Source organism: Notamacropus eugenii, chromosome 4 (assembly GCF_028372415.1).
Source record: "Notamacropus eugenii isolate mMacEug1 chromosome 4, mMacEug1.pri_v2, whole genome shotgun sequence".
Lineage (NCBI taxonomy): Eukaryota > Metazoa > Chordata > Mammalia > Diprotodontia > Macropodidae > Notamacropus > Notamacropus eugenii.
The window spans coordinates 23,644,710-23,788,888 of record NC_092875.1 but is presented as its reverse complement, the minus strand read 5'-3'; the positions used below and the strand labels follow the sequence as shown (position 1 = coordinate 23,788,888).

General features: G+C 44.3%; 1 protein-coding gene across 20 annotated transcripts; it reads right to left on the bottom strand.

Annotated features, from left to right (window-relative positions):
• Window positions 1–24,826: 24,826 nt before the first annotated feature.
• Window positions 24,827–85,401, bottom strand: CMKLR1 (chemerin chemokine-like receptor 1). 20 transcript variants are annotated; one of them, XM_072600223.1, is made up of 5 exons: window positions 82,394–83,020; window positions 33,256–33,398; window positions 29,822–29,971; window positions 29,637–29,727; window positions 24,827–29,551 (listed from the first exon to the last, which is right to left on the bottom strand). In XM_072600223.1, exon 5 carries the CDS (start codon window positions 29,546–29,548, stop codon window positions 28,436–28,438), a length of 1,113 nt encoding a protein of 370 aa, XP_072456324.1. In that variant the 5' UTR covers window positions 29,549–29,551; window positions 29,637–29,727; window positions 29,822–29,971; window positions 33,256–33,398; window positions 82,394–83,020; the 3' UTR covers window positions 24,827–28,435. The 20 variants fall into 20 exon arrangements, with proteins under 20 accessions (XP_072456324.1, XP_072456317.1, XP_072456323.1 ...); XM_072600216.1 differs by lacking the exons at window positions 29,637–29,727; window positions 29,822–29,971; window positions 33,256–33,398 and adding exons at window positions 38,424–38,596; window positions 85,293–85,401 and having other exon boundaries at window positions 82,394–82,593; XM_072600222.1 differs by lacking the exons at window positions 29,637–29,727; window positions 29,822–29,971 and adding an exon at window positions 80,556–80,863 and having other exon boundaries at window positions 82,394–83,018.
• Between the last annotated feature and the right edge of the window lie 58,778 nt (window positions 85,402–144,179).

Genomic DNA, 144,179 nt, shown 5'->3' with positions numbered 1-144,179 from the left:
TCATCTCCTGAAGCCATGATCAGCCTTGAGTCTAATGAAATAAAGTGCTGAGAACCTTGCAGAGGCTCAAACAATATTTTATTGGGTCTAGACATATATTTCCTACACTCTGATTCTGAACTATGAGTGACTCACCACCAGCACCCCCTTCTCTCTTAACATTAAGAAAACTTGTGTTGCAGCGGCTGGCATACTTGACCACCTAGCCTTGGCTGGGGGACATAATAACTAATTAAGTAATGAAAGGGACAGTCCTGAAATCCTATTAGCTTAACATGAATGGAGGTCACAGTGATGCTCTCTGTGGTGCATAGAGAAAGGAATTTTTTTTTCTTATGACTTGTGGAATGAACGGCATATATAGTCATCAGAGAAAATGTCAGATCACTTTGTATCCAAAGGACTGGTGAGGCAGGGGTGGCAGGGAATGGATGGCATGACATTCCTGGTACAGAGTGAAGTAAGGGAACGTTCACAGCCCTTCATGACAAATACATAAAGCAGCTTTAAAGATGAGGCTAAGAATGCATTTAGAGCAATTAACACCTTTACAGTACCAGTCTTAACATGTGGTTTTGAAACTATAAAATGGATGACAACGGAATTAAATAGAATCCTAATAAAAATCCATACAATATTCATGGAACAAAGGATCCAGTATCCCCAAGCAACTCATAGAGTGATCAACAGTTCCTGATTAAAAAAGAGCAGTAGGAGGATTGATGGCTGTTTCCAGATCTCATGATGAATAGTTAAGACTCACCCTTTCATAATGCTCCTGGATTTCTGAAATAAAATCAGTATTGATTCAATTATGTATGGAGCCCATGAAATGGAAAAGATCCAACAGTGGAATTGAAAGATCCTTCATGGACAACATCAAAGTCAACTAACCCAACGATACATTGACAAAGTTGTTGTTTAGTCATTTTTTCCAGTCATGTCTGAGTCTTCATGACCTCATTTGGGGTTGTCTTGGAAAAGATACCGGAGTAGTTTGCTATTTCTTTTGTGGGCCCATCTTACAGATGAGGAAACTGAGGCAAACTTAGTTAAGTGACTTGCTCAGAGTCACACAGCTAGCAAGTGTTTGAGGCCAGATTTGAACTCAGGAAGATGAGTCTCTCTGACTCCAGGCCCAACACTCTATCCACTGAGCCACCTAGCTTCCCATAGCATCAAACAAATAGTTGAGTCATTTCTACTTGTTTCTAAATGGCTGTAGATGGGTTTATGATGGCACTTTGGTAATAGGTCACTGCCACCAGAAAGTAAAGAAGGTTTGTCTTTCTTTAAGGATTCCAGGTTTAGTCATCCATACAGATAACTCAAGGGAAAGGTTAAGACTGGACGCTTGATCTCAAAGACTCAGCAACAGACAGCTTGGATACTGGGCCACAAATGTTAAGTCATTCAGAGCCTGGGAGAAGCCATAGAAATATTTTGAACATAGTCCAGGAACAGTTAAATGGGCCTTAGAACTCAGAACATAGAATGTCAGAGGTGAGAGGAGCCTTAGAACAGAGAATGTTAGAGCAGGGAGAAACTTAGAACGTGGCATTTCAGAAGGGCATAGCTTAGAACATAGATTATCAGAGATTAGAACACAGGATAGCCCAGTCCTACTCTCTCCAAGATCATCTAGTAGGCCAACCTTTTCATTTCACAGATGAGGAAACGGAGTCCCAGAGGAAAGGATGTGAAACCTTTGGGCCTTGAAGATTTTCTTTCTCTAGGATTTCTAGATAAATGTAACTTCTCCTGGGAAGGGTAGTATTTCCCTAATCATGATAACATTTAATAGAGCTCTTATTCCCAAGTGAGAGGTGTCAAAGTAGTTTCTTATCTTTATCACATCTAATACTCCAAGCAGGAATGGAGTCTCCTTCAGCAGAGTTGACGTAAAGAGAAGGGACCTATAGGATTGAAATCAAAGACAAAACAGAGAAGGTTGGAAGGTACTTAAAGAAGACCTAATGGACTTCTGCATTTTACCCCAAGGCCTCCTGGGCTGCACTCAAGGACATTTCTCAGTCTTTCCTCAACTGATTCAAATGAGAATCCAGAGCTGGTTTTGTCCTCATTCTTCATCCCTAACAACAGTTTTCAAAATCCTTCCTTGGCCCATTAAGGCAAGTACATGGGCTCGGGGGACTGACAGCTCTGGAAATCCAGCATATGATGCTGTCTGGGAAAGCTTAGGGAAAGACCAGAGCAGTCACCTGCCATAAGATCCTTTCTCAAATTTCATCAATCATAGATTATAGTATAGCACACCTAGACTGTGTCTTATCACCTCTCTGGGTTCTAGGGGTATCCCGAATAGGCTGTAGGGTTCTTCAAATATCATTGTTCTGGGCCCTCATTGTGGTTTGTTATATCCATATCCATCACCAAAGCCAAGAAGAGTTTCCCCAACAACAATCTGATCATTTGTTTTCTCCTCAATATCAATTGTCTAATTAACATAAATTAGCTTTAACAAAAGGATACTTACTGAAAAGATACAGAAAGATATACCAAAGTATAAAAATGGCTCCTCAAATGGAGGCACGTTCTCCATCTACACCTCAATCCCTGTGGAGAGTGGATTCAAATTTTAAGTGACTCCTACATAGCATTTGCATAAGCATTTATTAAGCACCTACTAGATCAGCTATGTATCACAGTGCATAGAGTGCTGGGCCTCGAGTTAAGATCTTCCTGAGTTCAAATTTGGCCTCAGACACTTCCTAGCTGCTTGACCCTGGGCAAGTCATTCATCCCTGTTTGCTTCAGTTTCCTCATCTGTCAAACGAGCTGGAGAAGGAAATGGCAAACCACTCTAGTATCTCTGCCAAGGAAACTCCAAATGGGACTACCAAGAGTTGGACAGGACTGAAATGACTGAACAGTAACAAAACACCTACTAAGTAAGGGGCAGGCAGGGTGACAAGTACTGGGATCATATTTTTCCAAAGAGAGAGATCATTCATGGCTTGATGTGTGACCTGGAGTCCACTTCAGTCCCCTAGCCCCAGTCTCCTCAACTATAAAATGGGGAAATCGAGCAAGATGGTTTCTCAAGTCTCTTCTAGCTCAAAATCTATGACCTTAATGAAAAGACAGCTCAGGGAGGTGGTCTCCTGAATACTTATCAGCATTTTATGCTATTTTTTTCTTGGGCTGTCATGGCCCCTGACTCATTAATATAGAGGAGAAAGGAGACAGGAGGGACTTGCCATGGTTTTTTTTTTTCTCCCATCATCATTCAAGCAGAATACATGTTCCTCATCAGAGGATTATTTTCTGAGGAAGTCATGTTTATGGGATGACCTTGGCCCTGAGCTCTTCCATGGACTGGGAGTTTATAGAACATTAGCTCACCTGCAACCACAGCAGCAACATTTTTGACCCCCTCGCCACCACCAGGGCACAGAAACATCACCCATGGAGCCCCGGATTCCTGCAAGGCACAGCAGGACGATGACTGAGCTCGGTCCAGGCCCAACTTGTACCTATCTGCTCAGGACTGAACCCCAGCCCCAACCTCAATCTTCACTTTTACAGAAGGGTATCCAACAGGTGCTGCTTTCTCATTGCCCTTTTCCCCCAGCTGGTCCCTAGCACCCCTGTAGCCTAAATGTCTACCCCAAACCACCTCTTCAGACAGGAGGAAGCACTTTCCCTGGGTCTCCCTGGATCAAGAAGGCATTGAGCAGAGGCCAGAGCCTCAGCCAGGAAGTCAGCCCATGTCATCCCCCACATTTGTCACTAACTCTCTCTGTGATTTGGGGGTTTACTGTCTGGGCCTCAGTTTCCTCAGGGAATGGAATAAAACAGAAAATCATTTATTAAGGACTTACTATGTGCCATGCCTTGGGAGCGGCAACAGATAAGTGAAGTTCTCAAGGAACTTATATTCTTATTAGGGGAGTCAGCACATGGAAGAGGCTTCAATTAAAGGAGGATCAAAAGGTCTAGGGTTCATTTGGAAGTCAAAATTAAAAGAAAATTAAAAATACTCAAAAAAAGGTTTGTGGGTCTATGGTCAAGGCAAGGCAAGGCAAGGCAAAGCAAGGCAAGGCAACTGGACTAGCTGACTTCTAAGGCCTCTTCAAGTATCATCTCTAGAATCCTGTGGAGAACTTCATGCCAGCTTCTCTGCTATGGGGGATACTCCAGGCTTAGGGCTTCGATGTCTGCTCTGCTTTTGGCAGATGAGGCTTGGCAGCCATGGGTGGCAGTGATTTCTGGGCCTATCTGTGGCTCTTGATTTGCTGAGCTCCCGGTGGGGAGCCCCTCACATTAGCCCAAGGTGCAGACATCAGATAGGGCGCTTTATCTCTAGCTGCAGCTTGCTTTATGATAAATCTCTCCCATGATCCCATTAAAGAGCTAAGGGGTCTGACATAGGCTGTCATCTCTCTGCCATTCTTTCTCCCTCTCCCCACTCCTGCCCATAGGAAGCCTGGGTTCCTTTAACAGTCCCACTGAGTACATTTACAAGGTGGATATTGGCCTCTCCCCTAACGTTGTTGTCTCAGCTGCTTCTCTCAGCCCCTAGGTCTCACTCAGTGCACCCTCCTCATTCCCTCTATTCAAGGACACCAGTGCTTAGCACAGTGCCTGGAATGTAATATCTGCTTGTTGATTGATTGACCAACTGCCCTAAAACATGCAGGACTTGAACCCAGATCCCTTGACTCCAAATTCTTTATCCTGCTGCCTCTTGGATAGAGCCTTCCTAGTATCTCTCAAAGCACTCCCTCTTTCCCAGCTGCACATCATTGGCCCAGACTGAGCCCTTGGGTTGAAGAGAGGAACATGAGACCGTCCCAGCCCCCAAAGGGCTTAAGTACTTCTGGGGAAACAATATGTGCACTTGTCAATCAAACAATCAACAAGAGTTTATTATTATTAACATGTCATCTCCATGTCAAATTGACATTTGAGAACTCAATAACAAAAGTAAGATAGTCTCTGCTCCCAGCAACTTTACATCCCATAGGGAAAGATGTACCTTTACATATCAATCAATCTGCATTTATTAAGTGCCTATTATGGGTCACTGTAGGGTGGGGAGAGGGCTTAGATACATGACCTAGGAGCTCCTTGGGAGCAGGGACCGTCTTCTGCCTCTCTTTGTATCCTCAGCACTTAGGGCGATGCATGGCACACAGAAGGTGCTTGACAAATGCTTGTTGACTGACTGACTTCAGGTCTAAGCTCACTCCCCTCCAGCTCTAAATCTGTAATCTTGGAACACCTGAATATCTCCCCCACTCATGTTTCAGATTATGACATATGTGGTCTCTGGTTCTAAGGTTCCCCTCCACCTCCAAGTGTTCTAAAGTCTTGTCTATCTCTGAGATCCTCTCTTCTGAGATTTCTCCCAACCTTGATATCCCCTATTCTAAGGCCCCTCCCAGTTCTTACATCCCCTGTTCTAAGGCCACTTCAAGATGGCACCACCTTTGATATTCACTCCTTCTCAGTACTCTCCATACCCTCTGTTTGGAGGACTGTGGGGAGAAGCAATTCCTCCCAAAGCCTCCTTCTAAAAAGGGCTCCCAGGCCCACCATCTCTTTATTTTCCACTATCTTGTACTCCTTGGACTAAATCCCATCATACCCTGGAACTGGACACCTCCCCTTCCTCGCCATCTTTTCTGGTTCCTCTTGTGTTCTATTTTCCCCCACTAGATTGTGATCTCCTTGAAAGCAGGGACTGTCCTTTTTCATATTTGTGTCCCCAGCACTTAGCACAATGCTTGACACATAGTAAGCATTTAATGAGTGTTTATTGAATGACTAGCTGTGTAACCCCAGACGAGTCATTTCATCCCTGTCTGTCTTAGTTTACTCATCTGTAAAATGGGAATAGTAATTGTACCTACCTCCTAGGGACTTTGTGAGGATAAAACTAGATAATCTGTAAAGCATGTCGCAAACCTTGAAGTGCTATATGGTTATCCCTTTTGCATCACCATTTTCCTCGTGGATTTTGATATACCACAGGTTGGCATAAGAAATTAAATGGAATTCTGGGAGTTTTACAGAAGCTGCCAATGATGCACTAAAGATAACAGATGACATGGAAAAAGTTTAGAAACTTAAAAATGCATAAAATGTATTGTGATATTGCATAATATCAGCATGTTTTATCTTCTGATACCATAATAATTCAGACTTCTCTATGACAGGAGGGTCAAAAACCTTTACATGGATTTTCCAGATCATGGGGGTGACTTGCCCCTAACCCCTGTGATTTGAAAGGGATAACCATACTACTACTACTGCTCTACTATTACTACTACTCCTACTACTCCTACTATTCCTACTACTACTACTACTACTACTACTACCACCACCACCACCACCACCACTACCACCACCACCACCACTACTACTACTTCTCCTACCACTACTGGCTACTACTACTACTACTACTGCTACTACTACTACTACTACCACCACCACCACCACTACTACTACTACTACTACTACTACTGCTACTACTACTACTACTACTACTACCACCACTACTAGCTACTACTACTAGAAAAATAGCATGTTAACAACTATTTGCAAGCAAGATACATTCAGGATGAATTAGAGATAATTTCAAAAGTATCATTAATAGTTTTCCATTTTATTTCTTGCATTTAAAAGCCTCCTTCTGAGAAGTGGTAGTCAGATTTCAGCAGATGGTCAGAGGGCTTCACAGCCAATCAGAGGCTAAGAACTGCTGCCTCTTTTTTTCAGGGATGGGCTGATGCTCCTTGAGAGCAGGAACTATTTCATCTTTAGGCTATTTATTCCCCAGTGCCTGGTATATAGTAGGTGCTTCATAAATGCCTGTTGATTGACTGACTGACTGATTGTCACCACCTCAGCTTGAGCCTGGGAGTGAATAATGAACTGCAAGACACCAGAATCACAAAACCTCAGCTTTAGAAGCTACTCTATCATGCTCTCAGTCTGTGCCTCCCCCACCACCCCCACCACTATGGCCCTTTCATTTTGAGACTCAGAGGCAAAGATTTTGCTTAATTGGATTCAAACAGGCATGTTTACACTTTTCACTTATTTATTTTGTCTGTTAAAAATGTGCAAATTACCCAGCGGCCTCTGGGTCCGCAGCACCAAGAAATATCAATAAAGCTATTAAGTTAAATTCAATTAAGCACAGCTTCTGAGAGTTGAGTGTCATCGGGCAGTACATGAACAAGGAAGCCCAGGGATTTGTGGGAATGGTGTAATCTAGCTGGAGAGGGAGGTCTCTCAGTTCGCCTCCTCCAAAGAGTTCTGAGATCCTAGAATATAGGAGCTGCGAGGGCTCTGAGAGGTCATCCAGTCACAACAGAGAGGGGAAGGCAATCACCCATGGTCACACAGCAAGTTAGTCAGAGCCGGGAACCTAGATCTGCTGGGACTCACCCAGGACTCTTTCCTCTGAAACACAGAAGAAGGCTTGTCTGTTCCCTACAAATCAGTGCTGAATGGGGCAAAAGCTGGGGTTTGAATGACTGACTAAGACAAAATACATTATATTGTCATTGTCTGGGAAGTAACTGCAAAGCCCCTTAGAGCACAAAAGGTAAAAGGTGAGAGGGACCTGGTGACTTAGAATGCTATAGGTGGGAAGACCTTAGAACAGGGGATGTCAGAGCTTTAGAGCAGAGAATGTCAGAGGTGGGAGGGTTGTTAGAACAGGGAATGTCCCAACAGAGAAGGACTAGAATCCTAAACATTTAGCTTGCCCTCCCTCTCAATCTTACCCTACAGAATCTTGAGGAATGCTGTGGAAAAACGGAGTCCCAGTTTTAAGCATCAATTCTATAAGGTTCCCTGAGGGATACAGGTTAGAGTGGGAGGAGCAAAAGTTCTAGACTGTCTATCACAAGCCATGTAATGGGTGTCAGAGCCCTGGGTTCCACTCCTGATTTTCCCCCATCTAGTTTCTTCTCTCTTAGCCTTGTTCCCTCCTTGAAAAATAAGGGATTGGGCAGGGAGCTCTCCACGACACATTTGAGCCATAAAAAGGTTACCCCACTGCTTGTACATACCCCAGCCAGGTCAAAAGGGCCCCATAATTAGCCAAATATCGAAATATCGAAAGCTGCTCACTCCGTAACAAAGCGAATAAAGTAATTTATTTATTCTTGTTCCTCCTTGGTTCTCCAAGGGTCCAAGAAAACCAATGACATCATGAGTGACACCTTGACTTGCGCATGAATAGGATTTAGGTGAGTAAGGTCTGTGCAAAGTCACCAACCTCACTCTCTCTCCCAGAGTCATTGAAGTCCAGTGGCAATGGCCCAGGGTGCAGTAAATGACCTTGCCGTCTTCCATGTCTGACCAAGCTCTAAGTGCTCCACAGAGCCTGCTTCCACAACTTATTTATAAGAACAGCTCACTGGTGCAATGGATAGAGGGCTGAGCCTACAGTCAAGAAGAGCTTTGAGTTCAAATCTAGCCTCAGACACTTACTACCTGGGTACGTCACTTAACTTCTGTTTGCCTCAATTTTCTCATCTGCTCAACGGGGATAGTAATAAAACCCACCTCCCTGAGTAGTTGTGAGAACGAAATGAAATAATATGTGTAAAGTGCCTCAACTCAACCAATTTCTTTTTCTTCAAATAAGTTTGTTGGTTAAATTAGTCTGTGGTGGGGATATGTTCCTGAGCCTCAGTGCTTGGTCCAGGATCTGCCCTCTCCCAACCCACCTTCTCCTTTTCCCAGTATTTGGGATCTACCAAGGAGTCAGCTGCTGCTAGCTCATGAGAACCAATTGTTAAATTTTCATTGTAAGTAACTGTACCTCAGAAATCAGGAAATGCTACAAATCAGGGATTGGTTTATTGTTTTGTGGGTTTTCTAGACTTAAAGTGATAGAGGAAAATATTAATAATAATTCATATATACTAATATATGATATATAATATAAAATTAGCATGTTGTATATTATATATAATATATAGGAATAATGTGAATTAAATTTTAAAGTGTGTCCCAAGTATTTTTTTCAGAAAGTAGATTGTTTAACATTTACTAGTATACCCCTGGATCTATCCCTAATCTTCATTCCCCATTCCTTGGATTGTGTCAGAACCAGCGTTAGAAGGAAAATAACTCACCAAGGATAGCCTGAGGTTAGTGTGGGGTAGATGTGGGGAGGGTCGGTTGAGGTTTCCCCCCTCAGTTACTGGTTATTGCTATGGAGTCATTTTCAGTCATGTCTGACTTTCTGTGACCCACTTTGGGATTTTCTTGGCAGAGATACCAAAGTGCCTTGTCATTGTCTTCTCTGGCTCATTTTACAGATGAGGAAACTGAGGCAAGCAGGGTTAAATGACTTGCCCAGGGTCATATAGCTAGTAAGTATATGAGGTCAGATTTGAACACAGATCTCCTGTCTCCAAGTCCATTGCTTTATCTACTGTGTCACCTAGCTGCTGGTTAATGATAGGAGTGGATTCCCACATAAACTTCAGGATATTTCAGCACCACCATATTCTCCTCCATCTGATGCCTCCTGGTTAATACATCAGAGTGGGACACCCAAGTGGAGGTGATGAGACTGACTGATTTATTCATTTCTCCAAATTCAGTAAGTACCTACTATGTGTCACACTGCATTAGAGACTGAGGGTACAAACACCAAAAAAGAAAGAAAGAAAGAAAGAAAGAAAGAAAGAAAGAAAGAAAGAAAGAAAGAAAGAAAGAAAGAAGGAAGGAAGGAAGGAAGGAAGGAAGGAAGGAAGGAAGGAAGGAAGGAAGGAAGGAAGGAAGGAAGGAAGGAAAGAAAGAAAGAAAGAAAGAAAGAAAGAAAGAAAGAAAGAAAGAAAGAAAGAAAGAAAGAAAGAAAGAAAGAAAGAAAGAAAGAAAGAAAGAAAGAAAGGAAGGAAGGAAGGAAGGAAGAAAGCCTTTCCTCAAGAAGCTAACATTTTATCAGTCCTCTGTTTCCTCATCTGTAGAGAGAGGATTATGTTTGTACCCTTTCTCTATTGTGAAGATAGTGTTTTTATAAATCTTAAAACTCCATAGGAATTTGAGTTATTGACTATAATTCTTAAAATTCTCCAAGACATAATGTTCCAACCCAAGGACATTGGACCTTACTTCTATCCAGCAATTTTGGCCCTAGAGGAAACAACACCCTAACTCTGAGGCAAGACCCCTCCCAACCACCTGCCCAGCCCTACCCGCCTCCATGTTTATATTGCCAAACATTTATGAGGAAACTGGGGGGAAAAAGACAGACATCCAGATGTTTTGGCCAATAGGATGCCAAACATCTGGGTGGAAAATGAGGAAGGAGCAAATTGCAGGAAGGGAACGACTCCATGGTGCCAGATTACATGGAACCTTACCATATTGAGACATCACCTTAGTCTTTGACCAAGGACACACCCTAGGCACAACTCTATTCATAAAAATAACCCAAATGTTAAGCAGACAGATGTGTGGGGACACATCTGTTTCCTTTTTTTTCTAGAATGAGTGGAAGGGGAAGGATAAGGGGAATGATGAGGGTCATGAAAAGTTCCATCCTTTCTGGTCTGGAAGAGTTCACTCAACCTTTGGACTGGGGTTTGGATCTGCTCCTATCCACCAAGGTTGGATGGAATGAGTTTGACCCTGGTGCTGGAAGGCAATTTGGGAGGATTTCTTCTCTATGTTTTATTTGGGTCTTTTCATGGCTGCTGTCTATCAAGACTTGGCAGCCTCCAGTCCAGTAGATAAACAGCCCAGAGGCCAGCCATTGTCCAGTCCTTGTCCCAGAGAGAAGTGGCTTCCAGGCATATCTGCTAAAAATAGCAATAATCTGATCAGTTTACTGTACATGAACTTGAACCAAGAAGGAGAAGCCCTTCCCCCATCCTTCCTGAGATTTCCCATTGGGCCATTTGAATGGTGGTACAGGGGAAGATAGCCAGTATGGGATACAGGGAAGACAGAAGGCAGGAAGATTATAACGCTCATTGGTTGTCACGGGGTTAGAGCCTGAGTCACCATCATCCAGAGACAGTGGAAAGAAATTTGTCTTGTTGAGACAAGACCTTGGTCCTTGGCCAAGGCCACACCCTAGGTGTGACTCTCTTCATAAAAATATCCCAGATGTTAAGCAGGCAGATGTGTGGGGACATGTCTGGTTCTTTTTTCCCTAGAATGAGTGGAAGGAGAAGCATGAGGGTCATGAAAAGTTCCATCCTTTCTGGTTTGGAAGAGTTCACTCAACCATTGGACTGGGGTTTGGATCTGCTCTTATCCACCAAGGCTGGATGGAATGAGCTTGAAACTGGGGCTGGAGGTAGAAGACCTTACTTTAAATCCTACCTTGAATACTTGCTTCCTGTGTCAAAAATCTCCTGGACCTCAGTTTCCTCACCTGTAAAATGAAGAGGTGAGACTTCATGGTTTCTGAGGTCCCTTTCAACTAGGTCTACGATCCCATGGCCTCCACCCACTCTGCATCCCAGCCAAACTGGATCACTATCTCTCTGCCCCATATGTCCACCTACCCACACTCTTTTCCTGCCTCCTTGATGCCAGGTGAGGCCACAGTGCCAAGAAAGAAAACATACCATCTGGTAGGTTCCTATCTTAATGGATTATTCCAGCTAACTAGGTGTCAGGCTTAGTTGTTTCTACCTGCTGGACAAAACAATCACAGTAACTTTCCAAATACAAGATGGCTTGCAGAGGCAGGAGAAGTGGCCTTGTTGGGGGAGGGGAGGGTCAAAATTTTGCTATCAGAGCCAGGGGACCTATAAGTGGAAGTCTGAGCTCTCCTGAGAGAAGGAGATGGCCAGGATTCAGGCAGTGCTGTTTGGGGCTCCTTGAGAGTGGAGATCATGAAATTCTTCATATCTGTATCCCCAGGGCCCAGCACAGGGCTTGGCAGATGGTAGGCATTTAATAAATTGATTGATGGTCTGCCATGGAAAACTCTTCTCCTGGCTCTCTGCCTCCATGTCTGACTCCTCCTCCTTAGTCTCCTTTGCTGGTCCTCCATCAAGGTCATGTCCACTAACTGTGGGTCTCCCCTCAGGCTCTGCCCTGGGTCCTCTTCTATTCTTCTAGACTACCTCTCTTAGGGATCTCATTGGCTCCTACAGATTAAATTATGCTGTCTGTGTGGAGGATCCCTAGATCTACTGAGCCCTAACCAGCCTCCCCTAACAATAAGAGCTTTAGGTACATCCCAAACAGGATATCCTATAGGTACTTCAACCTCACCATGTCCAAAACAGAGCTCAGTGTCTATGCCCAATACCCCTAAATCCTCCTGTTCCAATTTCCCATTACTACTGAGGGTACAATCACCTCCTGATCATTCAGTTGCACAACCTTGGGGTCATCCCTGGTGCCTTGCTGGCATTCACCCCACATGTCTGTTCTTAACAAATTGTATGTTTTCTACCTCCACAACTCCTCTTGAATATGTCCCCTCCTCTTCCCAACACTGCCCCCACCCCAGTGCAGACCCTCATTATCTCATGCCTGACCCATTACAACAACTGCTGATGTATCTTCCTGCCTCGGGTCTCTCCCCATTCCAGTCTGTCCTTCACTCAGCTGTCAGACTGATTTGATCACTACATCTCGCTACCTCCAATAAGCTCCATGGTTCCCTGGTACCTTCAGGATCAAATATAAACTCCTCTGCTTAGTATTTATAGAGAGGGAGGAAGAAAGGAAGCAAGGAGGGAAGGAAGGAGGGAGGAAAAGATGAAGAGAGGGAAAGAAGGAGGGAGGAAGGAAAGAAGGAAAGGAGGAATGAAGGAAAGGAGAGAGGGGGGAAGGAGGGAAGGAAAGGAAAACATTTATTATGTGCTTCTATGGTGCCAAACATTGTGCTAAGCTCTGGGGATATAAGTACACCACACACGTCAATCCCTGCCTTCAAGGAACATACATGCCAATAGAGAGAGATGGCTCAGACACATAAAGGAGCAGTGGCTGAGGGTACTTTGGTCTGGTATGTTCCATGAATGATGGCTTAGGAGGAAAAGAGGTGACCTGATTCTGTGAGGAGATCCTGCTGACAATCAGCATTCTCCACAAGTGCCGGGGGCTGCCTCTGGAGCCAGGGCTTGGTTTCCATCTTTAAGCAGAGACTTGGCAGCCATTCTAGGGGATATCATACAAGGAAAGTTTTCTTTGGGTGTGCATTGTACTCAGTGGCCATGAAGGACCTTGAGATTCAGAACTTGGTGATTCTGTGAGTTGAGGTCCTACCCAAGGCCTTGGTATATCAAGGGCCCAGGGTCATGGTTCAGCCTGGCAGTAAGGCAGATAAGGTTCCCCTTGATCTACCACCTAAAGTTTTACAAAACAAACTCCCCACAAAAATCCTGTGATTCATGGACTACAAGAGCCATCATTCCCATTTTATAGATCAGGAAGTGGAAGCCTAGAAAATGAAACGACTTACAGCTACCAGGTCAGTGCTAATAAGGGGAAGAACGAAGGTTAGGACCCAAGTGTCCTGACTCCAGACCAGCTTCACACACCCCAGCAGACATCCCCATCCTAGCAGCTCTGAGACCTCAAGAGCCTTTCTGCCTGTCAGAGTTCTCCCTCACACATTAAGGGCAAGTTCTGGTGCCTTCTCCTTCTGGAGGTCTTCTCTTATTCCTCCAGCCAGGTGGGGGCTGGCCCTCCTCTGAACCTCATGGCTCTTGTCATAGGAGACCTTTCAATATCCTATTTATGAATGAAGCTATCACCCCCTACACCAAGAGCCTTGAGGAGAGGGTCTAACCTCAGAATCAGATGGGAAGAGAGAAGGGGCTCTAAAATGTTCATCTTTATGTGTTAAGGCTCCTCTAAACTCTGAATTCTGTCCTAAGGTCCTTCCCAGCCCTTTCATTCCCTGTTCTAAGGTCCCTCTTAACTCTGACATCGCTTGTTCTCAGGTCCCTCCCAGCTCTGACATCCCCTGTTCTAAGGCTTCTGTCGGTAGAAGGCAAGTTCCATGAAGGTCTGGGCTGTTTAGTTTCTGCCTTTGAATCCCGCATATCTCTTACACAGAATCTGGCACATAGTAGGTGCTTAAGAGATGCCCACCGAATTATATGGAGTTGTCATTCCTATTTTACAGGCAAGGAATGTGGAACTACAGTAAGATTTAGAGCTGGGCAATATCCCTTTCATTTTTCTTTTTCTAATTCATTTATTCCCTTTTAGTTTTTAACATTCATTTTTATAAGATTTTGAGCTCCAAATTTTCCCCCTCCCCAACACAACATGCAATCTGATATAGACTATACATGTATAATCATATTAGATAAATTTCCACATTGGTTATGTTGTGAAAGAAAAATCAGAACAAAAGGGAAAAACCATGAGAAAGGAAGAGAGAGAGAGAGAGAGAGAGAGAGAGAGAGAGAGAGAGAGAGAGAGAGAGAGAGAGAGAGAATAGTTTGCTTCTATCTGCATTCAGATTCTGTAGTTCTCTCTCTGGATGTGGATAGCATTTTCCATCCTGAGTCTTTTGGAACCTTTTATTTTCTCAGATGAGGAAACTAAGGCATCTGTAAAATGAGGGTCCAGGGTTCAAATCCCATCTCTGATACTTCCTCACCTTTGCTAAATCACTTAAATTCCCTGGGCCTCAGTTTCCTCATCTGTGAAATGAAGGGGCTGGACTCTCTGAAGTCCTGTTTCCTTTCAGCTTTCAATCTCTGTCCAAGGTGCCTATGAGGAGGACAATACCGCAGAGAAACCTCCTCCCCATCCCCTATCAGTCAGCCCTGGTTCCCTCTCCTCCAACTCCTTGAAACCCCACTATTCCCCCTCCCTGGTTGGTGGTGAAAGCCTAGCCCAGGCTCTCTTTGCTTCTCATTTTGTATTTAGGATAATGACTAGCCAGCATCAAGATTGACAGTTCCCCCTGTGCCCCCTTCACCTGCTAGGAGATTATCCCTTGGCAGCTCAGTAAACCCACTGTGACAGGTATTGACCAGAATGGATGTGGAGAAGATGTATGTCCTCAGCTCACCTCTGAGGACCTGTCTTCCAGCCCCACTCCCAGTCAATGTTTAGTATTCTCATCCTGGGCCTTCAATTTGCTTGAGTTCACATCATAAAGAGCCCAGGAACCAAACCATTTACTTGCTCTTCACCTCACTGCCCAGGTAGCCCTGGAAGATTTCTGGGCCCTGTGCAATGGGCTAAAGACTCTTGGAGAAATGTCAGCTAAAGAGTTTTCTCAATCTATCCATGTCTGAAGGTGCAAGGCTTCCTCCCTGTTGATACCACCTGACTTGTTTATCCATTCCTTTTCCTCTTATTTCTCATTGTCCTGGACAGAGGGCACTTAGCCTATCAGGGGACCAGAATCATAAATCTAGAGCTACAAGGGATCTCATGGGCTGTCTAGTCCAAACTTGGCATTTGACAGATGAGGAAACTGAGTCTTCACTTTTTCTTTCAAAGCTCTTTAAAACCTGCCCCATTCTTACATGTTCAGTCTCTTTCCCCCCAACACTGCTAGCATCTTCCTGTGGGAGTCTTCCACTAGTCGCTGAGCTAAGCCCTAAGGCTACAAATACCAGCCCCCCTCTCAGCAAATAAAGATCATCCTGGCCTTCAAGGACCCTATATCTTATTAGGAGAAGACAACACATAAAAGGAGAGGGGTTTTTTTGGAGGGATTGGAGGGGACCCAGTGGTTAAGTTTGGAGAATAAAGGACAGCTGCTCCAGGACCCTTCCTCAAAACGGTGGCTCAAGAAAGAACTCACCAATGGGAGAAAGGGTGTCCAGAGGTAGCTCTGGGGGATTGTCTTCTCCATTAGAACTCAAGTTCCACAAAGTGAGGAACTGTCTTCCTGGTTAGTATTGGTACTGCCAGCTCTTAGCCCAATGCCTGGCACAAACAAGAAAGATGCTCCCTGCCCTCAAGGTACCCCTTCTACCATTGATAAGTTCTTTCTCTCCATTTTGGGGAAGGGGCTCTGGACTTTGACTTGTAAGAGCCCTGGGTTCAAATCGCACTTCTGATATCTACTGGGATCATGGGAAATGAAGTCAATAAGTCAAAAGTCAGTAAGCATTTAAGTGCATATTAGGAAGACTTCAGGTGCCATGCTCTAACCACTAGGTCACCTAGGTTAAGGAACCTGGAATGCCATTGATGTGGGGAATTCCCAGGAAGGAAACACAATTCATCAGCACAGATAATCAACTTGGGTTTTAGCTTCTGGTCTAAGAAAGTTTCCCAGGAGATACTTAAAGGTACAGTGTCTGGGTCACTGAGTTGATGTGTGTCAGAGCAGGAATTTCTGGACCTGAAGTCCAAAACCCTGAGTTCAAATCCAACCTTAGACATTTAGTGTCTCTGTGATCCTGGACAAGTCACTTAACCTCTGTCTGCCTCAGTTTCCTCATCTGAAGAATGGAGGTAATAATAGCACCTTCCTACCAGGGCAGTTATCAAATGAGATAATGTTTGAAAAGAGTTAGCCCAGCACATGGCATATAGTAGGTGCTTAATAAATACTTGTTTCCTTTCTTTCTTTTTTCCTTCTTTCTTTTCTTCCTCCCCCTCTCCTTCCCCCTTTCCTTCTTTCCCTCTTTTCTTTCTTTCCTTCCTTCCTCCCCTCCTTCCTTCCTTCCTTCCTTCCCTCCCTTCTTTCGCTCCTTTCTTCCTTCCTTCCTTCCTCCCTTCCTTCCTTCCTTCCTTCCTTCCTTCCTTCCTTCCTTCCTTCCTTCCTTCCTTCCTTCCTTCCTTCCTTCCTTCCTCCAAAGAGTTCTATCCACACTACCTCCCAGCTCAGAGCATAGTCTATTTAAGATAACCAGAAATTTTTCTTGGTAATTCTTAATTGGTGATTTCAATATTCTCCCATCCCTCTTATATTAACATATGCATTCCGGATAGGGTTTTATTGTGTGTACCAAAGTCTCCCCTGAGGGATATAATTGTGCATAGGAGGGAGGTCTGAATAATATTTACAATGAATATTTGTCACTGGAAGAATACATTCAGGTCTTAGGCACTCACACATTTCTTCATTCCACAAGCATTTATAAAGCATGGACCTGCTATGTTCCACACACTCGTGTTAGGTGCTGGGTATAGAAAGAGGAAAATGAAACAGTGCCTGCCCTCAAGGAGCTCCCTTTCTAAAGTAAAAACAAAAGCAGCAATCATAATGTATTCTTAACAATATAATAACTAATAACCAATCAAGAAGTATTTTTAATAGTCTGCTCTGTTTCAGGCATTGTTAGCACTGAAAAGAAAATCAGATAGTTGCCTGCCCTCAAGGGGTTTCATTTCTTCAGAAAGAGACAACATGAATATATACAAGCATAGGAACAAAATACATACAGAATGAGCAGGGAGACATTAGCAACTATGGGGATCAAAGTACAAAAATTATAAAAAGTAAATAGGGACATTAGCAGAGATTTCCAAGAGCTGATCCTTGAAGGGAAACAGGGACTGTAAGAGACTGTAAACGTTGCCCCTCCCCCATCTTCCAGCACCCAATAGGCATGTAATAAATCTTTGTTGAATGTTGATGGATAATGATCTTTCCAGGCAAGGAACTATGTCCCTTGAGCCCTAGAAAGAGCCAGAGCCCATCCCAGCTATGGGACTAGGTAAAAGATGGGGTTGTTTTTTACTGGACAGAAGCCCAGAATCCTCAGCCAGTCCAGTCACAGAGACTCTCCTGCTTCCCACTCAGGGTGGATGGTCAGGTTTCTATCAAGTAGAGGGGTGATGAGGGGACTAGATCATGCCAACTGAACCAATGCCAGAGTTCTCCAAGGGTTCCTTTATTCAGAACCCACTTTCTTATCAAAAGCAACAAAAGTCCTAAGCATTCCTCAATGGGATAAGCCCATGCATCAATACTGCCCTCATTTCCCTGCATTGTCCTAGAGGCCCGGCAGTGACAGTCAAGGCCACATCTCATCTGAAAATTCACTAAACCCACAGCTGTCCCAAGGGTGCTGTCCAGCAGCCACGAGTCCTGACAGTCACAAATACATGAGAGGACTCAGCTAGAAGGAGCGAGAGGGAAGAAGAGAGTGCTGTTGGGGTGCAAGAAATGGCTCTGCTTAAGCCCCTTCTCCTCTGGAGGCTCCAGTTTCACCTATGAAATGGAAGATTGAACAAAATGATCTCTAAGGCTCCTTCTTCCAAGCTGGCAGTCTAGGTTCAGATAATTATTGACAGAGCTGGAAGGGGCCTTGGAGGTCATCTAGAACAATCCCTGCATCTTCCAAATAAGGAAACTAAGGCACAGAGAGGCTAAATTCTGTGCACCAAGGTTGCCCAGGGAGTAAATGACAGAAGGAGGATTTGAAACCAGGTCCTCTGACTCCAAAGACAGTGCCTCTTTCTATTGCATCCGGTTACCCCTCTATAGACTAAGGTCCTTCCCATCTGTGTTTTATTCTGTAGGATGTGAGCCTTTCTCTCTCACACTGAACCCCATATCATTGGTACTTACATGCATGTGTGCAAGCACATACACACACACACACACACACACACACACACACACACAGATGGATTTGGAACCAGAGGACCTGGGTTTAAATCACCAAACTACCACTTACTACCTATGTGACTTTTCTGCCCTCTCAGTTGCCTACTCTGTAAAATGAGGGACTGGATGAGACAGACCCTGAGCTCTCCTCTAGCTCTGATATTCTGTGATACCAAGTCCAGGCAGGTCTGCTGCTGGCTCCTGGGCCCTCTGGTGGCCAAAAACTTCATTACATGATGATGGAAAGTCAGCATCCTTCCCTACCCCCCATCACACACACACACACACACACACACACACACACACACACACACACACACACACACACACACACACACACACACACACGCACCATTCTCTCTTTCTCTTTCTCTCTTCTGTGTGTGTCTGTCTCTTTATCTCTCTGTGTCTGTCTCTGTCTTTCCCTCTGTTTCTCTGTCTCTGTCTCTGCCTCTCTGCTCTGTCCGAATCTCGGTCTCTCTTTATCTGTGTGTGTGTCTCTCTCTGTCTCTCTGTCTCTCTCTCTCTCTCTGTCTCTGTCTCTCTGTCTGAATCTCGGTCTCTCTTTATCTAAGTGTGTCTCTCTCTCTGTCTCTCTCTGTCTCTCTGTCTCTCTCTCTGTCTCTCTCTCTGTCTCTCTGTCTCTCTCTCTGTCTCTCTGTCTCTCTCTCTGTCTCTGTCTCTGTCTCTCTGTCTCTGTCTGTCTCTGCCTCTCTGTCTCTGTCTCTGTCTCTGTCTCTCTGTCTCTGTCTGTCTGTCTGTCTGTCTGTCTGTCTGTCTGTCTGTCTGTCTCTCTCTCTCTCTCTCTCTCTCTCTCTCTCTCTCTCTCTCTCTCTGTCTTTCTGTCTCTGTCTCTCTCAGGTCTGGCAGCATCTGGCAGAAAGGCAAGAAAAGATTATAAAACCATAGACCTAGCCAGTGAATGGACCTCAAAGGCCCATCTGGCTCCAGGTCTTCCTCATGCCCTCTCCCTGAGTACCTACCCTCCCTCTCCCTCACCCCTTTGAGCTTCCTTTTCGTAGGTTGTCTTCTCCAATTAGATCATGAGCTCCAAGAGGGCAGGAGCAACCCATTGTATCCCCAGTGCCAAGCCCTTTCTCAGTCCTCACCCCTCTTGATGTCTATGCAGTCTCTTCTTGATAAATTCTTCTTTCCAGCTTTTCATGACCCAGATCTCTCCTGGTTTACCTCTCTGGGCATTCCTTTCTGTTCCTTGATGAAGACACTCCAACTCCAAGTATTTTCTCTGGCTTTCTCCCCATTATCTTTGTTGTACAGATGAGAAAACTGAGGCAAACAGAGGTGAAGTGACTTACCCAGGGTCACACAGCTAATAAATGTTTGAGGCTGGATTTAAACTGAAGTTTTCCTGATTCCTGGTCCGATACACTGGCCCCATGGCTGGAATGCTCTCTCTCTTATCTCTGCCTCCTGGCTTTCCTGCTTTCCTTCAAGTCTCAGCTAAAATCTTCTTCAATAACCTTTTCCTAGTCCTTCTAGCAGCTTTCCTCTGAGACATCTTCCAATGAATCCTGTCTTTATCTTGCTTGCTGTCTCCTCCATATGACTGAGCTCTTTGAAGGCAAGGACAGCTTTTGCCTTCTCTTTGTATCTTCATGTTTACTTCAGTCCTGGCACATAGTAGGCACTTAATGCTGGTTTGACTGAATGACTGACCTTACTCAGTAGCCTAAAAGCTTGGTGAGCCAATGAGGCCAGTGAACTCAATGGGTTGGCCTAGAGTCCCAAATAAGACCAAAGCTCTCAGTTCAATTCCTTTGTAGCCCTGGAGTCTGGCTGTTTCAGAGACAAGTAGCACCCCCTCAGCCCATTTAGCCATTTTCTCCCTGTGCTATCAGTCATAGATTCAGAGCACCTGGATTTACATTCAGTCTGTGCTCCTTACTAGCTGGATGATCCTAGGCAAGTCAGTTAAAATCTCGTGGCTTAAGTTTCTTCTTCAAAATGAGTGGGTTGGAATAAATGGTCTTGAAGGTCATTTGCTAGTTCTAGATTTATGATCTATGATATATCATCATAGAGGCAGTTCAGTGGCTCAGTGAACAGTGTAATGGACTAGGGGCCGGGAAGATCTGAGTTCAGACAATTATTAGCTGTGTGACCCTGGGCAAGTCATGTCATCTCTGCCTCAGTTTACTCATCTGTAAAACAAGAACAGTCATAACACCTACCTCCTAAGGTTGTTGTGAGGATCAAATGAGATATGTAAACACTTTGCAACCCTTCAAGTGCTATGCAAATGCTAGCTGTTATTATGTTTACCCCAGAATCCTGCTAGATGGGGGCAGGGAGGGAGGACAGCGGCAAAGGCAGAAGAGTGTGTGTTGGACTGTAAGGGTACAGAGATATCAGAGGAAGTCTGGGGAATGCTCAGGTTGGTGACCTAGATGAAGGTTGTTATGGAGTAGGTGGGGGCTAAATAGGGATATTGAAATTGTAGCTGAAAATAGTTAGGATAGAAATGAGGGAAGACTTCCTTGGGTGCAGAGTGACACTGGAATTAGTCGTGATAGATCCTCATAGCTCAAGAGCTAAAAGGCAAGACTTGACTTAACTCTTTTGGTGCTAGACTGCTCGTAGGCAGGGGAATGAATTGAATGACCTCTGAGTTCTCAAATTATATGCAGATAGGGTTTTGTTAACCCAATGCCCACATTCTCATTGGCATCATGCTTCATGCCCTGTTTATTAGTTTTCCTGGATAAAGTCATTTGTCTATTGAAGGATCTCCATGCACCTTGATATTAAGATTCTTGGGAAGAAGGGTCTTGGAAACAGCTGTAGATGGGGTGTCATAAGACCTGGATTCTAATTCCACACTTTTCTCTTTACTACTTATATAAGTCATACAAGTCATTGGACAAGTCATCTTATTTCTCTGAGCCTCAGTTTCCTCATGTGTAAAAAAAGTTGAACTTGATGATCTCTTAGACATTTTCTAACTCTAGATCCTATGATCCCATGATAGTTCCCAGGTTTCCTCAACACCCAACCCAACTGAGGTGAGGCAAAATGCCTTCAAGAAACTGCTCTGACAAGTTTTGCATTCTTTGCCCTTCCCCCTCCCATTCATTTGCATAAGAGACTATAAGGAACTTTTTGAGTTGAGAAAAAAGTTTAAATAGGGAGTAGATCCAAACATCGCTTGACAGTTAGTTGGAAGGGCACATTCTGAAATAATTCCAAAGGCATACAGTTTGGCAATAAGAAACGAATAGGTAGTTATAAAGGAATTCTAACCCTAAGTCAGACAGAGGTTTGGGAAGGAGACCTTGACCATAATGAACAGAAATAAGGTTAAAAGAGAGTTAATGCCTGTGAATGCTACTTAGCCCCTTGGATATTCCCCAAAAGATTATCTCCTGGAGGCAAAAGTTCTCCTTCTGGAATGGAAGAGCTTTTCAGAGCCAAGATGTTGAGAACAGACAGATTCCTCATGTAAGGGGGGAAAAACAATTATAAATTTGCTATTATCAAGTTGTTTCAGTCATGTTCAACATATCGTGATCTCATTTGGGGGTTTTCTTGGCAAAGATACTGGAGTGGTTCACCTTTTCCTTCTCTAGCTCATCTTATACATGAGGAAATGACAGCAAATAAGGTTAAGTGACTAGCCCAAGGTCACACAGCTAGTAAGTATCTGAGGCTAAATTTGAACTTAGATCTTCCTGACTCCAGGTCTGTCCCCCTATTCACTGTACCACCTAGCTGCTCTAAGAATTTTTACCCTAGTTTGACACTTTGTTTGTAATGGGGTTGCCTCCCTAAAAGAGATGAAACTTAAGTCTCTGCATTCTAAGCTAAAAGAATGGTGGTAGAACCATCTCTTCATCTTAGTAACAAGGGTCAGCACCTCAGATGAGGACTCCAATATCTGAGAGCATAGAAAAGCTTCATGTTCACCAGAACCATCACTTCCAATGAGATCACTGGAACTGTAACCACTCTAGAGCAGACTCCTTTACCACCATGCTTTATCTGCCTCTTCTCTCCATCCCCCTTCTCCCACTGGTGAGTCCCTTCCAGAATCTCCATTTTGTGGAGGAGCCAGAAAGTCCATGCGCCATTCTGCAGGCTTTGCCGCCATGCTCCTGCATGGGTACCTCCTCCTTGTTCCTGCCCCACCCACCCACCCACCTTAACTACTTTTAATGTGCGATCTTCTCCCATCAGAATGGGAGCTCATTGAGGGCACATATCATCTATCTTTTTGCTTGTGTTTGTATACCCAGCGCTTAGCACAGTGCCTACCACATAATGAGTACTTAATCCAAGTCAATTGACTTGACTTTAATATAGGAAATCATGCCCAGCAAAAGTAGTACAATATCTTCAAAAGTCATCAGTTGCCTTTCAGTGTCAGAGATGAGTCACCTCCTCACCCATGTGCCCTGGTAACATCTTTTCCTACCTGGAAGTAATGTTTCTCCATGAGAGTGCTATGGCCACATGCGTTCCTTACTCACATGTCCCCTCAATGCATGTACTGTGGCTACATATGTTCCCTGTGTGTGTACATCTCCACAAATATTCCCTAGATGTTACTCCTTCCCATGATGAAGCCTGTATTTGTGGTAGTGTATATACCAGGTTTAGTGAGAAGGCTATTTTTGCTACGTTTCTCACTCTGCCATTTCATGATTTATTTCTGCCTTTAACTAATCTTGTCTTCAGTCTGACTACTCAGTAAACACATTGGTGGGGGCTCATAAGCTATGATTTTGTTTGTTTTTCCCAGGGAATATCCAGGTTTTCCCATAAAGGACTTTAAACCTGAGATAGCTTATCTAGGGAAAATCATGTGTCTAAGGTCCCTACCAACGCTAATCTTGTGAATTCTCTAATTCCAAAGCTCTAACAACATCAGACTGAAAGGGCTTTCTCTGTGCTAAGCGGAAGGAAGACGTGAGTGAAAAGGTAGAGAGCTGTGCTAACACAGCTTTACCCTTACAGTTTGTGACTTGGGTTATTCCAGGAGCCCGGAAGAGGGAGCAGGCATGAGTCACCTCTGGAGGAGTCAGGTTCTCACATAAGAAGCATCTGGGGCCAATCCAGATTTTCATTCTCAAGTAACTGCTGACAAGATGCTAAACTGTGAGTGACAAGAGTGACTAAATTTCTGGCCCCACTGACCCTGGAGAAACACATTTTATTAAAGGGGCATCGATATCCTCAGAGACATTAAAAAAAACCCAGATCCTTAGATGGGGTAGACACAGTGAATAAGCTCAGCAGTAGATGATGTGTCTCCCTTTTTTGCTGTGCTCAGAGACTCTACCATGGCTCCCTGGCTGTTCTGGCTAAAGCATCCTCCAGTCCGCCAGCCTCCCAGTCAGCTACCCTGGAGAGAATGATGAGATCTCCATGTATTAATGGAATTACTAACTGAATGTCCCTTCTCCTTCAAGCAGGCAGAAGGTGTGGTTTTCCAAGAACACAACCACATGAAAACCATGTTTTTTAAGAGGAAGGGAAAAAATTCTTCTCCAAATGAGTTATGAGTCACCAATGTCCATATAACATTGGGAACATTTATTGCCTTGGTGGAAACATTTCCATGTTGGTCACCGAGTTCTTGTCCATGAGACGGCATTTGTGATCAAATGTTTAGGAAAATGAAAACCCTGCCCAGGGGGCCATGTTCTAAAACAAAGAAGGCTGGGGCCTAGAGAAGGCAAACAGAGAGAGAGGGCCATGGCTGTGCTCAGCTTGGTCTTTCTATTCTCTAGGGAATTCTGCATCTTGAGGAGAACTCTAAGGGCCTTGGCCACAGGGTCACAAACCTCCTGAAACTTCCTATCTGAAATCTGGAGTCAGATTCAATCCTGGGTTCCAAATCTAACTTCACCACTTACCAGATAGATTTCCAACCAAGGTGGTACAGCACAAGGAGCCCTAGCTCCAAAGTCAGAAGCCCTGAGGTTAGACATCACTTCTGATGTTTACTCCCTATGTTACCCTGGTCAAATCACTTCACCATGGGCCTTGGCTTTATCATTTGTAAATTAAAGGAGCTGGACTAACGACCTCTGAACTCCTTTTGAGTTCTAAATTTTAAATCCTCTGACCTCCCTGCACCTCAGTTTCCCCAACTTTAAAATGAAGGAATTGGACCATCTGGCCAATGAGGGGCCTTACCAGTTCTGAATCCATGATCTAGTCCAAAACCATCATCATACAGAAGAAGAAACTGAGGCCCAGAGTGGTGAGGTAACTTTGATTGTGAGCTCCTTGAGGTCAGGGACTGTCTTTGGTCTCTTTTTTGTACCCCCGACACTTAGTGCAGGACTTGACACATAGTAGGTATTCAATGGATGTTTATTGAATTATTTATTATTGTTTATTGAAATTATAGATTTATTGAAATTATTTATAAATGTTTATTGAGATATTAAATTGCCCAAAGTCACACAACATGTTTACCTGCCTCTCAGGTCAGGCTCCCTTCCATCTCCACTCACCAGCTTCCAAAGGTGTTGAGTTCTCTTCAAGGAATGACATAGGGAGAACATTTTTCTAGCACTCTTTAAAGTTTATGATTCATTCTACAGCCTTCTCTCTCACTAGAGCCTCCCAACCACTCTGTTATTATCATTTGCCTTAGAGAATGAGCAATTTTCCTTGCGTCTCCCAGCCAATCAGTTACCCGAGATGGGATCTGAACCCAGGTCTCTCCAGAGCCCTGGTCTAGAACACTTATCCACAACACTCTGCTGTCTTTAAGTTAAAGGAACAGCAATATACAGGAGTGTGGAAATCAGCTTCCCACAAGCTTAGAGGAAGGAACCTGTCACCTAAATAGATTTTCTTCATTGAGTCTAATGTTTTTTTTAAGCTAATTGCAAAGTCAATACAAAATTAATTTGGGGTTGATGAGCAATCATGATTTATTATTAAAAAGTAGACAATTTTCTTGTTCTCCCTGGCTATAATGTGGTCTCAATGATCCCAGAGGGCATTTGCAGTTCCGACATTCTATGACAGTGAGTAGGAGTCAGAACACCTTGGTTGGATTCCCAGCTCTACTAAACTAATCATACAACCTTGAGTAGGTCAGTTCTCTCTAGGCTTCCGTTTCCTTATCCATAAAATGAAGGAGATTGGATTAGCAAGTTTCTATATTTTCTTCCAGTTTCAGTCATCTCTAAGTTTTTCAAACTATGGTCATTCCAATACTCATTAATATGTGTAGCCCCTCCCATGATGAAGATAGCGATCCATCTACGCCTGCCCATCCTGTGAGGCTCTTGTTCATGTCTTCTTGTGAACCCAAGACAAGGGGTACACCCAAAATGATGGAGGGGCATCCTTTTGGTCTACTGAATTTGTACAGCTATCAGTACACAATATATAACTCTCCATATGGGGGTAAATTAGTGACAATCAGCTTTTGAGCCTAGGGCAAGAGCAAGGGAGCAGTATATTGCTGATTCTTCTGGAGTAAGAGAATCTGAGCTCATATCCTTCCTTTGATACTTCCTAGCTGTATGATCTTAGGAAAGTCATGTCCCTGGGTCTCAGTTTCCTCATCTGTAAAATGAGAGGGTTGGGCTACATGGTTTCTAAATTCCCTTTTATGATCCCCAGTTTAACAATCCTTCCCTGGAGCAACTGTCACTTTTTAGTGGGTTGTTCCCAAGAGTTTCCCTTCCTGTTTGTCAAAAGTTTTCAGCTTTTTCTCTCTGTAACCAGTCTGAGTCCCAACTTGAGATTTTTAAGAAGCTAAAAGAGGAAAAAAAAGAGGAACCAGGGTTATTTTAAGGAGATGTCAGCCAGAGAGTAAGTCACTGAGTCAGCAGGGGTGTGAACAATGGTTATTTGAGGTAATGTGGGGGCTGTGTACTAGTTGTCACGCTCAGACCATGAAGTTGAATAGTTAATCTCCTCGGGGGAGGTGGGGGAGGTTCCTGGAGAGCTGTGCATCTCATTTTAAGAAACACAGGTAGGCTGGAAGGCATCCAGAAGAGGACACTGAGGACAACATGGGACAAGAAAACATATCAGGAAACCAGGAAGTGGGGGTAGGGGAGAGGTGGGGAGGAAGGAGAAAAGAAGTCCAGAGAGTTGGGTCAATGAGTGAAGTAGGAGACATATCCCAAAGTAGAATAGGTTGCCTCAGGAGCTGGGGGACTCCCCATCTCTGTAGTTCTTCACGCAATGGTCGGTTGGCCATTTGTCCTTAATATTACAGAGAGGATTCTCAATGAGGCATAGGTTGGAGCAGATGACCTCTCAATGATTCTGTGACCTCCTCAGATCAGGAAAAGGCCCTACTGGACCACACATCTAGGCTCTGGACCAGAGGCAGCAGAGCCAACCCACAGCTAAATTGGGTGGGAGGTTGGCAAAGTTGTTTTTCATGCTCTCTCACAATCCCTGCAGCACCCTCAACCCGTTCTCAGTGTTTACCCTCAAATTCTCTGTTGGCCCAGGTTCCCTCTCCACTGGGGGTCCCACCCTGACTCTTTGGGGATAGGTCCTAAGGTTCTCATCTATTCTTTTCCCCTCCTCCTACCAGTACAGGGGTTCCCACCACCACCATCCCAGATCCTATCATTCTGAGTCCTGTTCTCTACATTTCAAACTAGTCTAAGAAATCAGTCTATGCTGCCATGATAATAGGTATTCCTGGATTATTGTGCAGGAAATATATCCATGGTTCAACAGGGGCCTTCTAGAGGCAAAGCCTTAACCCAAAGGAGGATGCATATTTGTTAGAGTTGTTGAAGAATGGATTGTATTAGGTGATCTAGATTGGACTAGGAGATTGTATGGTACAGTAGAAAAAGTCTTGAGTTTGGAGTCAAAAGATCTGGCTCTGCAGCTTACTACTAGTGTCACCTTAGGCAAGTCAATGGACCTTAATTTCCTTATCTGTAAAAAAAAAAAAATGAATTGGTTTGTTGAATGAATGAATGGGTGGATGAATGAATGAATGGTGGTCCCTACTAACTCTAAAATCCTGTGCTCCTACATACTCTCTGAATTCCTATCAATCACTGAAATTCTGTGACTCTGATGGAATAATTCAACTCTACAAACATTCCTTAAATACTTAAAATGTGCCAGTCTCTGTGCTAAGTGCTAGAGAGACAATAACAAAAGTGGAATAAATCTTGCCCTCAGGGAGCTTATATTCTGTTTTGTAAATTTCAGGCAGTGTATCATTCTGGCTTGGGAGGTGGGGGGAGGAAAGTGGCATCTTTAACATTCAGAAAGCTGCCTATTCATAGGCCAATGCTGGGGATAAAATTGTTGGGTCACTCCCAAAGAAGGAAGAGTCCTTAATATACTTCTCATCATGGCCTTGAATAAGATCCTATTCATGGAAGCATTTAAAACATCCAATCAACCCTACAGTAGAGCTTCGTAGAACTTTCTCACTGAGAATGTCCTCGTTCTTTCCTTGGCCCCTTCCCCATTCAAGGCTCAAAGAAAACTCATGGTCCAAACAGTGGATTCATGATTAGGCAAGGTCCTGATCTAAGTTCTAGTCACCATCAAATGACCATAGGTCAGGCACATGTCCTCAATGGGTCTCACTTTCTCCATCTTGTAAAGATAATCTCCAAGTCCCTTTTCATGGTGATATTCTTAAGAGCATTACCTTCACGTTCAACATAAGTTTCTTTAATTCACTATATTAGCTCACAGGCCACAGATAGGAGAGACAAGGTAGCAAGCTGACCACTCAGTGCCCTTAATTCCATCTCCTTGGGATCCCATCTCAAAATGTCTTTCACTTCTCTCATCAAATTTAACAAGTCACCAGCTAACAGTGCTTCACCAACCTTGGTGGAAATGTGGTAGCCAGATATAGTCTTGTCCTGGCTTTAGACAGTTTGAAAGTTTCCCAGCTGAGCCAAAGCCAAAGGGAGGTGCCTGTCTCTGTGGGTCCTGAGGTGACACTCAGAGCATGCCTGTCTCCCTCTCATTCAGAGAGGACCTTTCATTCACAGAGGACATCTTAGTGATACTCCTGTGACTCATGAAGGAAGAGTGAGCAGTAGTGTCCTCACTCAAGGCATTGACTAGCCTAGAGAAGATGGTCACCTTGAACTTCTTGAAATCCTGACCCATGAAGACATAGAGAATGGGGTTCATGCAACTGTTGGAGATGGCAAGTGCTGTGGCCAAGGGCAACCCCAGACTGAACACAGAAGCTGGCACAGAGGTGTGGTGGAGCTCCAGCAGGTACAAGGTGTGGTAAGGACACCAGCAGAGGAAAAAGGTGATGATGATGGTCACAATAATTTTAAATGGCTTCTTGGATTTGGCCAACCTGTTACGCTTCAGCTTGCAGACAATGATGAGATAACACACTGTGATGATGAATACGGGGAGGATAAATCCACACAGGAACCGGGTGACTGTCACTATCACATGCCTCATGTATGCCACTGAGTCCTGGGCCAAATGGAAATGGTGGGGGTGGGAGACATTGGCTACCAGGCTGAAGTTGTTGAAGCAGACAATTTTGTTCTGGTGCATAGTTGTATCCCGGAAAACCAAGGATGGGGAGCCCAAGAAGAAAGCCAGGGTCCAGATGGCTGTACATGCAATGGAAGCTAGCCGGATGCTCCGATGGTTCTGGGACCACACCGGGAAGATGACAGAGACGCAGCGGTCAAAACTGATGGTGGTAAGTAAGAAGACACTGGTGTACATGTTGTAGACCACCACAAAGTGGCTGATTTTGCACATGACCTTCCCAAAAACCCAGTGGTAGTCCATGGCAGCATTGACAATGTGAATTGGGAGGAAGACATTGAACAAAAAGTCTGCCACAGCTAGATTGAGAAACCATATGGTGTTTACAGTTTTTTTCATCTTGAAGGCAGTGATTGCAATGACCAGGCCATTCCCCAAGAGTCCCAGAAAGCAGACTAAGCTGTAGACCACCACCAGGAAGATCCTGGCTACCCCATCATCATTTGGGGTTGACTCTTCCGGAGCTATGACAAACCCATCACCTTCATATTCATAGTAGCCATCACTGAAGTTGTAATCATAGGTAGCCATCCTCTGCAAATCAAAGACATAATTTAGTCATTCATCCATTCATTTGGAAAATATTCCTTAAGCAGCCATTACGTACTCCCTTACTCACTCTAATCTGCAGTATCTAAATTCCATCAAGGTCCCAGCAGAGTGTTCCTCCTTTCCCTCTAACCTTCTTAACGAGTCCTTCTTTCCCCTACCTGGCAAGTATTTGTAAATATGGAAAAATGTTAATTATCAGGAATGAGTCACTGGGGAAATCACTCACAAAGGATAATGTAGAATCTCACTAACCAGTCATCCAAGATTCAGGACTATGGTCTTTGCCAAATAAGGCTTGTCTACTTTCTGGCACTGGTGAGTTTCTCCTGATGCTGCCACTTTGTGGAAGGGCCAAGATTGGCCTGCATTCATTCTCCTCTAGGCCCTTGTTCCTAACTCCCTCTGGAGGAAAAAATGAAAGCCAAAACCATGTCGCTGCAGTAGGTACCCACATTCCCCCTGTTTTTCACAACTTTTGTTGTGTCTTCCTGTATTCAAATGCAAATTCCTTGACGCTGGAGACTGTCCACATTTTTGCTTTTATCTATATCCCTAGTACTCAACTATAGTACCTCCTTACAACACAGTTCAGTAAACTGAGGGAGGAGGGAGTATAGATGTGTAGGTCACTTGAGTCGATCATTCAATTACCCCATTCCCACTTAAAGTACATAACAAGATGCTATGCTCTAATATCTTCTTTGGAGAACAACAATAAATCAGTCAGAAGTGTGAGCAAAGCCTAGACATCCCTATTTGATCAGTCAATCAATCGTAGGCTTTAGACTGAGTTAAAAAAATCCTGGGTCAATTTAGAAGTCCTTGAACAACAGTAGATAAAAGGGAATTTTGCTACACAGGAACTGTATTGGTGTTAACTCAGGAAACTTGGTCATGCTTTCTGGGTCTACTATAAAATAACAAGCAAGTTCAGAACCTGGGAATTCACATTTCTGGAAGCTTCCAGCTGAGCCCCTGAGAAGGAACAGATTGGGTAGGGGAGAAGAAGAGATCCAGCCCTGGCCTCAGCCTCAGTCTCAGTCCCCTTCTCCCTTTCATGACCAGAAGAGGAAAATGTAACTTCATAGGGTGTGCAGGACTTCAGACTTCCCATCGACATTTTAGCAGTGTCCCCAGAACATCTGGGGCCATTGTCTTCACTGAGACCCCAAGATAGCACCCTGGAGAATGGAATTCTCAAGACTTGACAAGGATCCCATCAGGAAATCTATACCATGCCTGAGGAGAAAGTCATAAGTATCCCTCCCACAAAGGGAAGATGGAACTTGCAGGGATCAGAAGCTGCAAATTATCCCTATGCCACATAAGCTTTCTAAGTTTGAGTCCACTTTCTCATAGACTTTGTATATACTTGTGGGAGAGCATGTCACAGACTTTGGGAATGGGGGGGGCTATTTTATTCCAACTATTTTTATACCAGCTTAGTTAATAACCCTAACAGCTAATCAATTCTGTCTGACTGATTTAGAATGATGGAGTGGAGCATGCCAGTGGGGGCCCATGAGCTATAGTGCTAGAAAAGACATTTCTCTAACTCCTCAGGGCTACTCTTAGATCTTGAGGGGAGATAGAGCAGCAATGGTCTGGGGACCTGGTTTACCTTTGAGATGGGTGGTGAGGATGGTAGCTCCAGAGCATCATATATAAGGATACCTGCAAGTTGCATGTTGACTTAGAAAACCACATGTCAACATTAACTATATTCTATTGTATTTTTTAAATTTTGTTAAGTATTTCCCAATTATATTTTAATCTGGTTCTGTCAATGTGGCCCACGTGCCAGAGCATATGCTACATGTCTATTGGTATAGATATCGTGTCCTCCGTTAAAATGTAAACTCCTTGAAGACAAGGATTGTTTCTGCTTTGTCTTTGTTTCTCTTAGTACAGTATCTGGTACATGGTAAATGATTTTTGATTGGCTGCTTGACTGCTTGACTCTCACTCAGCAAAGATCCTACAGAAATCACTGCTTATATTGAAGACACACACTGGACAACTGTTCCATGGTCCTGTCCTGTGGATACTACAGTGCAAAAGACTTGTCAGATCTAGTCTAGACCTCCACCTATCATTTCTCTCCCTTGACTCTCAAAAGTTTTATACCTTCTTCATGGGATAATGGAAAAGTATGGGATTTATGTCAGAGGACTTGCATTCTGATCCCCAATCAGCTAATTACAATATGAGTAGGGACAAATCATATGCCCCAGAATCTGTGGGCCTCAGTTTTCACATCTTAAAAATGAGATGGTTAGACTTCTAAGTGTCCATTCCAGCTTTTAATCTATAAAACTTTGATAGGAACCTATCTTCTAGGGTTCTGTCATACATTTAGAGCTAAGAAATACCTGTAAATGAAGGACTTGAGGCCCAGCAAGTGACTTGCCCAAGGTCACACATGTAATGTGTGGTTGAGTCAAGATTCAAATCTGGAACTCAAGGTTAGAGCTTCTGGTCTCACAGCTGTGTTACAAAGATTGTAGAATTCCTGGCTTAGAGCTGAAGGGGTCCTTAGAGGCCTGTCAGTCCACCAGCTGTGGGGAACCTGTGGCCTCTAGGTCCTCAAGTGTAGCCCACTGATTGAATCTAAACTCCACAGACCAAATCCCCTTAATAAAAGGATTTGTTCAGTAAAATTTAGACTCAGTCAAAAGGCTGTACCCAAGGACCTAGAGGGCCACATGTGGCCTTGAGGCCACCTCTGGAACCCTAGGGAAACTGAGGCTTTAGAAGAGCAGTAACTCCCCCAAGGTCATGTAACTAGAAACATAGAATCAATTTTAGAGCCAGAAGGATCATAAAGATCGCCTAATTTCATGGCACTCAGACTTTTTTATCTCAGGACCCCCTTACACTCTTAAAAATTAGTGTAGGACCTCAAAGACCTTTTGTTTATGTGGATTTATGTCAATCAAGATTTTTATCGTTTAGTTGTTTCAGTCATATCTGACTCTTTGTGTCCCTATCTGGGGTCTTCTTGGAAGAGACGGTGGAGTGGTTTTCCATTTCCTTCTCCAGCTCATTTTCCAGATGAGGAAACTGAAGCAAACAGGGTTAAGTGACTTGACCAAAGCTAAGTGTCTGAGGCCAGATTTCAACTCAGGCCTTCCTGACTCCAGGCCCAGCTCTCTTAACTACCATACCACCTAGTGACCCCAATGAGAAATTAAACATCTTAGTATTATTATGAAAATAGCTTTAACTTTGCCGGACCTCTGAAGGGGTCTCAGGGATCTCCAGGGATCTCCAGACCACATTCTGAGAACTATTGGTCTAATCAATCCATTTTACAAATTGCCTTCTCTAGGCCTTAGATTCCTACTCTATAAAATGGGGATAAAAATGTGCATGGTACCCTTTACTGCCAACAGATCTGCAATGCATTGTGCCAAGTCCATAGTCCCAGATCTTAGACAGACGTTCTAGTTGTGGAGGGATCAAATGAGCTGACATAGGAGAATACTTTCTAAACTTTAAGCCACCATATGCACGTCAACTATTACGTTATTCATGAGATGAGGGCGTTGGATGGACAACTTCTGAGGTCACTCCTAACGCTAGATCTCAGGGAAAGAATGGGTGGCGGGGTTCTTTATCAGCAAACTTCAAGTGAGCGGCAAGAGATTGAGGATTTCATTATCAACAATTACGGTGAGCATTACCTTTAAGTTCAGCGCAGCAGGATATAAGTCTTAATACAGAACCTGGAACAAAGGACGCCCTAAGTCTGAGACTCTGAAATAGCTGTCACCGCCTCGTCCCGGGGTCATCCCATCTCTGATTTCTGTCAAGCAGCGCAATTGTTCTGCAAAATTCAGTTTGATATTTTCTTTTTAACTCAAGAGATAGTGACTTTTTTCAACATAAGAGAAAAACTCCAAATGACATATTAAAATGGGCTGCCAATGGACACACATGGTTATAAACAACTTGAGATTCAGTCATCATCTGTATCCTGGAGCTAGCTCTAAGTGGCTCCTGAGAGCTGATTGTTAAATTTTTGGCACCAGCATTCACACCTCAGAAACTGGCAAATACTAAAAACCAAGACCTGACTTAGTGTTTTGTGGATTGGCTTGACTTAAGAAAGTGATGGAGAAAATTATTTAAAATTATTTAATTATTAAAAATAATATATATTGCATACAATAATATAATGAATAATAACAAAATAATATAAAATTATTAAATTTAAAAGTGTATCTTATTTAAAAGTGAAAGTCAGTTGTTAAATATTTACCAGCATACCTCTGCTTAGAACTGCCCTGAGCTGTTCCTTCCTCATCATTGGGTCATCTTAGTTCTCAAATTTTTATGGTGTACTTCTACTAATTACAGAGGGTGTTCATTGAAGGAGAAAGAGAGCCAGCCTGAGAAGCAGGAAGACCTGAGTTCAAACTCTTCCTCAGACACATACTGACAGGGTGCCCCTGGGATAGTCTTTTAACCTCTTAATGTCCCAGGCAACTCTCAGAGAATCTATTTGTAAGTCACAAGTCCAGGATTTCTTCCTACTGATGAAATCACAAACCTGGTTTAAAAAGCAAATTAGAGGGAAAAAAAGGCTTAAAATTTTGTGTTTCCAAGAACCATTGTGTCCCTTTGAGAATACATATAAATGGAAATAAATAGACTATAATGGATGAGATTGCATTGGAGTCGGAGGGCCTGGATTCAAACCTTGACTCTTACTACTGTAAGGTGAGTTATATTTATAATATTCACTATATTAGTCATGAAAACATCTTAGCATATTAGGATAATAGTGTTGACCTTATGGATCCCTAAAAGGGTCTCAGGGAGTCCCGATAAGCCCCAAGCCACTCTTTGAGACTCCCTGCTCTATATAACTAAGATTGCCCATTCCACAGGAGGTACTACGCTTCATTGGTCAAGGGAATTGTCTCATCCATAAGTTTCCTATCCCAATTAAATCAAAGGTCTTCCTCTATTCCTCAGGCATTCCAGGTACTTTTGGACAGTTAAGTCCTAGGGAGTTGTCTGGGGTACCTAGAAATTGAGTGACTTGACCAGGGTCATCAGTTAGCAGGTGTAAGAAGTGGGATTTGACTGGAGGTCTAGATTCTAAGATCCTACACCGTACTGTTAAATCTCACGCTGCAAACTCTCCTTCTTCTCTATCAGAGTCACTGCTATGCCCCCTCCTCCTCCCTCAGATCATAAGTAGGCAAAGGGGATTGATAGAATCCAAGATTTAGTGATCTAACTAAGAGAAGAAATTATCAGCTCTTAGGGCTAGATCTTGGGTGGAGTCCAATCCTCCACACTTTTTTATAGATATGGACCAGAGAGGGAAGGTGAGGCCACAGAGCAGAGATGGGACTGGAAACCAGGTAGCCTGGTTCGGTGGCTATTGTCTTCCCCTAGCCCCAGGGCACAGCAGACATGACCAGCTAGCCTTGCTCTCCCGAGAATAGCGCTCCAGGTTTCTAGGAAAAGGTGTGAGTCACCCAATGTAAACTCTGCTGCCAAGGCAGTCCATCCAATCAAATCTGAGTTGCCAAAGCAACACATTAATCCAGCGCAGAAACTTTATCCCTGTTCACCAGGCAGAGAAGAGGCAATTGCTTAATGAGGACCAATTCTTTTGTGCCCTTGAGGAGAACTAAGACCCTTGTCTGGTTTGAGAAACCTGAAGGGGGATTTTTAGCAAGAGGCACTCACAGAGGGTGTCAGCAACTCCCAATTTCTCCATATGCTCTAGAATGTATTAGCTGTGTACTGAGGTTCTGGTATGGACTATGCTAATGCTTGGAGGCAGCATCCTGAGGTGGAGCAAAAGAACTTCAGTGTCTCCCTTGGCTCTGTACCGGCTAGCTGTATCTCCTTGGGTTAGTCTCTTCCTTTCCCTAAGTGTTAATTTCCTGATCTGTCAAATGATGGATTTGGGCTATATATTCTCAAAAGACCCTCCCAGTTCATAGATTTTGAGCTGAAAAGGACCTTAAAGATCAGCAGGTACAACCCCCTCATTTTACAGGTGAGGAAACTGAGGCTTAGGGGCAGAAAGTGACTTGAGATCATAGGATCATGTCAAAAATCAGAAATCAAGGTAGGCCCCACCTAAATCTGGTCAAAGGAAGTGATTAGAAAATGCAAGATTCTGAGTTTTCCTTGGGTCCTTTCTGAAGATGTCTGGGTGTAAGGTTCTCTCAGGACACAAGGCAAGCTAGCATTCTGCTTATATCAGAGGTGTAACTAGTGTGGAATGAATGTAGTTTACCTCAGGAGGCCAAGCATCCACAGAAGGGACTATGGCATGTCCTAGCTATCAAAAGGTCTTAAGCATCAGATAGAACTCAGTAGGAGTTCTACTGAGGCCCTCTGACCTCTCCATTGTACCATATTACCTTCATACTCAGGGTCTCACTACCATGACATCCCTTCCTCTCCCCTCAACCACTAAGAGGATGAAGACCAGACTCCCTGCAGATAAGCCACCTCCTTGTCTAAGATGACTCCACTTATAATGAAAATGTCTTCCGTGCCCACACCCAAATGAATTTGCACCAGGCATAATTACTGCTAATTACAGCTTTGAGTCACAGCCTCAAAGTTGTGAAAAGCAGAGATAAAGGTCAAGGGAAGAAGGTAGCAGTTCAGATCTGGCATCTAACACTCATTACCAGCGTGACTTTGGGCCAGTGCCTCGACCTCCCTAGTTCTCAGTTTCTCCATCTGTAAAAGGAGGGGGTTGGACTTAGATCCATCTCAGATCTAAAACCTTGATCCTGTGATCCCACCATTGTCCTCCATATCCTTCATCAAGCTTCATCTTTAAGGAGAAGAAAGAGGGCTGTCTATTGTTTAGCAAACAGAGGAAACCAGCAGATGAAGCCCATGCTGAGTGCAGAAAAAGCAGCTCAAGAAAGCTGCTGAAAGGGAAGAATTAAGGAATGTCTCACCAACTGCTACTTCCCCCACCCCCACCTCCCAAGAATGGTCTGGAAGGGAGTCAGAGGCATCTGGGGTTATTTGGGGTCACATTTATTTTTGGTGGAATGAGCAACATGTGCTCCTTCCCTGGTCTAATAAGCACATTCATGCCTTTCCTAGGGAGTCTGGGTCCCTAACATCCTGGAGAGTTCTGTATTAAGTCCTCCTCCATGGAAATTCAATTCCATTCAGTTCCACCTATGACCTCTTTGGCCCTAAGAATGTCAAGGTAAAAAAAAAGTTATCCTTCCTCAGCTAGCTAATATTCTATGGACTTGGTATGGGATGGAGGACAGGAAGACAGATTGTACATAGATAAATATGACATGATGTGGACTGTGATGGGGGAAAAGGAGAACATCCATCTCTGTGTACTGAGCTTGTATTAACCTGACAGGATCACATCCTACCTATGTGACCTTGAGCAAGTACCTTCCTCTCTCTGGACCTGTTTCCTCCTTTGTAAAATGAAGGGCTTAGACTATAGATCTATAGCTGGAAAAGACCTCAAAGACCACCTAGTCCAAGACCTCCATTTTACAAGAGAGGAAACTGAGCACCCAGGGGAACCTAAGAACCTAGGATTAGAATTCCTCACCAGGATTTCTCACTCCCAGCATCTTTCCATTATACTTTTCCTCCTTTTACATTGGATATAAACAATCTCTGGAACTTCAATCAGCTCAAGAATTTTGGGACCATAAGCCTAGTACCAATGACAAGTAAAGCTTTCACTAGAGTATCGTAACTCAGGACCATGATCCCTAGACCCTACCCTCTAGAAGAAATCCTTATAGCAACCAGGAGAGGAGAGGAGAACAGGACCATGGCTGGACTGCAGCATCCAAGACAAAGCCAACAGCAGCAGGGGTAGACCCTCTCCCTTTTCTTATTGTTCCCTTGGGTTGCTCACTGCCCTCTGGGACATTTCTGCCCTCTAATACCCCTTCCCCCAATGACTAGTCTTCCTAATGTCAGTACCTAGGATTGAGAGCCAGGCAGGACCTGAAAGATCTCCTTACATGCTGTCAGGAAAACTACCCTTGATATCTTCTGAAAGCGGATTTAATCCAATAAAAATCCCAATTAAAAACTAAGAGGAGTGATCCCCACATAGAACATCAGGCCAAATCTGCTGAAATGAAATGAAAAAGAATAAATGCAAACAGTGAGATGAAATAGAATAGGAACTATGACAGGAATAGGGGTTGGACATGTGATATTTCATTCATATACAGAATTTCCAGATAAGGAAATCCCTTTTATCAAAACAAGTCAGCCCCTTCTTTTCAACTTACGGTCTTAGAGAGTTGCAATTTGGTGCAGTATTGGTTGGAGAACCCAACCGTCATGTCAGGAGATGAAATATAGTTAGAATAAATGTAAAGTCCTATACTAGTTTCAAAAAATCCATTTCATAAGAACCAGATAGAGGAAGTGTGGCTGGAGAGCAGTTGATCTGAACCTACCCAGAGGTTAACTGGAATTAATAATGCAATATGGCAGCCAATTCAGTCACAGTCTCCATTAAGAGAAGGGTATTTTCCAAGAATGAGAATGAGGATCAGAGATTTAGAACTATAGGGACCTCAGAAGCTCCTTCATTTTCCCCATAAGGAGGCTAAGATCCACAGAAATTAAATAGAGCCAGTGTTCTTTCTGCCATCTTGTCCACCATCCCAGAGGTGATAGTTTCACCCCAAGCAAAATCCACCTGGAAGTCAGTGTCTGTTTCTGGGCCCCACTATTTAGGAAAGATATTAACCAAGTAGAGAACATTTCTAAGAGGGGAATAAGGATCACAGAATCACAGGACTTGAACATGGGAAGGGACCTCAGTGACCATCTAATACAGCCCATACATGAAACATACCTGGCAAGGTCCACCTCTGCCTGAAGCCTCCAAGGAAGGAGAACGTCCTGCCTTCCAAAGCAGCTCATTCCTCTTTGGGATGGCTTGAATCATTAGGAAGTGCTTCCTGACATCCAGCCTTGAGTTGTCTCAGTGAAACTTCCCCCCATTGTTCCTTCTTCTGCCTCCTGGGGCTAAGCAGAAAAAGACTAATCCTTCCTCCATACAACATCTTGAAGACTGCTATTGTGTCCTCTCGCATAATTTTCCCCTTCAGCTAAACATGGATGTTTAATGGACCTTAAGGTCATGACAAATGAAGATTGGTTGAAAAAACTGAGAATGTTTATCCTAGAGAAGACTGGGGGAAGAGAGGGATGTGTGACCCAGAGCCAAATGTTGTTTAATCATTTCAGTTATGACTCTCTGTGATCCTGTTTGGGGGTTTTCTTGGTGGAGATACTGGAGTGGTTTGCCATTTCCTTCTCAAGTTTATTTTACAGATTATTTTACAGCGACTTGCCCAGGGTCACACAACTAGTAAGTGTCTGAGACCAGATTTGAACTCAGGAAGATGAGTCTTTCTGACTTCATGCCCAAAACTCTATGCAACATGGCGTCCCACTCCCCTAGTTGCCCATAGAGCATGATAGCTGTCTTCATGTATTTGAAAGGTTGTCCTACAGAAGAAGGATTTGCCTTTTTTTATGATTGACCTCATAAAGGTTGGGGCTGGATGTAAGAAACAAGTTTTCCAACTACTAGGTTTATCCAAAACTGTCACTGGGTGCTTCTGGAGAGATTCTATTTACCTTCCCTAGAGGTCTGGGCAAGTCTAGATGGCCATTTGCTGAGCATGTTATAGAGAGGATTCCTAATCAGGCACAGGTTGGACTGGAAAGTGTCTAATGTCGCTCCCTCACATTCTGTCCCTTTCTAATATAGAACAATGCTCTATGAAGTTTGGATTCAGTCAAAGGACCATGCTTAAGGACCTAGAGGGTCACATGTGGCCTCAAGGGAGCAGGCTGCCCACCCCTGCCCTAAGTCATGCCACTCACCAGCAGCATCACTAATAACAGCAAAGCAGAGACCTAGCCAGGAACTTTGCCCTCCAAAAACAGTGATGGCATCCATAAAGTCAAGGAGGAGACCATAGCTTCCTCCTTCCCATCAATCTTATTGGCTGACTTAGCTATCATTCAACGCTAAGTCCATCCATGAGAGCAAAGATTGTTCCTTATGCCATCCCTGGTTGAGAGGCCATGATGACCAACAGATGAGCCAGTCAATGGCAGGGGACCCCATAAGGCCAAAGGATGCTGGGACTGCCTTCCTCCTTCTTAGCCCCTTCCTCAGTGCTGTACAAGAAGGCAGACTCAGGCTGCTAGATGGAAAATCTGGGCCGCAGCTCTGGGTCCAAGAGAACAACAGTGGTCACTCCCCAATTCTCTGAAAGTTCCTTTCATGACTTAAGGAACTGGATGAAGGAGTTTGAGACAAAGGACTTCTGCCTGGGAGGGGTAGGAGCACAATGTCCTAAGGGGGCCATGGTCCTAATTAACCCACTTACAAGCCCAACCTGCCAGAAAGGATTTTGCCATGAAAGAGAAGCCTGTCAGATGCGTCACATCAAAGTCCCACAGCTGGCAGCTGTTTTCACTAACATGTACTGGCCACTGGCAGCCAGATAGATTTAGCTCGTCGGGTTGGGGAGAATGTTTTCTCTCTGCTCCCACACCCACTCTCATGGAAACTTACCCAGAACTGTTGGACAAGGGGCCAAAAAAGTGCTGGCTGCCTTGGAAAGTCACTACTTCCACCACCAACCCCCTGGCCTCCACCCCCAACCCTCCACCCCTGGGTTTGCAGAGAGCCAAGGCCTAGCATGAGGCCTAGCTCCTGAAGAAAGCTTTCGATAAGCACTCTTTGAACTGGTGAGAGGTTGTATTGATCATTCAGCTTACCAGGGATCTGATGGGAAATCCTAGCTGGTCAAAAGACAACAGTGCCTTAAGTAAGTGTGGTGGTACATATTCAGGGCCCAATCCCATCACCTCCCATTTCATCCTTCTTCATTCATTTTTGTGAGTCTTCTTTTGCCCATTTTAAATGACCTTGGGAGAGGTCGTGCCATTATCTGTCAATGGGAAGGTGCAGTGAGAGCCATTATAGTCTAGTGGATGGAAAGCTAGCCTTCAAGTGAGGAAAAGATGAGTTCAAATCCCACCTCTGACATTTATGGATCAGTAAGAGCTGACTGAGGATTCATTATCAACTAACACTTTAGTTAACAGTTAACGCTTTACTAAGGATTGGTATTGTTCAGACATTTCGGTTGTGTCTGACTCTTCATGACTCCATATGAGGTTTTCTCAGCAAAGATACTGGAGCAATTTGCCATTTCCTTCTCCAACTCATTCTTTAAAATGAGGAAACTGAGGCAAATAGAAGTTAAGTAACTTGCCCAAGATCACAAGCTAGTAAGTCTCTGAGGCTGAATTTGAACTCAGGTCTTCCACAAGGCCCCCAAGCTGCGTCCACACCTAAAATCAAGGGCTCATACCCTGTTCCATCAAAGCCACAGGCTGAGCTCTGAAGTTGGTCACAAGCTGATCCCTAATCCTTCCCAGAGGTTGACCTCTCATTCATCCTGGTCACAGATTGAGGCCTGACCTGGTCATACACCGAGCCCTGATCCCGAACATAGACTGAGCCCTACTCCATGCCACAGACTAACCTTTAAACCCCATCTGGCTCCTCGCAAACACAAGCTGCCAATAATAAGAGATTTTACTTAATCCACAAGAGAGTTTGCATCTACACAAACCATTCCCCACTCTGGGATAAATAAGTCAAAGCATATTGTCCAGGGGTCACTCACGTCTTCCTTATCTTGTCTAAACATACTTCTATCCACTCATAAATGGGGCTTACATATAGAGAGAGTAGCTAGTGTGTATTCAACAGATGTGCAACCCAAACAGATACACAAATACTCCCCCATGGCAAAGGATGACTTTAAACAATTCAGTCCATAAGTCTTCTCAACTACCATCACCATTTACGTTTCTCTGGATTTTAAAGCAACGGTAATCTCCTTAACTAAGCTTTTAGCCTGCTAAGTAATAATAAAAAAAGTCTATGGAGACTCAACGTAGTCAAGTGTTTATACTCTCTGGGACAGTTTACTGAGAAGTGTGGGGCTGGGCACAAAGAATCACAGGATCTCCTTGGCCATCTGAGCCACACTGGACCTGAGCAGGAATTCTGACTGCAATATCCCTAGCCAGCTTCCAGAAAAAGGGGAGTCCACTCCCTCTCAAGGCAGCCCGTGTTCTAGGAAATTTGGGTTGTGGTGTGGTTTCTTCTGATAATGAGCTTAAATCTGCATCTTTACCATTAGATCTGACTTTCTCCTATTGATCCTGGATCTGCCCTCTAAGGCCAACCTAAAATCAAACCTTCTAGTCTAATCTGAGTCAAAAGGAATCCCTGTCACATACAGACAACTAAGTGTTTTTGCTTGAAGACCTCCAGGGACTGAGAGGCCACTACCTGCTAAAAGGCACACAGCCTGTGCAAAGGCATGGAAGTGGGAAATGGAAATGTCATGTTTTAAGAATAGCAAAAAATCCAGTTTGGCTGAAAAGTAGAGTGTATGGCTGGAAGGGAAGACTGGAACCAGGTTGTGAACAACTTTAAATACCAAACAGAAGAGTCTGTGTAAGTTACTGTTTCATTTTTATCTCTGCCCTATGCCTGGTGCAAAATATCCAGTAACGAATGCTTATTGATTGATTTTACAGAGGAAAGAAACTGAGACTCAGGGAGGGAAGGTGATTTGCCCATGGTCACAGTATCAGAACAGGATTTGAACTCAGGTCTCCTGACTTGCTCCATGGCTCATTCCATTGCATCAGGACATCTGAGGAAAATCATTCCATTTTAAGACTGGTAGAAGCCTCAAGAGATCCCCTGGCTCAGGTCTCTGCCTCCAGGAAGGTAAAGCACTACTAACTCCATTATATAATCGGATCAGCTCAGTGCTAGAGAGGATAGCATACTATTACCGAAAGAATACAATGGCTTTGGTGTCAGAGGACCTGGGTTTAAATTCCATTTCTGACATTTACCTAGATGACCCTGGGCAAATCACTTCACTTCCTGGGGACTTAGTTTCCTCATGTGTGAAGTGAAGGGGCCTCTTCCAGTTCAATAGTGATAGCTAGAATTTATTATCTCATTGAATCCTTCTCATTTGATTCTGGGAGGTAGGTGCTGTGATGATTCCCATTTTACAAATAAAGAAACTGAGGCAGACAGAGGTTGAGTGACTTGCCCAAGGTCATACAGCTAGTAAAAGTCTGAGGCTGGATTTGAACTCAGGTCTTTTCTGACTCTCCACCTAGCTGCCTCTAGATCCCTGACCCTCTGAAATAGCTACTAAGTGGTAGAAGTGGGAAACCTCTCACTTTCCTGGGCCTCTCAGGCTGTGTCTTAATCTACCCCACAGAGAATGTACATCCTTCCTCACTCTGGGAGGAACACCTGAAAGCCTATTATCCAGCCAGTGGTCCCCTCCCTCATGCCCTTTATTTTGGCTAAACTAACTTGTGACTGACTCAGGTTCTGAGTCATGTTGGTTCTCCTACTAGATGGAAAGATTGGTTGTATTTCTGAAGATCTGCTTGATTCATTAAGGCAAATCTTAATTGGACTGAGGGGACCCACAGAGAAGTTCTGGGTAGACAGAGCTGCCCCCTGCAGGCAAACCATCATTCTCTGCCTTTTTTTTCAACTCGTGCCATTTTTCTGATAATTATTTCATTTTCATCCTGTATATGATTTTTTGTTGTTGTTCAGTTTTGTCTGACTCTTCATGACCTCATTTGAGGTTTTCTTGGCAGAGGTACTAGAAAGGTTTGCCATTTCCTTTTCCAACTCATTATACAGATGAGGAAACTGAGACAAATGGGGGTAAGTGACTTGTCCAGGGTCACACATCTAGGAGGTGTCTGAGGTTGGATTTGAACTGCCTTTGTATATGATTAGCTTTATGTATATTTGTTTGACATGGCCTCTCCCATTTAATTGTCAGCTTCCTGAGGGCAGGGACTGTCTTTTGCTTCTTTTTATATCCCCAGCACATAGTACGGTACCTGGCACATAGCAGGCACTTTATTGTGTGTGTATGTTCGTCCTTAATTGCTGAAGAAGACCATGCCACCAGAAAAATCATGGCATGACTTGCACTTGACTTTGTTTTGAGTGAGGGAGGGCTGTGCAGGTCACCAGCCTCACTTCTTCTCCAGAGCCATCTGAATCCAGTGACCAGATATTCATCAGGGTGACTGGAGATGACCCAGGATGAGGTAATTGGGGTTAAGTGACTTGCCCAAGGTCACACAGCTAGTGAGCGTCAAGTATCTGAGGTGAGATTTGAACTCAGGTCCTCCTGACTCCTGAACTGGTGCTCTATCCACTGTACCACCTAGCTGTCCCTGTTGGCACTTAATAAATGTTTACTGATTGACTGACTTCAGGATGCACTCTCCTAGGAACTCAAGTGGAGAAGCTGATCCATTGAATCCCTGCTCCAGACCTCCATTACTGCCCACACTCACCTGAAAGCTGAATCAAACTCTCTGCTGAGGTGTTTCTTCATAACTAGTTCCCTACAGAGGGAACCAAGTAAGAATATGATGAAAGAATATTTCCAGACTTGGTTGCCTCATCTGTAAAATGAATGAATTTGATTTAAAAGATCTCTAGTCAAACCCCCTCAAACCCTTTTCCAACTCAAAATATACGACTCTATGATCTATTTCTTGCCTTTCTAACATCTGGGACCCAGAGTGTATTGAGTGCCGGGATTGGAGTCAGGAAGACTCATCTTCATGAGTTCAAATCCAGCCTCAGGCACTGACTATCTATGTGACCCTAAGCAAATCCCTTCACCCTCCTTGCTTCAGTTTTCTCATCTGTAGAATGAGCTGAAGAAAGAAATGACAAAACATTCCAGCATCTATGCCAAGAAAACCCCAAGGGGAGTCATGAAGAGTCAAGCATGACGGAAACAACTGAACAACAATAAACTTCTGGACTAATTGGGGTCACAGGGAGGGAAGGGAAGAGAAAGCAGGAGAATTTCCAGTGACATGTGGCAGTGCAGAACTATGGAAAGGGAGAGAGAAGGGGCCCTGGGTTCAAATCCCACCACTGGCTACTTATGTGACTTTGAGTAAGCCTCATGACCTCCCTAGACCTCAGTTTTTCCCATCTGAAATATGAGACTAGTTAACTTCTGAAGGCCCTTCAAGTTCAAAAAATCCTCATCTTGCAAAGAAGAGGACTATGTTGGAGAATGAAAGTGATTTATCCAAGATCACACATAGATTTGGATTCCGAAGACCTAGATGCAAACCTCAGCTTTGCCACTTATTACTGCGGAAATTGTATAGCCTGCCTTGGACAAATCACTTTGGACACTTGGACAAAAACTGGGCCTCAGTTTCCCCATCTGTAAAATGAGAGGGTTGGACTGGATTTTCTTTCAACTCTAAAAGCTGGAGCCTATCAAAAGTTTTCTAAGCCTCAACTTCCCCTTTCTGTAAAATAAAGGGTTGAAGTTGATGACCCCTCTGACTCCTTTCAGTGCTAGATCTCTGTTCTAGATCTCTGGATCCCTATTCTTAACCTTTGAGGACCAGCTCTTCCCTTGAACAAAGAACAGGAAGGAGTGTGAAACCCAGAGCATTTGCTTATGTGCACCACCCCGTCCGTGCTGGACTTAACACTTCTTGGAAGTACAAATTAGCCAAGCAGAACTTGGCATTGGACAGTCCAGTTCTGGAACTCATCAGAAACATGGATAAATGTCTTGAACATGTGGCCAGTTGGAGGAAGTCTGGAGATGGCACCTCCAGCCATTTCAGCCCTTGCCCATCTCTCTCCCAGTCTTTTTCCTTCCATTTGAGAAAACTCATAAAAGTACTTCAAGGTCCTGTGAGTTCTCTCCCAAAGATATCCAGAGCTCTGGGGCCTTAAAGATGTCTCTGGCCATATGACAGTATTCATTCTCCCCAAGGCCATCTTGTTTCTGGAGACTTCCTGCCAAGGAGTCCTGGATGATCTTGTTAATGTAATTAAGAATAAAAGACAGAGTAGGAACTTGCTCAACATTTGGCTGAAAGGACTTTGGTTTGGCATCTCCCCTTCCAAAGGATTAGAAAAACCAAGGCGTTGGCGGGAGAGACAGGGCTGGGTCAAGTCTCTCTTCCAGGGGAATGACTCAAGCTTTGGGAGAGCCAGAAGTGATATCTCTTTAGGGTGGATATAACCCTGCTGCTGAGGTACCAGTTGGTCTCCAGAGACCCTCAGAAGCCACTATTATCCAGGGCTGCTAGTTTGCCACCCATCTCTCTATTTTCAATTGTGTGAATCTTCCAAATCATCCGCAGCACCCCAGAAGCTCCTCAGTTCTCCTGCCTTCCTGGAGGGACGAGAACTTACTAGAGAACATAGCTCAGAAATGGGATGGGGGCATCACCAGCAAGGAGTCTTGTCTGGGAAGTACAGACTCTAAACAGATTGAATGTGCCTCTCAATCTTTGTACCTTGACCTACATTTGCTGTTTGTCTTTTAAAAAGAAAATCATAGTTTCCACAGCAACCACAGACTCTTTAAGGAAAATCGAGGAGACTGGAGTGAGGCCTGGGTTTGGGGGATGCTTGGATGGGATCCCAGACCCTCTCTTCTCTGGCCCCACAGGAAGGGAAATGGCTTATCCCTCAAGGGTGTTCCGACCATCTCCAGGAGTCTCCCCAGACACCCTTGCCAGAGTCCAGGAAGTCCATCAACACATTCACAACTTCCATTCCCTGGCTGGGAGTTGGTCCCCATGGCAACCACCTTCTTCAGATTGGGCAGAAGAAGCCCGGAAGTACTGTGGCAAATGCATAGGGGGGGAGGAGGGAAGGAGAGATGGGATGATTGGCCACATAGTGGCAAAGTTCAGCAAAGGACGGAACCTCTAGGCATAAAATCATAGGATCATAGATTTCAAGCCGGAAAAGACAATGTGCAATCCCTTCATTTTATAGATGAGGAGCCTGGAGCCCAGGGAGACAGCTAGGTAGAGCTGGACCTGGAGTCAGCAAAGCCCTGAGTTCAAAACTAACCTAATACATTTAACTAGCTGTATGACACTGGGAAAGTCATTTAACCATTTTCTGCCTCAGTTTTCTCATCTGTGAAGTAGAGATGATCAGAGCAGGTACCTCCCAGGATTATTGTGAGGTTAAAATGAAATAAGATTACTAAAATGCTTTCAAAAAGTTAAAACACTTGTATAAATGCTAGTGGTATTACTATATGACTTGCCCAACGTCACACATGTAGTACATGAGATTTTATCCCAGGTCATCTGATTCCAGAAACAATCTATTCTAAGAAATGACAGCTCAAGCTAGAAGCGATCTTGAGAGAGAAACTGATCGAACCCCCTCACTTTTCATATTAAAGAAACTGAGACCTAGGAAATAGCAGAGATTCAAACCCATCTCCCCTATTTCCCAAATCCAGGACTCATTTCCTTTATTCAATCACTAAGATCCTTTCCAGTTCTAAGTCCTTATTTATACCACATTTATGTCTCTTACCACATTCTCCCTTGTATCCAACACCTAGCTCTGTGCCTGATGCATTTTTGCTGTTCAGTCATTTTTCAATCATGTCTGACTTTTCATGACCCCATTTGGAGCTTTCTTGGCAGAGATACTGGAGTGGTTTGCCATTTCCTTCTCCAGCTCATTTTATACATGAAGAAACTGAGGCAAATAGTAGGTGTCTAATAAATGCTGCTTGACTGGCTATACCCATGACTACCATCCCCTACAAGGCTCTAAGCTTTATGGAAGCAACAACCAGATGCTTCTTGACAAAAGGGAAAGAAGAGTGATCTTCACATCAGAGGACTTGGGTTCTAGATCAGCTGCTAGTGCCTTCCCATTTAAAGTGACTACCTTCCCTCTATTCTGCATCTTCTATTATATTCCTATTTATGGTCAGGTTGTCTCCATCAGTAAAATGTTAGCTTCTTGAAGGTAGGATCTTTTTTTTTTTTTAATTTTCTCTTTGCATTCTTAGCCCTTAGCACAGTGCCTAGTACATAGTAAGCATTTAATTGACTGATCAAAATTCTGTCTCTATCACTTGCTACCTGAGTGACCTTGGCAAGACACACCCTCCTGGGACTCAATTTCCTCCTCGGTTAAGTGAGGCTAGGGTTAAACAAAATGATCTGCAGAGTCCCTTCAAACTCTAAATGCATGCCTCTTTATTCTTTGTTGGTGGATGTTACCACATTCTTCCTTGAAAGTTCTCCAAATATCCATGACTGATGCCTCTTGCTAGAACATAAGTTACATGTGGGCAAGGACCAAAAGTCTCATATTCACCTGTGTACCCCTGATATCTCCAGGATGAGGAGCTTTCTCAAAGACTTCTCAAAGAATATTTGCTAAATGAATAAAAATAATCCCCCCAGACATCCCCATTCCCTTCCCAATTAATCAAACAAGCATTTATGAAGGACCTTTTATGTACCAGACAATGTACTGAGCCTCTCCATTAGCACAGATGGAACTTCAGACACCGTGGAGTCCAATCCTCTCTTTTTATCAGCGGGGAACCTGAGAGCCCAGAGTGGCTAAACTGTTTGCTCAAAATCATCCAGTTGGTAAGAAACAGAGGTAAGACTTCAATCTGCCAATCAACAAGAATTTATTAAACTTACTATGCTGATTTATTATTTATGTGCCAGGCGGGCAGCTACAGAGTGCAGTGGATAGAGCACTGGACTTAGAATAGGGAAGACTCATCTTCATGAGTTCAAATACAGAGTCAGAACTTACTAGCTGTGTGATCTTGCACTAGTCCTTTAACCCTGCTTGCCTTAGTTTCCTTATCTGTAAAATGAACTAGAGAAGGAAATGGCAAACCACTCCAGTATCTTTGCCAAGAAAACAGTGTCATGAAGAGTCAGGTGCAACTTAAACAACTCAACAACAACAAAAATGTGTCAGGTTCTGTGCCAAGAGCAAGCCAGAGACACAAAGAGAAACCCTAAAAGGTCTCTGGGCTCAAGGACCTTAAACCCAGGTTTCAGGGTGCTCTTTCCACTGTACCAAGATGAAGTAACTTGCCTAAGGTCAAACAATTAATTTCTAGAATGTGAGAACTGGAAGAGACCTCTGATCTAGCCCAACCCATACCCAAGCAAGCACTTCTTCTACAGTGTGGGGAAGAATGATCATGAGAAGCCATCACTTCCCAAGGTAGCCCATTGACTCCACTCCTGACTTCCAACCTAAATAAGCCTCTCTACACCTTCTATCGTTTGTTCTCCCCTTGGGAGCCCTGCAGAACAAATCTAACACCTCCTCTCTATATGACATTCCTTTACATAAAGAAAACTGTCTCATCTACCCGAACTTTCTCTTCTCCAGAATGAAGATTCCCCACTCCCTTGAGTCAATCCTCAGAGGACACATTTCCAGCCCTCTCTACCCATTGGCTTGTGGTCATCTGTAGGCTGAGCACACATCTCAGATGTGGTCTGATCAAGTCAGAGAAGACACATCATATCTGTACCTCCCCAACCCCAACACCACCACCACTACCACTACCACCACCACACACAGACATCTACACACACATACACACTTCCCTTTCCGCCAATGCACTTCTGCAAATCAATGCCTCTCCCTACTCAGCAGTTTGTTCTTGAGAATTGAGAGATTCGGTTGCTCATTTATGTAAGTGTAAAAGCCAGGACTTAATCCCAGATTTAAGCTGGCCCTCCTTTTCTCTATACTTGGATGGAATGTAGTAGATACTTAATAAATACTTTTAATTGAATTAAATTAAATTGGTCATGGGGTGAGTTGGTTAATGAGCATCTATTAAATGCTTACTGTGTGTCAGAAATTATACTAAGAGCCAATGATACAAAGAAAAGTTCTGCTTTCAAAGAGGGGAAGGGAACAAACTTTTATTAAGTACCTACTATTTGCCAGACTTATGCTAAAGATATAAATGTTATCACATTGTAATGGATAGGACAGGTCAACAAGTATTTATTAAGCACCTAGTGTATGCCAAGCACTGTTTGGGATTCCCAAAAAAGGTCAAAAACCAATCTTTGCTCTCAAGGAACTCCTCATTCAATAGAAGAGGTGACATGTAAACAATTAGGAACAGACAAGTCATAAAAAGAATAAATTGGAGAAAAATCAGGTATATATAGTTAAAGCTGAAAGGAAAAAAAAACATCTGATTTAATACCCAAAAGGAAATTGAGGCACAAGTGGTCAGGTGACTTGACCATGTTCTCATGGATAATAAGCAGCAGAATTGAGATCTTTTCCTACTCTCAGGCTCCAGGAATCCTAAATGGGCTTAGACAAAACCTCCAGCCAAAAATCGGCTCTTTCCTCACAGCCAGAGCAGTCATAAGAGAGATACTAGGCGTTGTGACCATGCCTGTGTTCACCATTGACACAGATTGGCTATCTCCCTTGTGGGTTATCTGCTTCTCTAGTGGTGAACCTCCCCTCCCCCCCAATCCTCCTCATGTCTTATTTCTTATGCTGTCCACATGTCTGGCAGAGGTCCTGACAGCAGGGGGACAGGGTGCACTCACTCACCCCCGGAAACATCAAGGCCATCCCCTCTGGACACAGATGGATGTTCTGGAACAGCTCGGCCCCAGAAAAAGTCTGGGTCTGACTGTCCCAGGAGTAGCCCCAGGGCCCTACCCCAGCTGTCCAGGATAGAGAGAAAGCCCAAAAGGCTGGAAATCAACCTGGAACTGATGCCTCCTCCCAGTGAAATGGGAAAGACTCTCATGACCCTAAAAGAAAAACATTCTATTACAAAAGATGGCTAGATTCCTAAACCTGGGGGACAACCCCACCCCCAAAAAACTTGGCAATTCAATCAATCAGTAAGAATGTATATAATAGCCAAGAAACACAGTGGATAGATCACTGGGCCTGGTTCAAATTGGATAATTGGATCTCAGACTCTTACTAGCTGTATGACCTTGGGTAAGTCACTTAATCTCTGTTTGCCTCAGTTTCCTTATCTGTAAATTGGAGATAATAACAGCACCTACCTCACATGGAGGTAAACTTATGCAAGAACGGAGTTGAAGTTGACCAATGACTTTGATCCTATCCAGCAATAAGGAAGGAAGCGACATGGCACAGTTAGGAAAGAGCTGAGCTTGGGAGTTCAGATTTTGCCTTATGTAGCTGTGTCATCCTGGAACTCACCTAGGGAAGTGTGTGCATTGTGTAGATGTCCGTGTGTGGTGGTGGTGTTGGGGTTGGGGAGGTACAGATATGATATCTTCTCTGACTTGATCGAACCACCTCTGAGACATGTGCTCAGCCTACAGATGATGGTTGTGAGGGTTAAAGAATATCTGTAAATTGTACACATAAAATGGAAAATGTGTAAAGTATTTGCAAAATGCTTTCAAAGCAGTACAGTTATTATGGCTTACTATTATCATTATTACTATTAATAATCCTCTACAATGTGCCAGGCACTGGGCTAGGCTCCAGGGATACAAGGCCAAGAAGAAACAGTCCCCGCCCTTAAATTGCTTACGTTTTCTCAGAAGAAACCAGTACATACCCATGTGAGTAAAGACAAAGGGATTTCAGGGCAGGGTTAGGCCCTAACATCCAGGGAATGGGAGGGGAGAGATCAGAAAAATCCTCATGTAGGACAAACTTTGAGCTGAGTTTGAAGGAAAATCAGGGATGTGGTTAGACTTCATTTTCAAAGAGGACCAAGGATAGCATGGATGACATCTTGACTCATGGGGAAATTGGATTTAAGTATGACTGAGTCTCACAAAGCCACTGGTCTCACTCCCTCTTCCAGAGTTATCCAAGTCCAGGACAAAAGTCAAAATGACTGCTGATGGCCCTCCATGCAGTGAATAACCCTGGCATCTTCGGTGTCTAACCAAGCTCTAAGCATTCCACAGTGCCTGCCTCAGTCACCTTCATGACTGTTGGAACAAATTGTCCTCATCTGCCCATTCACTGGGGGAAGTCTTCCACACCCCCTAACCCACCAGTAGGTTTGAACCCATTGGTTACCCTCAACCTGATTTAGCCCAATCTGCCAAGACTGTTTTACTAGGGCAGGGCCCCTGTGCATACTACATACAGCTTCTTGGGGCCCTAAGTTAGAGATAAGTGCCAGGTGGACACCAAAGGTGGATGAGTAGCCCTGAAAATGTCTCAGGGGCCCTCCCACCAGAGGTGCTAGTTCTCCTGAGCACCCTGCACACCAGGGATAATTGAGGGACAGAGATGAGAAGGGAATACATGTCAGACATAGAGAAAGACCTGCTTAGAGGTAGAGATAGGACATAGAATGTTGGATTTGAGGTACAGTCATTTTGACCATTTGGGATAGAATAAAGAACATGTAAGTGGCATATTATGATATGTCTGGGAAGCCAGCTAGAGTTAGGTTGTAAAGGGTTTTTGATGTCCAGTTTCTTTCAACCCAAAAGGTAATAGGGGAGCCCTGGAACAAGGGAGTGGCCTTCTCAGATCTGAGTTAGAGGCAACATCTTCTGGCAGCTGTGCAGAGTATGGATTAGGGTATCTCGGCCTCCTAGAGTTAGTCCTGCAAAGGACCTTAGAGGCCATCCTCGCTTGTAAAATTAGGACACTGCGGCACACAGTTAAATAATTAGTGAGTGTCTGGGGTAGGATCTGAACCCAAGTGCATCTTGACTCCACGGTTAGAACCCTTACTACATGAGATGCCTCAATGAGGCAGTGAAGACAGCTGGGACACCATTACAACAGTCCTGATGAGAGGAGGTAAGGGCCTGAGCAGATATATCCTAGGAAGGGCTCTGAGGCACAGAGGGTTTAGGTGAGTTACCCAGGATGACACAGCTAAATAAGGCAAAATTTGAACTCCCAAGCTCAGCTCTTCCATAACTGTAACGTGTTGTTTTCTTCCTTATCACTGGAAAGGATCAAAGTCATTGGTCAACTTAAACCCAATTCTTGCATAAGTTCAAGACATCGCGCTCATGGTATCTTTGGCCCCCTTGGGGAATAAAGGACAAGAACAGTAACAGATCACTATACAGCACAGTTGATACTACATAGGAACATGAATTTAGAGGCTATGGAGTCCAACTTCTTCATTTTACAGGCCAGGAAACTGAGGCTGAGAAATGTTAAATGACAACTCAGGGTCTCACAATTAATGTGTCAGAGGGTGAGAAAATGGAGATAGATTAGATAGATAATGTTACTTTTAATAATAACTAGCCTTTATATATCATGTTAACATTTACAAAGCATTTTACAAATAGTACCTAGTTTTATCCTCACAGCAATCCCAGGAAATAGATGCTGTCGTCAGCCCTGCTTTACAAATGAGAAAACTGAGATAAAGTTGTCATTATTATTGTTACATGTAAAGTCCTTCACAGACATCATAACGATATATAAATACTAACTAATTGTTGTTTTTACTGCTGTGAGCAATTGAGAAAGAGTCTGTCCTCAGAAAGCTTACAATCTAATGGGACAAAAAGCTGGGAAGTGAGGGTAGAAGATGAAATGGTGATTAGGGGCAACGACTCGCCTGGGATTTGAACTCAGGTCCAGCATGCTGTCCACTAGACTGTACAGCATGATTATATGGCATACAATCAATGATCTAGCCTAAGAATATGGTATTTTAATTTACATATCCTTTGATCAGAGACAGAAATTATTATTCCATTTTATAGAGGTTAACTGTCTTGCTCAAGGTCATGCAACTAATAAAAGCCATGATAACAACTCAGGTCTTCTGAGCCCAAGTTCATGGCTCCTCCCATTTTATGATCTTGTTGGGGAAAACCTGGCCACCCCATTGCCTTCACCGGGATCCTTGGGGGGAACGCACCTGTCCATCCCTCTCTCCCCTCCAGGCAGGGCTGTACCCATGCATTCCAGAGAAATGGATTCCTGGCCCTTTTGGAAATGACCCAAAGAAAATAATCTCCGAGTCTCTCTTGGCAATCCACACCATAGTCTGATGGCCCTTATCTTCCTGAGGGACAGGTACTCACAAGCTGGAGACCTCTGAGATTTCAAAAAGTTCCTGTCCTTGGGTTGAAAGGGATTTAGAGAGATCAATCTTCCTTCTGCCTTGGGTCAAAGAAGAAACAATGGCCAGTTACAGAGCTAGCCTCAAATCTCCAGGAAGGGAGTCCCTGAATCAGCTCATTGTGGGACCTTGAACAGATCATTTCCCCTCTCTTGGCCTCAGTTTCCCTACCTATGAAAAGAGTTGGATTCCACAGTATCAATTAATCAATACGCATTTCTTTAGGCATATATAAAGCATATGAAAGACATATATGAAATAGCCCTTACCTCAAAAACTAACATTCTATCAGGGAAAACAACACACATATTTGTAAATAATATTCTAATTATAATTCTATGTAATAACGTATTACAATTAGACATAATTATAAGATATAATAAGCTATAAGAACTAACCTTTATGCCACGTTAATTAACTTTTCTATATCATATGTATCATTTATATACAGCTACAATATAACTATATGTAACTAAATTTTACATATCATGTTTACTAGTCACTTTGTAAATATTATCTCATTTTATCATCACAACAACCCAAGAGATAGATGCTATTATTGTCCCCACTTTACAGACAAGGAAACTGAGGCAAAGAGAGATGAAGTGACTTACCCAGGGTTATGCAACTACTAAATGTCTGCGGCTGGATTTGAAGTCAGGTCTTCCTGGCTCCAGAGCCAATACGCTATGTGCTGGGCTATCTAGGATAACTCGGAGTTTGTGAACCTAAGTGAGTGGTTGGATGATGGTGCCCTCAACAGAAATAGGGAAGCTGGGAAAGAGAGTTGCATTTGGAGGGAAAGACAATGAGTTTTCTTTTGGACATGTTGAGTTGCTGATGGCTGTGGAAAATCCAGTTTTAGACACCCACAAAGCAGGTACTGATGTGGGACAGGAGCTCTGGAGTAAGACCCCAACTGTATCTGTAGATCTGGGAGGCATCTGCAGAGAGACTATAATTGGAGTCAGAAAGTTTGAGAAGAGAAGGACCCGGCGAATAAGATGGAGCTCCAAGATCCCCCTGCTCTGATCTTAGAGGATGCTACAATGTTGGCAGCGACTTGACAGGGGGAGGCTCTTGGCCCTGGTCAGAAGGAACCCGAATGGAGATAAAGATGTGGAGGGAGAGGGAAGGCTGGGGAGCTCCCAGGAGTCATTTTGGACGAGTCACCCTTTTGGTCTGGGGCCAGCCTCAATTCCATCCCAGTCTTTCAAAGACTCTGGTGTCATCCGCCATCCAGCAGCGGAAGTGGTCGCTTCCTCCGCAGTAAATACCAGAGGGGCCTCTCATTAGCTAATTAAACCACTACCGCCCTTAGTGCACCGACCCTGCCTGGTCCTGGCTCCTGGAACCGAGAGGCTCTGCCTCGCCTCGCTCTGTGGGCATGTGAGCAGAATGCCAAGGAGATGGATGGGAAAAGGAAGACTGGAGCCTCGGGGAAGAGAGGGAAGGGGCGGGGCAGGCAGAGGGACAAAAATGGGATTGGAACCAGGAGGCAGAGGCAGGTTGTTGACTTTGGAGCAGCCTCGTGCCCTGTGGGTACCAGAGCGTTGGGGCCACATCCTAAAGGCCTTATTCGGTCCGATGACTCGATTCTGGCAAAGATTGCCTGTTGTCTGTCCTCTGTCTCCCTGTCACTTTATCAACCCACACGTCTACAGACAACTTGACTGAGTTCTCGGAACCCGGCTTCACAACAAAGTTCAAGGCAGCTTGGGGAAAGGGGAGATAGGAGGGAGCAAAGTATGAGCTTTCCAGGCACCGGGGTGCAACTTTTGAGGGGCTGTGAGGCAGGCGGATCAGTACCTAGAGGAAAGAAACAGAGGGAGACAGAGAAAGATGAAAGGGAGGTGAAGAGTAAGTGGAAGACAAAGAGGAGGAGAGGAAAGAAAAAGACAGAGAAAGAAAGAGGAGAAGAGGAGCAGAAGAGAGGGAGAGACAGAGATGGACAGAGACATAGAGAAAGAGACACAGAGACAGACAAAGAAAAAGAAGAACCAGGGAGAGAGATAGAAAGAGACACAAAGACAGAGAAGAGAGGCAAAAAAGATACACAGAGACAGAAGAAAAGAAAAAACAGAAAGGGCAAGAGGGAGAGACAGAGACACAGAGACAGAGAGGGGAGAGACACAGAGACAGAAGAAAAGAAAAAATAGAGAGGAGGGAAAGAAGGAATGGAAATAGAGACAGAGAAAAAGACACAGAGATAGAGAGACAGAGATAAAGAGGGGAAAGACACACAAGGGGGACAAAAAGATGCATGAAGATAGAAGAAGAAAAAGAAAAAACAGAAAGGGCAAGAGGGAGAGACAGAGACACAGAGACAGAGAGGGGAGAGACACAGAGACAGAAGAAAAGAAAAAATAGAGAGGAGGGAAAGAAGGAATGGAAATAGAGACAGAGAAAAAGACACAGAGATAGAGAGACAGAGATAAAGAGGGGAAAGACACACAAGGGGGACAAAAAGATGCATGAAGATAGAAGAAGAAAAAGAAAAAACAGAAAGAGCAGGAGGGAGAGAGACAGAGACAGAAGAAAAGAAAAACCAGATAGGAGGGGAAAAAGGAAAGGAAATAGAGACAAAGAAAAATAGAGAAACAGGAGGGACACACAGATATATAGCAAAAGAGAGAGAAGAGAGGAGAGAGAGAGAGAGAGAGAGAGAGAGAGAGAGAGAGAGAGAGAGAGAGAGAGAGAGAGAGAGAGAGAGAGAGAGAGAGAGAGAGAGAGAATCTGACTGACAGGGCCTCTGGAGGATCAGGGACTGGGTGGACTTAGCTCCACTGCTAGCTAAAGCATGCCCACCTTGTTCAGGGTGGGTAGAATGGCCCTTGCCCATACACTTTAGAAGCATGTGCTAAATGGCCTTGTCTTAAGGGAGGTAGGGCCCCCATAACCTGGGCAGGGGTCAGACAGGGCACACCCAGTCAGGAAGCCAGAGCAGGGAGGGGTAGCCTCCCTGAGCCAGGAAAGATCTGAAGGCAAGACTGACCCAAGAACCCCAAGAACAGCCAATACAAACACACCAGTCCTTTTCTGTCTTTTTTGGGTCTGAGTCACAGAATGTCTCAGCTAGAAGGGACCTTAAGAGAAATTCAGCTTCAATCCTTTTACTTTGAAGATAAGAAAATTGAAGAGGGCAGGGAGGAAATCACTTACCTAAGGTCACAGGGGCGATTAATAAGAGCCAAGCCAGCAGCCCAGATTGCGGGACCCCGAAGGGGCAATCTTACCACTGACTCTCCAAACGGAAGAGTACAAATCTCAAATCTTCAGTCTGCCACAGAAGTTCTGTCACTCCTCTCTGCTTTTCCCTCCTGCTACCCACAGTTCTTCCCACCTTAGACTTTGGGGACCCTTGAAAAACCACAGCAAGGGGAAAAGAATTCTGCTCAGCTCCCAGATCCTTCCTCTGGCCTCTCTTTGCCTTTCCTTCATCCTAGCCCTGCTTCATCTCCCCTCCTCATCCTCCCTAACCGTACCTTGACTTGAAATACTTGCTCTCAGACCACCTAGATTAATAGGAAAGCAGCAGCTACAGCACTGGATTGGGATTCAGGAAGACCTGAGTTCAAATCCTCCCTCAGGTAATCACTAGCTGTGAACCCTTGGATAAGTCACTTAACTCAACTTCCTCACCTGGAAAAGGACGTCGGTGGGATGATTCTTTGTTTCTGCTGGACTTCCTGTCTCTAGAAGAGCTAAACTCCCCCAGTCACGTCTCACACTAGTAGCAGCCCTTCATTTCCTCCTATCTGATGACTTAACTCTTTTTTTATTATCACTAATCCCTTATGTACTAACTGTAGATGCAAAAAGTGAAATATCACTGTGCCCCTGGGAGAGAGTAAACGTATATTTTTCAAACAGACAAGTAAAATCATAATACTTTACCACCAGATCTGGTTTCTCCTTGAATCCCAATAGTTGGCATTGTTAGACGCTTTAAGGTTCTGTCTCATTGCTTTGAAGACATCGCCTTTGATCCTCACAACAGGCCTGTGTGGTCACTACCACACGCTTTATTATCCTCATTTTATAAATGAGGAAACTGAGACTCAGAAAATGTAAATGACTTAGTGGTGATCAGTGCAGCGGGGTAGCTCTCAAATCCTTTACATCCTTCTGGAGACTCTGTCTAGCTGCTGAAGAAGTTAGGGGATGCCATGGTGCATGGAGAGCTGGGCTTGGAGTCAAGAAGACTCAGATTTCTGAGTTCAAATACAGTCTCAAACACTTACTGGCTGTGTGACCCTGGGCAAGTCATTTCACACTGTTTGCCTCAGTTTCCTCATTTGTAAAATGAACTGGACAAGGAAATGGCAAACCATTCCAGTTTCTCTGCCAAGAAAACCCCAAATGGGGTCACAAACAGTCAGAACAAAAACCACGACATGGTGCTTAAATCCCCACCCCACCATCCTCCTGTTTCAAATCCAGTCCTTCAAGCATACCCTCATATCTCTCTTCCCAACAGACCTTTGTATAAACAGAACAGAGACAAGTATGTCCATTGAATAAGTGTGGAAACCAAGACCCAGAGAGAATCTTAGCATCAGAGAAACTTTACAGGTCAGTTGGTCCAACTTTCCATCCAATGTAGGCATCTCTCCAGTGACAGGAAGGTTACTCCCTTGTGAGATCATCAGTTCCCAAAATCACAAATCATCAATGTGACAAATCCTTCCCTCGAAGTGAGGTTGTTCAGCCCCTATTTGAATACTCTAGTGACAATATTCCCATGAGTCTGTCTATACTGGACATTTCTGATTATTAAGATGCCTTTTTTTCATATTTAGAGATCTACCTTCCTGCAGTTTTCCCCCACACCGCTCCTCTGGAGCCAAGTAGACCAAATCTAATCCCTCTTCCACGTGGTAGCCATTCAAGCAATAATAATAACCACAGTAATTATACAGAGTAATTTATATAGAGTTTTCAGCACTTTGCTCACACCACCACCTCCTAACGGAGAGGTGGTGGCCTCAGGGTACAGAAGAAGACATACAAAAATGCATGTCTTGATGGTTATAATGTATCAATATAGCCTCTGTAGGAATTCATTGTTATTGTTTTTGCTTGTTTATTCATATTTATTACAAGGGGTTTTGTTTTTTTCCTCTTTTTCCAGTGGTAAGGGAGAGAGGAAATGGTAAAGAGAGAAAAGGTCTATTTTTGTTCATTGAAAAAAATTAAACTAAAAAAATTGACACACTGAAAGATAGGTGCTACCCTCATTTTACAGAGGCAAAACTGAGGCCCTGGGAGGTGAAGTGAATTTCAGGGCTTCATATCTACTAAGCATCGGAGTGGGGAGTCCAACTGAAGCTTTCTGACTGTAAGAGCAGTGCCTGTCCCATTCACCCACCCACACACACACACACACACACACACACACACTTCAGGGGAGACAGCAAGCCTCCCTGCCTCCTTCAACCAGAACTATATAGAACTTTCTAAAAGAGTTTGCAGACTCCTCGCCCTCATCATCCTGGTCCATCTCTAAACTCCAGTCTGTAGAGAAGTTCACTGTCAGTGACACATTCAAAGCTTCCAACCAGGTGCCATTCCTAGTATTTCCAATTAGCATAGTGCTGAACATCTAACCCTTTTCCCATCCCCACCCTTCACATCATCAGCAGGTGGCCAACGGGCATCAGCAATGCCTGTCCCCTGGCTACAGCAGCCTAGACAACAGAGTCCCACCCCACCCCCATGCCAACAGCAAAGCAGACTCACCCACCTCCAGCTCCAGTCAGAACCAAACGTCCCCTGAAAGGTTCTAGCTTAGACCTCCACCTCTGGAGCAGATCAGCTCCTCTGAGAAGGAAGTGCTACAAGTCTACCGGGCACTGCAGTGCCTTAGGAGAGAACAGAGCCCTGGCTGCCCCCAGCTGCTAGCTGGAGAGATGGAGGACTGGGCATGAGCCCTATTGGTTCCCTTGCCTCTGGAATTCCCTGGCCAGGAATCAGGCAGCTGATGCTCAGGGGCTGACCTGCTGCCAGCTCCCCAGATAGAGGGAAAAATCCCACCCTGTTTCCAAATAGGAGTCAGGGAGGAAAGACTCCAATCTCTCCTGACCATCACACACAGACACCACCAACATCCCCAGGCTACAATCGAGTGCTGACCGCTGCCTTCACCTGGGACAGCCTCCCCTACCCCCATTCCTAAAGGCTACAAGTTTGAACAAGGTCACTGCAGGAACTGAGAAAGAGAATCCTGTGCAGGGGGAATGAGCTAGGGGAACACGTTGAGCCTAGATTATTACAAGTGCAAGGCATTAATGCACTGTTGGCAGAGCTGTGAACTGAACCAGTCATTGTGGAAAGCAATTTGGAACGATGCCCAAAAGACAATTAAACCATGAATACCTCTGACCCTCGATACCAGTCCTATACTAATCCACAAGGAGATCAAAGGAAGATGGAAAGGACTTCCCTGAACAAAACTGTTTGGAGCAGCTCTTTGGGCGGGAGGAATGAAGGGGAAACTGAGGGCAGACCCATCAATTGAGAAACAGCCGAGCAAGGTAAATGAATGTGATAAAATACTGCAAGAAATGAAAAGACAGTTTTGGAAAAGTCTGAGAAGACTTGTGTGAACTGATGCAGGTGAAGGGAGCAGAACCAGAAGAAGAATTTCTGCAATAACAATGATATTGTAAAGACAGTCAACTTTGAAAGAATTCCAATCAATTTTGTGACCATCCATGATTCCATGCATCAGGATGAAGCATGCTGCCTACCTCTGATGAAGAGAAGAGGGACTTGGGGTATAGATAGAAACTTTTTTTTGGACTGAGAAGTGGATTCATTTTTCTTTTCTATACATATTTCTTAGAAAGATCTTGGGTTTTTTTCTTTTTTCTATTCCCCAATACAGAGGGAGATGAGAGGAAGATAAAATAAATTTTTGTTCACTGAAAAACTTAAATTAAAAAAATTTTTTGAAAGGAAGAATATTAGCACATTGAACACAGAATATTGGAAGGACCTTAGAGTTACAGGGTGTCACAGTTGATGCTAATTTAGACCACACAGTGAGGAGCAATATGATAGAGTTTTTGAAAGGGAGGGCCATATTTGGAGTCACAGAACCTGGCTTCAAATCCAGGACTTGCCACTGACGTGATCTTTGGCAGCAGGGTGGCATCATGGATGCCCTGTTGGACATGGAGTCAGGGAGACTCGAGTATGAATCCTAATATTTATTAGCTGTGGGACCCTTTGCCCTAGCAAATCACCTAACTTCTTTATGCCTCAGTTTCCTTGTCTACAAAATGGGGTCATACTAATAGCTCCTACCTCCCATCATTGTTGTCAGGATCAAAAGATATAATAATGCAAAGCTCTATTCAAATCTTAAAGTGCTGTAGAAATATGTCTCTTCATCTCTCCAGGTCTCAGTTTTCTCCTCTTCTAAAATTAGGGATTTGGATTAAATGACTTCTGAGGTCCATTTGAGTTTAAAGTCTATGATTCTCAGAGGGTCAGAGCTGGGAGGGACCTTAGAACAAGGAATTTCAAGGTTGGGAGGGACCTTAGAACAAGGAATTTCAGGGTTGGGAGGGGCTTTAGAACAGGGGATGTCAGAGCTAGGAGGTACATCAAAGCCTTTCTAATGCATCCTCCCTCCCCTGGCACCTTCCTTTTATAGACTGTAAAACTGAAGGCCCGGAGGGGGACCCCTGAACAAGGAAGGGGGTGGTATTGGGAGGAAGCCACCTTTGCTTCCTGTTTGGGGCACTGGTCTGATTTATGCCATTTCCAGGAAGCAGAGTCACAATGGGTGGGGAGGGCCTTTGGTCCCCTAGGCAGGGTCACCAGTGTCTATCCTTGCAGTTATTTCCAACATACACACACACACACACACACACACACACACACACACACACACACACACACAGTGATTTCTGACCTCTAGGACTCCCTGGGGCAGGGGCAGGGGCAGGGGCAGGGGCAGGGGCAGGAGCAGGGGCAGGAGCAGGAGCAGGAGCAGGGACAGTGGCTTTGAGGTTTCACACTGAGCTGATGGAAGGATAACCACCCCTCCTAAACACTTTCTGGATGGCACTCACATCTACCACATCACGTTTCCCCCACACAATTAACTTTTTTCACTGTGTTCAGCCTCAAAGAGCATTAAAACTTTAAGAGATACCTGCATCTGCCATCTACCCAGTAGATGCTGAGTAAGATAGGAAGTGAGGTGGGCAGGGAGAGGTAAGAGGCATTTTTCCAGTCACAGCTGGACTTCCTTGGGGTATCTTTCAACACTCCCCAGTTTGGAGTATGGTGACAGCTCTGAACTTAGGAAGGGATTGATATTCAGGTAGAGAATGGACTATCAATGAGCACCTGCTGTGTGCCAGACATTGTGTCACATGCTGGGGATACAAAAGGGAGATGGGTCCTGCCTTCGAAAGGAGGTCAAGGAGAGAGACAGGATGTGTACCCTGTGATAAATACGTACATACATATATATGAATACAGACACAGATATAGACCTAGATATAGATGGAGATGGAGAGGATACAGATATAGGTACAAGTATCAATATAGGTATAAGTATAGGTTAGGGATGAATATCAGTCAGCTAGGTGACTGAGTGCTGGACTTGGAAGGAAGTCTTGGGTTCAAATCTCATTTCAGACACTTAATAGGGTTGTTGTATGGAACAGATGAGAACTTATATAAAGCCCTTGACAAACCAGAAAGCATAGTATGAATGTATTAGGCATGAGGATAGATTATAGGGGGAGGTATGAAATTAGAGACAGAAATCAGGACTTTTTAACCTGGGACCATGCAGCCCCAAAGGGCCCTTGGAGAGAGTTCAGGGGGTCTATGAACTTGGACTGGGGAAAAGAAACTTACATCTTCAAGTTCATTAATCTCTAAGTGAAATTTAGCGTCTCCTTCAGTTATGAATAGGGCGACAAACATCCTGAGAAGGGGCCCCTGGGATTTCTCAGACTGCCAAAGAGGCCTAGGGCATGAAAAAGCAGTATTGTTCCATATTGTTCTATGTGGCCTATTTTCTACGCAGATCCTAGTTTACGTATTGATATATGTTACATTTATTTTGCATATGCATGCATAACAAAGGAGATATATTTATGAATATAACAACTAAATTCAAGGGAATTGGGGAAGAGGGGGTGGGCTTCTGGGTTCTCTTCAAGCTCTGAGATGCTTTGGTTGTCTTCTGTTACATACGTGTGTGTGTTAGGGTAAATGAGGACAGTGAGGCAGGGTATAAGAGTCAGCTAGGGGGTACAGTGGATAGAATTCCAGGTCTGGAGTCAGGAAGACCTGAGTTTGTATCTAGCCTCAGACACTTACTAGCAGAGTGACCTTGGGCAAGTCTCTTCACTTCTGTTTGCCTCAGTTTCCTCATCTATAATACAGATGTAATCATAGTATGTAATTCCCGGGTTGTGGTGAGGATAAAATGAGATAGTAATTGTAAAGCACTGAGTACACTGCCTGGCACATAGTAGGTACTGTATAAATGCTAGCTATTATTAATATCATTATTATGGGTAGATGGAGATCTTTGTAGAACATTAGAATCTAAAACTCTTGGAATGCTATCCTAGTAGTCTGGAATCTAGAATGTTACTACTTTGGGGATGAAATACGAACCCCTTAGCTGGGTATTTCAACAGGTTTAGTAACCTTTTCCATGGGATCAAAACCCCTAAGGATAAGAAATGCGGTCAATAGTTCAAAAGACAGTCAGTCAGTCATAGGATCCCACTGGGATGTGATCCCAGAAGTCTTCTTCTCCAACCTCTTCGTTTCACAGATGAAGAAACGAAGACCCAGGGAGCCTAAGCCCCAGGTCACCCAGGTAGTTGGTATCAGAGGTGAGATATGAGTCCAGGTGCTCTTACTGAAAAGTCAGCGCGCATCCTATTGGAAAATGTTGTAGGAGAAGGGGTGATCTAATTCTCAACCATATAAATTGTGGGGAGAAGGAAGAAGAAAGATATGGAGGCATCATGGGAGAGGGGGAGGGTTAGGGTTATTATGGGAATGCAGCTGGAAGCAATGTAGGATCTAAAGGTGAGTGTCAGGCAGGGTAGCTGTCAAGAAGACCTCCACAGAAGAGTATTGCAACCTCCCAATATGGTCCCTTGTCCTTATGGACAGCTCTGTGAGGAAGTTGTCCTGACAATGGGTTGCAATTTATATCTTTGCTGGAGAGAATGTTACAGTATCAGCTTGTTGGAAATGTAAACTCATAGAATGTCATGACTGGGAGGGGCCTTAGGACAGGGGATGTCAGGGCTGGGAGGGGCCTTAGAACAGGGAAGGGCAGAGCTGGGAAAGTAGTCCAACCCACACAAAAGAGAAAATTGAGGGCCAGAGAAGGAAAAGTCCATGCCCAAGTTTATATAGAACTAGAACTGAGGCCTAGAACTTAGAGCTCCTGAATTCATGGTAAAGATTTTCCCTCCATTATACTGCAAATTGACACTTTCACTGCATGGCCACATTCAACCAGAATTCCCCATTGCAATAATGACACCTTTCCCTGTCCAGGATGTAGAGTCCTAGGCTCTCAGCTGTGCCCAGCCACAGTCTCCTAGAAAGCAGGAGTCCTCTGTGAATAGTCTCAGTTCCTCCACTGTGGGCACTGCCCATGCCAGGCTGCGGGAGCGCTTGTCAGGAGCCTCCCAGGAGGACTGAGGCTGAGCTCACCCAAGCTTCCTTCTTGACTTCTGCTTAAGAGGAAAGGCCATCAGCCAAGGAGACCAAGAGGATCTGAGGAAGGAGGAGACAGCAAAGGTGAGAGAGGAGGAGGAGGAAGAGGAAGGTGAGAGAGAGACAGAGAGAGGGAAAGAGAGACAGAGAGAGGAGGGAGGGAAAAACAGACAGAGAGAGACAGAGAGAGAAGAGAGAGGAAGGGAAGAGGAGAGAGGGGGGAGGGATGAGAGAGAAACAGAGAGAGGGAGAGAGAGACAGACAGACAGTTGTTTTGGACTGGGAATGAGTTCAAATTAGTTCAACAGATATTAAATAGTCACTTAGCAACAATTAGAGACAAGGGTGTAATGGAGCTAACCCTTGAATTGGAGTCCAAGTACCTGAGTTCGAATCATAGCACTGAAGCTTCCTGGATGTCTGACTGTGGGGAACTTACTTCCCTTCTTAGGGACTCAGTTCCCCCCTCTACAAAATAGGATGTTGGACTAAATTATCTCTCTGGTCCTTTCCAGCTCCAATCTAATTCCCCACATCCACTCCCTCTAGCTGCCAGTGGGTGGGGAAGGGGAGTATTACCATTCAATTAAAACACGCACCTAGTAGCTGAATAAGAGCCAGTTCACCCAAGGACTAATGTTATTGTGGTCTGTTGCTAACCAATCCAAATAGGTTGCCCCCCACCACACACACACACACACCTTTCTCCAGCCCCTTAGAAAGCATGGAGGCAGCCTGTCCCATCCAGTGGAAGACTTCCTAACCTTTGTTGGGTAAGAGATCCCTTTGGCAGTTTTTTTAAATAATTGAAGGAAATACTCTACTTCAGATACAGATTAGTGAAAACAAAGAGGCAATTTTTTTTCCAAAATGTTCATGGATCCTTGGGGTATGTAGAGCACAGGGTAGTGGAGATAGCAAGGTAACAAAGATGGAGCAACTTGGGCTTTGTCCAGGGCACCAAAAACTTAGATGGAGACTAACAGTAATATTAATGATCTTATGAGGTGGTAAGGGGGAAAGCACTTTGTAAAGTTTGCTTCTCTGTATGAGCTGTCAGCATCAGAGGGTTCAGAGCAGAAACAGGGGATATCAGAGCTGGAGGAGCTTGAGAACAGAGGATGTCAGGACTGGGAGGGGCCTTAGAAAAGGGGATGTCAGAGCTAGGAGGGGCCCGAGAACAGGGGATGTCAGGACTGGGAGGGGCTTTAGTGACTCAATTCAATTTAACCCATAATTATTTAGTAGAATAAATAAATAGATCAACCCTTCTAGGGAGACACCACTAGGTAAGGTAATGCAGAACAAATACAATCCAATTTAATCAATATTTATTAAGTACCTACTAGGTGGGGTAATGCAGACAAATACAAAGTTTATGTTGCTTTTAACTTCCCCACAAGGCACTGCTAGCCCCAGTTGTTAGAATGTCAGCCCAGGAGTCAGGAAGACCTGAGTTCAAATCCAGCCAGCCTCAGATGGTGTGGCCCAAGGCAAGTCACTTATTCACTATATGCCTCAGTTTCCCCATCTGTAAAAATGGGGAATAACAGCACCAAGGTTGTGGTGAGATAAAATGAGATAGTATTTGTAAAGCACTATACAATTGCTAGCTATTAGTAAGATGATTAAAAAGCTCCCCCCATCCTCCCCTCCTTAATTATAGACATAAAAATGAACTTGGGGATCATTTAGTTTAAGCCTCTCATTGACATATTAGGAAACAGAAGCCCAGAGAGGTTAAGCAGTTTGCCTCATGTCTATCAGCTTGGAAGAAGCAGAAGTCTGAGGTCCCTTCCAACTTTAAATCCTATGATACAGTCAGTTCGAGAGAAAGAGGGAAGGAGGAAGAAAGAGGGGGCACATGGAATCCTTGAGCTAGAGCTGGAATGGGAGTTGGAGGCTATTACAGGAAGGTAATCAGGGGGAAAAGTAAGGCAACTTGGCCAGAGGCACACAGTGAGGGAGGGAGGGAGGCAGGATTCTGATGCCTTTCTTCCTCGCCCCTGGTTCAGCATTCCATGCTCTACAGAACACAGTCTAGGGAAATCCCTGGGCTTTCTCAATGGGCACCCCTGTCCCCACTCAGCACCCATTCCCTCAAACAAGCCATTGAAAAATTTCTTTCTAGCCATTCTCCCCTGGAGCCTGTCTGGGTGGGAACAGAAGCTATTCAGAGAAAGCAGGGACTCTACCCCCAGGGAAGTGAAACAGGTTTTAGTTATACACCCAATAAAAAACATGAGCCGCAAACAAGTAGGCAGCTTCCAGCCCCAGTGAGGAAGAGTGCTCCGTTCTCAGTAAGGCCATACATCACTGTGGACTAGCCCCACCTCCCTGCCCTTTATCTGTGGCTGGATCAAAGGGTTCCATCTAAGGCTTCTGCTACTAACTTCCCTCTTGCTGGGCAAGTCTACAGCTTCCTGGGCACCGTGGGCATGGACCAAAAGGTCTAGTGGTGCCAAGAAGGGATAGAAAGTTAACCAAGAGATGAGATGGTAGAGACAGAGTTGACTTTGGAGCACCTCTACACTCTGTAGAGGTCAACCCTGGGGGCAAGAAAGAATCCTGGATGAGGATTCATAGAGCCATAAGAGTCAGGGGAGACCCTAGAACATAGAATGTCAGAGGTGGGAGGGCCCTTAGAACCTGAAATGTAAGAGGTGGGAGGGACCTTAGCAAAGAGAGTATCAGACTGAGAATCCTTAAGAGCTGAGAGTGTCAGAGGCAGGAGAGCCTAGAACATAAAGTATCACCCCTGGGAGAAACCTTAGAACATGGAACGTTCAGAGATTGAGAATCTTTAAGAACAGAGAATGTCAGAGGTGGGGGACCCTAGAACATATAATGGCAGGACAAAGAAGGTGGAAGAGATAATATAGAAATGTCAGAGTTTGAGGGACCTGAGCATATAGAATGTGACGGCTGAAAGGAACCTGAGAACACAGAATATCAGATCTGGAGGGACCTAGATGGAATATGAAAGGTGAAAAGAACCTGAAAACAATGTCAGAGCCATAAAGGGATCTTAGAATACAGTAATTCCAGAGTTGGAAAGAAACTTAGAACTTAGATTGTCAGCACTGAGAGGGACCTTATAACAAAATATCAGTTATTTTTCAGATGGGTAAACTGAGACCCAGAGAGGGGAACTATCTTACCCAAAGTGACACAGTGAATCTGTGGCAGATGCAGAAATAGGACTCAGAGTGTTCAGGCTCAGAGCCCACAATTTCTTCTGCTGCTCCAATGATGACCCAACTATAAAAATTCCAGCAATGACCAGGTTGGTGAGTCCAAGCCTCTGTACCGTTGAGAAATCTCCAGACACAGCTTGTCCCAATCACAGCCACCTTTTCACATGGCCAAGCAGCCCAGAACAATCAGATCCTCTGCTCAGCTGATAACAGTGGAATGCAGTCCCCACCAGCTGAGGCAAGTTTGCTAACATCAAGATGCTGGAGATTTAGATTCGCCAGATTCCCACACGCTTGGGGTCCCTGCCTTCTTCACCCTGTGCTCCTTAGCCGCAGGATGCAGCTGCTAAGGACTACTTCTCTGTCCCTGACTCACTCCAGTCAAAAGTGACAAGCAGATGGCTTTCACAATTGCCACACACACATACTCAGAGACCCATTACTTCCTCCCACTCTGGGGGCTCATGGGAGTAAGCAAGAGAGCCTTCATGCCTGGCAGGTGGTAAAAATTTGTTGACTGACAGACCACAGCCAGTTTTTACGGAGTAAGAAACTGAGGCCAGGAACAGGGAAGTGAAAGGTCACATAGCTGTGGTGGACCCCCCTGACCCTCCTCTTTTTATCATAAAGATAAAAGCGTTAGCCTCAAATGCTCATCTTTGGGGTTTGACTGAGATATAAGTGGGATGCAGGGTCTGGGACAAAGAGACAAGAGAGAGGGAAGGCTGAATGAATGAATGAATGATTTGTTGAGCATTTAGTATGTGCAAAATACTGTATTAGGCACTAGAGATACAAATAGAAAAGTCAGCCCATCCCTATTTTCAAAGACTTCACTTTCTAGTGGGGAGACAATGTACACACAAAGTTTCAACCACAAGTCAGATGGAAAAATGTCCCATGGTCCTTAGGGTACATTAGGAAGCGAATTTGCTTTTATTAAGCACCTACTATGTGTCAGGTCATTGCTAAAAGCTCTACAAAAATGATCTCATTTGATCCTCAGAACAACCCTGTGACGTAGGTACTGTTATTATCCCCGTTTTACAGCTGAAGAAACTGAGGCAGAGAGAGATTAAGTGACTTACCCAGGGTCACCTAGATAGCTAGGAAGTATCTGAGGCTGGATGTGAACTCAAATCTCTCTGATTCATGGCCCAATACTCTAGCCACTGAATCACCAAGCACGCAGTCATGCCTCTTCTTTAAGGACATGATCATGGTGAGAAATTGGTCTAAAATTTGTCACTTTTTTTTTATGAGAGGTGACATCTAGACCTATGACATTCACTGTTGGGAACTCCTACTGTGGAAATTCTATTCACTAATACAGAATAGTAACTCTTCTATAACTTACAGTCTTAGAGACTTGTCTGAGGGAGAAACAGCACAGTTAATACGTTTTACTAGCTCTGTCCACAAAACCTCAGTGGGGACAAAACACTGATGAAGTAAGAAACGGATACCCTGGTGTGAACCACAGTTTTCTCATCTTTCCTATCAGGATAATGTTCCTGGCCGTTTCTAGCTCACTGGACCCCCTTGGGGGCTTAAATGAGACAACAGGAACGAGACAGGGCTTTGTGAACTCCAAAGGGCCAGACACATGAGGGTCACTCATTACTCACTGAGGAAGGCCTGAGTCTGAGAGCACTAGGGATGGGAGCCTGGGAGTGGGCCCCCAGCCCAGCCAGGGCTACAGCTTGGAGGCTGTTGTGAAACCTACCTGTCCCTCAGGGGGAGAGAAACAAAGGGGCAGGATCTGCTGTTGGCCTCCCCAGCTCCTTCCAAATGGGAAACAGGCTGTTCTTGATGGGAGCCAAAGACACAGAGGCCAGGCTGGACCTCTTTAATCTTAGCATGTTCTTACTGAGGGGCCTCAGTAAGGATGAGGATTTGGGATGATGTTGAGCTGTTTCCAGGCTGTTCTGACCTGCAGTCTCCCTGACCCCCCATCCCCACTTTCTTTGCTTCTTATGACGTTGGGCATGTCATGGTCCTCATCTGGGTCAAACTGCTCTTCTATTGGGGAGGAAACTGAAGCCTGGGGAGGTTAGAACTTTGTCAAAGTTTCTTTAGGTGTAAAATGGTATTTGAACTTCTTACTAGCTCTGTCATCCCCTGTTCTAAGGTCCCTCCCAGCTCTGCTATCCCCTGTTCTAAAAGCACTCCCCCGCCCCCGCTCTCACTTTCTAAAGCCCCAACCTATTCTGACATTTAGTGAATCTCAGACTCTTTCCTAGCCTCTGGATGCCCCGAGCCCCTCTGCTGACTACGCTGTGTTGTGTTCCCATCACATCCCATCTGCTCTCTGTCAGCCTCCTTGACTCTCAAGCTTTTCCAACCCAGAGTTTCTCATTTGTTCTCAATTCTTCTTTGTAATTTGGCCAAGGTTGGGGGTAGAATTGTAGGGAGACAGTAGGAAGATGTAGTGGAAGGGGCAAGGCAAGGTAGAGGTCAGGAGGGAGACCTGATGCAGAGTCCCTGAGGACAGCTCCTCCTCCCTGTCACACACCTCCAACCTGGAGACTGGGAAGCACCATTGATCCAAGCTGGGTGCAAAAGAATGAGGAAGCCAGGCCCAACCTTTGGCCCAACTGGAAAACCAGCAATATTATCCTCTGGCACTTCCCATTCTGAAACTAACACCTCACATTGTGCCAAGGGCTGGGCTGGAGGAGATAGGAAATCCAGGGCTCTGTGTGTTAGCTCTGTGACACTGGGCAGGACATTTCCTCTGACCGTGTCTCATTGTCCTCCATCATAAAATGAGGAGAATGGATAAAATCATGTCAAAAGTCAAAGGATCACAGAAGAGAGCTGGATTAGAATTGTTACTCTATAGAGTTCAGCTTATACAATCCAGCGCCCCCCTCACACACACACAACCCTTTCCTGTCGGAGGAAGAAACTAAGGTCCAGTCAAGAAATAAGGAGATTTGTGCAAAGCTAGTAAGCTGTTGAGTCAGAATTCGAATCCAGGTTCTGAGACATTCAATCCAGTACTTTGTCCATTACACCACAAATGCTGACAATCTGTGGTCTATGTTCTATGTACTAAGTTCTCTCCCTACTTCCATCTATGTTTGAAGGTGCCTCCTAGTCCTGACATCCCCTGTTCTAAGGCCCCTCCCAGTTCTGACACTCCCTGTTCCAAGGCCCCTCCTAGCTCTGTCCTTCTGTATTCTAAGGTTCCCTTTCACCTCTGACATTCTCTGTTCTAAGGCCCCTCCTAGCTCTGACTTTCCCTGTTCTAAGCTGCCTCCCAGTTCTGACATTCTCTACTTCTGTTCTAAGCCCTAAGAGCCCCTAGATGGGTCATATAGTCTTTGCTGTTTGATTCTGTCCTCTGCTTACAAGGTAGCAGGGCATGACCTATAGTCACAATCATTTTGCAGCTAGGGAAACTGAGGTGGAGAACAGAGAGCATTCCTGAGGGAGCCCTCTGTGTGAGCAGCCTGCTCAGACCAGATTCTCAGAATGCCCTCTACCCATGGCGCTTCCACCCACTCTCCTCTCCCCACTCCAGCTCCTCCAATACTCCTTTCTTAATTCAGCTGAAACTTTTGCCTGATTGACCCAAATCCCTGACCAATGAGGCAGCCCCTTGCCACAATAAGACACAAAAACACATTTCCATAAAGCAATCTGACAATTATCCAGACTCCCTGAAGACCCTTTCTTGACGTCAGTAAGCTGCTGGATTGGCAGGGAGAGAAAAAATGAATGCTGGTCTCCTGGACTTTTCCCCACATGCTGATGACTAGGACTTGGCTGGGGGCCATTTTAGGTAGATGACTTGGGAGGCGGTGACTGATGGCTCTACCTCAGAAAGGTCATGACCTTGAAAAAGTCACAGCAGCCAAAGCTGTCAGCCATACTACACACTGAACCACACGGGCAGCAGGTGGGATGCTAAGTTCCCCACCAAGAGGAGTCACCCAGGGTCTAGAGGCTCCTTAGCATTACCATTCCAGCTGGTAGAAAGGCAACTAACTGCCTAAGAACAGGAATCAGGGGACCTGAGTTCAAGTACTGCCTCTGGTATTTACCACTTGTGTGGCTTTGGGCAAGTAATGGACCTCTCAGAGCCTCTGTTTCTTCACCTGTAAAATGGGAGTAACAATTTCTGTAGTTCGTCATAAGGTTACCATAAGGCTCAAATGAAACAGAATAACACAGAGGCACAATGAATTGTAAATCTTCAAACACCTTTAAATGTCAGGGTTTATGATGGCTATAAAGGTCAGCTCTGGAAGGGCTGAAAAAAGCAGGGCAGTCTGGGTATACAGTCCATCTGTCAAGACATACAGGATGGTTGGGCCAGTGCTCATTTCCGTGCCTCATCAGGGGTTTCCTGAAATATCCTGAAATATCACTGGGATGTTCCCTCCTGACTAGACGGGTGCTGGCCCAAAGCCCAGAAAATGTGTGGCAGGTAGATCTCTGTTCAGAATGGATGGTCCTCAGGACAGAGTGCCAGGGGTAGGAAGAAAGATAGATGTAGTAGATCTCTAGGACTGGAGGATGAAAGTGGCCTCCTGTTTGGAGATTTCTGCAAATATGCAGGGAATTCAGCAAGAACTCGGAGACCTTGGATGCTATCCCTTGTTGATTATTTTTTCAGTTGTGTCCGACTCTTCATGACCCTGTTTGGGGTTTTCTTGTCAAAGATACTGGAGGGGTTTACCATTAATCTTCTTCAGCTCATTTTATAGATGAGGAAACCGAGGCAATAGTGTAAAGTGACTTGCCCAGGGTCACACAACTAATAAGTGTCTGAGATCGTATTTGAACTCAGGTCTTCCTGACTTCAGATCCAGTGCTCCAGCCATTCTGGGTATGGGTCAGCTCTGCCTTGACTGGCCTGCTTTGAGCAAACTGAGAACCCAGAAACCAGCCTCCATCATACAACAGTGTGATATAGTGAGGGAATACTTTTCCCCGTTATGGTCTCATTTCCCTCACATCCACAATGAGGGAACAGAATATATAAGACCTTTCCCAGCTCTGACCTTATCTGTCTAAAAACTCTCCACTAGCTTTTGGCACCCGAACATGGCTGCTGGAGTTTTGAGGGAAATTGTCTCCTCTCTGAGGGCAGGGACTGTGTTTTGCCTCCTTTTGTGTCCCCAGAACTTAGCACACTGCCTGGAACATAGTAGGTGCTTATACTTATTACTTATTGACTAACCAACATTGATCTGAAACCTGATCCTCTACTACTTCCACCACCACCACCTCCATTGTTCTGTGGTCTGGGGCCCAGCAGAACGTAGCTGATCCCTTGTCCACATGCTAGCACTTCAGATACTAGAAGATAACTCTCAAGTGCCCTACCCCAAGTCTTCTCTTCTCCTGGAAAAACATTCAGTGGGTCAATGAGCATTTCTTCAACATGCCCTTACATGGGATGATGTCTAGGCATTTTACGATGTTGGTCACTGTCCTCTGATTATCCTCCAATTTATCAACATTGTCATTAAAATATAGAGGCCAACATGCAGTCTGAGCAGGGTGGAGAACAGTCGGACTCTAAGCTCCCTTGTACTACATACTCTGTCTCTCAGAATGTAGCCCAAGCTTAGATCATTCTGTGATCTGGGGTAAGGCACAGAAAGATCCATGGTGGGAGGTCAACAGTCCAACAGAAGCCTGAACAGGAATCCCCCTTCCACCATACCCAACCGGGGCTCATCCAGCCTCTCTCCCTGAAGACCTATGAGGAGACACTTCCTTTTTCCATGGCAGTTCTACTTCTGGAAAACTCTAAGTCTTAGAAAACCTCTCCTAAAATGGAGGCAAAATCTGCCTCTCTGCAATTTCCACCAATTGTTCCTGGTTCTGCCCTCTGTAGTCAAGTAGAATCAAATCTAATGCTTCTTCCAAGTGATAGCCTAGAATCCTTGAAGCCAGAAACCATCACCTCACTAAGTTTGCTTTTTTTCTTTTTTCCATGACAAATGTCCCCAATGTTTTTAACCAATTCTTATCTGGCATTATTACCAGCCTGGTCACCCTCCTATGTAATCAATCAATCAACGTTTGTTAAGCACCTGCTATGTGTCAGGCACCATGCTAAATGCCAAGGATACAAAAATTAAAGAGTCATCAATGCCCTTAACCACTCTGAACCTCAGTTTCTTCATCTATAAAATGGACAGAAGATCATAGTTTTTGAGCTGGAAGGTGCATCCAATCCAACCTCATCACTGAACAAATGAGGAAACTGAAGTGGACAGGTCAAGTGACTTGCCTAGAAGTCACACAGTGAGAAAGTATCTGAGTGTCTGAGGTAGAATATGAACCCAGGTATGTAAGTCCAGTACCCTAGCCACTATGTCATGCTGTCTTACTCAAATCCCAGTGTTTCTGTGAAAAAAAAAAAACAATAAGGAGAATGATAATAATAAAGACAGGAAAAATGGAGGCAAGTTGCAGAGAGGCAGGTATGGGTCTGAAAGCAGGAAAAATATGCCCTAATCAAGAAAGCTACCCCAAAGCAGAATGGGCTGCCTTAAAGAGAGGTGGGCTGCCTGCTTTAGATGTCCAGTAGTGACACTGGAAGACCATAAGCGTGGAATGTTGTAGAGAGGGATTGGTAGGACCTGGTTGGCCTCTGAGCATCCTTCCAACTCTGAGATTCTCTGATCCTGTGACAAAAATCCCCCAAAGGTATGTAATAATAACACCTGGCACTTTTATATCTTTGAAGAGAAGCAAAGCTGTTGACATTCATTATCTTCTTTCAAGCCAGTGTCAGAGGTGGAATTGGAGCACAGTCTTCCTTATTCCAAGATCTACCCACCATGTCATGGAACGACAGAAAGAAAGCCAATTGTAAAGTCAGAAGAGTGAGGTTCAAGTCCCACTTCTGATGCTTATAACCTGGATAACCATGGGCCATTTTTACCACTCTGGGCCTCGGTTTTCTATTCTGCAAAATGGGGTGGTTGGACAAGAGGGATGTTGACGTCGCTTTCAGCTCTCCATCTACTGTACTACATTGTAATCTGATGGAAACATGGTCCTTTATACATCATTTGTGGGGCAGTGTGGTGTAGTGAACAGACCACCTGATCTGTAGTCAGGAATTCAAATCCTTGAGGTTAGATCCCACTTTACTTCACATAGCAAGCGCTTAATAAATGTTTATTGACAAATGGATAGACCTGGAATCTGGAAGACCTGTGTTCATATTTTGCCTTAGATCCTCACTTGTGTGTGACCTTGAAATTTGGGATAGTTAGAGGTGAAAGTTACTTAACCACTTCTTCATCTGTAAAATGGCCACAATAGCAGTACCTACCTACCAGAGTTGTTATAAAGGGAAAATGGCATAACATTGAAAAAAGGCTATGCAAACATTAAAGTGATGTCATAATGTCACGTATTACTGACTGACTGGCTAACCTCAGACAGTTTACTAGCTCTGTGACCTTGGGCAAATTATGGAAACTGTCTGCACCAGAGTTTCCATACTGAATGCTCATTGTCCTCTTAGACCTAATCCAGTGATCCCCTTTCCATCTCTTGTCTCTTTCTGCATTAAAGTGGTAAGCAAGCCAGGCATAAGTAGGGCCATTTGGCAGAGGAGGAAACTGAGGTTCAGAGTAACCTGCCCACAATCACACAATGTCAGAATCAGGGCTAGAACCCAAGGCTCTTGGCTCCTATAAACATAGCCTAACTATAAAGTCACCTTAATAAATGTTGATTTACAAAATATGCCTTACAAAAACTGCTTGGGGAATCCAATCATTTTGTAAAGTTGGGTTTGCCCTTAAGATTTCAGCCTTTCTCACTGTCCCCAAGACAAGAAATCCTTGGGCCTGTGGGCATGAGTCCTGAAGCCCAGAAGCAGGAATTGAGGAAGCTCCTGACACCAGCCTATTACACAATAGTCCCTGTGGGTGGCCCATGAAGTCTCCTAGGGCAGGCCAGGCACTGGTCAGGACAGCAACATTCATCACTCTTGAGGACCTAGAGGGTCACACGTGGCCTCCAGGCCACCCTTGCCCTAGGGTGATGGACACAGCTGATTTGGATTCAGTCAAAGGGCTGCACTTGAGGACCTAGAGTGGCCTCAGGTTCTCTACCTCTGCCCTAGGGGAAAGGGCGGTGAGGGTGGGAAGAAGAACTGAATCTAACCTTCAGAAACCTCAAAAAGCAGCTGACTCCACATTGCTGACTCAGCTGCTGGTGGGGGCAAAATGCTTATGGTCCAGCCTTGTGCTTAGGCACCCGTAGGGAAGTGAGAGCACAATCCACTGGTCCCTATCTCACTCAAGGGTCTATAGCTTTCTTCCAGAAGACCAGAGGGAGGGAGTACAAGGATGAACATTTCTCTTTTCATAGATGAAGCAACTGAGGCACCAAGAGAGTATGTAACTTTGCTCAGATCACAGTCATCTCCATCCGTCTGTTGGACATCTGGAACTGGAAGTCCTATCAACATCTAAAACTCAACATGTCCAAAAATGGACCCATTACCTTTCACCAAAAACTTCCCTTCCCCCTGATTCCCAAGGGTCCCACCACCTTCCCCATCCCCAAGCTTGCAACTTGGGGATCATCTTCAACTCCTCACTTCCTCTCAATCAATTATCAAATCCTGTTGTTTCTAGAACATGCCATCTTTTCTCCTTTGACCCAGCCACCACCCTGGTACAGGCTCACATCACTCCATGCCTAGATTATGGCAATAGTTGTTGGGGGAGAGGGATCTGCCTGCCTCAAGTCTCTCCCCACTCCAGTCCATCTTCTCCTCAACTGTCAAACAAGTCTTCCTTAAAACACCATGTCACTCTACTTCCCCTGCCCCATTCCATAAACTCCAGTGGCTCCCTATCACCTTCAGGATCAACTACAGGAACACCTTGGAGATATTTCTGGTTCAGTTCTAGACACTGTAATAATGTGAATATTGCAATCAAGCGAGTCACACTAATTTTTCAGTTTCCCAGTGCATGCAAAAGTTATGTTTACATATACTATAGTCTTTTAAGTGTGCAATAATAGTATATCTAAGAGAACGATGTACATACCTTAATTAAAAAATACTTTATTGTTAAGAAAACAAAAATGCTACCATCTGAGCCTTCAGCAGGTTGTAATCCTTTTTGCTGGTGGAGGATCTTGCCTCTATGTTGATGGTTACTGACTGATCAGGATCATCTTCAGGTCACTGAAGGGTGGGTGTGACTGACAATTTCTTAAATAAATTTCTTAATTTTTAAAATTAAATTAAACATAAAAATAAAATATAAATGTAACTGTAATATATAATATAAAATTTAATGTAAATAAATATAAGAAATTAAATTAAGTAAAATTTCTTAAAATAAGACAACAATGAAGTTTGCCATTGATCAACTCTTCCTGTCACTTGAACACTTAGAGGCCATCGTAGAATTATTCATTAACCTAATTTCAATATTTTGTGTCTCAAGGAATAGGGAGGCCCAAGGACAGGAAGAGACCTGGGGGAATGGCTGGTCAGTAGAGCAGTGAGAACACACGCAATATTCACTGATTACATTAGCATCTTCTATGGGTGTGGTTCATGGTGCCCCCCAAAACAATTGAGGTTACTTACTAGTAACCTCAAAGATCACTGATCACACATCGCCATAATAGATAGCATAATAATAATGAAATGTTGGAAATCCTGTGAGAATTACCAAAATGTGACACAGAGACATGATGTGAGAACCTACATGCTAATGGGAAAATGGCGCCAATAGATTTGTTCAACACAGGGTTGCCACAAATCTTCATTTTGTAAAACACACAATATCTATGAAGTACAATAAAGCAAAATGCAATAAGACAAGGTATGCCTGTACAAAATTCCCTGTTTGGTGTTCAAAAACCCTTCAGAACCTGTCCCCCTTTTCCTCTTCAGTCTTCTGACGCCTTACTCCCCGCCATATACTCTGATCCAATGACACTGGGCTCCTTGCCCTTCCTCTAACAAGACTCTCCATCTCCCAACTCTGGGCATTTTTTCTGTCTGTTCTGCATACCTGGAATGGTCTCCCCCCTCACATCCACCTTCTGGCTTCCCTGGCTTCTTTCAAGTCCCAGTTTAAGTCACATCTTCTATGGGAAGCCTTTTTGTTCATACCCAGTTGTCTTGCTTTTCTTTGTCAGTACTTAGTAGAGCACCTGGCATATAGCTGGTGCCTAATAAGTGCTGGTTGACTGACTGATAATCACAAAATCATAAGATCTTAAATTCAGAGCTGGAGGTGACCTCAGAAGCCATCTTGTCCAACCCCTCTCATTACGGAAAGACTAGTTCAGTGACTTTCCCAAGGTCACAGAGGTAGTGAGCATCAGAGGGAAGACTTGAGACTAGTACTCTTAATAAGTTATTCCTCAGCAAGTAGAGCTGTCTAGGAGTGGGATGGACTAGCAAAGAATATAGTGAGCTTTCCATCAGGGCAAGTCTTGAAGCAAAGACTGAAGGACCACTTGTTGGAGCTGTTGTCAGGGAGAATTTTGTTCAGGATTTCATTGGACTAGGTGCCAGTTCTGAGATTCTGTGAGGTGTCACAGCTGGGATTCAAACTCAGGTTTTCTGATTCCTAAAGCCTATGCTTTTTCCACTAACCCAGATCCCTCCTTCAATCAAGGATCCTATCCCTTCTTTCTTGGATATTTAGCAAGTCTTGCTAATAGCCATAAATTTTAGGTGCTTCTTGATGTTAGTGGAACCAAGCAGGACAATATGGCAGAATAGAGAAGATGCTAAACCTGGGGTCAAAGAAAATGACATCATAGCCTGATAACTCAGTGACTGGGTAATTCACTTCTCCAATTCTTTCCTCTGAAAAATAAGGGAGTTTGAACTCAGTAGCCTCTGATATCCCTCCCAGCTCCAAATCCATGATCCTATGATCATTCTATGTGAGCTAATGGTGGAAATAAAGTTTTACCTGTGGGTTCCCTGATCTCCCAATCTGCCTTGAGTCATTTGATGCATAGCAAACATCAAGGAGAAATTGTTATTCTTTGATGAACCAGTCTGCTGTTCAGCATTTCTATACTATGAATCTTCTCTTGCAAAAAAAGAGAAAGGAAGGGAGGAAGAAAGAGAGGGAGAAAGAAGAAAAAGAGAAAGAATGAAAAAGATAAATCTAGATGTCAATCATTTGTGTTCAAAGCTACAATGGGATCTGGGTCATCTTTGAATCTTCAAAATTCATTCTTGGTTTATGAAAACATTCTTAGAAAGTGAGGATAAATAAATGAAGGAAGGAATAGAAGAACTTAACTATGCAGCAGGATATGGAGGTCTGGGCATAAGGAGATTAATGATACTTACCTACTTCTGTCACCAACTTGTCACAGACTTAATTCCTTTCAAACCATAATAGTCTATATCCTATGTCCTGTGTTCTAAGACTCCTCCGAGCAATGACATTTCATGTTCTAAGGGCTCTTCCAACTAAATATACTCTGCATCATTGCTAATTGAAACCTCAGGTGCTCTCTGGTCCCACTTAACCATTTATGCCATGATTTCTTCTCCTTTCCAGGACAGAGGACTTTGGTGGGCTCAATGACCTATCACCCTGAGAATCCCCAGGCAGACAGCAGCTGGTGAGTTGCCTCATTTCTGGTAAATTCAGCTATTTCCCAAAAAGACCTCAGAGATCATCTAATCCAGAGCCTCCCTGAACAGGAATTGCCATATAACCTCCTAGACAAGCTCCTTAAGGGTAGAGACTAGTTTTTGTCTTTGAATCCCCAGTGTCTAGCACAGTGCCTTAGTAATAATCCCTTAATAAATGTTTGTTTAATGAATGGAGATGTCCAGGGGTTATCTCAAGGTACAGTGGAAGGAGGAAGGAGGGAACCATATACACACAAACACATACACACACACACACACACACACACACAGCAGAGGGCATGGGACTGTGCCCTAGGAGGAGGGAGGTGGGAGGTTGGGCAACAGCAGTAAGCCCTGCCAATTGGCAGAAATTCCTGGCATTTTGCCTGACCTCCTGGAGATCAGGGGAAGAAAGGTCATCCAAGAGACTCTAAGGTATATTTGGCTTGAATGACAGAATTTCTCAGATAACATTCAGATTAGTCACCTTAAGTTTGGACCCAAAATCATAAAACATGGTATATAAAGGATCAAAGAATATAGAATGCCCAAACTGAAATTGACCTTTGAGTCCAAAGGTGTCATTTTACATGCAAGGATGGTCAGTCATCTAGGAAGGGAAGTGATTTATCCAAGGTCACACGGAGCAAGTGACATAGTCATCAAAAGACACTTTCCTTTCTTTTCACTACAATTGCATATCTGCATCCAAGAAAATAGCTACCAGAAGCCCCCAGTCTAACTCACCTAACCCACTATATCTAGGGGATTCCAGACCATGATTCACACACTGGTCAATTATCCATCAGGACAACTGTAACATGTACCACTTTCTGAAGGGTACCCACCTTGAAATTTTACCAATGAGCTCTCCTGAGCCATAGAGCTGGCCCCAGGACACCCCCACCCCAGATCATGCTTCATATCCCATCCAACCACCCACCAAGACACTGGAGTCTGGGGTGGCATATGGCACATGGAACATTCACCCCAAACACAGGCCCCCTCTCTTACTTTTCACTTCTTGTTCTCAATCAGGGAACAATAATCAGATCAATCCTACCACTAGTACCAGAAAGCATGTGGCAGGGAGTTGCCCTATGACTCCACTCACCATCTCTGAGCTAACCAAAATGCTACCTATCCTACCTATGCCCAGCCCTACATGTATTGTCTCCTATTAGAACGGGTAAACTCCTTGAGGGCAGGGACTGGCTTTACTTTGATATTTCTCTTCCCTGGTGCCTGGCACAGTGCCTGGCACACACCAGGCATCTCATAACTACTTGTTGATTCATTCATTTCTTCATTCAGTAAAAGTCCCTCTTCCCCAATGCGCAAAGCTTTGTGGGCATCCCCGAGGATGAATCTTTCCTGGAAATAAGTTTCACTTCTCCCCGTACCTTGTCATCTGGAACTGCTGACAAAGCCTGGGGACTGCTTACAGAAGCAAAACCCAGAAAGCCTCAGTCCACAGCACAGGCCACAGATGGAGGGGCAAAAGGTCATTCATCATAAATGCTCTGGCCCTACGTCCTGATGCCAATGGCCAAAAGAGAGGCTGGGCAAGGATAGTCTCATTCCGGTGAGAGATCATGGGGAAAGGACTCAGCCAGGAGGCAAGAGACTCAGACTCCAGCCTCAGGTCTGTCATGACTGCCCACGTGACATATCCTAGTCATTTACTGTCTCCAGAACTCAGTGTCCTCACCTACAAAATGAAAAGTATGAAGCACATGATCTCTTCATGTCTTTCCTATTCTGGCCTTTTGTGTTCTCTGTTCCAAGGGCCCCTCCCAGCTCTGACATTCCCTGTTCTAAAGCCCCTTTCAGTTCCGACATCCCCTGTTCTAAGGCCCCTCCCAGCTGTGACATTCTATGTCCTAAGAATCTTTATCACTGCACTATTCATTAGTGTAAGAATTCAAAATATAAACCCACATAAACCATCAGTACTTCTATATTATCACCCTGCAAGAAGAGATTGTAAGAGAGAGTTCATTTAAAATAGTCATAGACAATATAAAATACCTAGAAGTATACCTGCCCAGACAAACCCAGGAACTATATGAATATAATTATGAAACACTTTATACAAATAAAATCAGATTTAAATAATTGGAGAAGTATTCATTGTTCATGGGTGGACTGAGCCAGTATAATAAAAAACAATTCTACCTAAACTAATCTGTTTCTTCAGTGCCATCCCAATTACATTACCCCCCCCAAAAAAAATTATTTTATTGAGCTAGAAACAATAAGAGCAGAATCCAAAATATAATGGAATCGGCTTCTGGGCACCATTACCTTGGCATAATTCATACAAAACAACACGCAGCCCCCTCCCCAACTTCCACTTGATTCAACAATTCCACAAAACTTATCTTGAGCAACTAGCCTGGGGTCTCCAAGCCCATGATCAGAAGTTCCATCAGGTCCTACTAAGCCAAATAAGTCCTGAGTAAAGCCTGGCAACATATTGTGTATCTTTGCTGTCTCCAAAGCAGCCTAATCAAAGGCAGATCTGCGTACCACTAGAGATCTGACTCCTAAGAGGAGATTTATTTGGAGTCTCAGCTACTTGCTATTTCCATGACCCTGAGCAAGTCATTTCCCTTTATAAACCTCAGTTTTCCCCATCTGTAAAATGAAGGTGCAGAACGAAATGATTTCTAAATATCCTTCCATCACTAAATTCTACAACAGTAGATAATTTAGATTCCTTTATACTTTATATTATTATGTATATCAAGACATTTTATATATTCAGGTGTATGATTATTTTTATTTGCCTTTATGATCAGTATATTTTTATGATTCAAGCTGATGTTAAAGATGTGTTTATATTCTGGTAACTAGCTGACCTTAAGGAAGTTGGTTCATAGGCTAATAGAATTTGAGCAGGAGGAGATCTCAGCCATCATTTAAACCCTAAGCCCCATTTTCCATATCTTAAGAATGATTGGGTTGGATGAGAAGGCCTTCCATATCCTTTCTTAACTCAGTATCTATACCCTTCATTTTACAGATGAAAAGTCTGGGAACCAAAGAAGCTGTGACTTACCCAAGGTCACACTGCTAGCAAGCAGCTGAACCAAAAACTGGCTGAAACCTACATCTCTTCATTCCAAATCCTGCCCTGCCCCCCATTTCCCACTGCACTACAGGGCCCAAGATCGGGCCTCATGTTCTCTCCCTCCTCCTATCCCCTCTCAAGAAAATTGATAGAAAAACTTAGTACCTTCCACACTGTGCTCTACACAACAGCTGTCTGTGATGCCCAGCACCTGCCTCCCGGCAGAAGGAGGGTGCCAACTGTCAGCCGTTGGATTCCGTCCTGTGCTGCCACTATATCTTGTCCATCCAGCTTTCCAGCCTCCTGTGGCCATTCATCCAGACCTCCATCCATCCATTCATCCAGGAGTAAGGGGTGGCTCCAGTCTAGGACAAAAGCAGGATAAGTAAACCAGAGCCCCTCATCTCTTCCCCCAGAGCTGGCTCTGCCTGCCCCACAATCCCAGACCCACTGAATGCCTGCTGCTTTTTTTTTTTAAGACAGCAGAGTTCCCAGGGTGGGATTTGGGCGGGCCGTCCTTCTGCAGGAAAAACATCTGGAAAGGGGTGAGCCCGGAAACTTGGCTGGCTTCCCCCCTCCTGACCCAATGCCGGGTGGGCTGAGGGCTGGGGTGGTGAGAGGCCGGCACAGCCCCTGTTTGCCAGGTGACTGGCCAGGGCAGAGCAAAGCAGAGCCCTGCACGAGTGGGAGCGTGAGGGGAGAAGGGGGAAGGATGAGGCCACAGTTCACTGCCATATGGCTGGGAGCTGTTCCCACAGCAGGCTAGAGACCCCCTCGGTGGGGGAAGGGGGGCTGATTGGATGACAGAGAACTGGGCTTGTGGGCTCTGAGGAGTGGGGGAGGAATCTGCAGGCTCTTACAAGGAACTCAGTCACTTCCTCCTCTGTAGGGGGGCCTCCCATTCCTGCAGGTGGGCCTCAGTGTAAGCACATCCCATATAGCCAGAAGAGTGAAGTCAGCAAAACAACATACTCCCTCCCCATTTTTCTCCTATTCTCCCCTTGTTCTCAGCTAGGGGAGTGGAAAGAGGAGGGATTTTAAGGGATCACAGGTTTTAACTTGGAAGAGACAGATCTTTGAGGCCATCAAGATCAACCAATTCTTCTTACAGAGAAGGAAACTGAGGCCCAGAGAGGGCAGTGACTTGCCCAGGGTAACACAGTCAGAAAGTACTGGAGGCTAGACCTGAACCCAAGTTGTGCAGACTCCCAGATCATCTCTGTCCCCTCTACCTCATTGTCTCAGTCAATGGATCCACCAAACTCCCCCTGCAGAAGTAGCTTCCTGCCCTTTTTCCTTATTGAATGACCTAGTTTGTTCCCCTCAGCGTCTTGACTGCAAGGTTTGTCATCTCTAGCAGGAGAATCTCAGTCCCAGACATGAAGGTCTTTAGAACAAAGGTCAGAGACGCGCTGCTAGCTAAGCAGCTGCTGCCAACAGGCCATGTCTTCTCTGGGATATTTTCATCTAATTTATGGCGAGATGTCCCTGTCTACGGAGAGGCAGTGCTGGATTTGGTCTCTACAAGACCTTCCTCAGACATGTACTAGCTGTGTGACCCTGGGCAAGTCACTTACCCTCTGTCTGCCTCAGTTTCCTCATCTATAAATGGGAATATAATAGCACCTACCTCCTGGGGTTGCTGTGAGGAGCAAACGAGATAATATTTGCAAAGCACCTAGCACACTGCCTAGCACATAGTAGGCATTTACTAAATGCTGGCTTCCTTCTTTCTTTGTGCTTCCTGATTTTAATCTCTAAAGATTATACTGCAATAATAATAGCTACCGTTTATAAAATGCCAGGCACTGTGCTAAGAACTTTACAACTCTTACCTCAATGGTCCCTCCAAGAAGCCCTGGGAGTTAGGTCCTATTATTATCCCCATTTTACAGATGAGGAAACTGAGATAAACAGGGATAAGTGACTAGCCCAGGGTCACACAGCTAGTAAGTGTCTGAGGCTAAATTGGAACTCAGGTCTTCCTGACTCCAAGCCTGGAACTCCATCCACTGTGCCATCTAGTTGCCAATCATCTTCTGTATGGGGGTCACTTACTCAATAACTTGTTTAAATATTTGCAGAGCTGTCACTTGAAAAAGATTATTCCACCCAGCCTCAGCGGAAAGAGCTAGAACCAGAAGGCAAGAGTTACAAGGAAGTCAATTTCCCTATAGTATGAGAAAGTCCTTTCTAGCAATTAGGTCTATCCAACAACAGAATGGGTTGCCTGGTGAGATAGTGAGTTGTCCATTCTTGAAGCAACCATCAAAGATGTTATGGAGAAGACATCTATGATGAGTGGAAGACTGAACTAGACCACATCTCAGGTCCCATTCACCTCTAAGTCTGGGATTCTAAGAGCTTTTGATTCTGTGATTCTAAAATTCTCTTGGAAAAAGTCGCTTCTCTCCACACCTTGCCCTCCCCTCTAAAATGAGGGGACTGGACAAGAGGTCTTCCTAGCTCCCTTCTGGCTGTAAATCTGATCCTATCTGTCTCATCTACAGTCAAATTAACTACTGATCATTTCTTGTACAACACCACTCATCACCTCTTGGAACTCTGAAATCCCTTCCAAAGCCAGCTCTGGTACCCACCCCCCCAACAGGAAGCCTTCCCTACCACTTGAGATGACTGTATACTTTTTGTTCGTTTCTACTATTTCTTCATTTGTTTTTCTGTGTACACATTGTATCCACAGTAGCATGCAGGCTCCAGGTTTCCTTTTTTTTTCTCTGCATCTCTACTTGACACATTGTTTGAAAAGGAATCTACAGCAACATGGGTGGATGCAGCACCTAATGAGGAAGCACCTAATGAGGAAGCAATTAGATCAACACCTATTCTACAATTTGCAGCCTTATTTGTAGCAACTAAGAGTATGCAAGTGACATGCAGGGTCACACAGCCAGCATGTGTTAGAGACAGAACTTGAACCCAGGTTTGGGGGTTTTTCACTCTAAAGATGGCATTCTATCCACTAGGATTCCTTGCCTCTTCCCTGGCATATATTTGGTGCTAAATGAGCGATCATTACATAAAATGGAATCGATGTACTTACATTATAATTCTCCAGACAGCACTGAGAAGGTGCTGAGTCTCATTCTGACTCTGCTAACACAGTCCAGGATCCTCAAACATTGTGTGTTTGGCTACAGGCCCGGAACAGGAATTCTTGGAAACCTGATGTTAAAAGTAGGCTTATATTGAAATATTCAGGGCATGGGGTAGGAGGAGTAGAGATGGAAAAATGTTCCCAACTGATTCCACCCACAAGGAGTTTGTCCTGGGAGAGACCAAAGAGCTCACAAGTTTCCACTGTAGATAGAAGAGCTAGAGGTGAGACTTCCAGTATGTGAAAGACCTTCCCCTCCTGCCCAGCTTCCTGCTTACCAAACCTTCACACTCCCAAAATAGCAGAGGGTGATGTTACTGCCCAGTTATGCTTCCAGAACTGGGGAAGAGAAGGAAGTCCAAGGCTAAAGGGCACACAAGGAGGGTGTTTCTTTCTAGGCTAGGGAGGGAGTGGGGCGCATTGAAGGACTTTACTCTTTACTCTTTTTTAAAAAAAATTAATTTGTACTAATTAAATTAATTCGTACCAATCCCTTTTGTGCTGATTAATCTAACTAATTTGCACCTGTGCCTTTTTAAATTATCTACATTTCCCTTCTCTCTGCTCCCAATCCATGTAACAAAGTCTAAAAAAGAGCAAGAAAAAACCAGATCCACAAAACTAGCCAACTCATCAAAAAAAAAAAAAAAAGGTGGCATCGTATGCCGTGTTCCTCACCCATGGTCCCCCACCTTGGCAAAGAAGTACAGGAAGTGTTTTCTCCTCTCTCTTCATGGCCGTTATAATTTGATGGTATTCAGTTTGTGGTAGTCAGTCTTGATATTCTATCCTTGTTATTGTGCTAGTGTATGTTTTTCCCCCTTGGCTCTACTTAATAATAATTATAATAATTAACATTTATATAGGACTTACTATGTGCTAGGTACTTTACAATTATTATGTCATTTAATCCTACAACTGCCCAAGGAGGTAGGTGCTATTGTTATTTCCATTTTACAGGTAAGGAAACTGAGGCCAACAGAGATTAAGTGTCTTGCCCAGGATCACATAGTTAGTAAGTGTCCAAGGTTGAAATTGAACTCAGGTCTTCCTGACTCTAAGCCTAGCTCTCTATCCACTGCACCACCCAGCTTCCCCATCTGTCCTTACAGGTCTTCCTATGATTCTCTGTATTCATTATATTGTCATTTCTAAATCCATCACATTCCTGTACCATAATTTGTTTAGCTACTCCTCAACTGATGAGCACCAACTTCACACAGTGCCTGGAACACAGTAGGTGCTTCATAAGTGCTTGTTGACTTGATTTGACTATATTTTGGTAGACATGGAGACTCCTTGTATCAGTGGCTTCCTTGGGGTATATGCCTAGCAGGGGGATCTAAGGGGCAAAAAGTGAGGACAGTGTAGGCAATTTTTTTCACTTGACTCCAAAGTGCTTTCCTGAATAGTTGGACCAACTCACCATTCTACCAACTATGTAATAGTGTTCCTCTCCCTCCACAACCCTGACAACATGATTAACCAGTTTCTTCTTATGTACAACCACTTATATACAACTATACATGGATCTGTAACTTCATCAGTTTGGGTGTTCCATCCCATAATGCCTACCTCAGTCCATCCCTGCCCACCCAACCTGGGCAACTCTCTTCCATGTCCTCTTAAAAACCTGCCACAAAGTAGTCTAGAATTATGACTGCTATTATGATTGTTAGCAATTCAAGTCACATTAAGTGTCTGCTGTGTGCCAAGGACTGTGCTGAATACTGAGGATACAAAGAAAGGCAATAGACTGACCCATGTAGTCCATGTGGTTCTCTCCAGCTTTAGGGACTTGATTTTAATTATGAGTTTAATCACAATTGCTCTGAGCCCCCAGTTAGCAGACATATCAAAAATACCTGAGGGCATTACTGAAATGGATCGGCCCATGGATGATCTAGTGATGAACCTCTGCACACTTAGTAGCTTTAGTAGCCAGCCCTACCACAAGGCGGCATTTCCCATTGCCACAGAACCCTTCCTTCTCACTCATACGAACAATGGGATATTCCATAGCAGGGGCACCAGTGCTGCAAGAGAGCTTAGAGTAGCTAAGGTGTAGTCCCAGCTCTGCTATCAACTCTCTGTGTGACCTTGAGTAAGTCACTGGAGATCTCTGGGACTTGGCTTTCTCTTCTGAAAATGAATATAATAATCCCACTCATCTATCCATCAGCTTCCACTCTGTCTGAGGATCCAATGAGATCCAGTGAGATGGGACAGTCAGGTCCTGGGATGCTCTATTTAGAGCTGAAAGGATCCTTTGAAGTTATCCAGGTCAACCCCTTTCTACAGAAGAGGAAAATGAAACGCAGAGAGGTTGTGACTTGCCTAAGATCATACAGGTAGTAGGGGCAAAGCTTCTGACTCTCAATCCAGTCTCCTTTTCAAACTGAAAATACTACCACACTGACTGGTTGTCATTTGTAAGACACTGGTTGGACTGAGGGAGGGGAGGGTGAGTTGTGCATCTGTGAAACAAACCAACAGAACAATGCAGATGTGAGACCCAAGATCTTGGTGGAAAAAGACCACACTAAATGCTTGGGACAAAGGTGAGATGAAGGGGAGACTGGCTGGTCCACATTGTTTCAGGAGAGCTGGCAAACCTATGGGACTTTTCATACATTATCTCATGGAGGTCTCACAGCAACCCCAGTAGATAAGTGATCCAGGGAATCCACCTCTATTGTCTGCTACCTGGGCCACCTTAGGATCTCGATGCTCCCTGAGGGCCCCTCCAGCTCTGGTTTTACAAACCTATGATTTAATTACTGTGTGACCTTAGGCAGGTATCTTCCTGTCTCTCTTCCCGTCTTCTCCATGGCTAAAATAAGAGCAGATGATGTCTGAGGCCACTCTCAGCTCCAGACTTATGGTCCAATCATCCTACATTTCTTTCCCAGTCATAGGGCCTGCGTGAGGCCTTTACTGACCCCTCAGTTATTAGCACCTGCTGTCTCTCAACATTGTCTTGTATTAGCATATAGGCATTTTGTATTTAGTTATGTTGTCACAGTCCCAAAGCCCATTTGCAGGAGGGGTGGGCAGAGCAGGCACAGAGGAGAGCATTTGGCCACTTCTAATGCCCAGCTTTGAGAGGGAAAATGGATGAGGCAAGTCCCGCTACAGGAGGCTGAAGGAAAAGATTCTGGGAAGACACAGGAAGAGGCCAGCCTCCATCACATCCCCAGTTATGACTTACTATAGGCAGATGTTGTATAGATGTTTTCTGACCCACACAGACACATAATGCAGACACACATACAACACAAACACACCCATGCCCACAAACATATATAGACACATATATACACACACAAACTCACACCCACATATATATACAGATACATACATACATATATACACAAACTCACATCCACACACACATATATACACATACTTGCACACATAAACACAACACACGTATATGAACATATATGCATATATTCACGGTATAGTCACACATATATACCCACACACATACACACATATACATAAATCATTCACACATTTGAACACACACACACACCCAAGAATATAAGTTCATTGAGGGCAGGAGTCAGTTGAGGGTGATAAAAATCATTCTAGCTTTGGAATCAGGAGACCCGCATTCAAATTCTCCCTTTTCTATTCCCTTGTTATACAATCTTAGGCAAGGCCCTTAACCTCTAGGGACTTCCCCATTTCCTCCTTTGCAAAATGGGATTCCAACAATCCTCTGATCTGTCTCTGTATCTTCCGTACACCTCATATAATGAATGCCTCACAAACATGTGTGTAGACATATGAATTTATTAATTTCTGTTTATAGGAAGCCATGTGGCACAGTGGGCAGACCACTGGACCTGGAGTCTGGAAGACCTGAAATCAAATTTGGCCTCAGCTGTGTGACCCCAGGTAAGTCATTTAAGCGCTGCCTACCTCAGTTTCCTTACCTGTAAACTGGACATACTAATAGCACCTGCATCCCAGGGTTGTTGTAAGGACTGAATGAGGTAATTAAAATATTTGAATATTCTTATTTCTTCTTTGTCTATCTGCTATCGCATCATATATGCACTTTACAGGTAGGGATGGTTTATTCTTTTTCCTTGAATCTCCAGTGCCTAGTACAATGTCTGGTACATTTAGACCATCAATAAATATTTGATTGATAAATTATGATTGGATTAATATTCCCATTTTGCAGCTAATAAAACTGAGGCCCAGAGAAGGAAATATTACCCAAAGTTACCCACAGGCAATAGGAGAGACAAGACCAGAACCTGCTTCTCCTGATGCCCAATGTGATGTACCATTCACACTGCCTTAGCGCCTGCTCTCCTGCTCCCACCCCTCCTCGAGTGGATTGGTCCTCAATGCACACCCTTCCCTCTCTCCAGAAAAGAACATTTTAACCATTCTGCTCTCCCTATCTTCCCTCATGGCTCACTCTTTGCCTCCTCCCAGCATTCCACTCCCCTCTCTAGGTCAGAAGCCTAACTTCTCTATCTCTCTGGGCCAGGGTCTCAACAGTCAGCCCCCCATTTCCTCAGGGCTGGGGGGGGTGGGTGGGAGGGTGGTTGGATCACCAGAGGCTGATGGGAGACTTCCCAATCCTGGACTCCTGCTGGCTGCTGTCAAAGGCCCTCCCAGCCTTAGAAAGAACACTCCTTGAGCTCCAACAGAGATAAAGCAGCCTCTAGAAATCTTGGATGGGGTACAGAAGGGGAGACAAAGCTCAGGAAGGATTTATGTAAATCGTCTCTTCCTCCCAGTCCTTGGAGGCAGGATGAGTTACTGCCGGCTCCTTTCGAATCAAACTATCCTCATGGAGCCAAATCAACTCCATTAAATGAGGTTCTGGTTTTATCAGATGGAAACTGCATCTGGCAGAGAAGATGAAGCTGGGCTTGGGGCCAGCCTAAGCCTCCATCCACCCAATGTCAAGTTCAGAATCCAGGGATGTAGTTCTAGCTGATGGACCCTGATGCAGAGCTCTATTAGACACTTCATGGCCAGGCTGAACAGCCTAAAAAAAGACAAAGGAATAGCGAAAGAGCAGAAGAGAGAGTGAATCAGGATGGGAACAGACAGGTACCACTTCCATCCAATGATTCTACCTAGTAATCAGAACCCATCTGGAGATTGTACTATCTTGGGAGGTAGTAAATCTCCTGTCACTGAAAGTATTCCAGCAAAGACTAGATGGCACTTGGCAAGGATGCAGGGAAGGGACTTACCTGCATTATTAATACAGGGTTAGTAGTAGGGTTGGGCTGCTAGGTGGGGCCATAGTGCACAGACCACTGGGCCTGGAGTCAGGAAAACTCATCTTCCTGAGTTCAAACCTAGCCTCAGATATTTATTAGCCATGTGACGATGGCCAAGTCACTTAACCCTATTTGCCTCAATTTCTTCACCTGTAAAATGAGCTGGAGAAGAAAATGGCAAATCACTCCAGTATCTTTGCCAAGAAAACCCCAAAATGGGGTCATGGAGAGTAGGATACAACTGAAATGACTCAACCACACAGCAGCAGTGTTGCACAACGGATAGACCCAACCTCAAAGTAAGGAAGCCCTGGTTCCAATCCTGACTCAGTATATGTTTTATACTGGTTGTATGATTCTGGGTAGATCACACCACATCTCGGAGCTGCAGAAGAGGCTCCAATCTGCATCGGCAGAGGGAGATCCTTAAACCATTGAAATCACAGGCACAGTCTCCAAACATGTGGTTATATCTGTGAAAGGCAAGCTGACCTATTGCACAGAGAGCTGACTTTGGAGTCAAGAAAACCTGGATTCATATTCCATCTCTGTATGGGCTGTGTGACTCTGGGCAAGTCACTTAACTTCTCTGTGACCCTGGTCCATTCTCTGACTCTAAGTTACAGAAGAAATGTTGATCTGAATAGCTGAAGGAAGTTGTTGCACAGGGAATTCCTCCATAGTGATGGTATCACAGGTCCAGAGAAGAAGGAGGAGAAGATAGAGAAAAAAGGGGAGAAGGACAAAAGGGAGAAGGAAAGAGAAAGAAGACAACAGAGAAGAAAGAGGAAGAGAAAAGAGGAGGAAAAAGACATAGATTGTTTTGTGATTCTATTTGGGGTTTTCTTAGCAAAGATCCAGAAGTGCTTTGCCATTTCCTTTTCCTTCTCATTTTACACATGGGGAAATTGAGGCAAACAGGGTAAAATGATTTTCCCAAGGTCACCCAGCCAGTAAGTGTCTGAGGCCAGATTTGAACTCAGGAACATGAGTCTTTCTGATTCTAAGCCCAGTGTACTATGGCACCACCTAGCAGCGCCAAGGGTTAGACTAGATGCCCTCAAACAACAATGCTGTGTTTCAACATCCTCTCAACTTTCCCCATAACTTTGAAAAGCACACTATGCCCAAGGAAACCAGAAGAGTCTCAGAGAGGGAAATTAATTTCCTTGTAGTCACACAGCTAAACCCAGGTCTTTGACTCGTGGTCCAAGAAGAGAATAGGATTACAGGAATTAGAAGTAGAGAAGTTAAATGAAATTGAGAACAGAAAGAGGAAGTAGTGTGGTGAGGAAACAGCTTTTCCTGTCTGGTCTATGATGAATCAGAGCCCCAAAGCTCTCTGATTTTCAAACAAGAAAATAATCATTAAAGTTTCAATTTGCTGCTCTCCTTACTTGAGGTGCCATCTCCCACCACCATGCCTTTGTCCAGGTTGTATCCTATGCCTGCAAAGCTTTTTTTTCATCATTTCCTCTTAGAAAGCTTGGGTTTCTCTTTAAGACAGCTCATTACTGCTTCTCAAAGGAAACTTTTCCTCATTCCCTTATTTGTTATTGCTTGTGCCTCCAAATTTTATGTATTTGCTAATTGGTATACATACTTTGATTGTGTCTCTTGTACTTTGTAAGCTCCTTGAGGACTAGAACTGGTTGATTTTTGTCTTTGCATCCCCATTACTTCCTGTAATACCTTCCACATATTTCTTAATAAATTCTTACTGAACTGATTTGAATTGAATTTCCTCAGAATCAGGAGCCATTATGGGAGAGAGGAATACAGTGGGGGTCAAACCCAAGGAGAAACTGAGGCCACTCATCCATACATAAGGATTCCCATGGGCCACATATTGGTTTAGTTTGCAATGTTATCTATATTTGATGTATTTGGTTTTGTTCAATATTTCCCAGTTCCATTTCAATCCGATTTGGAGAGTGTTGGGAATGCAGTGGGTCATATATGGCTGAGAGCTGTGTTTAACAACTCTAGTGGAATGGACATAGATCTGGCTTCAGAGCCAAGACAACCTGAGTTCAGATCCCACTGTGTGACCCTGGGTAAGTCACTTAACTTCTCAGTAATCTAGGTAACTTCTGTAACTTTATGATTGCCAGTCAGAAAAAGTGTCAACTTTCATGGGTAAAGGAGATTTCCTCACCTGGGAGTAGCCTATACAAATGAAAGGATAGGTCCTGCTGTTTCCCTGTTACTTCCTCAGAATAAGCTGGCAGGTAGCGCAGATATTATCACCCCCATTTTGAAACTTCAACTCATTAAACATTTATTAAACTCTCCACCAAATGCTGAGCTAGGTGGCTGGGGAAAATAAAATGTATGGATAAAACAGATGAGGAAAAGGAAGTCCCTTGGCAGAAAGAGCAAGTGACTTGCTCAAGGTCACACAACTAAGGAGCTACAGAGCTAGGATTCACACTCAGGTCCAGGATCTTTCTGTTAGGATACTCACTAGGAGATCACATAACCTTTCTCAACCTCACTTTCCTCATCTGTGAAATGGGCATGGTAATTAACCTGCAGTAGCTTCTCCCACAGAGTGGTCATGATGGTCAGAGGAGGTCATATGTATAAAGTGCCAGATAATTGATCTCTATTATTTTGACATGGACCTGAGCTTTCATTGGCAGCAAGGTGATGTGCTAAACTAGGTACTGGGGAGACCTGAGTTCAAATTCTCCCTCAGACACTTACTAGCTGTGTGACCATGGGCAAGTTGCATCACCTATCTGTTTCATCATCTGCAAAATGGAGGTATTAATAATGCCTATTTCACAGGAACACTGTGAGATCATCAATGAGCATTTAACCAGCACCTACTAGGTGCCCAGCAGTGTGTTAGGTGCTAAGGATACAAAGACAATGAAACAGTGTCTGCTCTCAAGGAAATGACATTCTAATGGTGGCAATAAGTGTACAAACAGATAAAGTAAGGGAGTCTGGGAGTAGATCTCTAGCAGGGAGGGAGGGGATCAGGAAAGATCTTTGGAGACACCTGAGCTTAGCTTTGAAAGAAATGATGACTTCCAAGAGCCAGAGGGGAGAAGAAAATACAGTCTAGGCACGAGGGTCAGCCAATGCCAAAGTGTGGAAAAGATGGCAGGCTGATGGGGAAGAACAGAAAGAAGGCCAGTTTGGTTGTAGCCCAGAGTATGGAGGGAAGGATAATGTAGGATAAGTCTGGAATGATAGACAGGGGCTCAGCTGTGAAAGGCTTTAAAAGCTAAATAGAAATTGTAGTTTTCTCCTAAGAGTGCTAGGGAACCATTCAAGTTTATTGAGTAGGAGAGTAACAGGGTGAGATCTGCTCTTAAGGAAAATCATTCTGGAAGCTATAGGGAAGATGGAGATGAATAAACTAATGTGACTGAGTAAAGAGCAGGGTAGAGACAAGAAATATTGTGAAAGTAGAGACTGGAAAGACTGGAAATAGAGAGAGAGAGAGAGAGGATAGGGCTGAAGACAGCACTGAAGTTTTGAAACTTGGAGCCTGGAAGGTGAGTGGTGCCTTTGACAGAAGTAGGGAAACTAATCAGAGCTGGGTTTTCAGGGAAAGAGAAAAGTGTCTAGGACATCCAATATGAGATATCCAGGAGGCAGTTGGTGATATGGGATTGAAGGTCTAGGGAGAGCTGGGGTTAGATCCAGGAGTCATCTGCATAGTTATGATGAAACCCAAAGGAAATGATGAGGAAACAGAGGAAAGAGAAGAAAGGAAGGGGAAAGAGAGAAAAAACAGAGAGGGAGGGAAAGAAAGGAGAGAGAAAGAGAGAAGACAAAGAGGGAGGAAGAGAGGGAAAGCAGAGAAGACAGAGAGGGAGGAAGGGAAGGAGAGAGGGAGGGGAAGAAAAGATAAAAAGAGAACACAGAGAAAGAAGGAGAGAAGGGGAGAGAGGAGGGAAAAAGAGGGGGAGGGAGGGACAGGAAGAGAGAAAGGAGAGACAGAGGGGAGAGAGACGAGAAGAAAGAAAAAAGCTCCAAAATAAAGCTTTGGGGAAGACTTAAAATTAGGGAGTATACGTGGATGAAGCAACAACAAAGGAGGCTCAGAACAAGCAGTAAGACAGATAAGACAATCAGGAGGAAGTCACTAAAACCCAGCAAAAAGAGAATATTCAAGAGAGGAAGACATCACCTCTTGTGTTACTTTGAGTAAATCACTTCCCTGAGCCTCAACTTGCTCTTCTGTAAAATGGGGATAATAATAGTCAGGTGAACTAGTTCACAATAATTCAGGGTAGAATGGGCATCCAAGGCCATCTATCCCATCTTTCCCCTCCCCTGATTTTACAGAGAAGGAAACTGAGGTCCCGAAAGATGAAGTGACCTCCCCGAAGTCCCACAGATAGTGCCAGAGGCAGGGTTTGGCTTTGTGTCCCCTGGCCCTGTGGCATCACTGATCTAACTCACGTACCAGAACTTCCCATACCAGATCCCAGAGAAGGAGGGGTCCAGCCTCCTCTTGGAGCCTGAATAGTTTATTGGAAAAAAATACTCTGCAAACCTTAAGTATCCATAGAAACAAGAGCTATTATTATCATCCCAATTGCCTGAGCAACACCCAGCAGAACTTGGCCTCCATCCCCAAGAAATGAAGTAGAAACTCAGTTTGGCTCTCCCTGAGCTTTGGGGGGAAACGCCAGCTGGGGGCACCAGGAAGGGGCTCATCTCCTGCTTTGTGAGTTTCTGGGCCAGCCTCTCTCCCTTCCAGGAGACATGAGCCCACTTGCCCCCTCCTCTTAGAACATGGAGCAGGCAGAGACCACCGGGAGAGCCTGGGGAGGCGGGGGGAGGGGATGTCTGCGGTTGTGGGGGGCGGGATAAGCCCAGAGACTTCAGGGAAGCCCAGCTCGGCTGCTCTGACTGCCAGGTGATGTCTGCACGTACTTTGGCTCCCCAAGCTCCTCTCTGGAAGGGCTGTGCTCTTCCTGGGCAGACTGGGGAGGGGGACAGTCATTGCTAACCTGGCCAGCTAAGGTCCTCCAGGTGAGGGAACTGAGGCACAGAGAACATGAACAGCTCATAGGCAGACACATAGCATTTGTGGCCTAGTAGACTAATAATAACACTAATAGTTAAAATAGAAGCAGGAAAAGCAATTTGTGCCACAGTCATTTCGATCTGAATATTAGCAAGAAAGCCATGGTGTCATGGAAAGTGGGTTAGATTTGTTTTTAGGCAAGGAGCTTGGGTTCAAATCCCAGCTCTGCCGTTTGCCATGTGAACTTGCACAAAGCACACGACCCCTTCAGATCTGAGTTCATTTGTAAAAAACCAAAAAGGGGAAGGGGTGTGAACTAATGGCTGCTGAGATCTGCATCTATGATCACGTGAGCCTACAAAAAAAAAAAAAAAGAATGAGCTTAAGTGATGATGACAGCGGCACATTTGTCTGTGGTACAGGAGAAGGTGTCCTGGATTTGGGATCAAAAGATATGGATTCAAATCCCAAGTCTGCCAATTACTAATATGACCTTGGGCAAGTCACTTAATTTGTGTGTGTGTGTGTGTGTGTGTGTGTGTGTGTGTGTGAGAGAGAGAGAGAGAGAGAGAGAGAGAGAGAGAGAGAGAGAGAGACAGACAGACAGACAGACAGACAGAGAGACAGAGAGAGAGAGAGACAAAGAGAGAGACAAGAGAGGGACAGACAGAGATAGAGAGAGAGACAAGACAAGACAGACAGACAGACAGAGAGGTGGGCTGAGCAGGGCAGAGGCCTGAAGGCTGGAGCAAGTCAGAATTCAGGAGAAAAGTGCAGGCTGCTGATGGATGCAGCTGATGGAAGGTTTTCTGGAGGAAAAAAACCAGGAGCCTGAGGAGAGAATTTGAGGAACTTATCCCAGAGACAGAAATAGTTGCCCCCGCCCCAGTCCTATCTCCCACATTTTGGACCCCCATGGGCTCCTGCATGCCTGGATGCTTTTGGAAGGATCATCACCCACATGCCTGTGGTAGAGATGTCCCAGAATCAGGGCCTGCCTGGCCCAGTAGCAGGGCCTTGGGGAAGCAAGAGCTGTAGGTCATTCACCTGAGGCCATGTTCCACCAGAACCAGCAGATGACTTATACTCATTGCAGGTCGTTCCTCCCTTCATCCCCTACTCCATATCATAAGATCATAGGGGCACAGATATAGGGATGGAAGGGACCTTAGGAGTCATCTGGTCCAATGACCTCATTTTAGTGATGGGGAACTGATGACCAAAAAGGTGAAGTAATTTGTCCAAAGACCCATAGGTCTCCATAATAAAGTCAGGATTTGAACCCAGGACCTTTGATTCCAAATTCAGCACTCCTTCTACTGTACTATAATTGGAGATTTCAAGCTGAGAACGAACTTGCTAATTGCCATTTTATGATAATGAAACACCAAGCCAGGGAAGTTAAGGGATTTACTGGGGGTCTCGGAAGTGGGAATTACAGAGCTGGTTCCAGACCATTTCTACCAGAAAGTTGTCCAGTGTGCTGGCTTCTAGATTGGACTATGCTTCAGAGGTGCCTACATGGGGAGCCTACAGGTGCTAAAAGCCAGATCCCTGCATATGTTTAGGACTCACCTCTTCTTCCCTTGATAAATACCAGCTGCTAGGTGGCACCATAGTGCACAGAATGGAATAAGGGCATGGAATAAGGAAGACTCCTTCATGAGTTCAAATCCAGCTTCAGACACTTACTAGCTGTATGACCCTGGGCAAGTCACTTCACCTGCTTGCCTCAGTTCCTCATCTGTAAAATGAGCTGGAGAAGGAAATGTCAAACCACTGCAGGATCTCTGCCAAGAAAACCCCAAATGGGGTCATAGAGAGTCAGTCAGACGTGACTGAGAACACCTCCACAACAAAAACAAAAACGTCTTCTTCCTTTGATAAATAAATACCAGGGTCCCTGCTTCAGGAGCATTAGCCATGGGCGTGGCTAGAGCTAATTCATTGTTCCCTAAAGGACACGATCCTATTGCAGAACCATGCCGGTCCCCTTGGCTTTGGCGATGCTGCCTGGAGCTGATAGCCTTCTGTCAACAGAGACACTAGAAGATTGGTGTCTGCGATGAGGGTTCGGATCATAGACTCTTGTCTGAAGCAAAGGGATCCGAAGCCTCCCCTTTCCCCAAGGCTAAGTAAGGATAAAGAGAGCACAGGGTGAACCAGCCCATAGAACACCCTCTAATGGTCTGGTCTGAGGTCTGTGCACCAACTCCTGGCTCTCTCCTAGTCTGCCATGTCAACTACTCTTTCCTCCATACGGATAGAAAATCACAGAAGGTCAAAGTTGGATTGATCTTAAAGTTCAATGTCAGAGCTAGAAGGGACCTCAGGACCTCAAAAATTGGAGCTTGGAGGGCCCTTACACCATGAAATGTCAGAGCTGAGAGGGAGCTCGGAACAGGGGATGTTGAAGTTGAGAGGGACCTGTCCCTCCAATCTTATGATGGTGATGGTAGTGGTGGTAGTGGTGGTGGGACTGGTGATGATGAAGATGACGATACTGGTGCTAGTGCTGGCACTGGTGGTGGTGTGGCAATGATGATGATAGGCTATCAAGTCTATCTAGTGCAATCTTTCTCATTTTCTAAATAAGGAAACATTGCCCATGGTCACACATAAGAAGCAGAAGAGCAAAGACTTGACCCTCAAGCCTCTGAGTCTATAGGACTATCATCCCACTCTCCCAATCCCCACCAAAAACCCCCTCAAAACTGAGGAAAGAGGGAGCCAAGGAACCCAAGAAAGAGGAGAAGGCTCTCTAGGCAAAATAATGTTTAAAGCAGCTCTCTCTGTGGTAGCCCCAAAGTAGAAACCAAGGGGGTGGCCTCCTGTTGGGGAATGACTCAACAAAGAACAATATGTCAACATATAGAGCATGACCCTGCCACTAGAAATGGCGAAACGGGCAATTTCAGAAAAAACAGGGCAGATGGCTACGAGCTGACGCTGAGCAAAATGAGCAGATCTAAGAGAACGATTTCGACAACGACCCCATTCGAGAGAAACATAACTGAAAGACGTTAGAACACGGACCGACTCAAGGATAAACCACAAGGCTAGGAGAAGGAATGATCAAACTTGCCGCTCACCTCCTGACAGATACAGAGACACAGACTTTTTCAGATGAGGCTTAAGTGGGAATTTGTTTAGTTGGGCTGTGCAGCTATGTTTTGAAGGATTTAGTTTTGGGTGAGTTTTTTTTATTTGCTTAATAAAAGAGAGGATAATGGGAGAGATAGATTAATCTTCTAAAGTGATACTTGGGAAATAAAGCTATCTACATATTTGTATCTATGTGTGTATATGTACATGCATATATACATGTGTGTGTGTGGAGAGACAAAGAGAAGGAGAGAAAGGAAGGAGGGAGACAGAAAAAGAGAAAGAGAGTGAGAGAGAGAGAGAGAGAGAGAGAGAGAGAGAGAGAGAGAGAGAGAGAGAGAGACTAAAAACACAGAAAACAGAATGTCAGAACTAGGAAGGTCCCAAGAACATAGGATGCTAAAATTGAAAGGGGCCTTAGAGTGCATCCTGTTTAGAACCTTCTCTCCATTTTAAAAAAAACAATAAACTGAGCTCCAGAGAGGAGAAGTATCACCGCTAGTAGAAAAGCCAAGGCTAGAACCCAAGTCTCCATCCTAAAGGACTGATGAAGGACTTCCAGCCTGCAGAGAAAGAACTGATATTGACTGAATACAGACTGAAGCATGCTGATTTTCACTTTCTTTCTTTTTGTCTTTTATTCAAATCTTCTTGTACAAAATGACTAGTATGGAAATGTTTTACATCATTGCACATGTATAACCTATATCTGATTATTTACTGTCTCAGGGACAGGGGAGGGGAAGGAGGGATGGATAGAATTTGAAATTCAGAACTTGAAATAAAAATGCTTAAAAATTAAAATAAAAAAATAACCCAGGTGTCCTGCCTCCCAGACTGATGCTTTTTCAATCACTCCCTGGAGCCAGGCTAACTCCACCCTCCCTGTTGGCCTATGCTCTTCCTCCCTGGTCCCCTCCTGCACCTCAGCTTTCAAACCTGGCTTAGGATGAGACATAGGGACTTTTCCATGTATTTTTATAAATCATCTCTCTGTATCATGTGTTGGCTGTGATTTAGGGTTTTACTTTCTTTTTATAATGGAGCAATACAAGGTATTAGCCATGGCAACAGCTGTCTTTCCAGTTCCAAAAAGCAAACTCTCCTTTCTATCCTGGACAGAAAAACTTGATTTTCCTGGCCAAGCCCTGGCCTCCGAAGCAACAAAGAGCCACCTGCTGCCCTTGTCGAGGGGTGAAAGACGATAATTAAAACAAGGAAGAAAGTCTGGGAGGGGGCTTTCTGTACCAAGATCTAGCTCTCAAGGAAGCATCCAAATCCCAACTAAGACTCTCTGGCATTTCCTTGTCTGGTATCTGCTCAGCCCCTCCACCTCACATCAGGCTCTGGGGCCCCTCTGGTGTTCTGAGTGCAATAGTCCTAGGAGAGATTTCTTCCATTCTGGCTTGAGACAGCCTTTTTGGCAGTCACACCTTTCTTCTGCACATCCAGTCACTTTCTACTGTGTCCTGGAATTTCTATAGTGATTTAAGGTTAACAAAACCTTTGTTGTTCAGTGATCTTTCAGTTGCGTCCAACTCTTCACAACTCCATTTGGGGTTTTCTTGGCAAAGATACTAGAGTAGTTTGTCATTTCCTTCTCCTGTTCATTTTACAGATGAGGAAACTAAGGCAAACGGGGTTAAATGACTTGCCCAGGGTCACACAGCTAGTAAGTGTTTGAGGTCGGATTTGAACTCACAAATATGAGTCTTCCTGATTCCCAGCCCACTGCTCCATCCACCTAGCTGCCCACAAAGTCCTTTCCATAGCCTATTTCATTCACTCTTTATAACCTTCTGTGAAGGGTGCTCTTCATTCTCCTAATTTCACAGATGAAGAAACCGAAGCAGAGAAGAGTTAAAAGCTTTGTCCAGGCTTACACAGCTGGTAATTGTCTGAGGTAAAACTTGAACTCAGGTCTTCCTGACTCTGCCTTTGCTATTTTGTTCTCTAAGCCAGAGATTTTCAAATTTTTGGTCTCAGAACTCCCTAATATTCTTAAAAATTATTGAGGTTTATTTATATTTACTGTTAGAGATTAAAACATCTAACAATTATTATGAAAATAGTTAAGAGCTCACACACATCCCCAAAGGGTCTCAAGGACTCCCAAGGTGTCCTCATACCTTTTGAGGACTGCTGCTCTGAGCTACCATCCCTCTCCTCCCACCTCCAATATGGCATCCAAAATAAACAGACCATAAGAAATGAGGATAGGGGGAATTCAGATAACTCTGAAAGGATTTGTAGGAATTTATGAGGAGTGAAACAAGTAAAATGAAAAATGAGTAGCTCTACCCCCTTTGGGGATTGATGATGAGGGGCCGTCCCCTCCATCATCCATTTTAAATATCCTCTTTCAGTTGGCCAAGAGAACTTTTCATTGGTTGCAGAACTAGGACTCATGGATGTGCTTCAGAGTCAAATCCTGTTCCTTAGGTTATCTCCTTACTGCCAGCCTTGATGATTTTGTGCATTCAGTAGGGCAAGGATGTCCCCCTCCCTGACTCAGCACTGGACCTTAAGCCTGTGTCTGGGATGGGGCCACTTCCTGGTGGCTTCTTTTCTTTGGTACAAGACCTTGTGAGACATAGAAAGGTAGCTAACTGGTAACTTCCCCATCTAGGCAGACCCCCATGAGGCAAAGTGTCATCTGATAGCCCATAGTATTCAGTGACCATTTCATCAAACAAGGAACAAGTCTGGGCCCTGGCCACTTCAAAGAATACAGGCTCACCACTGAAGAACTTGGTCCTTTGAGATAACATAGTAAACTCTGGCTTGTCCCTTTATTCCCCAACCTTACATCCCCTTCCCCCACGATATTTGGGCAAGGATACATCTACGCTGCTTCAGAGAGGATTGGCCACTAATGTAAAGAAGTAAATCCACCCTACGACTCTTTCTTCCCCAGAATGGATGGCATGTGGCATGTAATTTTCTTTCTGTGTCTCTCTCTGTCTCTGTCTGTTTTGTCTTCATGGAGGGAAGGGGTCCATCCTTCCCATCCCCCCTACTTCTAACAAGCATGCCAAGCTCAGACATGTATGCTTCCTAGGCAAGCTTGAGCTGTTTCTCCTGTTTAGCATTTCTTTCCCTCGGCTTAGGGACTCAAATAGTCCTGAAAGCTGGACTTTTTGGGGAGTAGGTACCTTGGGTATCTTCAGTTAGTGTTCACCACGCTATAGCTACTTTCGTTTTTCTTGGAGAAGAGAATTATCCTAGATAGAGGAGCCCAAGTCCTGACCTGGCTTGTCAGAAGGCTAGGGGGAGACAGCCAGGCTGCATTAAAGGCAGAAGGCTGATTCATTCATCTGGCAAAATGCTTCAGGTTTTGAGGTTTTAAGTGTTAAACTCCCAGGAGAATATAACAGTAACATATGTAGGGCAATTTGAAAACTGTAAGGTACTATATGAAGGCTAGCTAGTATTACCTTAGGTCAATACTTCATTTTTGTCTTGGTTATTGTTCGCTTAGGAGTCTTGTATGCAAGAAATAAATAACTGTCCTAACTGTCCTACCTGATCTACACTATGCATTGAGAACCTTTCTGTTTCGCATTTGGAGTCAAACCTAAGTTTTAAGTCATTTTCCCCAGAATTCCTGGGCATAAAGAGCCAGAGACAATGAAATAGAGTCTGCCTACTCTCTTTTATAAACTAGTCTCTCTCCTCCCCCAAGACTGAGCCTTACCCACAATGGTAGGTCTAGACTTGGGGGTCCATCTTTGGTGGGAGAGGAGAGAGTGAGTCCCCAAGCCCCTGCACCCAGCAGCAGTTCTGTGTTTTTATACTAGACATCTCTAGATCAGGGGTGGGGAGCCAAAGGTCTAGAATATAGTAGGTGCTTAATAAACATTTGTTGATCGATTAATTACTGACCACAGGCTGGCAAATCCCTGTAAGAAACAAGAATCACAGAATCTTAGTATTGAAAGGGATCTTTTCAGTTGCATGAAAGGAAACAACTCTGAGTAAAAGAAAAAAATGACCCTGAAGAAGATAACGAAATATATTTCCCTCCTCACAACAGAGAGGTGGGGGACTATGAGGGCAGAATGTTATATACGTTGTCAGAATTGGTTCCTGCATAGAATGTCTTTGCTCAACTCTTTATCTTTACTTTCAGGCAGAGTTCAACTCAAGGGACCAGAAGGTAGAAATATAGAGGTGTCTGTGATATAAAAATTTAAAAAAGATGTCTTAACTAAGTCACTTAAACTCTCTGGGTCTCAATTTCCTCATCTGTAAAATACAGGAATTGGTCTACATGACCTTTAAGGTCCCTTCCAGAGTCAGCTAAGAGTTGGAGTCAAGAATTCCTGAATTCAAATCATGTCTACTAGCAGTTGTGTGATCCTGGGGAAGTCACTTAATTTCTTTCAACCTTCCTTGTCTGTGAAATGAAGGACCTCTAAACGTTTTTCAGCTTTAATCTATGATTCTATATCCTTTAAGAAAACAGTTTTAATAGAGTATTATAAACAATTTTATAGGCATCAATAAACTTAATTTTTTAACAGAAAAGACATGTGAAGTACATGTATTTCTTGTAAAGATCTGGACTTTGCTGATCTCACCATCTCTCCTCCAGTGCCTCCTGCTTAAAGACTTTTCCATATTGTCTTTTGTATTTATGTGAGGACCAGCCAGTCAGGAAGAAGGGAGTGGGGAGGATGGGGGTTGGCGCTGTCCAGGAGAGCCAAATGCTAATAAGGGATTCAGGGAAGTGAACCAAAGGGCGATTCAAGCCTGTAGGTCCCTTCCTATCTCACGCCCCACGAGCCAGTCAGGAAGACGAGGGGGAAATACTTTGCCCTCCTTGTCTGGTTTAAAAAGATTTTGGTGGTGCTTCACAGAAGGCCAAGGAGAAACAATCAAGGGCCTTCCTATGCTTTTCCGGTGCCTTTCAGAAAAGCTCCCTGGCTTTGTTTCCACAAATACAAAGACAGAACTGGGTATAGGTTATTTTTAGTGAATTCTTCCCTGTTATCCTAAATGACCCCCAGGGGCATAGCCCCAGAAACACGATTGCTTTGAGTCTCTCTGATCTTTGAGGGGGAAGTGGGAAATGCTTACAGATAGAAAGATCCCTTTCAGAACCAAAGACAAGATCTGAACTGGAAAAAATCTTAGAGATAATCTATCCATCCCCAAATAGGATTCCCTTCTACATGAATGGATAGATGAATGAACAAATGGGTGGATGGATGGAGAAATGGAAGGATGAATGGATGGACGAATGGATCAATGGATGGATGAATGGAGGGTTGGATGAATGAACAAATGAAGCCATGGTTGGGTGAGTAAATGAAAAGGAAGTTATTAAGGGCAAAGGCAAAACCCTAAAAACCTGCTTGTTTTGAGTCTCTCAGAAGGTGGATGGGGGTGGCGAGGTAAGGAGGAGTGTTCACAGACTGAAAGATTCCTTTCAGAAACAAGGATAACAAGATTTGAATTAGAAGACATCTCAGAGGCTGTCTAGCATAATCCATACCCAAACATGAATTCTTTTGACAACATGAATGAATGAACAGACGTGTATTAAGCTCTATGTGCCAAGTACTGAGGATAAGAGACAGAAAGAGACAATCCCTGCCCTCATTCAGGTGGTCATCCAAGCTTTTCAACTCTCTGTTTGAAGACTTCTGGTGCCTTCCTATGGCAGCCCACTCCACCTTGACCCTGATTGTCAGACATCATTGTTTTTAGGTTAAGGCTGACTGCTTCCTTTCACAATTCCTACCCACCATTCTTTGTTTTGCCACCTTGGGCTAAGCAGAACAAGTGGTCTTTTTTTTTTTAAGGCAGCCCTTCAAATATTTGAATACGGCTCTCTTGTTCCCTCCTAATTGCCCCAATCCCAAATCTCTTTTCTGAACTATCCAGCCCCCATTTCCCATATAGACAAAGTCCTTCATCACCCAGGATGACATTCTCTGGGTGTTCTGCCTGTGAATGTCCTTTTGGTGTACAGAATTGAACATAATACTAAAGATATAAAACAATCCCCTCCTACTTCTGAACATTATGCTTCTCTTAAAGCAACCCAAGATTGTATTAGTGGCTCTGGAGACCACCCACTCAAATCCATAAAAATATTTAATGATACCCGGTAAGAACATATCTCTGGGGAACTCCACTAGAGATACTGAGTCATTTGGGTCCATTCCAGCAACTCTGACTTCAGCAATCTGTGTGATCATCTACCCCACAAATCCCCATCTTGTCCCTTAAGAAAAATGTGAGGGACTTTAACGGTTCTATTGAAGCTATCAGTGCCTTATCCAAAAATTCAAAAAATAACGTTAATCTGGCCTGAGCGCTTCTTCGAGATTCTGGTTTCCATTTCTAACTATCCCTTGATAAGTTATTTTAGAATTTTACCCAGGAATCAAATTCAAGCTTATTGGTGTATAGTTTGCTTTGGTTTTTTAATTCATCACCTTTCCCCAACTGCCTTCTCACTCTGGTAATTCCTTCAGCACCTGTGGCCTCCACTCTGGAACATCCCTCCACCCTTGGGCCTTCTCTTTCTAGAACATCCCTCCAGTCCTGTGGACTTCTCACTCCAGAACATTCTTTATTCCTGAGGTTTTTTCACTGTTGATTATTTCTTATCTCAAGACAAAACTGCACAGTCCCCTCCCTCACTTAAGTCCAATTCACTTGCAAGTCATGACATCGCCTTCCAGATATCATTGGCCTTCTTCTAGAATGAAGGACAAACAGTAATCTATGAGTGGCAGTAGCTTCCCAGCTGGCCAGTTCCAGTTGGTCAACACAGCTCATTCCTTCCTTCCCTTCTTCCCTCTCTCCTTCCCTCCCCTCCCTCCATCCACATAGCACCCACTTACTAGTGGGTACTCTGCCCAAAGGAATATAAATTTTGATTGCTGAAACCTCACAAGATATGTTATGCTTTATGGGCTAGATTTCTTTTTTAAGGACCATGCCTTAAACTCAAATCAGTCTGGCTCTCATTGATTGGCCAATACCATGATAAAGTCATGTCATTTTTTTATCTTTACCATGTCACGATAAACATGTCATTTTGGTCCTCTCGGAAGACAAAGGACAACAACCAACCAACAAAATTTGGATGGCCCAAAGATGCCCAGTTGACGTGGGTTTTACTGGTCAGATTCATTTCTTCTCCTCTCTCCTCTCCTCTCCTCTCCTCTCCTCTCTTCTCCTCTCTTCTCCCAAAACCTTAGACCTACTGCACTCTGAAGCTCAGACACCACTGGGCCCCTGCCTAATGGCTCTTCTGGACCTACCTGGCTTAAGAGTAATTATCACCAGTAACTCTTGCTGTTTCCCTCCCAGTCTGATGTCTTTCCTTTTCTTTGCCTCATTAAAGGGACCATTCCCTGTCTACTTCTTAAACAGGCCTAGTCAATGAATAAGCTTTCCCTCACCTTAAGTGAGTAACTGCATAGACCTGCGTCTGTTGGGGCCAAGGTCTCCCAGTGCATCCTGGGTCATCTCCTGTCATCCTGATGAATATCTGGTCACTGGATTCAGATGACTCTGTAGGCTGACACCATTGCACAGTCCTCCCTCACTCAAAACAATGTCAAGTACAAGTCATGTCGTAATTCCTCTGATGGCATGGTCTTCTTTGGCAGTGAGGGATGAACACGATGGTCCAACAATAGGTGCCAGTCCAAGCCTCACTTGATCATTGTTTAAGCTCCAGTGGCTCAGAATGAATGTGGATAGTTTTGACCAGAAACCCTGAAGATCTTTCCCTCCCAGACTGATTTTGTTTTGTTTTGTTTGGATTTTTTGACTAAGTAGTAGAGGCCATTCTGTGCCTCATTTCTTACCTAGCCTTAGTCACTGAATAGGCATTGCCTCAGTCAAACAGAGACCTAGGAAAGACATTAGCTTAAAAGGTCCAAAGTCTCCCACTGTATCTGAGACCATCTCCAGTCGTCTATCTCTATTTACCTCTGGTCATTGGACTCAGATGGGTCCTGAGGAAAGAGTGAGGCTGGTAACTGCACATCCCTCCCTCACTTAAATACAACTCTCTTGGATGTCATGGCATCACCTTCCTGATGTCATAGTCTTTGTCAAGAGTGAAGGACAAACAGGAAGGAGGGAAGGAATGATTTCTTTTCCATCCTGTCTATAGATTGCCTGGTATAGATTTGTTTGCATGTTGTTTCCCCTCCAAAGGTGTGGGTTCCCTGAGGGCAGGGATTGTCTTTTGCCTCTTTTTGCATCCCTTGCGTTTACCACAATGCCTGCACAAAGTTCTGCCTTAACGAATGTTTATTGTCTGACTGGCTGACTGACCAATGGGGGCTCCTTTTCATGTATGAACTGGATTAGATGGTGCCTGAAGTCCCTTACAACTCTCCTTCAATTCAACAAGACTTATTACGTGCATAAGCCTTCAAGAAGCTTTAATTCAATTATGGAGAAATACCATATGAGTAGAAAAGCAAATTCAAACTAAACACAAAGTAATTCCCAAGGGCAGGACCCTAGCGAATGGGGAAAGGATTGAGCTGAGCTTTGAAGGCACCTAAGGAGACGGTGCCTCTAGGCATGGGGAAAGGACCTTGGCCAACTCTAAAATTCCGTACTTTCCCATAAATTGGCCCAAGTTCCTGAATTCTCAAAGTATTGGGGAAGTAGGCTTCCTCCCCTGTATGTCAATGCCTTTCTCACAGACAGCCTCCTTTCCAAAGTCTCTACCCACAAAGTCACATTTCGAAAACAAGCTGAAACACAATGCTTGTGATCCAGCCTAGACAGGGAAGTAGTCTTTTCCTCCTGTGACCCTGTAGGGATGCCAGCCTCAAGGATGACTGCCTAAGGTAGGGAGTGGGAGGCCAGTGTACACAACCGAACTCCCAGAATCCTTGGCTTTCTACAGGTATTGGCAATGAACCCTGGTTAACTACCACCTTAAGGAGGGAGAAGGTAAAGGGAGACAGGGCCAATGAGGCAGAAAAACATTGCAAAACTCCTGAAGCAAGAACAGAATTCATTTCAGCCAGCATTTCATAAGTATCCACAGTGTGCCTAAAGAGAAAAATATGAAAATACTGCCATCTTTGTAAGTTCACATTTTTGTTATTCAGTCATGTCTGACTCTTCATGACCCCATTTGAGGGTTTCTTGGCAAAGATACTGGAGTGAGTGGTTTGCCGTTTCCTTCTCCAGCCCATCTTACACATAAGGCAAGCTGTGTCAAGTGATTTGCCCAGGGTCACTAGGCTAGTAAGTATCTGAGGCCAAATTTGAATTCAGGTCTTCTTGATCTCTAGACCCAGAATTCTGTGCATTATGACATCCCCTAGCTGCCCCAAGCATGTGTAAGAAACTCCTAATAGGAGACTCAGGATGGTATAGCAGCTGGCCAGTGTTAGAATAAGGAAGTCCTGGGTTCAAGTTCTACCTTTGTCCCATACTGGCTATGTAGTTCTAGACAAGTTACTTAAACTGTGTTCTGGGAAGCCCTCCAAAGTCACAGAGTGACTAAGTCACAGAGAAGGACCTGCATTAACAGAAGGAGTTCCCTATAACAACTGAATTACAAGTAGAGTTCTAGTCTTCTCCCTACAATGTGCCAGGCACTGGGCTAGGTGCTGGGGATTCAAGACAAATATGAGACAGTCCCTACCTCCAGGAATCTATACTCTATTAGAGGAAACAACCTACACACATAAGCTGGAGTTTGCTGGAGTCATTTCCTTCAGTCTTAGAAGAGCTGATTGTTAAATCTTCAGTGTGAGTTTTTATACCTCAGAAATCAACAAATGCCACAAAGCAGGACTCAATTTATTGTTTTGCTGATTTTCTAGACTTAGGAAGGTGACAGAAAAATGTTAATGAAACAAATTAAACTTTCAAGTGTATTCTGGGTAATTTATTTTTTCAGAGAACAGGTTGTTAAACATTTATCATCACACAGCTTCTTAAGTATATACAAAATAAAAGCACAGTTCTTTGGGCCTTAGTTTGTCATCTTCAAAATGGACATAATGACCCTTCAGAATGGAAAGCTGATTTTTTTTTCTGTACTGACTATGCTGTACTTTTTCTGCAGTATTTTTTCTGCCTGCTCCTTCTGGTTCTGAGCCACCTGGCTTCTACCTTGCAGGGAAAGGGTAGGATTATGTGACGGAAGATTAGAGTGTAACCTGGATTTCCATTCAAAGGGGGAAATGCAGAGAGAGGGCAATTGATTACCTTCACGTCTGGATACAAATCCAGCTCTTGGATTATCTCAGGAGGAGAAGTAGTGTTTTTGAAGTCAAGGTAGAGCCGGGTCTGAGCCTTGACTCTAACACCTACCAGCCAGATACACTTGAGCAAGTCTTTTCACCACCTCAAGCCTCAGTTTGCTCATTTGAGAAATGGGGATAACTAGTCTTTCAACAAACCTTTCTAGTTTCCTGGCCCTAGCTTTCCTGATCCCAGGCTATCTCTATTCCAGATACGCCCCACTTGTTCTGTCTGGTAGACACTAGCCTAATGGCCAACTCTCTACCTAAGGCAGCCAGAAGGACTGGTTCACCAGCCCTCTCCAGGGCCTCTTGTTGTTAGCCTGTGGTTACTTGCCTACATTCCCTTTGTCCTAACAGTTCTTGAGTTTCATAAGCCCCTAAGTTTTCATGAGGGTCTTGGGGTTGTGACCTCATTGGCAGACCCATGAGAAAGATAAAATCTCTTGTCCAGATTCTTTGTGCTGTCTTCATGCTGGATGAAAGGAGCTGACGGAAGAAGAAAACAAGAAGAAGAAGAAGGAGAAGAAGGAGGAGGAGGAGGAGGAGGAGGAGGAGAAGAAGAAGAAGAAGAAGAAGAAGAAGAAGAAGAAAAAGAAGAAGAAGAAGAAGAAGAAGAAGGAATAGAAGGAGAAGAAGAAGAAGGAATAGAAGGAGAAGAAGGAGGAGAAGAAGAACTGGTAGCCAAGTGGTTTAGTGGCTAGGGTATTGGGCTAGGAAGTCAGGAAGACCTAAGTTCAAATTCTGTCTCATTCACTTAATAGCTATGTGACCTCAGGCGAGTCATTTAACCTTTATTTGCCTCAGTTTGCTCATCTGTAAAATGGGGATAATAATAGCACCTACCTCACAGGGTTGTTGTAAGGGTCTCAGAAGGTAAAATGTAAGATCTGGGAAGGACCTTAGAGACCATCTAATCCAGTTTCTTCATCTAACAAATTAAGAAACTGAGGCTAAGCAAAGAGAAACGGATTTTGTCCAAGTTCACACAGTAAGTAGATGGAAAAGCTCAAAGTAAAACCCAGCGTTCCTGACACCCAAACCTGAGGAAAAGGAGCTGGTAAACATTTAACAACCTGCTCTTTCCCTTTTTTTTAATGTTTGCAACATGCTTTAAAGTTTAATCTGTATTATTAACATTTTCTGTATTACTCTTTTACACCTAGATAATCAACAAAACAATGAACCAGAGCCTCTTTCACAGAACTTTCTGGTTTCTGATGTGTAAATACAATGACATTTTAACAATCAGATCTCTACAGCCAACACAAGCTGGCTGCAAGACATCCCTAGCAGCTTCAGGCATGAAAATGGCCGTTGATTAAAATCTGGCTGAGGATTTTACTTCAAATTAATTAGTGGCTCTGTGGAAATCCACTGTGTTCCTGAACCCCACCCCAGAGAACACTGTCTCACCCAAGTCCCAAGGGGGTTACTCTGGAAGGCTCTGAGTCTGACCTTTCCCTGAAGTGACTGTCAAAAGGGAAGTCCATTTGGCAGAATGTCAAGGAGAATTGGACGTGGGGCAGCAAGGGGGTGAATGAGTCTACACGGCCACTAGGGAGGGGAAGCTTCAGTCATTATCTGGAAAATGTGAGGACAGTGGAGATGGCCAATCCCAACTCCCAGATTCCAAAATCTGCTGTTTTCTCCAAGTCATTCAGCCTCTGATAATTAACCTCAGGGATTTTGTCCTTGCCAAGCAGAAGGATGGAGGGATTTTATACAATTATCCGGATAATTCAGGCTTTTGTAAAAGCATCTATGGTTCTTGGGCTTACATAGAACGTTCTTCCTGTTTTCAAAATCATTTCCATTTCATCGAATCAGCTTTCTTCCTCCTCTCTAAATTCTATCCATCTTTCAAGGCCTCACTCATGTCTTCCCTTTCTCCATGAAGCTTTCCTGACCCAGTCAGTCTTATTTCATTCCTCTCAATGGCTACAACACATAGCTAATCAATAAGTTCATTGATCATTAATCACATTTCATTGTGAGTTCCTTAGGGACTAGCACAGTGCCTGGCACACAGTAAGTGTTAATAAATGTTTGTTGACTCGTAGATTTAGAACTGGAGAGAATCTGAGAACCCACCAAGAGTTCAAACCCTTCATTTGACCAAGAAGGAAATCCAAGCTGAGACAGTTAAAATGAATTGCTCAAAGTCATACTAGTAAGAAGTGTCCAAGGCAGGATTCAAATCTGAGTCTCTTGACCTGTGTTTTTTTTTTAATCAGTCAAGCAATAAACATTTATTAAATACCTACTGTGTGGTAGGAATCATGCTAAGCACTAGGGATACCAAAAGATGCAAAACACAGTCCCTTCCCTCAAGGAGCTTACAATATAATAGTTTTCCTAGAACTGGGGATGGGAGAGAAATGAGCCATACATGTGCTGTGGAAATTGAAATTTTTCAAAAATCTAATGATGTTCTGTCTTCATGTATTTTCACTGACTGTCTCTATGCTGAGAATGATCTCCTTCCTCATCTCCAGCTCCTGGTTTCCTATAAGTCTCTGCTAAAATCCCATCTGCTGCTGGAAACTTTTCTCAGGCCTCTCTGAATTAATGCTTTCTAGGTGTCCCTGGATATCTTAAGCACACCTAATTATTTACCTGTTGTCTTCCCCATTCAAATGTGAGCTCCCTGAGGGCAGGGAAAAGTGACTGTTTCCGCTCCTTAGCACTTAGAATTGTGTATGTTACGTGATGGTTGGTTGTTGTCATTTGTTCTGGAAGAGGACCAAAATGACATCACCATGATAAAGTGAAGTGTCAATGTGTAGGACTATGACTGATCAGACCAATATGAACTCAGAATGTTCTACCACAGATGGGGCACAGATAGTCCATGTGATCATTTGCAGTGGTTACTCCAGATTTGCACATCTTACGTTTACTTTGTGCTGTCTCAGTTCTGCTTTGCTCAAACAGCACAGCACCTTTTCTGATGTGGGCACGCTATGCTGAGTGGTCTTGTGCCAGTGTCTCCCATGTTGCACAATCAAATCCAAAGTTCTGGAGAGACCTTGAGAGTGTCCTTGTATCATTTCTTCTAGCCACCATGTGATCACCTGCCCCATGCAAGTGCTCCATAAAATAGTCTTTTTGGCAACCATGCATTTTGCATTCAAACAACATGACCAGCCCATTGGAGTTGTGCTCTCTGAAGCAGAGTTCGAATGCTTGGCAGTTTAGTTCAAGCAACAACCTCAGTGTCTGGTAACTTATCCTGCCAGGTGATCTTCAGAATCTTACTAAGACAGTTCAAATGGAAGTGATTCAGTTTCCTGGCATGGTGCTGGTAGATTGTCAATGTTTCACAGGCATACAACAATGAGGTCAGCACAACAGCTCTGTACACCTCCAGTTTGGTAGTCAGTCTAACATCTCTTCTCTTCCAAACTTTTCTTTGGAGCCTCCCAAACACTGAGCTAGTTCTGACAATGTGTCAACTTCTTTATCAATGTGTACATTCCTAGAAAGTGCACTACCACGGTAAGTGAACTTATCCACAGCATTCAAAGCTTTTCCATTTGTTGTAACTGATGGTCCCACGTATGGATAATGTGGTGATGGAGCACCTGTGTTTTCTTAGTGTTAATTATTAGGCCAAAATTAGCACAGGCAGCAGAGAATTGATCCATGTTTTATTGCATCTCAGTTTTGGAGGCTGCATTGAGCGCACAATCACCTGCACTCAGGAACAGTCGATACGGTGTTTGTGGCCCAACAACTCCAGGAGAAATGCCAGGAGCAGAACAGCAGTTTGTACACAATGTTTGTAGATCTGACCAAGGCCTTTGACACTATTAGTCATAAGGGCTGATGGAAAATTATGTCAAAATTTGGTTGCCCAGAGAAGTTCATCAGTATTGTACGTCAATTTCATGATAGCGTGTTTGCCTGGGTTCTGGATGATAGATGGTGCTCTTGTGCCTTCCCAGTCACCAGTGGAATGAAGCATGGCTGTGTGCTTGCTCTCATGCTTTTTAGTATGATGTTTTCAGTCATGTTGTCAAATGCTTTCAATGAGGATGAACGTGGCAGCAAGGTCAGTTACCATACCGATGGTAAGTTCTTCAATTTGAAAAGGCTACAAGCCAAGACCAAAGTGGAGGGAGTGTTGGTGCATGATTTTCTGTATGGTACTTGGTAAGTGTTTGTTGACTGACTGAGGCTGAATCAAGAGGGTGCAGTGTCCATAGAAAAGATGGTCTGGTGTGCTCCTACTGCATCCAGGGCCATCTCCAGTCATCCTGATGTATATCTGGCCACTGGACACAGATTGCTCCAGAGGAGAAAGTGAAGCTGGTGACTTTGCACAGCCCTCCCTCACTTAAATCCAATTCACTAGGAAGTTGTGGCATCACCTTTCTGATGCCATAGTTATCGTCAAGAATGAAGGACAAACACTAGCAGGAAGGAAAGAAGGAAGGAAGGAAGGACAATGGGATAGAGGGAAAGAAGAAAGGTAGGAAGAAAGGAAAGGAAAAAAGAAAGGAAGGTAGGAAAGAAAGAGTCATCTCAATTTATATCTCCCCACTGGACACAGATGGCTCCAGAGGAGAAAGTGAGACTGTTGACTTTGCACAGTTCTGCCTCACTCAAATCCAATTCACTTGCAAGTCATGGCATCACCTCCCTGATGTCATAGTCCTCTTCAAGAATGAAGCAACAACAAGAACTGCTGCCCACATCTGGAGTATTGCATTCACAGCTGGCTTTTAGAGTTTAGACAGGACATTGATAAACTCACTGATGAGAAGGGCACCCAGACTGGGAACATGAAGATCTGTTGAAAGGACTCAAGAGCTTTTAGCCTGGAGAAGGGCAGATGCAATAGCTTGTGGCAATGTATTTGAAGGGCCCTCTTGTAGAAAGGGGAAGAGCCATCTTCTGCTTGACCCCAGAATGCAGAATAAGGACCAATGAGAAAGAAAGTGACAGAGAGGTCAACATGGTCTTGATGTAAGGTCAAACTTCATGACAGTTGATCTGGACCTAACTGACTCGGAGGAACTAAGATTTGAACTCAGGTATCCCGAATCCAAGCTTAGCCCTCTGCTAGATGGCTAGTTAACTCCCCATAAATATGGGAGTTTTTTGAAAATTATTTCATTTTCATATATTTTATATATTACACATGTTTATACAGTTTATATATTTACACATTTTATTTTCGTGTTTTCAAAAATAACATTTCTGTAGTGCTTACTATTGGTACTGTGCTAAGCATTTTACAGTTTTGATCATTTGATCCTCACAACAACTATGGGAGGTAGGTGCTATGATTATCCCCATTTGACAGATGAGGAAATGGAGGCAAAGAGAGTGACTGGCCCAGGCTCACACAGTTAGTAAGTTTTTGAGGTCACATCTGAACTCATGTCTTCCTGACTCCAGGCCCAATGCTCTGTCCTCTGCACCACCTAGCTGTCCTACCTTTCTGTCTAAAAATAAACTTCTCCCCTCCTCTACTCCAGTAGACCTCACTGGTAACAAACAATAAAAAAGAAGGAAAGAAAAGGGAGGACTCAGTAAAACGAATATATTAATAATCTGTCAATGTTCCACACCCATAGTTCCCCACCTCTGCAAAGAGCATATGGGGTCTTCATTAGTCACCCCAATTCACAAATGGCTCCAAGTTCAATGGAAAACAGGGCTCTTGTGGAAGGCAAGTAAATAATCTTGCTTTGAATCCTGGACTTCTTACTGACAAAGCAAGTTGGGAAACACTCGGCCTATACCCCCAAGCTCCTGACTTCAAAGTCCCCACACTGGGTTGTGAAGGCCTGTAACAGCTCTGATGGGAAATAACAGAACCGTCGGGGCAATGAAACTGGCCCCAGCTGGGCTCTCTCAGAGCCATGTGCACATCCCTCCTAGGCAGGAAGGCAAAGACTCTGGGTCCCAAATGTAAAAGGACAATTAATCACTTAGACAATCACACCATCAGTGAGACAGATGAGCAGACAGAAAGGAAACCAACCAGGGAGAAAAACCAAGTGACAGACAGACAGACCACTGTTAGAGAGAGAAAAGCTTCTCTCTCAAATCAGCATGAGTTTATTAAGCAAGTGAATACTTGGGATGAGGCTTGGAATGATTAGGCTGATGTTGCACCCCAGAAGAAGAGCCATGGATTCGAGCCATGGCTCTTCTGGAAACTTGCTGAGCTCCCCTGAAATACCCCTTTTCTGTCTCTGGGCCTCAGTTTCCTCCCCTGTAAAAGGAAGGGTTGGGAAGAGGTAAGCTCTATGGTCCCTTCTGGCTCTAGACTCATGATCCCTTGTAAAGTGGTGAGCCCAGAGTCAGGGAAATGTGGAGTCATTTCTCACCCTTACACTCTATGTTCTATGTCCTAAAGTCTCTTCTAGGCTTAACTTTCTGTTTTGCAACAGTCCTTTATGGCCTTTGTAGTCTTGGTTTGAGGTCCTTAGTGATCACAGAATTAGTGTTGGGAGGGACTTTAGAGGGCAGTTAGGTGCGAGGCCTGGAGTCAGGAGGACCAGAGCTCAAATCCCGTCTCAGACATTTACTAGCTGTGTGACCCTGGGCAAGTCACTTCACACTATTGCCTCAGTTTCCTCATCTGTAAAATGAGCTGGAGAAGGAAATGGTGAGCCACCCCAGAGTCTTTGCCAAGAAAACCCCAAATGGGGTCTTGAAGAGTTGGACACAACTGAACAACAAATTCTAATCTCCTTATTCTATACATGTAGATGAGGGAACTGAGGTTTCCTCAAACCAGGCATTCTATGCTCTAAGCACTCTTTCCTTTCCAACATTTTATTGTTTGGGTCTTTCCCCTCTTCCCACCACAGCTCTGACATTGTACAATCTAAGCTCCCTGATAATTCAGACGTTCCATGTTCTAGGTAAGGCAGGTAGGTGAAGGGAGCAATAGGCATGGAGTTAAGATCTGAGTTCAAATCTTGCCTCAGACCCTAAGAAAGATGCTTAATCTCCACACCAGCTTTAAATCTGTGCTACCATGGTCCTTCCTTAAATGTCTGGAAGATATTCTCTATTCTAAGACCCTTCTTAGCTCTGACATCCCCTGTTCTCCGGCCCCTCCCAACTCTGACCTTCTCTGTTCTCTAGCCCATCCTATGCTGAGGTCCAGGCTGAGCTGTGACCATCCTCTCATTCCTATCACTGAGACTTTCTCATTCCTAGAGAGCTCACTCCTCACTTTCTCTCCCTGTCCAGGAAAAGTTCCCAGATCGCTCACCAACCACAGGATTGATTAAAAACCTCCCGTCACAGATCCATCTAGTTATTGCCTGGAGATGCCTGGTGTGGCGCCCATTAGGAGCTGGCTTCTGGCTGCTTCTTCCACTTCCTCATTGGCTTCTCAGCCCAGACCTTCCATTCCTGACTTGTTCTTGGCTCCATAGTTCTGGAATTCTTCATTCTGCCCCCAGACGGGAGAGAAAAAGACCTGGCAGCTCTGGCATAAAGACGCTGAATTCCCATCAGTTACCAAAGTCTCCGAGGCTCTCTTTGCTCCTCTGCCACCCCCTAGGTTGGTGGCAAATTACCCTTGGGCCAATACCATCATCACTCCCTGCTCTTTACTGGTCACTCAATTTTCCCAGTGTGGGATATAGGGCAAAGGGAGGGTGACAGGCATTATTGACAATGATGACAGGATGGGATGCATCATCCTTCTGAAAACCCAGTCTACCGATAGATGATTAAAAGAGGAGGAAGTCAAGGCAGAGAAGGAGAGGTGATGGTGGTAATAGTGGCAGTAGCAGTAATAGTAGTCGTAGTTAACTTTATATTGTGCTATGTTCCAGGCCACCACCCTGGGAGGCTGATGCTGTTGCTATCCCCATTTTACATCTGGGGAAACTGAGGCAGACAAAGGTGAAGTGACTTTCCCAGGATCACACAGCTAGCAAGTGACTGAGGTTGGATTTAAACTCATCTAATCTTCAGGTCCAGCGTTCTCCACCCAGCCACTTTGATCAGCTGAGGATCATGGCATTTATGTCTCTAAGGCACCATAAAGATCATCTTGGTCACCAGTCTCATTATACATCTGAGGAAACTGAGGCCCAGAGAGATGAAGGGACTTGTCCCAAGTCCCACTAAGGCATGATTTGAACCCAGATCTCTGGTTCTCTCTTCACTCTGATCAGGTCTGACTCCTCACCGCGCTCTGCTCCACTCCCATGCACATTCCTCCCTCTCCCCACTCCTTACTCCGTTTCCTGCTTCCTTTAAAAATCTTGACCCAGCCTATCTAGGTAGGGTAATTGTGGGCACACAGTAAGAAGAGCCTAACTTGATTTCAAAAATGAAGATTATTCTTGCCCCCTCCCCTTTTAGGAATGAATCTGGGTTCAAATCCCAGCTGGGCTACTTTCTCACTTTATATAACTAATAACCTTGGACAAGTCACTCTCCCTGGCTAGGAATTCTATGACCCTCCCTGGGCCCCAGATGCCTCATCTGTACAATGAGGGAGGCTGACTATGTGGTCTCAGAGTTCCCTTCCAGCTACAGATCCATAATCATATATGTAAAATGGGTAGGTCATGTCCTTTCGCGATTTTAATCTATGATCCCATGATGTAAAGAGAATTGGCTTTAGGATGAGAGAACTTGGGTGTCCCACTTAGTTCCTGTGTGACCTCTGCTTTGTAGCCTCAGTTTCCTCATCTGTAAAATGGCAGGTTGTACTGGCTGACTTTTAACATACCTAAGCTCTTATGACACTGCCTCTCCCCCTTCCCCTGCCTAAGGCAATGAGATTCTACTCCTCTGCAGTCAGAAATAATTCCTCTGTCCATGTTCAGTTCTCTAGTAATGAGCTTCTCCACACAGAGAGAGGCTATTTCTCAGGCAGCAGCGACGCCGTCCATCACAGAGTCTGTCCTGCCTTGACATCCCGTGATCTGCCATTTCTCCTCCTATTTAGTGCCTGTTAAGTTACTCTGAAGCCCTTGAAAAGGAAGAGTCCTCAGACGCCACATCCTCTAATAGCTTCTGGGCTTTCTTTGCATTCAGATCAGAGGAGACTCAGTCCATGGCCTTCCTCTGGCTCCCAGGGACATCGCTCCATCCTGAGCTACATTCTGTCCTTGTTCTTGGAATGTCTCCTTTTGCAGCTTGGGATTATGGGGCAGCTACCTCCTCTACACTGAGATGGAGCTGTCCAAGGTTGAGAGACAGAGACAAAGAGACATAGACAAAGACAGAGTGACAGAGAGAGAGAGAGAGAGAGAGAGAGAGAGAGAGAGACAGAGACAGAGACAGAGACAGAGACAGAGACAGAGACAGAGACAGAAAAAGACAGAGAAATAGAGAGAGACAAAGAGAGTCAGAGACAGAAGGGAGAGACAGAGACAAACAGAAAGAGAGAGACAGAGAGACAGACAGAGAGAGAATGTCACCCTGGGAGCTAAGATAAAAAACAAAAGAGAAAAAAGAAAGAAGTGTCTGTCCAGAGCTATCCCAGTCGTAGAGGGAGCAAGATGGAATGGACAGAGGAAGAGCATGTGAGCCTAGAGCAGAACGAACTTGAGTGTTGGCTGGCTCTGCCATTAACTGATACTTAGGAGGAAACAGAAGGGATTCAGAATTAGGATGATGTGGTTTCAAGTCCCTTTTCCACCACTTAATACCAGACTAACTTTGGGCAAACCACTTAACTTTCCAGGTCCTCAGTTTCTTCATCTGTAAAATAATTCTTATTGGGCTGAATGGCCTCTGAGGTCCCTTCTGGATCTAGATATATGATGCTTTGATTACATGATCTCTAAAGGCCCTTCCAGCTCCAGATCTCTATGCTCCTGATGTAGCTGTGTGACCCTGAACAAACTACCTCACCTGTCTGAGTCTCAGTTTCCTCATTTATAAAATGGACAAAGTAATAATACCTAGAGTGCTGTCCTCACAGGGTTGTAAGGTAAGGCAGCTAGATGGTACAGTGGATAGAGCTGAGGATTTGAAATCAGGAAGATCTAAGTTCAAATCCAGTTTCAGATAGTTATCAGCACTAGGTAAGTCATTTAACTTCTACCTACCACATTTTCTTCAACTGTACAATGGGGATAATAATAGCACCTACCTCCCAGGTTTGTCGTAAAGATCAAATGAGATGGTATTTGTAAAGCACTTAGCACAGTGCCACCCAGCACATAGTAGGTCCTATATAAATGTTTGTTCACTTTTCTTGTGAGTAAACAAAACTTTGCCACATAAATGTCAGTCACCATTATTATTCATGAGATGATGAGTTGGAAGAATTCTTTGAGATTTTCTGTTTCAATTTCCTCATTTTATAGATAAACTAAGACCCAATAAAACTAAGTGGTTTACCTAAGGTCACACAGCTTAGTTTTGAACGTCACTCCTCTCATTTCAAAGTCAGTGGTCTTCCCACTGAGCTGTGGTCCAAGCTCTACCTTGTTGTACTATTTGGGGACAGACACTTCCCATTGTGGAAAAGCATTACTTGTGGCATCAGATACCATGGCTCTTGAGCTAATATTTCTATGGTGCCTCAAGGTTTGTGAAGTACTTTACAAACATCACTTTTGATCCTCACATCAACTCTATGAGGTAGGTGCTAGTATTATGCCCACTTCACAGATGAGGAAACTGAGGCAGACAGAAATTAAATTATTTGCCCAGGGTCACGCAGCTAGTAAGGGTCTCAGACAGGGTGTGAACTCATATCTTCCTGGCTCTGAGACTCTAGCTGCTTCACTTCAACTCAATTCTCTGCTCACTCACTTCACACTTCTATTTGTGTGACCTTGGACAAGTCACTCTCTGGTCCCCAGTCTCCTTATCTATTAGATATCTTCAGATCCCCCCAGGATCCTACCATCTTTAGGCTTCTTCTTCTTCTATACAATAAGGTGGGGGAGAGGGAGTAGGTGTAATAGAGAATATGTGAAATTTAAAGTCCTGAGACCTGAATTCTAATCTTGGCTCCAATTTTCATTTCCTCTGTGACCTCAGACCTTACTTAACTCTCTCCGGGCCTCAGTTTCCTCTTCTGCCAAATGAAGCAGGTGAGTAAATTATTTCTAAGGCTCCTTTAAGGTCTAAAATTAAATAATTTTGTGAAATACAAACAAAAATTTCAGAAGAAAGCAGTTGTCTCCCACACCTGGGAAGATTGGGTGTGGAGGGGAAGGGTGTGTGTGTGTGTGTGTGTGTGTGTGTGTGTGTGTGTGTGTGTGTGTGTGTGTGTGTGTGTGTGTGTGTGTGTGTGGCCTGGGGAGCCATTCTCCAGGATCAAACAAGGATAACTGTGCTTAGCCTTCTGGTGAAATTTATATTCCCCATCATGTTTTTAATCTCTAGAAATTTAGCAGCATGGCCATAAGCTGTATTAAGAACACAGCCAATCCATCACCACAGCTCCCAGAGACACTCCTGAATGAATGATAGCCTTTTAGATGTGAGGATGGTCTGGTCTGCAATTTTTAATGTACCTTGCTGTAGACAGCTACAGAAATGCCTGCTGTGGGGAAGGTAGAAGAGCACAGCAAGTCGAGGCTTGAAGCTCAGGGGAGCAGGTGTAGCAAATGCAAGGAATCTGAGTGTACCAGGAGGCCTTAGGAGATCAGAGGGGTTATACCCTTATCTTTCAATTCAATAAGCACTTTTGAAATACTGTGCCAGGTACTGCAGATACAAAGACAGAAAGGAAATAGTCCCTGCCCTCAAGGAACGTAACATTCTACTTGGAGGGATCCAACATAGATGCAAAAAAGTAAAAAGTAATGTAATTTTGGGTGCTGATGGTATATGAGCTAAATAGAGGAGGTGGATTCAAATAGGTGAATGAGAGGAGGGGAGTGTGCTCCAGGTACAGGGCTCAGCCCATACAAAGGCATGGAGGTAAGAAATAGCATGTAAAATTCAGGAATCATCTCATAGGCCAGTTTGATTGGAAGAGGGAATGTATGAACGTCTGAAAAGATGAGTAGGAGCTTGATGATGCAGAGCTTTCAATGTCATGCTGAGTTTTTGAGTAAGGGAGTAACATAATGAGACCTCTGCCTTGGGAAGATTATTTAAATAGTTGTGCTGAGGATGACTTTCCTCCCAAGAGAAGGCAAGCTCCTTGAGGGCAGGGACTATTTTAATTTTATATTTGCATACACACACACACACACACACATACACACACACAGTGCCTGGCATGTAACCACTATTATCAGAGCTGCTAGATGACACAATGGATAAAGCATTGAACCCAGAATCAAGAAGACCTGACTTTGAATCTTCCCTCAGACACTTCCTAGCTGTGTGACCCTGGGAAAATCATACCACCTCTGTTGGCCTCAGTTTCCCCATCTATAAAGTGGGTATATAATAGCATTTACTTCCTAGGGCTGTTCTGAGGATAAAATGAGATAGTATTTTGCCAACCTTAAAGCACTTTGTAAACAGTAGCTATCATTACTACGTTTATTAAGTTAATGAGTGGATGGACAGATGGACAGATGAATAAATGGTTTCAAGAGCAGAGATCTAGAAGTAAGGAGATCATTGAGGAGTCTTCTGGACCGCTGAGTTCAACCAAAGAGTAATGAGGGCCTGAAGACATTTGTGGACCAGAGGAAAATGATGAGCCCAGGCCACACCAGCACGTTGGTGGCTGAGCCAGAATCCACTATTTCCACTATGACTCTGGATGTGGCAGCAAGAAATTCTTATGAGAGGCAGAAGACTGCACAAGAGAGACCCCTTAACATTTCTTCTGGCTCTAAGAGGTTCAGATTCACCCCCTGAGCTCCCTTCTTTCCTTCCTGACAAAGGAGTTCTCACCTCCCCATCCCCAGACTCCTCAGATCAAGGGCAAGGCTGGCCTTCACCTATGACAGCAAAGAGTATCTCCCCTGGGGCCAGGAGTCCTGGTTTTTGTGTGGCTGTAGGATGGAAGCCCATGGGGCCCAAGTGGGCTCCTCAAGGGCCTCTCGTAATTGCCCCTTCTCTCCTACACTGCAGGGCATTTGGGGGTGGGGTTTCTATCATGGTTTGGAGTCTCCCCTGCTATGAAGCAAATTACTTTCTCTACCTCTTCCTCCCTCCCTTGCCTGTTCTCTCTCTCATTCATCTCCTTCCCTGCCTTTTTTGCCCATCCTCTCTGTGTCATCTGCCTCCCATCTTTCCCCCCTTCTCTCTGCCTTTCTCTAAGTCTCTTCTCTCTCTCTTTCTCTGTCTCTTCTCTCTGTGTCTCTTTCTCTTCTCTCTCATATGTCTCTCTCCCTCTTCCTGTCTCTCATTCTCTCTGTGTGTCTGTCTCTCCCTCTCCCTCTCTGCCTTTCTGCCTCTGTCTATCCCTCTGTTTGTCTCTGTGTTTCTCTCTGTGTTTCTGTGTCTGTATCTGTCTGTCTCTGTCTCTGTCTGTCTCTGTCTGTTTGTGTCATCTGTGTCTGTCTCTCTGTCTGTCTCTGTCTGTCTGTCTCTCTCTCTGTCTCTCTCTCTGTCTCTCTGTCTCTGTCTCTGTCTCTCTGTCTCTCTCTGTCTCTCTCTGTCTCTCTGTCTCTCTCATCTCTCTCTCTCTCTCTCTCTCTCTCTCTCTCTCTCTCTCTCTCTCTCTCTCTCTCTCTCTCTCTCTCTCTCCCTCTCTCTCTGCCAGATGGTTTGACTGTGGCCAGTAGTTCCCCATGGACTCAAATTCAGGAAGTCTCTGAATCCAAGGACATCCTGTTCCATTCTCCTCCCATGGTTATAGTCCCTTGCAAATTCCCCTGTTCAACTGACCCATCTCCTACAAAAAGCAGAATCTCTGAGCTATTTTTAGGTTCCCAACCTGGCAGACCAAGCCTCCCAGAGAGCTCCTCCTAAGGCACTCACTCAGGTATCCTACTGCTTACTCATCCCGAGGCACCAAATGTTCCCTGGTCTCATGATCTGGTTCTTTCTCTGAATTTGAGCCTCATTTCCCACATCCGAAAATTCAGAGAATCTCCAAATAGGAAAGAACCTCAGAGCACATCTGGTCCAACACCACCCTGAACAGAAATGCCTTTTGCAACATCTTCAACCAACCTCTGTCTCAGGCAGGCCTCCCATGAGGGGTAACATGCTATTGTGTCTCCACATCTCTGCAGAGGCAGGCAGCCCAGTCTGCTGCTGGACAGCTCTCACCATGATAGATACCAAGCTGAAATCTGACTCTCTCTGATTCCCGCATATGACTCCTAATTTTCACAGATTCATGGAATTTCTGAATTTTCAAACTGGAAGAGACCTCAAAGGTTCAACACACAACTGGAAAATTATATATACATACACACACATGCATGTGTGCATGTGGGTGTGGGTGGGTGGGTATATATAAAAATATATATCTCCCCACTATCACAAACAGTAACTGTCCAGAATGTCAGGGAGGGGAAGTCACCTCAGCTTTGGGACAGCTCTGGTTGTTAGAAAGGAAGGAGATAAGTACTTATTTAGCATTTACTATGCTAAGTAATTTACCAATATTATCTCATATAATCCTCACAAAAAAAACCCAGCAAGGTTATCATCCTCACTTAACAGATGGGAAACTGAGATCAGCAGAGGTTAAGTGACTTGCTCAGGGTCAAACAGCTAGTAAATGTCTGAGACTGGATTTGAACTCACCCACTGCAGTACCATCTAGGTGCCAAAAGCTAAGCTTTTCTTAACATCCAGCTTAAACATGCCCTCCTACATTCTTCCCCCTTCTCATTCTGGAAGCTCCTGAGTTCAGACTAGCCTTGGTCATTTCTTCATCCCTCTCTGCTACTCTCCTGACTCTCCAAACTTACCTACTGCCATCTGCCCCCTGACCCATACACACACACACCCCACCACCCCCATTCATCCCCCACCTCCTCATTCCTGCCTTTTCAGCTCCCTTTTATGTGTGTCTTTCCCCATTAGATTATAAGGTTCTTGAGGATAGGAACTGACTTCCTTTCTGCTTGTGTTTGTATACCCCACATTTAGCAGTCTCAGACTTAATAGTTTGAACTTAATCAATGTTTGCTTCCTTTCTGATCTTTCCCAATCGCCAGTTGCCACCCCGCCCCCCAGAGTCTCAGATTTAATTACTTCATATTTCTTTGTATTGATTCTTCCCATGCTTATCCTGACACTTGGCTGTCCTATGAGAATGTGTGCTCCTTGGATATAGAGATTGTTTCATTCTTGTGCTCCCTCCATGCCTGGAACAATGACTGGAACATAACAGGTCCTTCATGAATGCTTGTTGGCTCATCACACGTCCATCAACACAATAGAATAAGTGGCTATGCAGAATGACTGGGGGTGTTGTGAACAGCCCAATGGGGACCCCAAAGCATAAGACTGAGATGCCTCACATATTATCCAGCACCACAAACCATGCAATCCTGTAGGGCATCCAATGATATCATTCAACCAACGTTTCAAGACTACCATTAGTCTACATGCCAGTAATTTATTTTAAAAGGCAAACTGGGTTTTGTAAAGTGCTTTAATACTACAATATTGTTGCTACAGACAAGATTTGTTTTGGTTTTGATGTGGCATGGCCCAAAATATTGAAGTCAGGAAGGCCTGGTCTCCAGTTGTAGCCTCAAACACTACCTGACCCAGACAAGTCACTTAATCTCCCTGACCCTCAGTTTCCTCATTTGTAAAATGAGAATAACAGTACCTTCCTCCTAAGGATATGCAAGGATCAAATGATATACCACAAGCAAATCTCTTTGCAAACCTTAAAGTGTTATGCAAATGGTAGCTATCATTATGATCAAATGAAATAATTGAAATATCACCCTATCAAATGAGATACATTCAAGGGTTAGGCAAATCTCAGAGCATCATATAGTGCAGCTAGGTGGGAGTGCAGTGGATAGAGCACTGGGCCTGGAGTCAGAGAGATCCATCTTCATGAGTTCAAATCTGGCCTGAGACATTCACTATCTGTATGACCCTGGGCAAGTCACTTATTCCTATTTGCCTCAGTTTCCTCTTCTGTAAATTGAACTAGAGAAAGGAATGGCAAATCTTTCCAGCATCTCTGCCAAGAAAACCCCAAATAGATTCAAGAAAAGTCTGAAATGATGGTACAGTAAAGCACCATACAATTTTTAGGTATTATATCATCATCAAATTTCAGAGTGCCTTTCTCCAGATTCTCTAACTTCTACTCTTTGCTTTAAGGGCTCTGTTTCTTGTTGACTTTGCTGCCAAGGACCCCAGATTAGATTGCTCAGGGAAAGACCCAGGCCCTGCCTGTCCAGCCCACATGGCTACAACCATAGTATTGAACCACTCAGTACTACATACAGCTCCCAGCTTCATCCTAAGGCACTGAAGGATGGATCACTGATGCCACAATCAATCAATCCAAGAATTCCCACTGGGAGTCTCTCTGTTTGTTGTGCAAGACTGGTGATGAATACCAAATGACTCTTTCACCTTGGGACAGCAATAGAAATCCAAGAAAGCCCATAGAAAAGTCTCCCATAACATAAATATTCTTTGCTTCCCCGCCCAGCATTATCAGAATGTCTGATAAGAAGTACAGCAGGGTTGGGTTTTTTTTGCTTGTTTATTTCTTCCTCCAGTAGATGCTTTTTTTGCAAATCTGAAAGGGATCCAGGGTATGGATGACCCCATGAGATGGAGCCCCTGGACTCTTCAGGAGAGAAAGAAACATGATCTAAACCTTCACTCTACCTTCCTTCTACAAAGCTGGGGCAGCAGAGGATGTCAGGGATGGAGGGATGGAAGTCCTGAGTCTGAATCTTCCCTCAAGCACTTACTAACTGGATAGCTTTCTCTTCAGTTCTTTGCAGTCATATCTGACTTTTTATAACCCCATTTGGGGGTTTCTTGGCAAAGACATTGGCATGATTTACCATTTCCTTCTCCAGCTCATTTTACAGATGTGAAAACTAGGCAAACAGCGTGAAGTGACTTGCCCAGGGTCACACAGCTAGTAAGTGTCTGAGGCTGGATTTGAACTCACCCACAAAATGAAGGGGGTGGACTCAGTAGCCTCTGAGGGTCTCTTCTAGCCCTAAATCTTGCACTCATTCAGCCAATCTTTCTTAATATGAGGGGCTGTAATAGCAGCTGGGCCTCAGGCCCTCCTGGTACAAGCCTCCCTCCTTCTGACTGTGCATTTCAGGTTCAGAGGAGAGATTACCTCTGACTAGGGGGAGCAGGGTAGGTGTCATTCATTCCTTAAGAAGTGTTCTACATGCACAATCTAATTAGATGAGATAGGAGAGGTATGAAACAGCATATACTCCATCAGACTATGCATTGGTTGATTTTCCTAAACTACTAGGGTTTTTTCCTTTTCTTTTTTGTTATTTGCTACAAGGGATGGCTCTCTGGGTAAGATGTGGAGAAGAGACTTATTGGGAATTTAAGGCAATTAAAAAGCTATCAATAAAAAATTTAAAAATGTGCCCTGGTCTAGCCTGGATTACCACCCTCACTCAGCTGAGTCTGTCAGTGACCCCAGGTCCTTCCCTTCTCTGGGTCTCAAGTAGCAGGGCTGCCATGGGCTCTGTCTACATAGCAAGCTGTGATCCCCTGAGGTCTGCCCAGTCCATCTGCTTAGATGGCACCTGCTGGGCAGGAGCAGGGCAGGAGCAGCCAGGTTGCTGGCTTCATGTCTCAAGGGGCCAGAGAGGGAATTGATTCCACTTGTTCTCACACCTGGTATCTTACACTCAGCTGATTTTTAACTTAGAGATAACAGACTCATAAAAGCTCTAGCACCTGGGCAGGGACAGCTCATGCCATTCCCCATTACTCGAAGAGACAACTAAGACCCAAGCTCCCTGGGCACAGAGGGAGGGCCATCAGGCCTTGGCAAGACCAGCAAGGATCAACAGTAGGAGATGTGGGATGCCCAGAGCTGCCTAAGAGCTGAGGCTGACCCTTCTCTTCCCTGTTTCTCCAGACCCCCCAAAAAAACCATAGAGCCCTACTGCTGTCCTCGCAGGAACCCCAGAGGAACCTACGCTTCTCTTTCTGCTAAGTAACGTCAGCTCATTCCCCTGTTACAGAGGTGGAAATTAAGACCCAGGTAGCTAAAAGAGACTGATCATGCTGCTCCTACAGTGGGGAGAGTAATCTGTCTCCCCCTTCCAGAAATCTATTAAACAGATTGTCAGAGCTGGGAGGGGCCTTAGAATAGGGAATGTCAAAGGTGGGAGAGATATCAGGACAGGGGATGTCAAAGCTGGGAGGAAGGTTAGAAAAGGGGATGTCAGTGCTGGGAAGGGCCTGAGAACAGAGGATGTCAGATCTGTGTCATAGTATAAAGTCCTATACTGCATCAGGAAGACCTGGGTTCAGATCAGACACTTATTATCTAATGAACCTTGGTCCCAAGTTCCTCAATCCTAAAAGGCAGAGATTAGACATGATCACCTCTAAGGTCCCTCCCAACTCTGATATTCCATGTTCCAGTGTCTAAGGTTCCTTTGCTCTCTGATATTTTATGTTCCAAAGTCCCTTCCTCTGACTTCCTAGGCTTTGTGGCCTCAACCTTAACATGACCAAATGTTCTCTATTCTAAGGTCCCTGCCTACTGGAGCTTTTGAAGGCCCTATGATTGGCTATAATGTTGGGTCCTCAGGGATCCCCAGCACTAGTCTTGTGGAGATGTTTGGGGTTTCAGCACCCAAAGGTGTGAAACTGGCCGTGTCCCCACAGAGGCACTTCGACCTGGGGTGGGGTTCAGGCACCTTTGGCTTCCTCCCCCAGTCAAGGTTCCCCACTAGAACTCTGCCATGGTCTCTCCCCTGCTTAGCTGTGGCCTCCTCTGGGCCAGGGGAGCTAAGATGGGCTGAGTTCCAGCTGCCATGCCAAGAAACATTCCCACGAGACAGTGAGCAATGATTAAGAATTTTCTTTCCAGTCTCCAAGCTGTTTTACTGGCTTCATCTATCAATCTGCCCTGGCAGTCATCAAGGCAAGGGAAACAGAAAACTAACAACCCAGCCCCAAACAGGCTGAATAATTCAAGGCCTACAAAACCTCCAGGACAGGCCAAGGGAAGTGCTAGTGAATTTATGGGTGGAGTTTGGGCAGTGGATCCTCAGGAACTGGTTGACCTTGGGGAGCCAGAGTGTGGGAAGCAGGTGGCTAAATTGTCCATCAGCCATTGCCCTTGCCATCCCCACACCTCCAATCCCTTCCATCCTAACTCCATGCAGAATTTGAGGGCTCAGTCTAACTCCAGGTAAAGATAGCAAGAAAGATGGTCTGAGCCTCCAATCCATGATGCCAGTAAGCTGATGAGATGCTGATATGAACTGCAAAAGGTGATCTCATGGGAAGGGTGGGAGAGCAGCTGTTCAGCATGGGCTGAGGTAGGATTCTCCTGACTCAATTTCCCCACTGACACCTGGCAGACTTTAAGCCTGACTGAATGCAAGTGGACAATTTAATCCTGCCTGGAATTGACATGAAGTTGGGGAGATATTGTAACCCTGCAATGTCCCTACTCTTGGTGAAAATTTCCTATAGTCAAAAGGTTTGTAAGCTTAATACCAGATCTATTCAATTATAGATTATGGGTAGGGGAACATCTGAGGTTAAGTCTAAAATTAAGCTATTAGGCTTAGGACTTTAGACCAACAACAAAAAGTTAGGCTCCTTTAATTCTTAGTAATACTGTGGAGACAATTAGGTCAAGAGCTTGTGAAGTTAGCAACATAAATATTATTTGTATCTCAGTTGGTTAATTTTTTTTAAAAATTCTTTTGTGGTCCATGTTGTAAACACTTTAAAAAGAAGTATCACCTGAAAAAAAAACAACACTAACTTTGAAGTAATTAATTAATTAATTAATTGAAAATCAAAAAAAAGAATTTGAGGGCTCAGGAAGAAGACCTGAGTTCAAATCTAGCCTCAGACACTTATCAGCTGTGTGATCCTGGGTAAGTCACTTCACTCAGTTTGCCTCAGTTTCCTCATCTATAAAAAGCCAAATCAGTATCTTTGCCAAGAATACTCCAAAAAGGGTCATGAAGAGTCAACTGAACAACAAATACTCCTCTACCCTCAAGGGCAGCAAAAATGTGAGCAATTATTTCCAAGTTATTTACCCATGATCACATATGAATCAGTCAACAAATTTTTATGTAGGTTCTTTTTGTGTGTTCTGGATCCCTTAGGCAATCGGGTGGAGCCCCTTCTCAGAATTAATGTTTTGAAATGTACAAGTTAAAAAATATAGCATTCCAAAGGAAACCAACTATATTGAAAAACAATTATCAAAATTATTTTTAAATATCCACAGCCCCAGGTTAATAAGCTAAGGGAATATACATTTATGGAGCATCTCTCATGTTCCAGACACTGTACTAAGCCCTTTACAAATATTATCTCATTTGATCCTCACAACAGCTCTGGGAGGTAAGAGCTATTCTTATTCCCATTTTACAGATGAGGAAACTGAGGCAGGCAGAGGTTAAGTGACTTGCCAAAAGTCAACCAGTATCTGAGGTTCCATATGAACTCAGATTTTCCTGACTTCACACCCAACGTTGTATTCATTGAAACAACTCCCTGTCTCGTAAGCACTCAATTTCATGCCTGCAATGTGCAGGTCTCAGGCATTTCCTACCTTCAAGTTTACATTCTGTCAGAGTACAATACTCACTGTGAAGCCAGGAAAGTTCTCATTTTATTTTAGCCAATTATTCTATATTCCTGGTGAATAGGTCCCTCCCAAATGGAGAGTATGTTTGCTTAGACAAACGTAGCACTTTTTATGCTGTTCCCAATTTGAATTTCCCCCCTTGCTCTTCATGGGCTAGATGCAACCTCCTAACGTCCCACTTTATTTTCTCCTCCCTGATAGGTTCCCCTCAAACAGCTCATTAAGCATGTGGACAAGCTTCTCTCCTTTTACTTGATTATTGTGATCTCTGATTAGAACCAGTCACCTTTGACTTACATTCCATTATCACTCAAAGCTGGGAGGAGCTTTTTAATCCAGTAGAAACAGGATTCCTTCTTTTGTTTCCCAAAAGAGGAAATAACATGAACATATCTAAATATATATAAACTATGGGAATGGGAGATAGGCCTGGACTCATGGTTTCATTGGCCTAGGAAATGCCCAGTATGGAAATTTCTACTAGCACACCTGTCTTGAGATTTAAACTCAGAGATCTGCCCAGTGCACAAAGTGCCTTAGCCAGAGTCACACAGAAAGTGTGTGCCAGAGATGATACTGAATTTATAAAAACTAGATTCAACCTAAATACAAAGTAATTTGCTAGCTGTACTAGCAGCTCTTGTGAATGTCAGAGACCTAAACACCAAGAAAGTCAGTCAAGGCATTCACACCTGTAACATTTCCCTCAAGGTGCCCAAATAGTCCTTCTTTAAAATAGATATAGCATTAATTTTTCTAATGGGTGAAGGTGTAGAATTTTGCTTGGAAAGGAAACACCTGGTCCAGGCACCCCACTCAGTACTGCCTGAGAGTGTGCCAGGACCAGTGTGGTTGGGCACAGCAGGAGGGAGGAATCCTTAGGGATGGTGAAGTCTGTTCAGCTCCTGAGCAGAGAAAGCCAGTCACTAGAAGTGAGCATAGCCAGGGCATGAGGGTGGGAGAAAGGCAACTGGAGTGCTCCGCATTCCTCACCCAACTCCAGTCAACTGGGGATAAGCTTTGAAAGACACTTCAAAGATTTCCCCTATGTATCCCTGCCTGCCTGACTCAACACTAGGAGCTGACCAGCCAGGTAAGACTGCAGCCCTCATGGTAAGATCCCTATCCATGAAGGAGGACCCTTTCAGCACCTGCAGGAGTTCTGTTTGGATGTCTTTAAAGCTTGGCTTTCCCTCCCCTGGACTCAGGTGATCCTGATGTTACCCTAGGAATTTTGATTCTGTCCATTTTTACAGATGAGGAAACTGAGGCCTGGAGGTTTCATTCATTCATTCTTTCATAATGTAACAGGAATTGTTTCAAGTGCTAGACTTTTTTACCCCAAAGAAAAAAAGACCTGAAAATCCAGACCGGGTTTAGTTCTCAGAATCAAGGATCAACAAGAAAAAGACTTTTCAATGGAGGGAAAAAGGAGGGAGGTAAGAGAGAAAAGGTGAAGCTTACTCTCATCACATTTGACTCAAGGAAGGAATAAAATGCACACTCATTTTGGTATGAAAACCTATCTTACAATACAGGAAAGTGGGGGAGAAGGGGATAAGCAGGGTGGGGGGATGATAAAAGGTAGGACAATGCAAGGAGGGAACAATTAAAAGTCAACACTCTTGGTGAGGGACAAGGTCAGAAGAGAGAATAGAAGAAATGGGAGGCAGGATAGGATGGAGGGAAATATAGTGAGTCTTATACAACATGATTATTATGGAAGTCATTTGCAAAACAACACAGATATGGCCTATATTGAATTCCTTGCCTTCCCAAAGGGGATGGATGGGGAGGGAGGGAGGAAGAGAAGTTGGAACTCAAAGTTTTAGGAACAACTATTGAATACTGTTCTTGCCTACAACTAGGAAATAAGAAATACAGGTAATGGGGTATAGAAATTTATCTTACCCCACAGGACAAAAGAGAAGATGGGGATAAGGGAATGGAGGGGTGTTAGAAGGGAGTGCAGATTGGTGATAAGGGTAATTAGAATGCTTGGCGTTTTGGGGTGGGGGAGGGGAGAGATGGGGAGAAAATTTGGAACTCAAAATTTTGTGGAAATGAATGTTGAAAACTTAAAATAAATAAATATTTAAAAATAAAAATATGTAAAAAAAGAATCAAGTGTCAAAGCTAGGAGGGGCCTCAGAACAGGGAATGTCAGGGCTGGGAGGGGCCTGAGAACAGGAGATGTCAGGGCTGGGAGGGGCCTGAGAACAGGAGATGTCAGGGCTGGGAGGGACCTGAGAACAGGAGATGTCAGGGCTGGGAGGGACCTGAGAACAGGAAATGACAGGGCTGGGAGAGGCCTTAGAACAGGGAAGGTCAAGGCTAACAGATACCTAGAGATTAGCCCTTTCATTTTACAATTGTGGGAACTGAAACCAAAAGAAATTCCTCCCACCCCTACCCCTGCTGAGGCACGTTACATTTTTAAAAGTAGCTCTGGAGGCAGCACCTTCTCCCCACAATCCTGGCCTGGGAGCCGGGAGCCTTGGGTCATCCTCTCATCTCTGGCTGACCCAGAGCTGGGGATTTCCCTTCTCTTAGTCCCAGCTGCTGCATCTTTAAAATTGTCAGTCTCCAAATTCCAAAGTATGTTTCAAATATATAAAATGAGAGGCAACTGTAACGTAGAAGAGAGACCTGACCTCAGCAATGGGGATTACCTTTTGGTTTTGCTCTTAACCTTGACAGTTCAGCAAGAGCAAAGGATTCAGCTCCAGTGTATGGGCCTGGGAAGGTAGAAGCTGGAACCACACCAGGGCCTGACTTCAGCCAGAGAGCACCAAGGCAAGGTTGGCCTCCCAAGGTATCTTCCTCACTGCCCTCAGGACAGAGAAGAAGAATGCTCAACTTGGAACAGGAAGACCTGAGTTAAAATCCTGCCTCAGACTACTTAGTGACTATGTGGCCCTAGGATCGTCATTTAATTTTTAGCAGCCTCAATTTCCTCATCTGGCAAATAGGGAGAATAACAGCACCTACCTCCTTTGTGGTGAGGATCATATGAGTTCATCTGTGTAAAATATTTGCCAAGCCTTAAAGCCTTATGTAAATGCTAGCTTTTCCTCCTAGCTAACTCCTGGCTAGGTTGGGCAGCTAGGTGGCACTGATAGCACCAGGCCTCGAGTCAGGAAGACTCATCTTCATAAGTTTAAATCCCATATCAGATACTTCCTAGCTGAGTGACCCTGGGCAAGTCACTTCACCCTTCTTGCCTCAGTTTCCTCATCCATATAAGGAGTTAGAGAAGGAAATGGCAAACCACTCCAACATCTCTTCCAAGAAAACCCCAAATGGGAGCACAAAGAGTTGAACACAATTGAAATGACTGAACAAGAGCCACCTCCTGCCTAAGCAGGGCCTAATATAGGTTCCCCATAAGGCCAACCAGCCCAGGCAGCTCAGACAACTTGACCTCCTCTATGTCTGCTTTCTCTATCCTTTGCTCCTTCCCCTTAGGACTCGCTTCTGTGGTACAGTAGGTAGAGCATTAAACGTGAAGTCAAAAGACCTGGGTTTGAGTAGTGCCTTGTGATCCTGGGCAAACAAATCTCTAGACCTCAGCTTCCTTATCTGTAAAATGGGTATAACTTGGGCTTCCAGCTGAGCCTGGAGTATTACATAGGTGCTTAACATTCTCTCCAATTAACAATAATAACAATAAATGAATAGATATTTATTAAGCATCTGCCATGCATTAGGCATTGTACTAAGTATTAGGGATACAAAAAGAGGCAAAAGAAAGTCCCTGCCCTCAAGGAGCTTATAGTCAAAAAGGGGAGAAAACATGTGAACAAATATATGCAAAGCAAGGTCTATACTGGATAAATAGGAAATGATTAGCAGAGGGAAGGCGCTGGAATTAGAGAGTTGGGCAAGGCTTCCCATAGAAGGTGGGGTCAGAAGAAGGGGGAGCATTCCAGGCATAGGAGGCAGCCAGAGAAAATGCCAGGAGCTGAGAGAAGGAGGGTCCAGGAAGCGGGTGTCACTGGATGTAAGAGTATGTGCTGGGGACTGAGGTCTCAGAGGACTAGAAAGGTGAGAGAAGGCTGGGTTACGTAGGACTTTGAATGTCAAACAGAGGATTTTGTGTTTGGGAGCCACTGGAGTTTATTGAGAAGGGGAGTGAAGGATAGATTGCAGTGGAGAGAGACCTGAGGTAAGGAGACCTACCTGCAGACTATTGTAATAGTACGTGTCAGATGATTAATAATATAATAATATTAATATCAAGTTTGTATATAATATTTTGAGGTTTGCAAAGCACTTCACAGTTATTCCATTTGATCCTCACAATAACCCTGAAAGGTGGAGGTTATTATTTCTTTATTACACATAAGGAAACTGAGGCAGGCAGAAGCTAAATAAATCTCGCTAGAGAGTGGCTAGATTTGAACTCAGGTTTTCCCATGGCTTTTTCCACTGCAGTCACCTACAATTAGGAGTCATGTCTTCTTCCACAAATGCAGCAGAATGCCTCAGGTTTAGCCAGAAGCCCAGGTACATGGCGCCATATAAAGGAGGCAATGGAAATTGACAGATTTGGAGGTAACATTAAACCCCTCTCATCCAGAAAGCCTTCCCTGACCAGTGCTACCTTGGACCTCCTAGTGGTCCCTCGGAGCTAAATCTTCTTGTGGCCCCTTTGGAATGACCTTGTAGGCAGGGAACAAGTCTTCTTCTGTAACCTCACAGCCCCAAGTCCAAGGTGAAGATTAAAAATCTGTTGAATAAATAAATGAATATCAGCTGTTTTATACTTTCCACCAATTGTCTCCTTTCAACTTCATATCAGTCCTGTAAGCACAACTATTATTAACTCCATTTTACTACCCAATCAATTCACTTCCCTGTGCCTCAGCTGCCTCCTAGATAAAATGAGAGAGTTAGAGTTCATTGCTCTCTAGGATCCTTTCCAGCTCTGAGAGTCTATAAAGTAAAAGACATAATCCCTGCCCTCAAAGAGCTTATAGTCTAAAAGAGGAAGAGGTGGCACAACTCTATGAATAAGATGTATTTTGATGCCTATTTTACAGATGCAGAAACTGAGGCACCACATTAAGCCTAAGTAAAATGATTTAGCTTGAGGTATAGAAGGGGGTCAAGAAATAGACCCCAGCCCCATATTTTTTCCTTCATAGCCTTATTTGCCAATGGACAGGATGTCTAGGTTCAAGACTTGCCTCCAATGATTACTACCTATGTAACCTTGAGCAAGTCACTTGCTTAACCTTCCTGGGTCTCAGTTTTTTCACCTGTAAAAGGAGGAGGTTGGACTACATGGCCTCTCAAGTCCCTTCCAGCTCGAGAGCTAGGGACTTGGTGTGACTACAGGATCTCACAGCTCTGATCCTGTGATCTTAAGTCTTAGCTTCTCTGGACCTCAGTTTCCCCATGTGTAAAGTGAGGAGTTTGAACTACATTGCTTCTGAAACTTCTTCCAATTCTAGGTATTATGGTTCTATGAGCCTATGATTTGAGCTTTTTCTCTGTCTCTATCTCCCCTCTCTCCTCTATTCTCCTTTCCTCGCCTCTCTTCTTCCCTCCTCTCTTCTCTCCTCTCCCCTCTCCTTCTCTTTCTCTCTCTCTCTCTGCCTCTGTCTTTCTCCCTCTCTCTCTTTTACACATGCTCACACACACACACACACACACACACACACACACATACACACACAAGGACCCCTGCTTTACCAAGAACCAGGGAAAACTGCCATTACTGCTAATTTTATCCCTGAAATAAATTATTATTAATGTGCATTAAGAGTAAAGCTCTGTCTTGTTTAAACCCAAGACAAACAACATCTCCATGATTCACATTTTCCAAAAGGGGAAAAAAAGTGAAGGGCTACGTTGGGGGGGGAGGAGGGAGTGCTGGGCACACTGGACTAGACAGCAGTAGCCCTGGCCCCCTCTGACTCACCGTGGGAGCTGAGCTGTGCTGGACAGCACCTGTTCCCTCTAGCCTGGGAATCAGTCCCCAGAGGCCCAGATCCAGAGCTGACCCATTGAATACCCGCATGAGAGTCCCATATTCAGGGCTGAAGTTCTGCTATTCTGCCTCAGTTTCTGTTTCCCAGGACTCTTCTCCCCTAGCTCCCTTCTCCTTTTGTTTCAGGAGGATGCTCTGTTCTGAGCTAAGAAAGATCTCATCTTGGACTCAGAGAATTTGGGGCAGGAAGGTGCCTTAGAGGACCTTGAGTATTATCCCCTCATCTTTCAGAAGAGGAACAAGTCCTCATCTCAAGGTCTCAGGTCCAGCCATATTCTGGCCAATTAGCCTCCATGGGAAAAACCAGCTAAGTCATTATTTTCCCAATCAGTCCCTGAAGGGTAAAAAAAAAAAAAATCCTCTTAACCCCGGCTTCAGAGTCCAAAAAGTTAGGTTCAAATTCTGGGATGAAATTGGTGCTTGCTGCCTGTGTAATCTTAAGCAAGCGGTTTAACCTCTCTGGGCCTCAGTTTCCTCATCTGTAAAATGAAAAGGTTGAACTACTCAGTCTCTGAGTCCCCTTCCAGCTCTAAATCTACGATGCCCTTTGTCCTCTCCCCTGTGAAAGGTGAAAGGGAAGAGAAGAAAGTGCTACTTGAATCTCAAAAGTCCCAAATGCCACCACACATTCCTGGATAGACATTAATGGGGCCCATGATGTTTCCAGTGATCAGGAATCTGGAGCCAATGGTGACACGTGATCATTCTGACTGTTAGTCAATTCCTAATTAATCAGCAAGGATTTATTTAGTGTCTACTGCATGGTGGGCACTCTGCTAGTCTCCAGGAGCATAAAATACCTGCCCTCAGAGACCTTACATTCTAACAAGAAGAAGACAACATGCCTAGGGGAATGGAGACCAGAGATTCAAGCTGTGGTTAGTCTCTAGGACTCCTGATGAATCCCTGCAATCAGCCTTACTTTTTCACTACTATTTCTTCATTATTCACATCCTTCACCTCTTAATCTGAGCCTAAGCTCCAATCAACTTAACTATCTGGTTAATGCAACCTGGGTCTCAGTTTCTTCATCTCTGAAATGGGACTATCTGACCTTACTGACAGGAGACTTGACTTGACGTATCTACCCTAATTACACTATCACACTAGAGGGATATTTTATCCTATTGTGCCATGGATCAGTCACCCATGGTTTGTTTACTCCAAGTTCCTTAAGTCAAAGCCTGAGAAACAACTCTGCTCCTCAGCTGTGCCAGGAGGACATACAATTGTAATCATAACAACTAACATTTATATAGCACCTACTGTGTGCGAGGCACGGTGCTAAGCACTTTACAATTATTGTCTCATGTGCTTCTCACAATAACCCTACAAGATAGGTTTTATTATTATCCCCAGTTAACAGATGAGGAAAATGAGACAAATAGATGTTCAATGACTTGCCCAGGGTCACATTAAATATCTGAAGCCAGATTTGGACTAAGGTCTTCCTGACTCCCAGTCCAGAGCTCTATCTACTATACCATCAGGCTACCTAGACACAAGAAAGCCTAACAACCTAGATATGGTGCCATCTTGGACTGGGTAACCCTGAGTCATATAAACAAAACCAGCTCCCCTCTCTATATAATATAATGCTTAGGGAGTTTCAAAGCACTTTAAAGTTTACAGGACACTTAAAAATTTACACAAAACCTTAATGTTTGCAGAACTCCCTAAGCTTTACAAAGCTTTTCCCTCACACTGAGTTAAGATAAGTGGGGGGTTCAAGCTTTATCATCCTTGCTTTTTAAATGAGGAAACATCCCACATGAGATGTGAAGGCACTCACCTAACTCACACATCCCATAAGCTAGGACTCCAAGCCAAGGCTCCTACCATCAAGAGAAAGTTCTTCCCACCTCACTCAGCTACATCTCTCATCACTGCCCAGCCCTTAGATGTAGTCTCTGGATGAGACTTTCAGCAGATTCAGACCATGGCCCCCATCCCACAAGATTTTCCCCAGGAAGTCTTATCTTCATGGCTAGACAGCAGCTCATATGAAAAAGATGTGAGGGTTTTTGACGACTGCCAACTGGGTATGAGTCACACATCTGATAGGGAGACCAAAAAAAGCTCCTATGAGCTCAGGCTGCCTAGAGAGACATGGTGTCCAGGAATGAGGTGAGAGGCCCTTTTCCCTCTGCCTGGGTCAGTGTGTATACAGGGTATTGTGTCCAATTCTGGGAACCATAGTTTAGGGAGGATAAGCTGGAGAGGGTCCAGAGTAGGGTAGCCTTCAAGATGAAGGGTCCCGAGAAGGCACGGTAGTACAATAAACAATGGGGTCAAAAGGTCCAGATTCAATGTCACCTCAAATGCCCCTTCCAGCCAATGTGAATGTGAACAAGGTCCTTCCTCTCTCCAGGCCCCGGCTTCCTCATCTGTAAAAAAAAATAAGAGGGTTGGGCTAGAACAGGCATTCTTAGCCTGTTCTTGGCAGCCTGCTGAAGCCAATGGATGCCATCCCAGAATATGATTTGTAAATGAACAAAATAAAATACACAGGATTGCAAAGGAAATCAATCATTTTAAATATAGTTATCAAAATAGGTTGAGGGGAAGGGTTAAGTTCACAGATGCCTCCCTCCCCTGCCTTAGATGGAACATGGTCATGCTATCTGGACAAGTCAACTTACCTCAGTTTCCTCATCTGTAAAATAAGATGGAGATGGAAATGGCAAACCACTCCAGTATGCTTGTCAAAAAAACCCATGTGGGGTCACAGAGAGTCAGACATGATTGAAATGATTGAACAACCACAGCAAAAAAATGTTAGGGTTGATTAAAGAAACTGGGAGTGTTTTAACCTCAAGAAAAGAAAAACCAAGAGTTGGGGAAGGGAGGTATTTGGTCCTTAGCCCTGTCAGAAAAAAACATCTAAGAACAAGAGCCATCCAAAAGAAATATGACTTAGGAGAGAATAGATTCGGGTACACAGGAAGTGTTCCAGGACAGGCTAAGTGAGAGCTTGCCCAGGTATTGTCGACAGTCTTATTCCAATATGAACTGGGTGGTATCCCAGGCTCCAAGCAGCTTCAATCATCTATGTTTCTCTAATATAATACAGACAACTCTATAGAACACAAAAATATGCCCAGAGAAGACCACCTAGGTAAGTAGATCTGTCTCTGATACTTAACTGGCCTTGTGACATCAAGCAAGCTATTGACCTTCTCTGAGTCTCAGTTTCCTCCGTTATAAATGAGTAGGTAGTACTACGTATGTCAGGCTCTTTCCAGATGTAAATCTTAAGGGCCAACAACCCTCTGTCTGACCCCAGCAGGAGGAGGGGTGTCAGATCACAGGGCATCCTCCTACAAGCCCAATTGGCTCTGCTGCTTTCTCCTCCATCCCACCAAAGAGGCAGTGCTGTGTCTTCAGCTGGATTGTGGGTAAGACTGAAACTCCAGCCCAGGGGTCTGGGCTCCCTCTGCTCTTCCACGCCACCTACAATCACAGTTTATTCACTTTCATAACAATTAGCCTCAGTTATTCAGGAAAGGACCGAAGTTATTAGCTTGGTTTATATCAATCTAAAACACTCCTTAGATGTCCTGTTGGATAAAGAAGCAACTTCTGGGGCATTCTATTGAGATTACAGCAAAGGATTATGAAAAATATGGCCAAAGAATTTGTGTAATCTCTAAACTGGCACACATACACTCACACAAAACAGACAAGAAACATCCTCATTTCAGTCATGTCTGACTCCTCTTCATAATCACATTTAGGATTTTCTTGGCAAAGATACTGAAGCATTTCATTATTTCCTTCTCCAGCTCATTTGACAGATGAGGAAACTGAGGCAAACAAGGTTAAGTGACTTGCCCAGGGTCACACAGCTAGGATATGTCTGAGGCTGGATTTGAACTCAGATCCTCCGAACTCTAAGGCTGGCACTTTATCCAATTCGCCACCTAGCTGCCTCCATCAATAAATATCTATTAAGTACCCACTATGTTCCAGGCTAAACCCTGGGGTTACAAAGAAAGGCAAAAGATAATCCCTGCTCTCAAGGACTTCACAGTCTCTTGGGGGAGACAGCATCCAATCAGCTTTGTACAAAGAAGGTATAGGCAAAATTCATTGGAGATAATGATAGAGGAAAGGCACTAACATTAAGGGGGATCAGGAAAGACTTTTTGTAGAAGCAGAGGTTTTAGCTGAGACTTGAAAGAAGCCAAGAGGGAGAGTGCTCCAGGTGCCAATGAAAATGCTCTGAGCCAAGACATGGGGTGTCTTGTCATGGAACAGCTGGGAAGTTAGTGTTGCTAGATCACAGAACAAAAAGCGTAAAAAGACTAGAAAGGTGAGATGGGGCCAGGTTGTGAAGGACGTTGAATGCCAAACAGATTTTATATTTGATCCTGAAGGTCATAGGAAGTCAGTGGAGTTTGTTGAGTTCCATAGTCAGATACATATTTTAGAAAGATTAATTTGACATCTGGGTGGAGGATGGATTGCAGAAGGGTAGGAGGCCCAAGCAGCCGACCATAGACATGAGGTGATGAGAATCTTCACCAGGGGTGGTAGGGTCAAAGGGGAGAAAGGGGCATTTGTGAGAGATGTTATGAACATAAAATCAACAAGTCTTATAAATATTAGATATGAGGAAAGATGGCGGCAACGTCAATAGTAATAGGGAAGTTAGGAAGGAGGGAGAGTTTGGGAGAAAAGTAATGAATTCTATTTTAGATAAGTTAAGTCTAAGATGGCTAGTGGACATACAGCTTGAGTTGTCCAATGGACAGTTGGAGATGTGAGACTGGCTGTCAGGAGGTTAGGACTGAATAAATTGTTCAGAGGATCATCATCATAGAAATGAACATTAAATCCATGGGGGCTGATGAGATGACCAAGTGACAAAGAATAGAAGGAGAGAAGAAGAGGGTCGAAAACAGAGTCCCACAGTGAGTAGATGTGACCTAGACCTAGACGAAGATCCAATGAAAAGACAAAAGGGGCAAGTGGATAGACAGGAGGAGAACTGGGGTGGGGGAGGGTGGTATCCTGAAAACTTGAAGAGAGAATCAAGGAGGAGAGAGTGATGGACAGTGTCAAAGGCTGCAGAGACTGAGAGGTCAAGGAGAACGATGATGGAGAAAAGGGCTGTTGGAGTCAGCAACTAAGAGACCACTGGTAACCTCAGAGAGAGGTGAGGTCAGAAATTCACAGAGCGGCACTCCTGGAAGGGAATGTGGAACAGGGAATGTCAATTACTTGGAATGGAGGCTGTCAGAGATGGAAGGGGTCTTAACACACAGTGGTGGGGTTAGGACTTAAAGTAGAATAGAAAATGCTGGATCTGGGAAGGATTCTAGAATACAAACTATCAAAGCTAGATGGGAACTTAGAACACAGAACAGGACCTTAGAATATAGAATGATAAAGCTGAAAGAAACAAGAGCACAGAACATGAAATATCAGAGCTAGAAGAGACCTTTTGAGACCCTCAGTACACAAGAGGGAACTTAGAACTCAGATTGTCAGAGCTGTGAGGGCCCTTCGAACAGGGAATGGCAGAGCTGGAAAGAGACTTAGAACATAGGTCAAAACTAGGAGAGATCTTAGAACATGAAATACTAGAAATGGAAAGGGACCTTAGAAATTGTCTACTCATTTTACACAAGTGGAAACTAAGGCTTAGAGAAAGGCAGGAGCTGGTCCAGTCCCTAGGCTGGGTGCTGCTGTCCTGGGAAGTGAGCAGCCTTGTGTTCCTCCACCATGGCCCAATCAGGTGTCTGCTGCTGATTTATTGCTAATGCCTGCACCTGGCCCCTGGGGAACTGCTTCCAGTAGCCTGAGGATCATCTGCCTTTAATTTGGTAACTGTTATTGAATTTACTCTCTGGGTCTCTGTTCCCACCTGGGCCAAGGCATCTCCCCAACTATCCATCACCCTCCTTGGGGACCGGAGTCCTAGCTGATGGATGGCGCCAGCACCATATTAAAGCACCAGCTCTGCTCAGTGATGGATGAGGATGAGATGTCCCTGGGAGCAGGTGTGTGGGACAGCTGCCTGAAGTGCCAGAGGAAAGACATCCCAGGAAGAGAAACCCAGGGGTAGGAATGGGGAATGGGGGTGGAGGATGGGGGATGGAGGATGAGGGTGAGGGTGGGAAATGCCTCATCTAGCCAATGGGCAGGAAGGACTGAGGCAGAAGCAGCCTAAGGGAGTGTAAAGGGTCCTGGACTTGGAGTCAAAGGATCTGAGCTTTAAAATTTCAGTTTTGTTATTGACTAGCCATGTGACTCAAGCAAATGAACCAGCTTCTCTGAATCTCAGCTTTCTCTCCTGTAAAATAGATAGTCTTTAAAAGATCCTCAGAATAGCCAGATAGTGTAGTGGGTAGAGCACTGGGCTTGGAATCAGGAACTCATCTTCCTGAGTTCAAATCCAACCTCAGACTCTTATTAACTGGGTGACCCTGGGCAAGTCACTTCCCCCTGTTCGCCTCAGTTCCCTCATCCAGGCAAAGGAGCTGGAGAAGAAAATGGCAAACCACTCCAGTGTCTCTGCCAAGAAAACTCCAAATGGGGTCAAGAAGGGTCAAATATGACTGAAACAACTCAATGAAAAGGACTCCTCCAGCTCTTCTCAGTCTATTTGCCTCAATGCTCCACCTGGGTCTTCTGAGTAAAGTCAAGATGGGGTAGGGGGAAGAAGACTAAGTCACACTGGGCTTGATCCACCAATGGCCAATGAGATCCAGGCTGGATTAGGTTCTATTGTTGATGAGTTTGGCTCTGAGCATAGAGGAGATCCTAAGACAGGTAGGAAATAACCCCCTCCCCATCCCTCCACCCCACCCACCAGCTAATCCATCAACAAACATTTGCCAGTCTCCTATGTGCCAGGCACTGAGGATACAAAGACGAAAATGGAACCATACCTGTGCTCAAGGCATTTACACTCTCCTGGAGGATATGACAAGTTCTAGGCTTGAGGTCAGGAAGACCAGAATCCAAATCCAACTTCAGACACTTAAAAGCATGTATTAAGCACCTACTGTATACCAGGCACTGTGCTAGGCACCAGAGATAACAAAGCCAGAAAAATCACTAGCAATCTCCCACGAGAGGCTTACCTTCAATTCCATTAAACAAGCATTTGTTAGTCCTCTGCTATGTGACAAGCCTGGTATTCTATCCAACACTCCACCTCACCAGCTAGAGCTGGAAGGGAACCCTAGAGATCATCTAATACAAAACCCATATTTTACAGATGAGGAAACTGAGTCAGGCAGAGGTTAAGTGATTTCTCCAGAGTCTGTATTCTTATGTGTCTAGGAAGGAAGTCTCCTAATTCCTAGGTCAAGTACTGTTTTTATCTTTGAGGAAGTAGGAGGGGGAAGCATTAGGGGCGGTGGGGGGGGAGCGGGGAAGGGAGAAGGGATCCAACCAGGAGAAGGATTAGGCTTGATCCTGAGGAGGGGGTACCTATATTATCAAAACAGCACTTTCTTCACCACAACCCTATGAGGAAGGTGTTTTCAGTGGTGGCATGGTGGAAAGACCACTAGGCTTGGAGTTAGGAAGACCTGAGTTCTAATCCTGCCTCAAATACTAGTTTTGTAACCTTGGGCAACACATTGAACCTCCCTCAGTTTCTTTATCTATAAAGGGAGAGGGTTGGACACAGGGGCTTTTAAGGTCCCTTCCAACTCTAAATCTTATAAACTTCTCTGTGCCTCAGTTTCCCCATCTGTAAATGAGGGGGTGATCCCTTCCAAGTCAACATCTCTATGGTCCATTTTAGAGATAAGGAAACAGTGACTCAGAGTGAAAAGAACTCAACACAAGTCACACTACTAGTGAAAGCAAAAGTTACTTCCTGGGTGACAGCTGTTATCATCCAGTTTCCCCTTTTTCCAACCAGTGGAGGGAGTAGCAAAAGTGTTCAATGCTGAACCCTAGTCTAACACCTTGCTCCCTCTCTCAGAATCCTCTGCAGATGGACATTTCTATCTGGAAAGCCCAGAAACCAGCTTTTTTTTTTTCCTTTTTTTTTTTTTTTGGAGCAATCAGAGTTAAGTAACTTGTCCCAGGGTCACACAGCTAGTAAGTAGCTGAGGCCAGATTTGAACTCAGGTCCTCCTGACTCCAAGGCTGGTACTCAGGAACCAGCTTTGATAAGCATCCCCCAGGGGCCTGACCTTCAGCCTAAAGGGTCCAGGCAGAATCTGGAAGGCTGAGTAACCATCTTGACCTTGACCTTGATCAATCCATCAAATTCCAATAATGGGTCAGTCTATGGAGAGGGAAGAGGAACCTGGGCTCATTAGTAGTGGAAAACAGGCTGGGAGACCCAATGGAGATCCAGAAAAAACCCAGATAGAAGTCACTCTGGGGGACCAAGGCCCATGGAATATCTCCATATATGACCAGAGTCTTCTATGACATGGCTGAGAGAGGAAGACAGGGATTCTGAGACAGTCAGGGAGTGACTACAGTATTCTATGCATTAGAAGAATAACAAAGAGGACCCTGGGATGGGAACCACTGGATCAGAGGATTCTTCTGACATGAAAAGAACCTTCAAGATCATGAGCTCCAGCCCCCTCACTTTAAAACAG

What these genes read in the sequence shown, in the direction of transcription:
- CMKLR1 (XM_072600216.1), bottom strand. Translation starts at nt 38,516, where the DNA reads ATGATTCAAGCCATCCCAAAGAGGAATGAGCTGCTTTGGAAGGCAGGA. An exon ending in GCAGAGGTGGACCTTGCCAG is followed by an intron (nt 29,552 to 38,423) that starts GTATGTTTCATG and finishes TTTGATTTGCAG; the next exon opens with AGGATGGCTACCTATGATTA.